Below are 144,179 nucleotides of genomic sequence, written 5' to 3'. Positions count from 1 at the left end.
CATTAACCAATACAAATAGTTAAGCGCAAACCATACTTCTATTTATTGTATAATGTCTAGGCCCGATGCCCTTAGGCCGAGTCCACTTGCTTTATAGCCGACCCCGACACCCTTAGGCCAGGCTACGTTCCGCACGTTTACTATCGGCCCCCGACACCCTTAGGCCAACTTGTAAACAAATATAATCACAGATGCACAATGCATAACAAGTAATCAATGGTAGCGTATACAAGCATGCTCAATTAGATATTCTCAGCTACATATATGTTCATGTTCATAATATATTCATACAAGGGGTTCTAACCCCATTCACAACTCGGGTGCAGTTTTCTTACCTCAGATCCCGAGCAGCAAGTGTATGATGGCCCCAAGCACGATCCTTGATTCCTGAGCCCATGCGGTAAAACCCAGTCACAATGCGATAAAGGATAACCATAAGATTCTAAATCATTTAAAAGCTTTGGAATCAAATACTAGCCTCTGAGACCTTGATTTCTACTAAACCGGGTAGTAGAAATCGTCTCGAGCGCTTTGGTTTGAACCCCCGAGCCTAAAAACCTTGGCTTCCCTTTATTTTTCATTTAGGGCAGCGACTTGCCCTTAAGGGCTGCGACCTACCCCTTAGATAGAGGCTAGGCCCTCTCTGTTGGAGGACACCGGCTGCGACTTACACTGTAACGCCCTGGTAGGCCAGGACCGTCACACTATGTACTTTAAATAGTGCTTAACTCGCTAACTGAGTCATTAGGCTATAAACGTGCATCTAGTGTTATTAATGGGCCAAGGTTAAAATCTCGATCAAAAGGAATGGTTATATTTTATTTAAAATGTCAAACTATGTATGGGATCCCATAAAAGTGTTTACAAAGTTGTTTACAATCCAAAATTGTCATTATAGTTCAAAAGTTACAATCCGCTAACCTAAGCGACAAAAATAGGGTTAAACCTTAGTTCCCCTGAGAAAAACCTTGGTCGTGGTGGTCAAGCAACCGCATATGTACACGTCGCCACCTAAGCTCTCCACTCAAGGCTGGGTAAGCTTTTCTTTCCCTTTACCTGCACCACATAGCACCCGTGAGCTAAGACTTAGCAAGAAAAATCATTACTGCATGTATGCAAATATTAGTAAATGATCATTCTGAGGTTTGCAGCCCTAACTAGATGATGATTAATAAGACATCCTGGGGTCCTGCACCTTGAATAGATGACTAATAAGATATCCTAGGGTCCTGCGCCCTAAGCCATGTGACCATCAAGTCACCTGAGCCCTTTTAGCCCTGGCTCTGAGTAACTAGCCATAGACTAGCTAAGCGCTTTAGTTTTCTTCGTCCAATAGGTTGAACGAGCATATAATGCTCTTGTTGATTATATCTAATCACATCGACCAGCGTTATTGCCGCTCTTGACTCATAAGTCAATTCCATACGACAAACCTTCAGCACTATTGTTGATCTTGACTGATAAGTCAGAGCTTCACGACCAACACTTAACACCATTGTCGTTTCTGACTAATAAGTTAGTGTGTTGCTCACATAAACAATGCATTCAAGCATTCATAATGCAACATATATCCAAATATAGAGCAATCAACATGCTTCAACACTAATCATGTATGTCACATAATGGGTGCAGTTTTCTTACCTCAAGCTCGAGCATAAAATAAGTTAAGAACGTCCCTTGAGAACGATCCTGACCTTAGACCCTTAGCGGTCACCTAATCATAACCAAATATGAAATACCATTAATAAAATGAGTAATAAAAGATTCCCGGACCAAGTCCTAGCCTCCAGGATGTCAAATTCTACTAAACTGGGTAGTAGGTTCGATCCCGAGCTCTTAAGTTCGAGTTTCTGTCACTTAAAACCCATTTTGGCCAAATTTCCCATTTTGAGCCGTGGCCCCAAGCACTTGAGCTGCGGCCCCGCTCAAGTCAGGAGCCCAAAGCTCTTTCTGACTGCATTTGCGCCACAACACTCCTAACTGGCACCGTGACTCAAATAGCCCAGCAGCACCATCTTTTCCTTCATCCAACTTGAGTCGCAGCACCCGATAACAAGGCTGCGACTCGACCCGGAACTCATATTTTTTTCTCCATTTTTCTCAAACCAAATCTCTCCATAAACCTATCCAAACATATCCCAACTTCAAAACTCAAACCCAAAACATTTTCAACACACCATAAACATCAAAACCCAACTTCAAACTCAACAAATTACCCACCAAATACAAAAATTCAGCTTAAAGTTTCAAAGCTCAAAACCCATAAATAAAATAGAGTTTAACCTTGAATTACCTCTGTTATTTCGATTCCTAGCGATTCTCTAAGACAATGTAGCTCCCAAACTTGCCTCAAACTTGTTAGTTCCCTTAGCAAAAGAGTTCCCAAGCTTGACTTCAAGCAATGAAGGTATAAAGCTTCAAGGCACACCAAGAAAGAGAGAGAGAGGAAGTGATCGAGAGAGAGAAAAAGAAAGCCCTATTTTCTTGCCTTGGTTCTTTCTACAGCCAACCTTTGGTTAAGTCTATCTTAAAACCTAACATGACTAAAATACCCCTAGGGCCAATCTAATCCCTCAAAGCTACACAAGGGAAATTTTGTCATTATCACCTACCCCGTTAATCATAATTAATGATCCTCAAATCCCGTTACTCTCAATATCCTCAAATAATTATCAAATTATTTCCCATTACTCGCTCATTCCCGGTAATGTACTAAGTACCAAATTACTCCTAGGCTCACCCCGAGCCCGGTATTTGACCCCGTTATGACTAAACCGCTAACTTGCTTCCTAGGATCGTCTCATGCTGAATAGCTCAAATATATCCACATAATAACGTGGTCTCACCCATATATCACATACATCCACATAAATATACAAATATGCCCTCAACAGGCAAAAATTACGAAAATACCCTTCTTATAATAAATGGCCCACATATATACAAATACAATCACATGATAATACAACACACATAATCATGCATATAATCACATAATAACGCATTAAATCAATTATGGCCTTCCTGCCCCCTTAATCTAGGCACCAAGCCACATTAGGGAATTTGGGACATTACATGCACCCCCCTGGGTCACGACGCTCTTAGCGAAACAGAGGCATCCCAACCTCTTCAAGTACGCGGGTTGCAGCACCTGAAGAACAGGGTCGCGACCCGATGCCCCAAACCCAAAAAGACCACCATTTTCCAGCATTTTCTTCCCAGCAAAACTCATAATTCCTCACCCAATTCAATCATTATTCTCATAATTAACCCAAAATTCATAGCACAGCATCATACCCAAACTCACTCCACCAACTCATTAAAACACAAAATTAAATCCTAAGTTTGAACCTAAGCAACACCCATAAGTCACAGCGAAAATTCAACAAGATTAGTATAGAATCCTTACCTCAAACAAGGAGTTCAACCCCCAGCTACCACAGACCTGACCCTAGCTTGTTTTCCCCAAGTTCGTAGCCTCAAATCCTTGTCTCCTTAGCTAGTTTCCCAAGAGTTCCTCCAAACTTTCAAACCTTATCTTTAAGGGAGAAAGAGAATGTGACAGAGAGATTGTTCTGTGAGTTGAGAGAATTCTAGAGAGTTTTGTCATTCCTAAAATCAGCTAGGTGTAATATCCTTAACTTAGAAAAGACCAAAATGCTCTCAAAGACCCACTTAACCTTTTAATTGCCCTAAGGGTAAAATGGTCTTTTCCCTAATTCCCGCTAATTCCTCAAGGCATCCTAAAAATTCTCAATTAATCCTGACATGCCCATTTAATCACCAAATACTTACTCATTACTCAATAAACCTCAAATATACATTAACTTCCCAAAATACCCCTAGGCTCGCCCCGAGCAGGGTATTAATCCCCGTGGTGACTATTCCGCCAATCCGCTCACTAGGATCGCCTCGAGCCATATACTGCAAATATATCCACATAATAATGTGGTCTCAATCATTTACTCACATATATTAACATTTATGCCTGCAACGGGCCAATATTACAAATATGCCCCAACTATCAAGAATGGGCCCACATGCATATTTAATATTCATAAACATGCATATAATCATACTCACATTATCATATATATCATGCATGCCACATAGTCACGCATTTAATCAGTTAATCACACATATATCCAGCTATGCCCTCCTGACACGCTAATCAAGATACTAAACGCTATTAGCATTTTTGGGACGTTACACCTGAGGTAACTAGAACTCACACTTCTTGAACTTTGCAAACAATTTGTGTTCTCTCAGCCTCTGTAAGACCAACCTGAGGTGTTGCTCATGCTCTTCCTCTGACTGTGAATGTACTAAGATATCATCGATAAAGACAATCACAAATTGATTCAGATAGTCCTTGAACACCCTGTTCATCAAATCCATGAAGGCTGTCGGGGCGTTAGTCAAACTAGATGACATAACAAGGAACTCATAGTGCCCATATCTGGTACGAAAGACTGTCTTTGGTATGTCTTCCTCCTTGATCCTCAACTGATGATAACTGGACTAAAGATCTATCTTCGAGAACACCATTTTACCTTGCAATTGGTCAAATAAATCATCTGTCCTTGGCAGAGGATGCTTGTTGACGCAGTTTTATGCCAACAGTGTATTAAGAAATTAAACGTGTTGATTAGTGCTAGATTATAAATCGTAATGAAATAGTAAACACTCACTCAAAAGCACAAAACTTTTACGTGGTTCAGTGGTTAAAATCCACCTAGTCCACGAGTCAATATTATTACTTTTCTCTCTCTATTTCTGCAGAGTTTCGGTAATACAAAATAATGGCCCCCTCTTCCTGTCCAACATCTCTAGTATTTATAGGGGAATTCCATGGACATATTTGGGTAATTGCGTAAATAAACCATGTAAATAAATAAGGTATATAATTAATACAAATTATTCCTATTTACATTGGGATATGATTCATATAACAGAATAAATATACTCCTACTATCTCAGATAATAAATGATAGATATATGATACAACTTGGTCATTAATGAGCGTATAAAGAATCCCTGAATCTCCTGAGATTCTTCAGTATGCGTTCTATCTAGGTTTTCACGAGCTGAATTTCTCACCCGAGCTCGTGTTTAACGATTACTTGAACTCGAGCTCGTAGTAAGTTCAAAGCACCCAAAGTTGGATCTGACCATTCTACGTCTTGAACTCAATTGTTATCCTAAGTGTTGGTCAGATAATAACCTGTATACCGTGTACGAACTTGATTGATTCTCGAGCTGCTCACATCATTAATAAGGAGATATTCTACTTGGCTATTTTTCCACTATTTATCTGCCAGCTGTGCCCGAGCTAAGTAATTGAACTCGTGCTAATTTTAGGGTACCACAATACCTATTCTTAATGGTTAGCTTATTTAGTTCCATGTAGTCTATGCACATCCCTAGAGAACCGTCCTTCTTGTTCACAAATAGGACTGGCGCACCCCATGGCGAGAAACTAGGTCTGATAAAACCCAAGTCTAACAACTCCTATGATTGTACCTTGAGTTCTCTCAACTCTGTTAGGGCCATTCTGTAAGGTGACCTAGACACTGGCTCTGTCCCTGGTGCCAGCTCAATAACAAATTCTATCTCCCTGTGCAGTGACAACCCTGGTAACTGTAACGCCTTACTACCCAGGGACCGTTACGTTGTGCTTTTTAAATAGTGCTAAACTCTCTAACCGAGTCATTTGACCATAATCGTGTAACTAAGTGTGATTAACAATCTAGGGTTAAAAATTTTGGTCAAAGATACAACGTTTCTCTAAAACGTTTACTGTATACATTGGGATCCCAAAATATATTTTAAAGGTTAATTACAATAAAATATTTACAACTAGCCGACCTAAGCGGAAAAATAGGGTTTAACCCTAGTTCCTCTTTAAACCCTCGGCCGTGGTGGTCGAGTAGCCGCATATGTACACATCGTCACCTAGGCTTTCCAACTTAAGGATGGTCCAACTTTCTTTTGGCTTTACCTGCACCACATAGCACCCGTGAGTTGAGGCTCAGCAAGAATACTCAATATGATCGTGAACAGGTAATAACATGTCACTGAATCATAATAGGCATGCCTAGCAATAATAGCCCTATTTATGCATGCAAGCAAGTACAAATAAATAAATACGGAGCTCCGCGCCTGGTATAGATGACTATTGAGGCCATCTTTGAATAGGTGATTTGTAATGCCCCGAATTCTCCGATGTGGTTTAATGGCGAGATTAGTAGGCCGGGAGGGCCATACTTGTTTAATTATGCTATTAAATGATTATGTGCATGTTTATGTGAATTATATCGTAATATAATGTTATATTCATGCATGTGGGTCCACATTTGTTAATTGAACTGTTTTGGCAATTTGTCTCGTTTAGGGCATAATTGTGTATTTGGGTGCAAATTGTGAATTATGAATGAGATTCCATCATTATGGAGATATATTCGAGCTAGTTGACATGAGACGGTCATATACAATAGATTAGCAGTTTTGTCATAACGGGGTCAGATATGGGGTAATAAGAATATTTATTTGATGATAAATTGGGAGTATTTGAGATCAGGGGGAAATTTCGGAGGTTTTGACTATAATGTCCTCGGGGGTGTTTTCGGGGTCCCGAGCACTAGGTTTTATTTGAGGTTACTTAAGCTTGAAGTAGCTTATCAGATAGAACGTACGTTAGAAAACCTCTCGTTCTCCTTCGTTAGTTCATTTTTGCCATCCGAAGCCTTTTCGAAGAAATCTCGAGTTCTAGGAGTCAGAATCGAGCGAGGATCGAGGCATAGCGATCCTAGGATAGATTAGAAGCTTCTTAATCAAAGGATTTGATGGAAAACAACCCAATCGAAGGTAATCGAAGTTTAAAGTTTTGAGTTTTTAGAGTTTCTAAGCTTTGAATTAGACTTTGTGAGTCGTTGAGTTTTTGGTTCGATTGAACCTTGGGTTTTGAGGGTTTTGGACCATTGGGAAGCTTGGGAACTTTGATTTTATGATTGGGGAATGTTTAGTTATGATTTTAGAGGCTTTGGAGTGATAAAAACGTGTTTAGGAATGGCCCAGGGTTGGGGGCCGCGGCCCTTGCTTGAAGAAGCAGGTGGGGCTCTTTGTGCCTGCTGGGCGCCGCGACCCTTGATGAAGGGCGCTGCGGCCCTTGCTTCAGGGAGTGCTGGGGGCCGCGACCCAAGGTGCTAGGGCCGCAGCCCTTGGTCAGTGTTTGCCCCGTTTGCGTGTTTTGACCCCGGAAACATAGTTTTAGGCCTCAGGATTGTTCCTACTACCTGGATTAGTTTGGATTGATCTCCTGGAGGCTAGATATTGGTTTGGAAACCTATGATGTTCATTTTATTGATGGTATTCCTTATTTGGTTATGATTAGGTGAACGCTAAAGGACTTAAAGTCAGATCGTTCTCAAGGGTCATTCTTTTACTCATTCTAGCTTGAATCTGAGGTAAGAAAACAGTGTAAGAAAACTGCACCCCATATGTGACATGCATGGTTATGTTTGATGCATGTTGGATGTTTAAATGTAAACATTGATAGCATATTGAATGCTTCGCAATCTTGCCCATTTGCATATGATTATTATTGAGGCATGTTGGATGATTAAGTGTGACGCATGTGATGCACGAGAAACATGTGATTAGGGCATGCCATGAATGATGAATATGAGATTGGTCAAAGCTTGAGTCTCTGTGTTTGTGCATGATCATTATTATGCTCGCAATTGTTAAGTAAGCATGCTGAATGCCCCATCTTTGGATGTTTGACATATGATATATGCCTGGTAGCATTGCTTACTTGTGAATGGCACTGACTCATAAGTCAGGGCATTGACTCATAAGTCAAGGATGGTTTTAGCATGCTTAATGCAAGCCAACAAAGATTAGATCTAATCAACATCTGGATTGAATGACTCACATGAGCATTAATGCCGGACCGACCTCAAGTTCGATGAATATTAATAAGCGCTTGTCTAGCCCAAGGCTGGAAATCTAGAGCCAGAGCCAGAAAAGGCTAAGGTGACCCACAGGTCACATGGCTAGGAGGGTATGGGACCTCCAAAGCATGGCTCATTAGTCACCTATCCTGAGCGTGGCTCATTAGTCACCTAACCGGAGTATGACTCATCAGTTGCCTATCCAAAGTGTGTGGCTCATCAGTCACCTGTCCAAGGTGTGACTCATTAGTCACCTATTCATTTGATGGCTAGAGACTTATCCAACAGTCACTCCTCAGTTTAGAGCTATAAGCTCGGTGTGATGTAATTACATCATCTGATATTGTTCGCATGCAATACTGTGTTTTCTTGCAGGGCTTTGGCTCATGGGTGCCACGTGGTGCAGGTAAGGGGAAAGAAAAGCTCACCCAGCCTTGAGTGGAGAGTTGAGGTGACGCTATGTACATATGTGGTCGCTTGACCACCACGGCCAAGAAGTTCTCAGAGGAACTAGGGGGTTTACCCTAATTTTGCCGCGTAGGTCAGCGGGTTGTAAATTTTAAATAGTAATGGCCATTTTGAGTTGTAAATAACTTGTAAATGTTCTGGTGGGCCCATGAACAATTTTTAATAAAATATATCGTTTCCTTTTTATTGATTTTATCCTTAACCTAATAATGACACTAGAAGCACGTTTTTAACCAAAGGACTCAGGCAATGAGTCGAATTTCTGGTTCACCGATCACCGTCGCGTGTCCCGGGGCAGCCGGGGTGTGACATGACTAATGAGTCACACACTGTATAGGGGACTAATGAGTCACACACTTGGGCTCTGCACCCTAATCAGATAAGTGACTAACGAGTCACGCACTTGGGCTCCGCACCCTAACTAGATAAGTGACTAATGGGTCGCGCACTTGGGCTCCGCACCCTAATCAAATAAGTGACTAATGAGTCATACACTTGGGATCTGCACCCTAATCAGATAAGTGACTAATGAGTCCCGCACTTGGGCTCTGCACCCTAAGCCATGTAACGTTACAGTCACCTGAGCCTTTTGGCCCCGGCTCTAAGTAACTAGCCTTTAGACTAGAACAACACTTTTAGTTTTCATTGAACTTGGGGTCGGTCAAGCATTTTATGCTTATGTTGATTAGATCTAATCATTTCGGCTCTGCGTTCAATATGCTTATGCCGTTCTTGACTCATAGGTCAATTCCATACGACCAGTGCCATTTCTGACTAATGAGTTAGTACCACTCACAAGTAAGCAATGTACCCAGACATATATCATATGTCAAATATCCAAAAATAAGGCATTGAGCATGCTTACTCAACATTCGCTAGCATAATTATGATCATGCACATTTACAGAGACTCAAGCTCTGATCAGTCTCATATTCAACATTCATGCCATGCTTTAATCACATGTATCTTATGCATCGCATACTGGGTGAAGTTTTCTTACCTTTAGTCCAAGCACAGGTTACCAATGAACGACCCTCGAGCACGATCCTGTCCCAAGCCCTAACATAATCTAGTCACAACCATAAAATAATGACCTCATAAGATTCAATCCTTAAAAAGAAACTCCGGGACCATTCCTGTGCTCTCGGGACTTCCAATCCACCCAATGAGGTGGTGGAACCATCCCCTGAGCCCCCAAAGTCTTCCCAAGCCCTAAAAATGGGTCTTCCTGAAACAGACATAGCACTAGGGTACTCATAGGTAGCGCTGCGGCGCTACCCCAAGTCAGAGAGCACCTGAGCTCTCCCCTGCCTAGCGTTGGGGCGCCAGTTCAACAGACCAGAAAATTCTGGTTTTCTCCCCTGCGTTTTCCCCTGAACCAAACTTCAAAACCAACCTAAACACCATCCAAACCTATAATTTGACCTCAAAACTTCATCAATACATCAACCTAATCAAAAGCCAAGTTCCCACTTGATCAAAAACCCATAAACACACAAAAATCCATACTTGAGCCTTGAAACTCAAAACAACTCTGAATTAAAATAGGGTTTATGGCTTACCTCAATGGTGAAGTTTAGGCCTTAAGTTGTCCTTGACTAAAACCCAACTTCAAGCCTCCAAATCCCAGCCAACTCTTCTCAAAATTCCAAGTACTTCAAGGCACACCAAAGGGTGAAAAGAGTAACGAGAGAGAGAAGGAAGAGGCTGAATGATGCTCTGCTTTGTGATTACTTCAGTAGAGGGAAAAGGTGACTAAGTCACTAATTTTGGCTCAAAATGACCACTATGCCCCTAGGGTCAAAACACTCTCCCAAAGCCCACTAAGGGCAATTTTGTCATTTGCCACTTACCCCGTTATTCATAATTAACGTCTCACAATTCCCATTAATTACAATATCCTCAAATAATTACCAAATAATTTCCCCCATTACCTGAACCCGGTAATGTACTAAATTACCAAATTACCCCTAGGCTCGCCCCGAGCCTGGTATTTGACCCCGTTACGACTAAACTACTACTTTGCTTGCTAGGATCGTCTCATGCCGAATATCTCAAATATAACCAAATAATAATGAAGCACCACACACATACCACATATATGCCAAATATACCCAAAACGGGCCAAATTATGAAAATTGCCCAATTAAATAGAAATTGGTCCACATGCATATTTAATACACCTAAACATGCATATCAAGTCATATTATGATATAACTCACATAATCACATAATGATACACATAATCATATAATTCCAAAATTCACCATCCTAGCCCCCTAGTCAAGGCCCTAAGCCTTATTAGGAAATTTGAGACATTACAGTAACTCCTCTGGGAACACATCTAGGAATTCACAGACTAACCTAATCTCTTCTGGTCCCATTGGCATGACCTGAGTGGTATCCACCACACTGGCTAAGAATCCTATGCAACCTCCTCATAATAGTTCTTTAGCCCTTAATGCTGAAATCACAGGTACTTGGGGTCCATGCACAGTGCCAATGAATATGAAGGGGTCCTCACCCTCATGCTCAGGTTACCATTTTCTTTTTACAATCAATGGTTTCCCCATATCTAGTTACCTAGTCCATCCCCAAAATCATATCAAAGTTGGTCATAACCACTCTATCAAGTCAACCAACAACTCCTTGGCGTCCACTATCACTGGCAGTGATTTGACGCATCTCTTGGAAACCACTAACTCCCCAGTGGGTAATAACGTCCCAAACCCCACAACATAGTAATCACATGGCCTACACAGTCTATCAATAATCCTACTAGAAACATAAGAATGTGTAGCACCAGAGTCAATCGACATAGTATAAGAAATGTTAGCACTAGAAAGTTGACCTGTGACCACTGAGGGCCTAGCCTCAGCCTCAGCCTGCATCAATGCAAACACTCGAGCAGGAGTCGAGCTATCTGCCTTCTTTAATTCCTCTTTCTTCATTCTTGGGCAATCCTTCTTGGGATGCCCCACAATCCCACATAAAATGCAGGCCTTCGCCCGACAGTCCCCCAGATGACATCTTCTACATCTAGCACACTCTGGATATGTCCTCCAATTCTCATTGTTGCCCTGGCAGCCAATCTGTACTCCTCGTGGCCTCTTGTCAAGACCGGAAGCCAAAACAGTATCCGGGGTCTTCCTTTTCTGGTCACCAGGGCTTCTACCCCTACCTGATCCTGTAAAAGGAGGTCCCGTCCTCCTTATATCTCTTCTAGCCGCATTCTCGTGACATATCTTGTTCTCGACGCCCCCAGCAGTAAGGGCTCTCTCTACTACCTGAGCGTATGTCACCACTCTAGGTATCATTGTAATTATGACATCCCGGGATATCATGGGTTGTAGCCCCTGAAGGAATCTTTCCTTCCTTGTTCCATCAGTGGGTACCAAGTCTACAGTGAACTTGGCTAATCTGTCAAACTTCAGAGTGTATTCTGTCATTGACACTACAAGAAAAAGACTCTATAGCGATGACATCTATTGCGACGACTCCAAAGTTGTCGCTGTATGTAGTCGAAATCCACGAAAAATTCTTTTTTCTTAATTTATTAACAAAATAAGCTACAGCGACGACATGTCGTCGCTGTAGGGTCGTGTGTTGATGACCCACCTAGTTGTGTGTTGTTGATGCAGCGACGACACGTCGTCGTTGTATGGTACCAGGAATTTGGAGGAAAGACGAGGCGGGAACTGACCCTATAGCGATGTGTCATCATTGTAGGGTCTTCGTCAAAAAAGAAGAAGAGGGAAATATGTTTGTTTATAGCGACGACATGTCTTACTGTAGGATGGGGAGGGAAGTCAACCGCCCAAAGTTGGTTGCCTATGTGCACCCCTATAGCGACGACTTGTCATCGTTGTAGAGTCATCGTGGAAAAAAAGGAGGGAAATATGCTATTCTAGAGCAATGACATGTCGTCGCTGTAGGATAGGGAGGGAACTTAACCGCCAAGAGTTGGTTGCCTATTTTCACTCCATATAGTGACGACATGTTATCGCTATAGAGTCCAATTTAATCCACTGGTCAATTATTTTATACTCTATTGCGACGACATGTTGTCGCAATGAGGTTAAAAAATGTGGGAACGTGAACCACCAAAAAATTTAAGTCAAATTTCACTGCCTATAGCGACCACATGTCGTCGTTGTAGGGTAGACGCGTAGTACACGAGAGGATTCGTGTACTATTCACTATCCTACAGCGATGACATGTTGTCGCTGTAGGGTTTCACCGTTTGAGCGAAACGGTGCATTTGATATCAATGACGATTGTTTATTACCTACAGCGACGACATGTTGTCGTTATAGGTCCCAGTGATATAACCCTTAGGCAGAGCCTTTCTTCCTCATTTATGGTAACTTTTTCCTCAAACAAAGATGGTTTCTCTGTGTTTAATCCGCCGCCCAGCTCTGCCCAAGGATTTCCGACGCTATTTTGGCCCTCCATTGTTAAGGTGAGTTGTTGTATACCCTAATAATCTAGTTATTTGTTTTAAATTTAGTTTTTTTTTATGAATATTTGTGTGTATTTTATATGTTATTGTAATGGGTTTGTTAAACTTTTTGTTGATTTTTTTTTGTTTTCAGATTGTATTGGAGCATCTCGAGTCTTTGCCCAATTCTTTGATATAATCCCGAGCCTTTAGGTATTGTTTGTAATTTTTTTTTGTGATTGATTAGCATATTAATTGATAAATGTTTGTTAAAGTTTTTGTTGTTTTTTTATTTTTTCAGATTGCATTGGAGTCTTTGGATATCATCTCTAGCTTTTGGGTATTATTTCCAAGTTTTATTATTTTTTGTTTTATTTTGTGATTATTAGTGTATTGATAAATAATGATAGTTGATTTGTATACATAAATAGTTTTTAAGTTGAATTTGTATGTTTGTTAATTTTATAGTTAATTTGATATTAAGTTATGAAAAATTGTTAGGTTAGATTAATTTTTTGTTTTCAATTTGTATATATGTTAGGTTAAATAAAATTTGTGTATTGAATTATATATATGTTAGGTTAGATAAATAATATGTTGATTTGGGAATATGTTTATAATATGTTTTTGTTGTTTATTTGTGAATTCAAATGATTGTATTAAATTTTATGTATGTTCTGGGATTGATTTATATGTTTTTATGTAGATTTTAAATTTTGGGGTAGGCTAGATTACAGCCGTTATGCTGTCGAAATTTTTGTAGATTTAGAAAAACTAAACATTATAAAATAGTTTTAAAGTTAGTATGATTAAAATTTTTAATTAATAAATTTTAAAGCAATTAATTAAAAAAATTATAAAGTGTAAATTAAAAAATAATTTTACAAGTATAAAACTCTATTAATATTTTTTTTATAAAATAAGTAGAAATTAAAATATTAATCTTTAAGGGTGAATTAATAAATTTATAATTAAATATTTGTTTATTTAATTAATTTTATAATATATTCATAAAATTTGATAATATATGTAGATAAATTAGGTAATTAAGTTAACTTTATTCTTAAAATTAAGTTAAAATTAAAATAATAATTTAAAAATAATAAAACTCTATTGTTATTTTATTTAAAATAAAAGTGAAAATTATATTAAGAATTTGATAATGATTAAATAACATAATAATAATTATAATTAAATATTTGATTATATAACGAAACTTTATAATACATTCATAACTAACAATAATATATAGTCATAAAATTTGATAATATATATTCATAAAATTTAATAATTTATTCATAAGATTTCACAATTTACTTGAAAAAATTAGTGTTTTTGTGATAAAAAAATTATTAGCAAATCAAGTTAGTTTTTTATGATTATCACATTGTGATAATTTATTTTCTACTTGAATCAATTATGACGATTGACAAGAGTTGGATAACTAATAGACGACGTAACTTTGATGAGTTTTGGAATGGTTTTCAAGCATTTATACAAATGGCCAAGAATCATGTGAATGTTTTGGGAGAAGTCAGATGCCCATGCGTTCAGTGTGTCAATATGCTGAATCAGAAACTGGATGTGGTGGAGGCTCACATACACAAATATGAGTTTCTACAACGATATGTGGAGTGGACCTACCACGGTGAAGTTGATATGCCTCTAGTAGTGGACGACGGGGCTCTAGTGACTGGTGAGATGATTGACATCATCAATGATGTTATTGGTGAACAAGACACTAACGAAGAAGATGTAAATGAAGGAATTTCAGATGGTGGTGGCAATAGTGCAGAGAATCAATTTGATGACCTGTTTCACGAGGTCGAAGCTGAGTTATACCCTGGTTGTACTTGGTTGTCTTCCTTGAACTTCTTGGCGAAGATAATGCACATGAATGTTATGAATAAATGGACAAATAGTTCCTTTGATGAACTTTTGAAGTTTATGAAATTTGCATTCCCGAAGGAGATTAAAATTTTAGTTTCATTCTATGAATCTAAGAAAAAAATGAGGAAGTTAGGGTTAGATTATCAATCAATTCATGCTTCCAAGTATGACTGTTGTTTATTCTGGAAGGAGAATTCCCAAAAATAGAGTTGTCCTGTATGTGGTGAGAACCGATTGGTTGACAAAGACACAAAGGGGAAAAAAGTCACCCACAAAGTGTTGCGGTACTTCCCTTTGACTCCTAGGATGAAGCGTCTTTATGGTTCAAGGCACACAACAAATGATATGACCTGGCATAGTATGGGACAATTTAAAGAAGATGGTGTGATGCACCATCCTTTTGATGGGGGTGCTTGGAAATTTTTTGATTATAGATATCCTGATCTTTCCAAAGAACCCAGAAACGTTCGATTGGGTTTGACTGCAGATGGTTTTAATCCATTTGGTAACATGAGTCTATCTTACAGCATGTGGCCAGTAATATTATGCACATACAATATGCCTCCTTGGTTGTGTAAGAAAGAGTCATCATTCATGTTGACCTTATTGATTTCTGGTCCGAAATCGCCTAGGAAGGACATGGATGTCTTTTTGGGGCCTGTGGTATACAAATTGAAGGAGTTGTGGGATGAATGAGTTCAAACCAGAGACGTTGCAATGAACAGTGTATTCAGAATGCGTGCAACACTATGGACTATCAATGATTTTTCGGCTCATAGTAGTTGTCTGGTTGGAGTGGCCAAGGATATATGGCATGTCCTTCATTCAACGAAGACACTCCTTCATGTCGGGTTATTGGGAAGACGACTTATGTTGGTCATAGACGATTCTTATCTTCTACGTATAAGTGGAGGAATAGTTGCTTGTTTGATGGGAATTATGAAAAAGGACGTCCGCCAAGAAAATTCAGTATTCAAGACATGCTCGAACAATTAGCGCATGTTCGAGATTCTTTGCTAGGTAAACATGTTAGTTTCAGGGGTGTGAAAAGAAAGCGAGATCCAAAAGAGCTTAATTGGACTAGAAAGAGTATTTTCTTTGAACTTGATTGCTGGTCTGAACTTGAATTGAAGCACAATTTAGATGTGATGCATGTAAAGAAAAATGTTTGCGGCAGTTTACTTGGTACTTTTCTTATGAATGGGAAATTTAAAGACACCACCAACACACGAGTAGACTTGAAGAATTGGGGTATCCGAGAAGAGTTGCACCTCAAGGAAGACGGTACGAAGTTGATCAAACTACATCCTATGATAGACGGTACAAAGTTGATCAAACTACATACTCTTTCACACCGGATGATAGACGGTTTTTTTGTCAGTTCGTAAAAGGAGTTAGACTTCTTGATGATTTTGGTTCAAATTTCTCTAAGAAAGTAAATGACAATGATGGCAACATTGTTGGGTTGAAATCCCATGATTGTCACATTCTTATGCAACGTCTGTTGCCGGTAGGAGTTCGAGGCTACTTGAATAAGTGTATTTCAAAGAAAATCATTAAGCTTTACAATTTCTTTAAGCAAATTTGTGCTCGTACATTGGTTAAGGACATGGAGAATGCGGAAGATCAAGCGATACAAATTTTGTGCAAGTTGGAGTTAATTTTTCCTCCAACCTTTTTGTACATAATGATTCATTTAATTCTTCATTTACCGCAAGAAGCTATCCTCGGAGGATTAGTTTACATGAGGTGGATTTATCTGTTGAGCAATATATGAAGAAGTTGAAAAATTATGTTAGGAATAAGGCGCGCCCTGAAGGTTCTATAGTGGAGGGTTATGTTTCCAATGAAGCTTTGAATTTTTGTTCGCAATATCTTTAGGGCGTACAGACCAAATTTAATCATCTAGAAAGAAATGCGGATATTGTTATTCCTAAAAGACAGTTGTCAGCATTTAAATCACAATGTCGTCCAAGTAGCAAAAATAAAATAAAATCATATCCCTTGACTATCTTCATTGAAAAGAAGCGGAGTGGTTTATACTTAACAATTACCCTTAAATCCAACCATATATGGAGTAAGTAGCTCAACACATATATGAATTTATAAAATTTAATTCATTACAAATTGTTATCTTACCTTAATCCTTGTGCTATACAGTGAATGCCTTTGAGAAAATTCAAAAAAAAATCTTCAAAAAGATTTCCCTAGCTGGTTTAAGTTGAAGGTAAATTATCAAAACTATAGAATTCTTACGAAATTCGTATCGATTAATACTCATCTCATTGTGTTTTCCTTTTTTGTATCATACTCTATAGATGAGTCATTTGCGACAAGCACAGTCAGCTGAGTGTACTGATGAATTATTTGCTTTAGCAAATGGGTCCAATCAGAATGCATACTCCTACATGGCTTGCATTGTTAATACTATGAAGTTTTTGGTACATAGTTATGACGAGAGGCGTACCACTCAAAATAGTTGAGTTTCGGTGCCAGGAATCGATGGTTTCACTTTCTATGGCCATCTTGAGGATATTTTAGAGTTATGCTATTCCCATGGTTACTTGGTAGTATTGTTTAGATGCAAATGGTTCAACACTGATGCAAGCAAGGGTCGAAATGTGACTGAGAATAACATAACTATTATCATGATTATTCTCGCCACTTAAGCAAAATAAGTTTTCTACTTGGAAGATCCTTCAAGAAACAAAGATTGGAAGGTAGTAGAAGAAGTCAATCTTTGAAAGATTTGGGATCATCCAAGTATTGATGATGATAATGAGGTTGATGCCGTGCATGATAGCACTTCATCAAATTTTGTACTCACTGTGGAATTAGGAGAGTTGGAGATTATGCATTTGGATCGACTTGGTCACACCAGCATAATTGGGGAAACGTCTCATTCTGTTCTGGATGTGGATGATGATTTCATCAATGACGATGATGATGACGAAATTAGGGAAGATGATTTAGAAAGTACAAATGATGATGTAGGAATCGACATTGATGAGGAATAATGTAATGTCCCAAATTTCCTAATAAGGCTTAGGGCCTTGATTAGGGGGCCAATAGGGCCATAATTGATTTAATAAGTCATTATGTGCTTATATGCATGATTATGTGAATTATATTATCATATAATGATATTTGTATGCATGTGGGCCCACTTCTTATTAGAAGGGCATTTTCGTAATTTTGGCCGTTAAGGGTGTATTTGTATATTTATATGCATATATGTGATATTTGGATGAGACCACATTATTTTGTGGATATTTTTGAGCTATTCGGCATGAGACGATCCTAAGATGCAAGTTAGTGGTTTGGTCATAACGGGGTTAATTACCGAGCTCGGGGTGAGCCTAAGGGTAATTTGATGCTTAGTACATTGCCGGGAATAAGCGGGTAATGGGATATGATTTATTAATTAGTTGAGGATATTGGGAATAATTGGAATTGAAGGACGTTAATTATGATTAACGGGATAGGTGGGAAATGACAATTATGCCCTTGGGTGGCTTTGAGGAATTAATTTGCCCTAGGGGCATTTTGGTAATTTTGACCAATGGATATATTCAGCCAAGGAAGGTTGTGGATTACTCAGGCAACAAAAACAGAGTTCTACTCTCTTTCTCTCTCGGTCACCTTTCTCCCTCTCTCCCCATTGGAATTTTGAAGCCATGTTAGGGAATTCAAGCTTGAGAGTTAAGATTAGGAGTTTAGGATTGGATTGCAGCAATTGAAAGGGGTCTAAATCATAACTAAGGTAAGGTTTTTAGCTTGATTGTCAAGGATTTTGTTATGTTTTTATGTAGTTTGAAGACTTGAGAGTTTGATTGTGGAGTTGGGAATTCAGTGATGTTTCAAGTGGTATAAAGCTTGGGTTTTGATGTTAGTATGGTAATTATGCTGTTTATATGATTGGTTGTGATTTTGGGATTGTTTGGTTGAGGTTTAGATTGAAGAAAATGCAGGGGAGCTAGGTTCGTGGGGTCAAGTCGCGACTTGAATGTGTTAAAGAGCCTCCCCTGGGCTCTGTCAAGCAGGCGTGCTGCGATCACAGGGTCAAGTCGCGGTCCGCCCCTGGCACCCCAAATAAGGGGCTCTCTGTCTTGGGGGCGCGCTGCGGTCCTTGGGGGTAGGCCGCGGCCCGCCTGTCTCCTTTGTGCCAGAATAGGTCTTAGCCATTTTTGGGCACGAGTTTCCAATTCTCAAGGCTCAGGATCGAATCTACTAACCATTTTAGTAGGATTCGAGGTCTCGGGAGCCAGGTTTTATTCCATGAACCTTTTATTTCTTATTTTATTGATGGGGTTTCCTATTTGGTTATGATTAGGTGACCGCTAAGGGCCTAAAGACATGATCGTTCTCAAGAGGTCATTTTTCATTTATTTTACGCTCAAGTCTAAGGTAAGAACTGCACCCAGTATGTGATACATGTGATGTATATGATACATGTGGTTATGGCATGTCATAAATGTTGAATATGGAATTGATCAGAGCTTGAGTCTCTGTAATTGTGCATGGTTATGATTATGCTTATGATTATTGGTTAAGCATGCTGAATGCCTTATATCTGGATGTTTGAATGTGCATGATTATAATTATGCTGGTGATTGTTGATGAGGCATGTTGAGTGCTCTATAAATGGAGATTGATTTCATTACATATGTCTGGTATCATGGCTTACTTGTAAATGGCACTGACTTATTATTCAGAAACAAAATTGGTGTTTAGTCTTGGTCATGAAGTTCTGACTTATCAGTCATAATCGACAGTAGTATTGAGCACTAGTCGTATGGTATTGCTTTATGAGTCAAGAGTGACATTAGCGTGTTTAATGCAGGCCGAAATGATTAGATCTAATAAATATGAGCATTAAATGCTTGATCGACCTATTGGTCAAAGAAAACTAAAGCACTTGTCTAGTCTAAAGGCTAGTTACTCAGACTCAGGGCTAAAAGGCTCAGGTGACTGAAACGTCACATGGCTTGGGGCGTAAAACCCCAGAGAGACTTATTAGTCATATATTCAAAGAGACTTATTAGTCATCTATCCATAGAGACTTATTAGTCATCTATTCAGAGAGACTTATTAGTTATCCACCTCAAAGAGACTTATCAGTCCTCTACCTTAGAGAAACTTATTAGTCATCTACCAGAGAGAGAGAGAGAGAGAGAGAGAGAGAGAGAGAGACTTATTAGTCATCTACTCAGAGTGCAGGACTCCATAATCATTTATTAGTACTTGCCTGCATGCATGAATAGGGTTATTACTGCTAGGCATGCTTATTATGATTTGGTGACATGTTATTGTTTGCTTATTAGCATGTTTGAGTTTTCTTGTTGAGCTTCAGCTCACGAGTGCTATGTGGTGCAGGTAAAGGTAAATGAAAGCTGGACCATCCTTGAGTTGGAGAGCTTAGGTGACGATGTGTACGTATGCAGCTGCTTGACCACCACAGCTGAGGGTTTAAAGAGGAACTAGGATTAAACCCTATTTTGCCACTTAGGTCGGCTGGTTGTAAATTTTTTATTGTAATTAACCTTTAAAATATATTTTAGGATCCCAATGTATACAATAAACATTTTAGTGAAACGTTTGATCGAAATTTTTAACCCTAAACTGTTAATCACACTTAGTTATACGATTATGGCCAAATAACTCGTTTAGAGAGTTTAGCACTGTTTAAAATGCATAGCGTAACAGTCCCTGGGTAGTAGGGCGTTACAAATAATATTTTCTTATGCATATTCATATTTGTATGTTTTAATTTCAAGACTTTTCAATCAATATATGAATTTTCTAAAAAATGTTTATTTTTCAATAGTTTCAAATGCATTACCAAAATTATTTAAGTTATGTAATTAAGCTCCAACTATAACTGATTTTAAGTTAATAATTATTTAAATTGCAAAGAAATGTCTGCTACTATTGCTCGTTCTCATTGTGGTGATGGAGCGGATGATCCTCCTCCAGATCCCACGCGAGTTCCTACTTCCTGTGAGACAGGTAATATACTATAATTAGTCTATATTTTATTAATAAATGACAAATTGCTATTATTTTATTCAATTTAATTTTATTTTTAACTAACATATGCAGTGGCTCCCGCAAAAAGAAGAGGTCAGTCTCGATCCAAAAATTTGGGCAGCTCGTCAACGACAATAAAGGTCCGTTGACTCTACAATTTGATCTGAAGGAGGGAACCTACAAAGTAGTTGGTGATTTTGGACATTGTTCACGAGACTTATTGGTCACCATGTCTCATTATATTATGACTCGTGGCAGAGTGTTCTGGATGAACACAAGATAGGATTGATGCAAAAGCATGAGGTAAATTTATCAACTTATTCACATGTAATTTTTTTTTATAATTTAAAAAATCTCACCATTTTTCTTTGAAGGAATTTTTCATTCTTCCCCGAGCTCTCCCTAAGTGCCGACTGATAGAGTCTGGGATTGAGCGAGAGTTTCAAGATCATTACAAGGATAGAAAATGTTGTAAGAAAAGACACTTTGATGAACATGGAGGGTATGATGATATCGAGACAGCCAGAAAGAATCCATCGGAGGACATGGACAACGAGAGTTGGCAGAAGTTGGTTGAACTTTTCACCACTCCATAGTTCATGGCACGCTCAAAGAAAAATGCTGCCAACAGAGCAAAATAGAAGTATCCAAGTCTCCATGGACTGACTTCTTATGCTTCTGCTCGATTTAAGAAGGTAAATAAAAATATATAGATAATTTGATATATTTTAAGTTATCTTAATAATAATTTCAATATTTAACTGAGATTTTGTTAAATTTTGTTTTCTAAAGATGAATCTTCAGACTAAGGAACTGCCCAACATTATCGATACATTCCATGTCATGCACAATCATCTGACACATGGATGGGTGAACACGAATGCTAAGGATGCATAGGTAAGTAACTTTCTAAGTTTTGTATATATGTATATTATTCAATTATATTATGTATTAATTGTCTTGTTTTAAAATTGCAGGATGCCTTGCAGCAAGAAGTCCAGACACAATCCCAATCCCAATCCCAATCTGAATCTTTAGCAGGAAGTGCCACTGTCAATGAGACACAAGTCATCTTAAAGGTACTTGGTCAACGTTGTGGCCACAACCGAGGTATTGGACACAAGTTGAAGGGCACTAGTACCTTTGCCTCAAGCGCCACCAGATCCTCTTCACAATCAGAGGCATCACCGTTTCTGTCCACCACAACTGGCCCTCCCACGGTACCACCTGAGACTTTCCAGTCCATGATTCAACACTTCAGTCAAGCCTTTATGACCTAGAACAACAACTTCCAACAAATGCAACAAGTTTTGCAAGCAAAATATCCAAACATCCAAGCTCTATAATTTCATCCTATCAATTGGGACATGAATATGATATAGTCCATGATGGCAAGCTTTCAACCACAACAACTACAACAACCACAACCACCACAACAACCACCACAACAGCCTGATGATGATGACTTTGTAATTGATTTTGATGACATTTAGTTTTATTAAATTAATTTTTTGAATTTATTAATATTTTGTGTTGTTTTTATTTTTTGGAGACAATACTACTTATGTTTTGTTATCTTACATTTTGGAGACTATGGATATTGTTAAATTGGTTTTATTATTTAATTAAATAAGATGGTTTTATTTATTTATTTAATTAGTAGTTAACATTTTATTAAATAAATTTTAATCAATACAATTAATTAATTATTTTTAAAAATGATATACCTACAGCGACGATATGTCGTCGTCATAGGGTGATCGCTGAACATGAAAATTTGAGTTTTCGTGATACTACAACGACGACATGGCATCGCTATAGGCATATAAACCCACACACTCTTCAGCGACGATATGTCGTCACTGTAGATGGGGCGGTCGACAGACCTATAGCAACGACATGTGGTCGCTGTAGGAGTTTTTGAAATTCAAAATTTCAAATTTTGAACCACCAAAAGTGATGACATGTCATCGCAAAATCCTAGGCCAACCGAAAAAAGGATTCCCTACTGCGATCGACATGTCGTCGCTGTAGTGAAACACTACTGCGACAACTGCGTTTTGTCATCATTGTACCTACAGCAACGCCATTTTGGCGACGACAGGTTGTCGCTGTACAACTACAACAACGACTTCTTGATCTACATTGACGACAAAAGTCATCACTGTAGAGTCTTTTTCTTGTAGTGTGCAATACTCCCTTGTAACAGTCTACTTAATTCCTTAACCTTTGCAACTCTAATTGCCTCATTATAGTACTTCTCATTGAATAGAGTTCTAAATTCTTCCCAGTTCATTGTGGTTACATCCGTAGTCTGGGACACCTCCACGCACCAGATTTGGGCGTCCTTCTGAAACATGTACATGGAATAGGCCACTCTTTCATTGCCCACCACCCTCATAAAGTCTAGGATGGATGTAATCATAGTCATCCACAGCTCTGCCTTGAGTGGATCTGTGCTTTCCTCGAAAAATCGGAGGGTATTGTTTCCTGAACCGTTCATATACAAACTCTCAATGGTTCTCTAACTCTGTCTGCTACTGTACGGCCGACACTGGAGCAACAGATGGGGCCGCAGATGCAATGTTCCCTACGGAATCTGGTGTTGCCTCAACTGGAGAATCTCTTCATCTTGTCTCTATAGCCTACCTTGCATATTAGCAAGCATCTGTCTCTAGTTTTCAGGACCTAGCGGAGGGTTTCGACCCTAGTCATTATTTCTGACCTGATTCTCGGCGCCAGCTGGCTCCTTAGAATTCCTTGGAAGCATACTTCCAAGTCTATCTGCAAACAATGGCTCGGCTTATTAGGCAGTAATAACAATATCTCATGTCAACCCACGGTTAAAAACCGATCGAATAAGCATTTACATGCATTGACAATGCTAATAAGCATCCCAGTAATTCATGCATATACTATAATGCTAATAAGCATGGCGATTTGTGATCATACCCAAACAAGATGCTAATAAGCATGTTCTTAACATTTACAAGAAGTAATAGCGCTAATAAGCACGTTCCTGGCATGCATATACATAACATAATGCTACTAGGCATTTCTAACACTCAAGGGTAGGAAGGATGCTAATAAGCATTTTCTGGCATGCACAGACAGATAACGATGCTAATAAGCATTCCTTTTAACATTTAACGGTGCTAATAATCACCTCTTCACATGCAGGCACATATAGTTACGCTAATAAGCGTTTCTGACATCCAAAAGCAACAACGGTTCTTATAAGCAATCCTACCGCATTTACAAATGACTATTGTGCTAATAAGCACATCTTTAACATACATGCAGCAGTTACGGGCCAAGCCCTATTAGAATAACTCATGCTTTCTATTTAAACAGTTAGGTAAGGCATATATATTTCATTTAAGCAATTACACACATAACTATATTAATAGTAACCAAACCTTGAGTTGAGCTTGTCTTTAGCGGTGAGTGTACATGCCCAGTCCATCATCAGGAACCCTTAAACCTTGGTGACTTTGATACCAAGTTGTAATGCCTTGCTAATTAGGGTTTGTTACAAAGTGTGTTTAAAATTAGTGATGGGCTCGCTAAACGAGTCATTTGGACTAAAACATGTGATTAAGCCACTAAGGGTTCAGGTATTAAAAAATTTGGTCAAGACATAAACATTTCCTTCGAACAAAAAATTTAGTCTTTACATGGGATCCCAAAATACAAGTTTAAAAGTTGGTTACAACCCAGAAATTACAAAATAAGCCAGCCTAAGAGACAAAACAAGGTCCAACCCTAGCTCCCCTGTGATATATCGGCCATGGCGATCGAGCGGACTGCATATGTACACATCATCGCTAACGCTCTCCAACTCATGGTTAGCCAAGCTTTTCCTTACCCTTACCTGTACCATAAAGCACCCGTGAGCCAAAAGACTCAGCAAGAAAACCTATTCAGGCAATTCACAGAATATAACAGCATGCTTAACAGTAATAACTGGAACCAAGCGTACACATTGTACAGATAAGTGACCATAGGGTCACACAAGTGCGTGTCACCCTCCCATTTTTTCGTATGGCATCCGAACATGTCAAGTGCATAAGGCACTCTCGGGGTGGCCTAGCCCTAACGACATATGCTCAATGCACATAACGCTGATCATGGCTTATAATTTGAGACTTACAAATCCTCGACTTATAAGTCAAGCCTTGGAAACCCTCGAATTATAAATCGAGCCCCCTTTTAACTAGATATACCCTTGACTAGCAAGTCAAGCTTTAATTAGATACAACAGACATATTCTCAGTTAATAAATTGATCTTCCTAGATAGAACAAACATCCACATAATACATGCATATAAAATTCTACAATTTACTAAGCAGATATGCACATGCACATTTATAATCATGCTCATTAGTTGGGCCCGAGGCCTAATCACATTACATTTAACAAACGGGCCCCTAATCATATTACATCAATATCTAGGCCAAGCCCCAATCATACATTTCATGTATCGGGTGCAATTTTCTTACCTCGATCTTTGTGTAGGTACAAGAACGACCCCGAGCGCTGATCTTGACCTGAGCCTAGTGGAAACCCTCTAATTTTGAATTCCTAGGGATGAGGATGATCTTACCTGGTTCTAATCCAAATCTGAAGCTGCCACTCCTCTAAGATTGCCTTTAGTTTCCACAAAATCTATGCTTAGCCTTGCCTTGGAGTGTCTTGAGTGAACTCTTCTAACAATGCTCCCAACCAAAGAAAATTCTTGAATGTGAATGAGCCTCCCCCTTCAGCCTTATCCCCTCATCACACTAGCTAGGTGGTCAAAAGACCAATCTACCCCTAGCACTAAGTTTAGCCTTATGGCATACCAAAGGGCACTTTAGTCATTTGGCATAATTCCCACGAACCTCAATCATCTCATATAATCCCAAATAATCTATCAAACCAAAATATCCATCGATTAATTCTCGTTACTCTATAATCCCTAGTAATTTACCAAATTACCAAAATACCCTTAAGCTCACCCGAGCTGGTTATTTTGCCCCGTTGTGACTTTTTCGCTAACTAGCTCCCTAGGATCACCTCATGCTGAGTAACTCAAATATATCCACATAATAATGTGGTCCCAATCATATATCACACATATTTACAGTTATACCCTTAACGTGTCAAAATTACGAAAATGCCCTTCTAATAAGAAACAGGCCCACATGCATATTTAATACACTTAAACATGCAAGCATAATCATATCATAATACAATTCACATAATTCACATAATAACATGCTCATAACACATAAGCACTCAATTAATTCAATTATTGCCTCCTAGCCCCCTAATCTAGGCACTAAGCCATATTAGGGAATTTGGGGCGTTACATGCAACATTTGTAAAATTGCATTTGGTTGCATTTGAAATTGCATTGGGTCGCATTGGGTTGTATTTTAATTTTACAAATAAGCTTTTTAAAGTTTCTTTAGGTTGCATTGAGATGCATTTGAGAATTTAGTGGGACGTTTTATGTTGCATTAGCCTCCCATTCATTGCATATGGATGAAGTTTGTAACTGAATTTTTTAAAGTTGTTTTAGGTTGCATGGAGTTGCATTGTGGTTTCATAGGATCGTTGAAACGTATGCAATCTCTTCAACTACTATTGAAACCTCTGTAATTTCTCTTGCAACATCTGCCACCTTTTTTGTAACATTTGCAAAACCTAGAAAAGTTGAGGTGTAACCTTTATTGCAATGTTTGTAAAATTTGGAACATCAAGTGAAACCTCTTTGGAAACCTTTGTTGCAATGTCTACAATATTTTCAAATAGGGTTGCATTGCGCGTGCATTTGAGATTGTAGTGGATTGCATTTGAAAATACATTTGGGTTGCATTGAGTTGCATTTGAAATTACATTGGGTTGCATGTGGTTACATTGGGATTGCATTTGTATTCATGTGTTGCTTTAGGTTTCGTGGGGTTATAGTGGATTGCATGAGTCACATAAGAATGAAATTAGAATATGAGATTTTATGTTGCCATGGTTTGCATGGGCTTGCATTTAAGGTTGCAGTGGGTCCACCAGGATGCTTTAGGTTTCCTTGTCCTTGCAATTATAGTTGATTTAGGTTGCATTGGGATGGCATTGAAGGTTGATTTAGGTTGCATTTGAAATTGTATTGGGTTATATGGGGTTCCATTGGGTTGCAGGAGTTGCATGTGTCTCCATGTGTTGTTTTAGGTTGCATGGGAATGCAGAGGGTTGCATTTGAGATTGCAGCAGGTTTCATGAGTTGCATAAGAATGAAATTTGAATGTTGCAATAGCCTTGCATTTAAGGTTTGAATGAGTTGCATGTGCTTGCATTTGAAGTTTTAATGGGTTGCATGGGCTTGCATTTGAGGTTGCAGTGAGCTACATGAGTTGCTTAATCATGAAAATATAATTGCTTGTGGAGTTTGGTTAGTTGATTATAATGTTGGCGTTATTGCTTATGGGATTGCTTAAGATTCTTATTAACTATATTGAGTTGCCTAAACAACTTGATATGATTAAAAACTTATATAAATTTGAAATGATTGAAATATTAGAATATGATTAAAAAAAATCATAAAAACTTCACACTAATATTCAAAGATTTAAAAATATAACAAGTGTTAAAAAAAATAAAAAGGACTTATTAACAAATGACTAGAACTTGATTTAGCAGCTCTTTCTAAAAGGCGTGAATGCAAATAAAAAACATCTCTATGATATAGTGTTAACAAACTTACAATTCAAACATTAACAAATAAGTTTCTTGAGTTAAATTGGGTTACATTTGAGATTGTAGTGGGTTGCTTTAGTTAAAATGGGCTTACATTTGAGATTGAAGTGGGTTGCATAAGGATGAAATTTGCAAATAAGTTTTTTTTTATATGGTTGTTTTAGGTTGCAATGAGTTGTATTGGGCATTATTTTAGGTTACAATGAGTTTCTTGAGTTGCATAAGAATGAAATTAACATATGAGTTTTTTTAATTTGCATTGAGTCGCATGAGGTTGCATTTGAGGTTGTAGTGGGTTGCATTAAGATAAAATTTTCAAATGAGTTATTTTTAAAGTTGCTTTAGGTTGTTGATGTTGTAGAGGTTTCCATCCACATGGGGTTGCATGGTGTAATGCCCCAAATTCCTTAATATGGCTTAGTGCCTGGATTAGGGGGCCGGTAGTCAATAATTGGGGCTTGGCCTGTCTGTTAAATGTAAATGTGATTAGGGATCAGGTCCAGCTGATGAGCATGATTATAATTGTGCTTGTGCATATCTGCTTAGTATACTATAATGCATTATATATGCATGCATGATGAATGTATTATGTGGATGTTTGTTCTGGCGAGGAAGCTCAGTTTATTAGACGAGAATTTGTTCCTTTTCTATGATTAAATCTTGACTTGCAAGTCAAGGGTATATTTGGTTAAAAGGGGGCTCAGATTATAAGTCGTGATCGGCGTTTTGCACGTTGAGCGTAGGCTGATAGGGCTAGGCCACCCTGGGAGTGCCTTATGCACTTGACTGGCTCGGATGCCATATGAACAAATGAGAGTGTGACACGCACTTGTGTGACCCTGTGGTGACTTATCTGTACAGTGCGTATGCTTGGTTCTAATTATTATTGTTAAGCATGCTGTTATATTCTGTGAATTGTCTAAATATGTTTTCTTACCGAGTCTTTTGGCTCACGGGTGCTTTGTGGTGCAAGTAAAGGTAAGGAGAAGATTGGCTAGCCATAAGTTGGAGAGCGATAGCGGTGATGTGTACATATGCCGTCTGCTCAACTGCAACGACCAAGATATCATAGGGGAGCTAGGGTTGGACCATGTTTTGCCGCTTAGGCTGAGTTATTTTGTAATCTCTAGGTTGTAACCAACTTTTAAACTTGTATTTTGGGATCCCATGTAAATACTAAAGTTTTTTTTAATGAAAATGTTTATGTTTTGACCAAACTTTTAAATACCTAAACCCTTAGTGGCTTAATCACATGTTTTAGTCCAAATGACTCATTTAGCGAGTCCATCACTAATTTTAAACACACATGGTAACATACCCTAATTAGCAGGGCGTCACAACTTGGTATCAGAGCGGCAAAGGTTTAAGGGTTCTTGATGATGGACTGGGCATGTACACTCCCCACTAAAGAAAATCTCGACTCAGAGTTTTGTAACTATTAATGTAGTTATGTGTGTAATTGCTTAAATGAAATATATATGCCTTACCTGCTTGTTTAAGTAGAAAGCATGAGCTATTCTTATAGGACTTGGCCCTTGACTACTATATGCATGTTAAAGATGTGCTTATTAGCACAATAGTCGCTTGTAAATGTGGTAGGAATGCTTATAAGCATCATTGTTGTTTTCGAATGTCAGAAACACTTATTAGCTCTGTTATGTGTGCTTGTATGCCAAGATATGCTTATTAGCACCGTTAAATGTTAAAAGGAATTCTTATTAGCATTGCTATTTGTTTGTCCATGCCAAAAATTGCTTATTAGCATCCTTCTTCCCCTTGAATGTTAGAAATGCTTAATAGCATTATGCTATGTATATGCATGCCAGGAACGTGCTTATTAGCATTGTTAATATTTGTAAATGTTAATAACGTGCTTATTAGCATTTTGTTTGGGTATGATCATGAATCGCCATGCTTATTAGCATGATTGTATATGTGTGAATTACTGGGATGCTTATTAGCAATGTCAATGCATGTGAATGCATATTTGATCGATTTTGAACCGTGGGTTGGCATGGGATATTGTTATTACTGCATGATAAGTCGAGTCATTGATTGATGATAGACTTGGAAGTATGCTTCCAGGGCAATCTAATGAGCTAGCCGACTTTGAGAATCAGGTCAGAAGTAATGACCAGGGTCAAAACCCTCTGCTAGTCTGAAAATTGGTAACAAATGCTTGCTGATATGCAAGCTAGGCTATAGAGACAGGATGAAGAGTTATCTAGTTGAGGCAATAGCAGGTTTGGCAAGGAACGCTGCATAAGAGGCCCCATCTGCTGCTCCAGTACTAGTTGTACAACAGCAGATAGAGTTAGAGAACCGTTGGGAGTTAGTATATGAACGGTTCAGGAAACAGCACCCTCCAGTTTTCGTGGGTAGCGCAGATCCACTCAAGGCAGAGCAGTGGATGGCTATGATTACATCCATCCTAGACTTTATGATGGTGGTGGGCAATGAAAGAGTGGTCTGTGCCACGTACATGTTTTGGGAGGATGCCTTAATCTGGTGGGAGGTGGTGTCCTAGACTAGGGATGTAACCACAATGAACATGGAAGAGTTTAGAACTCTCTTTAATGAGAAATATTATAATGAGGCAATTAGAGCTGCCAAGGCTGAGGAATTCAATAGACTGTTGTAAGGGAGTATGTCATAGATTGAATACGCCCTGATGTTTGACAGATTAGCCAAGTTTGTTGCAGACTTGGTACCCACTGATGGGACGAGGAAGGAAAGATTCCTTTAGGGACTACAACCTATGATAGTCCGGGATGTCAGAATTACCACAAAATCTGGAGTGACGACATATGCTCAGATAGTAGAGAGAACCCTTACTGTAGAGGGCATTAAGAACAATATTTGGTGCGAGAATGCAGCCAGAAGGGATATGAAAAGGATGAGACCTCCCTTCACATGATTAGGTAGGGGTGGAGGCCCTAGTGACCAGAAAAGGAAGACCCCAGACACTGTTTCTTATTTCGGTCCTAATAGGAGGCCATGGGGTGTACAGATTGGCTGCCAGGGCTGCAATAAGAACTGGAAGACATACCCAGAGTGTGCCAGATGTAGAAGATGCCATTTGGAGGAGTGTCGGGCGAGGGCCTGCTTCTTATGTGAGATTGTGGGGTACCTCAAGAAGGACTGTCCAATAATGAAGAAAGAGGAATCGAAAAAGGCATACAGCTCGACTCCGACACGAGTGTTTGCATTGATGTAGGCTGAGGTTGAGGCCAGGCCCTCAGTGGTCACATGTCAGCTTTCTAGTGTTTCCATTTGTTATACTATGCTGATTGATTCTGGTGTTACATATTCTTATGCTTCTAGTAGGATTTTTGATAGACTGTGTCGGCCATGTGATTACTATGCTGTGGGGTTTAGGACGTTATTACCCACTCGGGGAGTTAGTGGTTTCCAAGAGATGGGTTAGATCAATGCTATTGTTAGTGGATGGTAGGGAGTTGTCGGTTGACTTGATAGAGTTGGTTATGATCGACTTTGATATGATTTTGGGGACGGAATGGTTAACTAGATATGGGGCAACCATTGATTGTAAAAAGAAGATGGTAGCCTTTGAGCCTGAGGGAAAGGACCCCTTTGTATTCATTGGCGCTATGCATGGACCTTGAATAACTATGACTTCAGCATTGAGGGCTAGAGACCTATTGCGAGGAGGTTGCATAGGATTCATGGCGAGCGTGGTGGATACCCCTCAGGTTGTGCCAGTGGGACCAGAAGAGACTAGGTTAGTATGTGAATTCCTAGATGTGTTCCCAAAGGAGTCACCGCCACACAGGGAGTTTTTAGACTTTGGTTTTATCAGACCTAGTTTCTAGCCATGGGGCGCGCCAGTCCTATTTGTGAAGAAGAATGACAGTTCTCCGAGGATGTGCATAGACTACAGGGAACTGAATAAGCTGACCATTAAGAACAGATATCCTCTTCCAAGGATAGATGACTTATTCGACCAACTGCAAGGTAAAATGGTGTTCTGAAAGATAGATCTTCGGTCTGGTTATCACCAGTTGAGGATCAAGAAGGAAGACATACTAAAGACAGCCTTTCGTACCAGATATGGGCACTATGAGTTCATCGTTATGTCATTTGGTTTGACTAACGCCCCGGCAGCCTTCGTGGATTTGATGAATAGGGTGTTCAAGGACTATCTGGATTGATTTGTGATCATCTTTATCGATGATGTCTTAGTGTATTCATAGTCAGAGGAAGAGCATGAGCAACACCTCAAGTTGGTCTTATAGAGACTGAGAGAGCACATATTGCTTGTGAAGTTCAAGAAGTGTGAGTTCTAGTTACCTAACGTGACTTTCTTGGGTCATATTCTTAGTAGAGCTGGGATTAAGGTAGACCCAGCTAAGTTTGAGGTTGTCAGGAATTGGCCGAGACCAAGGAATGCCTCTGAGATCAGAAGCTTCCTTGGATTGGCTACTCCACTAACATAGCTAACACGCAAGAGTCAAACGTTTAAGTGGTCAGATAGATGTGAGAACAACTTCCAAGAGTTGAAGTGGCATTTGATTACCGCCTCAGTCTTAAGTCTTTCAAAAAATCAGGAGAAGTTTATGGTTTATTGTGATGCTTCGAGACAAGGGTTAGGTTGTGTCCTTATGCAGGCAGAGAAGGTGATTGCTTATGCATCACGCCAGTTGAAGGATTATGAGGAGATGTATCCTACTCATGATTTGGAGTTATCAGTGGTGGTCTTTTCATTAAAGGTATGGAGGCATTACCTTTATGGAGAGAAGTGTGAGATATATACTGATCACAAGAGCCTCAAGTACTTCTTTACACATAAGGCATTGAATATGAGGCAGAGGCAGAGGCATTGGTTGGAACTAGTGAAGGACTATGACTGTGACATCCTTTACCATCCAGGTAAAGCCAACGTGGTGGCATTTTCCCTAAGTCGGAGAGGTCCATTGCAATTGTACAGTTCGAGGCAGATATCCAAGGAGTTGGCAGAGGATATGACCAGAGCAGGGATTGTGTTAGTAGTGGGCTAGTTAGCCAACATTACCATGTGATCTACTCTTCTAGAAAGGATAAAGGAGAGTTAGTTAAAAGAGACACATTTGGTGAAGATTAGAGAGGACATCCTAGCTGGGGTGGCTGGGGACTATGCAGTACCATATATGGGTTTCCTAAGATATAAAGGTCAGATTTGTGTTCCAATGAATACTGTTATTAGACGGGAGATTCTGGATGAATCTCATACTACCTTGTACTACATCGGCACCATGAAGAATTACCAGGACCTGAGAACTTTATATTGGTGGTCGGGGATGAAGAGGGACATAACTGAGTATGTGTCCAGGTGTCTGATGTGTCAGGAAATCGAAGCTGAACATCAGAGACCAGCGTGGTTGTTACAGCCCTTGGATATCCTAGAGTGGAAGTGGGAAGACATCACAATGGATTTTGTGGTAGGATTTCCCAGAGAGGTGGGTCAACATGATTCGAAGTGAGTTATTGTGGACAGATACACCAAATCATCTCACTTTCTATCGGTGAAGATGGCTTATATAGTTGACCAGTATGCAGAGCTCTATGTGAGAAAGATAGTACGTCTTTATGGAGCTCCGAGGTCGATCGTGTCAGGCCGGGACCCTACATCTACTTCTAAGTTTTGGGGAAATTTGCAGAAGGCGATGGGCACGTAGCTGAAGTTTAGTACTTCTTATCATCCATAGTTTGATGGTCAGTTTGAGAGGACTATCCAGATGTTGGAGGACATGCCGAGAGCATGTGTACTGCACTTTGAGGGGTCCTGGAGTAAATATTTGCCTCTAATAGAGATTTCCTACAACAATAACTACCAGACGACTACAGGAGTGGCTCCTTATGAGATGTTGTATGGTAGGAAATACACCTTGGTTAGCCAAGACCGTCACACTGTGTACTTTAAATAAAGCTTAACTCGCTAAACGTAGTCGTTATGCCATAAACGTGCATCTAAGTGTGAGTAATGGGCCAGGGTGAAAATATTTGTCAAAAGGAATGGATATATGTTATTAAAAACATTAAACTATACATGGGATCCCATAAAAGTGTTTATAAAGTTGTTTACAATCCAAAATGGTCATTACCGTTCAAAAGTTACAATTCGCCGACCTAAGCAGCAAAAATAGGGTTAAAGCCTAGTTCCCTTGAGAAACACCTTGGCCGTGGTGGTCAAGCAGCCGCATATGTACACCTAATCTTTCCACTCAAGGTTGGGTAAGCTTTTCTTTCCCTTTACCTGCACCACATAGCACTCGAGAGCCAAGGCTCACAAGAAACTCATTATTGCATGTATGTAAGTATTAGTAAATGATAATTCTGGGGCTTGCAGCCCTAATAAGATGTGACTGTTAATTCATTATGGGGTCCTGCGCCCTAAATAGATGACTAGTAAGTCATTCTGGGGTCCTACACCCTGAATAGATGACTAATGAGTCATTCTGGGGTCCTGCGCCCTGAATGGGTGACTAATAAGTCCTTCTGGGGTCCTGTGCCTTGAATAGATGACTAATAAGTCTCTCAGGGGTCCTGCGCCTTAAGCCATGTGACTATCCAGTCAACTGAGCCTTTTAGCCCTGGCTGTGAGTAACTAGTCATAGACTAGCCGAGCGCTTTAGTTTTCTTCGACCAATAAGTCGGTCAAGCATTTATGCTCTTGTTGATTAGATCTAACCATTTCGGCCTGCGTTAAAAATGCTAATGTGGCTCTTGTCTCATAAGTCAATTCCATACGACCAGCGCTTAGTACTATTGTCGATCCTGACTGATAAGTCAGAGCTTCACGACCAACACTTAACACTTTTGCCATTTTTGACTAATAAGTTAGTGTGCTGCTCAGATAAAAATTGCATTCAAGCATTCATAATTTAACAGATATCCAAATATAAAGCAATCAACATGCTTCAACAATAATCATGTATGTCACATAATGGGTGTAGTTTTCTTTTCTCAGGTTTGAGGGTAAAATAAATAAAGAACGACCTTGAGAACGATCCTATCCGTAGGCCCTTAGCGGTCAGCTAATCAAAACCAAATATGAAATCCCATCAATAAAATAAGTAATAAAAGGTTCATGGACTAAAACCCAGCTCCCGAGACCTTGAATCCTACTAAAACAGTTAGTAAATTTGATCCCGAGCCTTGAGATTCGAAAACCCGCGCTCAAAATTGACTAAAACCCAATTTGGCTCAAAGAGGATAGGCGGGCCGCGACCTACCCTCAAGGGCCGCGGTGCACCCCCAAGATAGAGAGCCCCCTGTCTGGGTGCTAGGGGCAGGCCACTACTTGCCCTCAAGGGCCACAATGCCCCTTCCAGGCAGAGCCCAATGAAGGCCCTGGGGTTCACTCAAGTCGCGACTTGCATGAACTTAGTTGCGACTTGACCCCGCGAACTTAGCTCCCCTACATTTTTCTCAATCTAAACCCAACCAAAACTCATCAAACCAATCCCATATCACAATCAATCATCACGACAACACATCACAAGTTTAACAACAAAACTCAAGCTCTATAACACTTGAAACATCACCAAACATTCAATTACACAATCAAACTCTCAAGCCTTCAAACAACATAAAAATAGAGAAAAACCTTAAAGTTCAAGCTAAAAACCATACCTCAAACACAGAATTAACACCTCCAATTGCTGCACTAAAATTCGAAGTCCCAAGCCTCAAGAACCTCAAGCTTCAATTTTCCTAATTTGCCTCAAAAGAGAGAGAGAGAGAGAGAGAGAGAGAGAGAGAGAGATGATCGAGAGTGAGAGAGAAAGAAACCTTTGTTTTTGCCTGTGTAATTCTTCTACATCCATCTAAGCTTAAGCATATCTAATAGCCTAAATGACCAAAATGCCCCTAGGGCCATTCTAATCTTTCAAAGCCACCCAAAGGCATAATTGTCATTTCCACCTACCCCGTTAATCATAATTAATGTCCTCCAATTCCTGTCATTCCCAATATCCTCAAATAATTATCAAATCATATCTCATTACCCGCTCATGCCCGGTAATGTACTAAGCACCAAATTACCCCTAGGCTCACCCGAGCCCGGTAATTAACCTTGTTATGACCAAACCACTAACTTGCATCCTAGGATCGTCTCATGTCGAATAACTCAAACATATCCACACAATAATGTGGTCTCACCCATATATCACATACATGCACATAAATATACAAATATACCCTCAACGGCCAAAATTATGAAATACCCTTCTTATAAGAAGTGGGCCCACATGCATGCAATTATCATCATATAATAATATAATTCACATAATCATGTATATAATCACATAATAATGCATTAAATCAAGTATGGCCTTCCTGGCCCCCTAATCCAGGCACTAAGCCACATTAGGGAATTTGGGACATTACATCTATCTCCTCCTTACAGAAATTTCATCCTCGAAATTTACCTGAACAACTTGGGATATTGACGCTACATATCTGACTCCAGCTCCTAGGTCACTTCCTTGACCTTGATGTTCCTCCATAATACCTTAACCAAAGGTATAGTTTTATTCCTCAGGACCTTGTCCTTTCTGTCTAGTATCTGGACTGGTTGTTCCTCATAGGAGAGATTTGCCTCAAGCTCCAGATCCTCGTAACTCAATACATGAGTCACATCTAATACATACCTCTGAAGAGCTGAAATATGAAATACATTATTCACGGTCGACAATGCTGGTGGTAAGGCCAACCTATAGGCCACCTGACCAATCCTCTCTAGGATTTCAAATGGTCCTACAAATCTAGGGCTCAGCATGCCCTTCTTCCCAAACCTTCTCACCCCTTTCCATGGCGAGACTTTAAGGAAGACATAGTCTCCCACTTGGAACTCCACGCTCCTTCATTTAGGATCAGCATAACTTCTCTGTCTGCTTTGAGAAGCGAGCATCCGAGCTCTAATCTTCTCAATGGCCGCATTGGTCCTCTGAACTGCCTCAAGACCAAAGTATCTCCTTTTTTCTGTCTCATTCCAATGAATGGGAGACCTACATTTCCTACCATACAACATCTCATAAGGAGCCACCCCAATGGTCGACTGATAACTGTAGTTATAGGAAAACTCTATCAAAGGTAGATACTGTCGTAGCATGTCCTCTAATATCTGGATCATCCTCTCAGATTGTCCATCTGTCTGAGGATGATAACCGGTACTGAACTTTAACTGTGTACCCATGGACTTCTATAAAATTCCCCAGAACTTGGAAGTAAATGTGGGGTCCCGATCTCTCATGATCGACCTCGGTGCCCTATGAAGGCTCACAATCTCTCTCACATAGAGATCTGCGTACTGGTCGACTGTATAAGTAGTTCTCACTGGTAAGAAGTGAGCTGACTTGGTGTATCGATCCACGATAATCCACACCGAACCATGTTGACCGACAGTCCTGGGTAACCCCACCACAAAATCCATCATGATGTCCTCCCATTTCCATTCTGGGATGTCCATAGGCTGCAATAACCCTGCTGGCCTCTAATGCTCAACCTTGACCTGTTGACATGTCAAGCACTTAGCCACATACTCTAGCACATCCCTCTTCATCCCAGGTCACAAATATAGCGATCTTACGTCTTGATACATCTTCGTGGTGCCTGGATGCAAATAGTAAGGAGTAGTATGAGATTCATCCAGAATGTCTTGCCTCATAGCAATGTCCATCGAAACACATATTCAACCTTTGTATCTCAACAAGTTCATGTCTGACACTGTATAATCTATGGACACTCCAGCTAACACATCTTCTCTGATCTTGGTCAGTTGTGGATCATCCAACTGACCTTCCTTTATTCTCTCCAATAGTGTAGACTGTAGCGTAATGTTGGCCAACTGGCCTACCAACAACTCTATGCCAGTTTTGGTCATATCCTCTGCTAACTCTTTAGATATCAGTCTCGCACTGAAAATCTGTCTTGGACCCTTCCGGCTTAAAGCATCTGCTACCACGCTGGCCTTTCATAGATGATACAAGATTTCACAATCATAATCTTTTACTAACATCAACCAACGCCTTTGTTTCATGTTCAGGTCTTTCTTTGTGAAGAAGTACTTCAAGATCTTGTGGTCAGTATAAATCTCACACTTCTCCTAATAAAGATTGTGTTGGGGTTTTATGCCCTAATTAAAACCCAAATTCTTTGTAATCTCATTTTATTATCAATAAAAGAATAAAAATCATTTTTTGACTTGGTCAATCACTTTGCTCACATGTTTTATTTTCATGATTATTTGTTTAATATAAACTTCTATTAAATCCCGAGCATATAGCTAATCTTATTTATAGTGACGTAATCACAGTGGAATATAAATATGATTATATGTTCAAAAATAAGTTAGTCCTAAGATTAGTCAGTGCACCGGATTTACACTGACTTGCCAATCTACGATATGATCTACTTACACATTACAGTGTTATGTTCTTTCCAGAACATTAGCAAAGTAGATAAGATCGGATGTATATGTTACATCGGACAGGACCGATGTTGACAGTTGATAAGATAAGTAAACATACCGTTATTATCTATTCTAGTCATATCATATAGTTGACCATAGGTCAATTCAATCTCAATTCTGAGTGGTTAGTATTCTAACTGATTGTATTATTTGAGTTCTTTGACTTGTTCGTTACCAGCTTACCCTACGGACTAGCCCATACTTACATCTTGGGAACTCGGTAGTATAATTGAGTGGGAGTGTTAATCATAGATATGAACATCTATAGCTTCTGATGAAGAAGTGAAACGATGGTTTCCTTTTAGTTTGGTTCAAGGTGTTAAATGATAGAGATCTCATTTCAGTAATTAAATTAGTTTACTGAAATATCATTTACAAGGAACTAAGTGTTTTAAGGATAAAATACAATGAGGGGTAAAACGGTATTTTAGTCCTATCTCATTGTAGACCGTCTATAGAGGATTGAGTGACAATTATGGTTGTAACAATGGATAATTAATAGCGTATCTATATTTGTTATAGAGCGTTCTATGAATTCAAGAGTGCAATTCCGAGTCTATAGTGGAGTCACGAGGAATTAATAAGTTAGTAAATTTATTTGTTAGATTTATGATAACTTATTGGAGCTTGATTTCATAGGCCCATGGTCCCCATTGTACCTTGGTTAAAATCATCTAGATAGTCTCAATTAATTGATTTAATTATCAATTAGAATTATCAAAGTTGACCAGGTCAATTTTGGATAGTTTCACAGAGTTGTGTAATTTTGAGAAGAAAAGAGAAATTATGGCAGATTTATTAATTAAGATAAATTGGTATCTAAATTAATAAATAAATTTAAATCAAGGTTCAAATTATAAATAATTAATTTGATAAAGGATTTAAATAATTAAATCAATAGAAAATAATACAGGTCTTGATTTTAAGTCCAATGGGCTTATAATCAAATGGGAAATTTCACGGGCCTATAGCCCATGATAATTTCGACCTAGGGCTTCAAAATAGCTATTATTTTATTGATTTTTTAATTAAATTAAATGGCCTAATCGAGTCTATAAAAGGAGTGCTTAGAGAGAAGATTTTAGAGACGACAGATAAGTCACAAGTCAGATTTTCTGATAGTTTTATATTCTCTCTAAACACAAGTCCTTTTCTAAGCCACTTTGTAATTTTCTCTTCTTCTCTCTATATATATCTCATGTGTTGAGAATTGCCCACACTAGTCTAGGTGGTTCTAAGGATACATTGGAAGATCGTGAAGAAAATAGAAGATCGGTTCAGTTTCTTGATAATACTCTGCGACAGAGAGGATACAAGAGTTAGAGAAACTGAAGGAAGGACTCTTTAATTCCGCTGCGTATACTGTAAGTATTATATTTTTTGTTTCTCTTTGAATTCAATTTTAGAAACATGTTTTAGGCTATCTCGTATTAATTTGTTTAATATTAGATATACATGAAAATAAATAAAGATCCTGTATAAGTTTTTTCCTACAGATTGTGCATCCATACCTTTAATGCAAAGACCACTGCTGCCAGCTCTAGATCATGAGTGGGGTGCCTTTGTTCATACTCTTTCAATTTACGTGAGGCATAAGCAATCACCATCCCTGATTGCATAAGAACAAATCCTAAACCTTGATGTGAGGCATCACGGTATATCACAGACTTCTCATGATCTGTCGGGAGACTCAGAACTAGAGCTGTAATTCTAACGTCCTCCTAATCAAGGACTGTTACACTATGTACTTAAAATTGTGTCAGACCTGCTAATCAGGTCATTTGGCTTAAATCGTGTAACTAAGGTTAGTGACAAGGGTTAGGGTTAACATTTTTTGGTCAAAGAACCATTGACTTTTGTTTCAAAAGTGTTATACAACACGAGATCCCAAAATAATACAACACAACTGTTTAAAAGGGTAAATACATAATAAAAAGTTACATTAGCTGGCCTAAGCAAAAAAATAGGGCTATAACCCTAGTTCCTCTGAGACACCCCGGCCGTGATGGTCGAGCAGCCGCATATGTACACGTTGCCACCGAAGCTGTCCAACTCATGGATGGTCAAGCTTTCTCTTTCCCTTACCTACACCACAAAGCACCTGTGAGCCGAGGCTTAGCTAGAAAACAGAACGTGTAACAATAGAAAATATAACTTTAAAATAACCATTCAACACAATCAATAGTATCCACTCATAACCAACATTTTATAAATTCAATCGCATGATCATTGGTTCGACCCGGGCCGTTGCCCTATTCAGTTGGCTTTTAAGCCAACTCTCAGGCCTATGCCCTAGCTACATGACCATAGAGTCACATGGGGCCTCGCCCTTAGCTCTGTCCCACTAGCCATAAAGCTAGCCAAACCCCTGTGGTTCACCTTTGACCTTAGAGTCGATCAACGTAATAGTACGTTGCAGGTTAATGCCTATGCCTTACGACCAGAACACAACGCGCTATTGCCGTCCTTGACTTATAAGTCAAGCCCTGATCCAGGATTACACACTTTACCTATAAGAAACAAATGTGGATAGGCACATCCCGACAATTAAGTACACATTCATGCTAGTCATACAATTCCATTGAATAATCATACCCACGATACCAAACATAATCACATAAGGGGTCGCATGCCCTAATCATAGAATTCATGTAACGAATGTAAGCACTTAAGCATTTATCAACAAGCCTTAAGAAAAATATCCTAACATAATCAATTCAGGGGTCCAAGCCCTAACCATATTCAAATACAATAGACGGGCCAAGCCCTAAACACACACAACACATTCTGGGTGTAGTTTTCTTACCTTAGGCCCAAGTAAGCGTAACCGAATGATCCTCGAGCACGATCCCAGTTCTGAGCCCTTAGCTAAACCCTAAGCCACAACCATAAAATAGGATTCTATTAATATCGAGCGACCAAAGGCTTCTGGACCAATCCTAGCCTCCGGGGCCTCGGGTTCCACCAAACTGGGTAGTGGAAACAATCCTGATCCCTAAGGAAAAGTTCTATTTTGAAAACAACCTCCCAAGGCAAAACTGCCCAGGTGGGTTGCGACTTGCACCCCTGTGGGTCGCGACGCGCCCCCTCGACCAGCCTCTTCCTCCTCTCCGTCCAGAGGCATGGGCCACGACTTGGCCTATCAAGTCGCGGCGCGCTCCCCAGGCAGAGGCCTCCCATGGTGCTTGGTTCAAAATAAGTCGCGACTTGACAAGAACAAGGTCACGACTTGACCCCTCGAACCTAGAAATTTCTCCACTTTCAGCAGCCAAAACTTATCCAATTTAACCCAAAATCATCCCACCAACACAACTAAATCATCACAAACACTCTAATACGTTCCCAGAAGTAAAACCCAACAGAAAACTAGACTCCAAACCTCTTCAAACTTCAATTCAATCTTTGAAACTCAAAGGCTTAAGAACACTAAAACCCAGCCATGAAAACTCAGAATTAAATGCTAAACCCATAATCTAAAACTCACCTCTGATAAAGATTGAATTCCCCCAAGTTGCTACTGAGTTCTTCCCCAAATCTTTAGCTCCAATTCAAGTGGTCTTAGCCCAAATTTCCCCTTAGTTCAAAGGTTCAAGCTTGGAAATCCAAGAGAAGAAAAAGAAGAGAGTATAGAGAGAGAGAGAGTTGGTTTAGGCAGCTCTATAAGTTTCTAAATTTGTCTTTTGTTTCCTAACTTAAGTCACTTAAGTTAATCCAAGGCTCAAGGTACCAAAAACGTCCCTGAGGGAAAAATGGTAAATTTCCCCAATATTCCCTCCTAAACTTTCTAACTTCAAATATATCTCCAATTATTTATTTTCATAACCCAATAACCCAAATAAATGTCTATTACCTAAATACCCCTTGACTCGCCCCGAGTCGGGTATTGGGTCCCGTTGTGACTTTCCCGCTAACTTGCTCCCTAGGATCGCCTCATGCCAGGCAACCCAAAATAACCACATAATAATGTGGTCTCTCACATATATCACATATATGCACATAAATACACAATTATGCCCGCAACAGGCCAAATTACCAAAGTCGCCATTCTAATAAGAAGCAGGCCCACATATATATTTAATACCCCTAAATATGCGCGTTTAATCATATTATCACATAATCCACATAATTATAATTAATATAACAATTAAACACATAATTCCATATATTGCCATCCCGGTCACCTAATAAAGGCCCTAAGCCTTATTAGGTAATTTTGGGACGTTACAGTAATCAACCTCTGCTTCAATTCTTGGAAGTTGTTCTCACACCTGTCTGACCACATAAACTTCTGATTCTTGCATGTCAGTTCATTCAATGGAGTGGCAATCTTTGAGAACCCTTCCATGAAACATCTATAATAACCTGCCAATCCAAGGAAACTTCTAACCTTTGAAGAATTCTTTGGCCTTGGCCAATCCCAGACCACATCAATCGTGGCTGGGTCCACCTTAATCCCCTCCTTACTGACAATGTGCCCGAGGAAAGTTACCTGAGATAACCAGAATTCTCACTTCTTGAATTTTGCAAACAACCTGTGTTCCCTCAGTCTCTGTAGAACCAACCTCAGATGTTGCTCATGTTCTGACTCTGAGTGAGAATAAACCAGAATATCATCAATGAAGACAATCACAAATTGGTCCAAATAATCCTTGAACACTTTATTCATTAAATACATAAAAGCGGCTGGGGCATTAGTCAACCCAAAGGACATGACCAAAAACTCATAATGCCCATATCTGCTGCGAAAGGCAGTCTTCGGTATATCTCCCTCCTTGAGCCTCAGCTGATGATAACCAGATCAAAGGTCCATCTTAGAGAATACCCTTTTACCTTGCAACTGATCAAACAAATCATCTATCCTTGGCAGAGGATACTTGTTCTTAATTGTTAACTTATTTAGCTCTCTGTAATCAATGCACATTCTCATAAAACCAACCACAATGAAGGTACATTTTAGTAATCAATGCCACTATGAGAAACTATCCTTCACAAACAGTACTGGTGCACCCCACGGTGAGAAACTAGGTCTGATAAAACCTAAGTCTAACAGCTCCTGCAGCTGTACCTTCAGTTCTTTTAATTTTGTTGGGGCCATTATGTAAGGTGCTCTAGACATTGGCTCTGGCCCTGGTGCCAGTTCAATCACAAATTCAATCTCTCTATGTGTTGTCAACCCTGGTAAATCTTCTGGAAATACATCCAGAAATTCACAGAATAGTCTGGTCTCCTTTGGTTTCACTGGCATGACCTGAGTGGTATCAACCACACTGGCTAAGTATCCTATGCAACCTCCTTGCAATAGATCTCTCGCCCTCAAAGCAGATATCATAGGTATACGGGGTCCATGCACAATGCCAACAAACACAAAAGGATTCTCACCTTCAGGGTCAAAGGTTACCATCTTTGTTTTGCAATCTATGGTTGCCCCATACTTCACCAACCAATCTATACCCAAAATCATGTCAAAGTCAGTCATAACCAACTCTATCAAATCAACTGATAACTCTCTTCCCTCCACTGCCACTGGCAATGATCTGACCCATCTTCTGGATACTACTAGCTCCCTAGTGGTCTATTAATAATTCTACTAACAACAAAAGAATGTGTAGCACCAGAATCAATCAAAAGAGTATAAGGTATTCCAGTACTAAAAACATGACCTGTAAGTACTGAGGGACAAGCCTCAGCTTCTGCGTGAGTCAATGTGAACACACGAGCTGGAGTCGAGCTGTTCGCCTTTCCTGGCTCTTTCTTTCTTGCTATTGGGCAATCTTTCTTCAAATGTCTCGTAACTCTGCATAAAAAGCAAGCTCTTGCCCGACACTCACCTAGATGGTGGCTCTTGCATCTAGGGCACTCACGAAAAGTCCTCCAGGCCTCACTGCCGCTTTGGCGGCCCATTATAATACCACGCAGTCTCCTGTCAGAGCCTGGAGCTGGGAAGGCATCAGAAGCCTTCCTCTTCTGATCACTGGGGCCTCCACCCCTACCTGTACCCATAAATGGAGGTCCCACCCTCCTATTGTCTCTCCTAGCTGCATTGTCCCACCAGATCTTGTGCTCTGCACTCTCAGCTGTGAGTGCCTTCTCAACCACCTATGCATAAGTAGTAATTCCAGACATAGTGGTAATACGAACATCACGGGCCATCCTAGGCTGTAGCCCCTGGAGAAATCTCTCCATTCTGGTCCCATCAGTGGGCACTAGTTTCATTGCAAACTTTACCAGTCTGTCAAACTTTAAAGCATATTCAGTCTCTGACAAACTTCCCTGAAACAACTTGCTGAACTCTTCAGCTTTTGCAGCTCTGATGGCATCATTATAGTACTTTTCATTTAACAGAGTTTGAAACTCTTCCCAACTCAGGGAATTAACATTTCTGGTCTGGGATATCACTTCCCACCAAATTCGGGCATCCTCCCAAAACATATATGTGGCACAAGCCACCCTCTCATTACCAGACACCCTTATAAATTCAAGGATGGTGGTAACCATGCTCATCCATTGGTCAACCTTAGCTGGATCTACATTACCCTAAAAAACTGGAGGGTGTTGTTTCCTGAACCTTTCATAAAGAGGTTCCCATTTTCTTCCAGCCACTGACGGCTACTCAACTGTTGGCACCGGTACAGGTGGTGCCTCTGGCAATATGTTCCCTACAGGAACCTATTGTTTTCTCACGAGGCAGATTTCTTCTCCCTGCCTCATTACTTTGGCTTGTAAATCAACAAGCAATTGCTACCAGTTTTCAGGAGTTGGGTGAGGGATCTGACTCTGGTCATTTTCCTGACCCTGTTTATCATTCTGGCCCTGATCTTCCTGACCAGATGATGATTCTATCTGCCTTGGAAGCATACTTTCAACCTATACCTTGCTGCAATAATCAATGCGACCAGTTAAGTAGTGATAACGAAACCTCTTCCCGCCTCACGGTCCAATATCAAATAGAATCCATCCTTGTTCCACAATCATGCTAATAAGCATGTCGATTCATGATCATAACATTTAACATTTAACACTTAACAGTTAACAATTAACGATACTAATAAGAATATTCTAATAATATCAGTGCTAATAAGCACGTTCTTGCTCATCATGTAGCAGTCAAGGGCCAGCCCTATTAGTGTATCTCATGCAGGCAGATAAAGCATTTATACTCTATTTAAGCAGTTAAACACATAACCACATAAATAGTTAATGAACCATGAGTCGAGCTTGTCTTCAGTGGTGAATGTACATGCCCAACCAGTCTACAGGAACCCTAAACCTTGTCACGCTCTGATACCAAATTGTAATGCCCTGGTTAGCCAAGACTGTCACACCGTGTACTTTAAATAGTGCTTAACTTGCTAAATGAGTCATTAGGCCATAAACGTGCATCTAAGTGTCATTAATGGGCCAGGGTGAAAATCTCCATCAAAAGGAATGGATATATTTTATTAAAAACATTAACTTGTACATGGGATCCCATAAAAGTGTTTACAAAGTTGTTTACAATCCAAAATGGTTATTACAGTTCAAAAGTTACAATTCGCCGACCTAAGTAGCAAAAATAGGGTCAAACCCTAGTTCCCCTGAGAAACACCTCGGCTGTGGTGGTCAAGCAGCTGCATATGTACACGTCGCCATCTAAGCTCTCCACTTAGGGTTGGGTAAGCTTTTCTTTCCCTTTATTACCTGCACCACATAGCACCCGTGAGCCAAGGCTCAACAAGAAAACTTATTACTACATATATACAATATAAATAAATGATCATCCTTGGGCTTGCAGCCCTAATAAGATGATTACTGTTAAGTCATTATGGGGTCTTGCACCCTGAATAGATGACTAGTAAGTCATTCTAAGGCCTTGCACCCTGAATAGATGACTCATGAGTCATTCTGGGGTCCTACGCTCTGGATAGATGACTAATAAGTCATTCTGGGGTCCTGCGCCCTGAATAGATGACTAATAAGTCTCTCGGGGGTCCTGCGCCCTAAGCTTTGTGACTATCTAGTCACCTGAGCCTTTTAGCCCTAGCTCTGAGTAACTAGTCATAGAATAGCCAAGCACTTTAGTTTTCTTCAACCAATAGGTCGGTCAAGTATTTAATGCTCATGTTGATTAGATGTAATCATTTTGGCCTGCGTTAAAAACGCTAATGTCACTCTTGTCTCATAAGTCAATTCCATACGACCAACGCTCAGTACTATTGCTGACCCTGACTGATAAGTCAGAGCTTCACGACCAACACTTAACACCATTGCCATTTTTGACTAATAAGTCAGTGCGTTGCTCAAATAAACCATGCATTCAAGCATTCATGATGCAACAGATATCCAAATATAGAGCAATCAACATGCTTCAACAATAATCATGTATGTCACATAATGGGTGCAGCTTTCTTACCTCAGGTTTGAGCATAAAATAAATAAAGAATGACCCTTGAGAACGATCCTGTCCTTAGGCCCTTAGCGGTCACCTAATCATAACCAAATATGAAATCTCATCAATAAAATGAGTAATAAAGGTTCATGGACTAAAACCCAACTCACGAGACCTCAAATCCTACTAAAACGGTTAGTAAATTTGATCCCGAGCCTTAAGATTCGAAAACCCGCGCTCAAAACTGACTAAAACTCAATTTGGCTCAAAGAGGACAGGCGAACTGCGACCTGTCCCCAAGGACCGCAGTGCATCCCCAAGACAAAGAGACCCCTGTCTGGGTGCCAGGGGTGGGCTGTGACTTGCCTTCAAGGGCCGCAGCGCCCTTGCCAGGAAGAGCCCAATGAAGGCCCTAGGGTTCAGTCAGGTTGCGACTTGCATGAACTTGGTTTCGACTTCATCCCGCAGACCCAACTCCCCTTCAGTTTTCTCAATCTAAACCCAGCCAAAAACTCATCAAACCAATTCCCATATCACAATCAATCATCACCACAACATCATCACTAGTTTAACAGCAAAACACAAGCTCTATAACACTTAAAACATCACCAACCATCCAATTACACAATCAAACTCTCAAGCCTTCAAACAACATCAAAACAGAGCAAAACCTTAAAGTTCAAGCTAAAAACCTTACCTTAAACACAAAATTAACACCTCCAATTGCTGCACTAAAATCCTAAGTCCCAAGCCTCAAGAACCTCAAGCTTCAATTCTCCTAATTTGCCTAAAAAACTCACAAAGAGAGAGAATGAGAGAGATAGAGATGATCGAGAGTGGGAGAGAAAGAAACCTTTGTTTTTGCCTATGTAATTCTTCTACTGCCATCTAAGCTTAAGTATATCTAATAGCCTAAATGGCCAAAATGCCCATAGGGCCATTCAAATCTTTCAAAGCCACCTCAGGGCATAATTGTCATTTCCACCTACCCCATTAATCATTATCAATTTCCTCCAATTTCCGTCATTCCCAATATCCTCAAATAATTATCAAATCATATCCCATTACCTCTCATCCCTGGTAATGTACTAAGCGCCAAATTACCTCTAGGCTCACCTCGAGCCTGATAATTAACCATGTTATGACCAAACCTCTAACTTTCATCCTAGGATCGTCTCATGCTGAATAGCTCAAACATATATACATAATAATGTGGTCTCACCCATATATCACATACATGCACATAAATATACAAATATGCCCCCAACGGCCAAAATTATGAAAATGCCATTCATATAAGAACTGGGCTCACATGCATGCAATTATCATCATATAATAATATAATTCACATAATCATGCATATAATCACATGCACTAAGCCACATTAGGGAATTCAAGACATTACAAATGAGATGGGTCAACGTAGATACTTGGGTCTTGAGGCAGTTTAGAGGACCAATGAGGTTATCAAGAAGATCAGAGCTTGGATGCTCGCATCACAGAGTAGACAGAAGAGTTATGTGGATCCGAAGCGCAGGAATGTGAAGTTCAAGGTGGGAGACTATGTCTTCCTTAGAGTCTCACCACTAAAGGGGGTGAGGAGGTTCGGGAAGAAGGGTAAGTTGAGCCTTAGGTTTGTAGGACCTTTTGAGACCCTGGAGAGGATCGGTCAGGTGGCCTATATATTGGCCTTACCTCCGGCATTGTTGGCTGTGCACAATGTGTTCCATATTTTGATGCTGCGGAAGTATGTATCTGATGAGACTCGTGTACTAAGTTTTGAAGATCTAGAGCTGTAGGCATAATTATCTTTTGCAGAGCAGCCAGTCAAGATATAAGATAGGAAGGACAAGGTCCTGAGGAATAAAACCATACCTCTAGTTAATGTATTATGGAGGAACAACAAGGTCGAGGATGCGACCTTGGAGTTGGAATCAACCATGCAAGACCAATATCTCGAGTTGTTCAGGTAATATTTCGATGAAGAAATTCCTGTAAGGAGGGGATAATTGTAATGCCCCAAATTCCCTAATATGGCTTAGTGCCTGGATTAGGGGGCCGGGAGACAATAATTGAATTAAATGAGTGCTTATGTGTTATGAGCATGTTATTATGTGAATTGTATTATGATATGATAATGCTTGCATGTTTAGGTGTATTACATATGCATGTGGGCCCGTTTCTTATTAGAAGGACATTTTCATAATTTTGACCAATTAAGGGTATAATTATAAATAAGTGTGATATATGATTGCGACCACATTATTATGTGGATATATTCGAGTTACTCGGCATGAGGTGATCCTAGGGTGCTAGTTAGTGGAAAAGTCACAACGGGGTAAAATACCCGGCTAAGGATGAGCTTAGGGGTATTTCAATAATTTGGTAAATTACCGGGAATCCTAGAGTAAGGGGAATTAATTGATGAACGTTTTTTTAATAGATCATTTGGGGTTGTGTGAGATGATTGAGGTTAGTGGGAATTATGCCAAATGACTAAAGTTCCCTTGGGTATGCCTTAGGGCTAAGTTTAGTGCTAGGGGTAGACTGGTCTTTTGACCACCTAGCTAGTATGATGAGGGGGTAAGGTTGAAGGGGAGGCTCATTCACGTACAAACATTCCTTTGGTTAGGAGCATTTTTAGAAGAGCTCACTAAAGACACTCCAAGGTAAGACTAAGCCTAGACTTTATGGAAATTGAAGGCAATTTTGGAGGAGTGACAGCTTGGGATTTGGTTTAGAAGCAGCTAAGATCATCCTCATCCCTAGGAATTTGATATTTTGAGGTGAGGTTTCAGTGGTTTGGTATTTAAGTTGTGTTCTTGAGTTTTATGGTTTTTGATGTTTAAATTGTATGATTATGGATGTTTTGGATGTTTGGGGTAGTGGGTTTTGTTGCCTAAGTTTAGTGTAGTTTTTTGAAGCTGAAAACCTGCTGGAAACTCTGTGTTGGGTCAATTTGGGGTTTGAAATATTGAGAAATCATTGGGTTTGCGATTTGGGGAAGAACATCATGTTTTGGGCATATTTTCGATTTCTGGCGACCTAGCGCGACCGCGCTCGTATCCCAGAAGGAGGGGAATTGGAATTCAATTTGGGGGCTCGAATCGAGGGGCGCGACCACGCCAAGGGTTGGTGCAACCACGCCAATGGTCTAGAAGCCCTAGATTTCCTGTGGACGTGACCATGCTAGGGGCCCCGAAATGCCTGTTTTCTGATTCTTAGGGCTAGGCCTGGGGGCTCGAGAATCTGATTTGGGAGCTTGCTTGGGGGCTCGGGGGACATTTTTAGTGCCTCGTTAACTGGGAACCATGGTTTTAAGATTTAGAGTTCAGTTTGGAACTCAGGTTTTAGGGTTAAGTCCTGATGAACGTATACTTATGTTGTGACTAGGGTGGCCGCCAGGCTCGGGTCAGGATCAGCGCTCAGGGTTGTTCCACTACCTGCACGAAGATTGAGGTAAGAAAATTGTGCCTGATACATGAAATGTATGATTGGGGCTTGGCCTGTCTGTTAAATGTAAATGTGATTAGGGCTCGGGCCCAATCGATGAGCATGATTATATTTGTGCTTGTGCATATCTGCTTAGTATACTGTAATGCATTGTATCTGTATGTATAATGAATGTATTATGTGGATATTTGTTTTGGCTAGGAAGCTCGGTTTATTACCCAAGAATTTGTTCTTTGTATCTGATTAAAGGTTGACCTGCAAGTCAAGGGTATATTTGGTTAAAAGGGGGCTCGACTTATAAGTCAAGGATCTATAAGGCTCGACTTATAAGTCATGATCGGCGTTATGCGCGTTGAGCGCAGGCCGTTATGGCTAGGCCACCCCGGGAGTGCCTTATACACTTGACTTGCTCGGATGCCATATGAAAAAATGGGTGTGCGACACGCACTTGTGTGACCCTATGGTCACTTATTTGTATAGTGCGTATGTTTAGTTCCTGTTATTACAGTTAAGCATGCTGTTATATTTTGTGAATTGTCTAAATATGTTTTCTTGCTGAGTCTTTTGGCTCATGGGTGCTTTGTGGTGTAGGTAAGGGTAAGGAGAAGCTTGGCCATCCATAAGTTGGAGAGTGATAGCGGTGATGTGTACATATGCAGTCCGCTTGACCGCCACGACGAAGATATCACATCGGGGCTAGGGTAGGATTCTGTTTTGCCGCTTAGGCCAACTTATTTTGTAATCTCTAGGTTGTAACCAACTTTTAAACTTGTATTTTGGGATCTCATGTAAAGACTAAAGTTTTGTTTAATGAAAATGTTTATGTCTTGAACAAAATTTTAAATACCTAAACCCTTAGTGGCTTAATCACATGTTTTAGTCCAAATGACTCGTTTAGCAAGTCCAACACTAATTTTAAACACACATGGTAATGGACCCTAATTAGCAGGGCGTTACACATGGACTTGCATTTGAGGTTGTACTGGATTATATTAGGTTGCATTGACATACATTTGAGGTTGCAGTTATTTTAATTGGCTTGCATTTGAGGTTACATGAGTTGCATAAGGATGAAATTAACATATCACCTTTTTAAAGTTGCATTGAGCTTGCATTTGAGGTTGCTTCAGTTGCATAAGAAGGAAATGGGTATACAATTTTTTTTTAAGTTGTCATTGATTGCATATGAATTTTCAGATAGGGAATATAAGGTTGCACGAGGTTGCAACCGGTTGCGTTTGATTACGTTTGAGGTTGCATAAGGATCAAATTAGGATATTTTTTTTAAAAGTTGCTTTTGTTTCTGTTGAGATTGTAGTGGGTTGTCTTAAGCCGCATTGGATTTGCATTTCAAGTTGTAGTGGGTTGCATCAATTGCATAAGGATGAAAATTACATATAAGTTTGTTGAAAGTTTCTTTAGGTTGCATAGAGTTGTATTGGGCTTTTATTTGAGCTTACAGTGAGTTTCTTGAGAATGAAATCAACATATGAGTTTTTTTAAAGTATCATTAGTTGCATACAGGTTGCATATGAGTTTTCAGATTGGGAATATTAATTTAAAATATCACAAGACTTTTTTTTTAATATAAAGAAGCAAATTAGTCATTACAACAATAAGGGAAACCATAAAAACACTATCATGTAATATAAGTTATTCAATACAAAAAACTTAAACCAAAGCCAATAACTAGTAATATTCACTAAAATACTACCACTGTCATCTTCATTACTTTTAGAGTGTTAACAACTATTTGCACAACCTCCTCCAATGCTATATATGTCTGACGAACAATCCAAAATAGATTGACATGGAATGATTTTTGCAACTTGTGCAACTTCTTTGGCATCCTTTTCAGCATCTGTTGCAAAATCTGCAACCTTTGAATCCTAAGGTACAATCTCTTTAGGAATCTTTGCAACCTTTGGAACCTGAGGTGCAACCTTTGTTGCAAAATCTGCAGCCTTTCAAACATGAGGTGCGAATTTTATTGCAAATTCTGCAACTTTTGGAAGCTGAGGTGAAACCTCTGTAGCAACATGTGCAACCTGGTGTGAAATCTCAAAATACTCAGAAAAATCAACAACCTACATAGAAAAAACATATAATATAAGAAATCATAAACATATAAAATATATATAAACAAGTATATATATATTTATTCTAAAAAATAGAAAATAACACTAAACCTTATCGTCTTCATTATGCCCACAACTAGCAAATAAGATATACCCATTTGAATTAATATCTCTACTTCAATACTAAATTATGAACTATATGATTACATATTATATGGAAAACATGAAAATTATAGCTGTGCCACAACCTAAATAATAGAATAAAAAAAATTCTAAAAATAACTCCAACTTGCAATATAATGAATTTACACCTGAATGTATTCAAAGTCTATAAAATGAGTGAAAATGAAAATGTATTTGGGGTGGAATTATATGATCACAAATTGTTAATTTTGCTTCTTACATTTTTACTCTAATAACCTTTTAACTTTTAGCATTACCACTTAATGGTTCATTCTTAATAGCCTTTTCTAATAATTTGGAAGTTGCTGGAAGGAGACGTATGAAAGGCAGAAGAAAATCAGGCATGGGCTGATTTATATGTTGGGAAAACTTATACAAGATCTTTATTTATTTTCATGTAGATCTAATATTAAACAAGTTAATATGAGACAACCTAGAACATGTTTATAAAATTGTATTCAAAGAGAAATAATGATAAGAATACTTACATTATACGCAGCGGAATGAATGAGTCATTCTTTCAGTTTCTCTAACCCTTGTATCCTTTCTGTTGCAGAGTATTACCAAGAAATTTAACCGATCTTCAATTATCTTCATAGCCTTCCAAAGTATCCTTAGGATCACCTAGACTAAAGTGGGAAATTATCAACACACGAGATAGATACAAAGAGAAGAAAAGAAAAGAACAATAAGGCTTAGAAAGGACTTATGTTTAGAGAGAATCTAAAACCTATAAAAAAAAACTTGTGTTTTGACTTCTGTTTTCAACTCTCTCTTGGCATTCCTTTTGTAGACTCAATTAGGTCATTCATTTAATTAAAAAATTAATAAAATAATAGCCAATAATCAACCTTAGGTCAAAATTAACATGGGCTTTAGGCACGTGAAATTTCCCATTTGATTATAAGCCCATTGGACTTAAAATCAAGGTCTGTATTATTTTCTATTGATTTAATTAATTAAATAATTATTAAAATCCTTTATCAAATTAATTATTTCTAATTTGAACCTTGATTTAAACTTATTTATTAATTTAGATACCAATTTATCTTAATTAACAAATCTTCCCTAATTTCTCTTTTCTTCTCTAAATTACATAACTCTGTGAAACTATCCAAAATTGACTTGGTCAACTTTGAGAATTCTAATTGATAATTAAATAAACTAATTGAGACTATCTAGATGGTTTTAACCAAGGTACAGTGGGGGCCATGGGCCTATGAAATCAAGCTCCAATAAGTTATCATAAATCTAACAAATAAATTTACTAACTTATTAATTCCTCTTGACCCCACTAAAGACTCGAAATTGCACTCTTGAATTCATAGAACGCTCTATAACAAATATAGATATGCTATTAATTATCCATTGTTACAACCATAATTTCCACTCAATCCTTTATAGACGGTCTACAATGAGATGGGACTAAAATATCGTTTTACCCCTCATTGTATTTTATCCTTAAAACACTTAGTTCCTTGTAAATGATATTTCAGTAAACTAATATTAATTACTGAAATGAGATCTCTATCATTTTGCACCTTGAACCAAACTAAAAGGAAACCATCATTTCACTTCTTCATCAGAAGCTATAGATGTTCATATCTATGATTAACACTCCCACTCAATTGTACTACCGAGTTCCCAAGATGTAAGTATGGGCTAGTCCGTAGGGTAAGCCGCTAACAAAAAAGTCAAAGAACTCAAATAACACAACCAATTAGAATGCTAACCTCTCAGAATTGAGATTGAATTGACCTATGGTCAACTATATGATATGACTAGAATAGATAATAACGGTATGTTTACTTATCCTATCAACTATCAATATCGGTCCAGTCCGATGTAACAAATACATCCGATCTTATCTACTTTACTAATATTCTGGAAAGAAGGTAACACTGCAATGTGTAAGTAGATCATATCGTAGAATGGCAAGTCAGTGTAAATCTTGTGCACTGACTAATCTTAGGATTAACTTATTTTGAACATATAATCATATTTATTATCCATTGTGATTACGTCACTATTAATACGATTAGCTATATGTTCAAGATTTAATATAAGTTTATATTAAACAAATAATCATGAAAATAAAACATGTGAGCAAAGTGATTAGCCAAGTCAAAAAATGATTTCTATTCTTTTATTGATAATAAATGAGATTACGAAGAAATTGGGTTTTAATTAGGGCATCAAACCCCAACAAACTCCCACTTGCACTAATTGAAACTAATGCCTTAATTCTACTTGTCCCATTTCTTTGATATGTTTATCAAATGTAGCTTCTTGTAGTGTCTTTGTAAACGGATCTGCAAGATTGTCTTCAGATGCAATCTCCATAACCTTCACATCTCCCCTGGCCACATATTCTCGAATAATCTGATACTTCCTTTCTTTATGCTTACTCCTCTTGTGACTGCGATGTTCTTTCGAGTTGGCTATCGCTCCTGTATTGTCACAAAACAACACAAGCGGTTTATCCATGTTTGGAATAACACCAAGATCCAAATAGAAATTCTTTAGCCAGACTATTTCCTTAGCTGCTTCTGACGCGGCTATGTACTCAACCCCCATGGTGAAATATGAGATTGCAGATTGCTTTACGCTTCTCCATATCACAGCTCCACCCCCAAGAGTAAACACCATTCCAGAAGTAGACTTCCTGTCATCGACATCAATATGAAAATTTGAATCGGTGTAGCCTCAAGGGTTCATAACACCACCCTTGTAGACTAATATATAATCCATAGCCCGCCTGAAATACTTCAGGATATGCTTAACTTCTATCCAATGTTCTGATCCTGGGTTTGACTGATACCGTCTCACTACTCCCCCTGCATAGAAGATATCTGGTCTATTACACAACATGGCATACATCAGACTTCCAACTGCAGATGCGTAAGGAACTTTGCTCATTGCATCTTCCTCTTTAGGAGTTTGGGGAGACTGCTTCTTTGAAAGATGAATTCCATGGCGAGACGGTAAACGTCCTTTCTTGGAATTTGTCATTGAGAATCGTTCAAGCACTTTATCTATGTAAGCTGCTTGAGATAGAGCTAAGAGTATGTTCTTTCTATCCCTGATGATTTGGATACCTAGAACATAACTTGCTTCACCCAAATCCTTCATCTGGAATTGAGTGCTCAGCCAATTATTCACATCTGATAATTTCTTAACATTGTTTTCAATGAGTAAGATACCATCTACATAAAGAACCAAGAATACCACTATTTGATTTGCCTTCAGTTGGTAAACACAAGGCTCATCAATATTTTGTTCAAAGCCATAGGTTTTGATTATTTCATTAAACCTAAGATTCCAGGAACGAGATGTTTGCTTAAGTCCATAAATGGACCTATTCAACTTGAAAACTTTTCCTTCTTGTCCAGCTACTTTAAAACCTTTTGGTTGATCCATATAAATGACTTCGTCAAGCTACCTATTAAGAAAAGCTGTCTTGATGTCTATTTGCCAGATCTCATAGTCGAGAGCAATTGCTATGGATAGGAGGATGCGTATGGACTTGAGCATGGCTACTGAACTAAAAGTTTCCTCATAGTCCACGCCATCTCTTTGGGTATAACCCTTAGCCACTAATCAAGCTTTATAAGTCTCGATATTTCCATCAACACCTCATTTCTTCTTGTAGATCCACGTGCACCCAATGGACCTAAAGTCACTAGGTGCTTCCACAAGATCCCAGACAGAATTTGAGTACATGGACTCCATTTCCTGTTTCATGACTTCGAGCCATAGGTCCTTTTCAGGGCTAGCCATTGCGTGTTTGAAAACCAATGGATCATCATCACTAGTGTCACCCACAACCATATTGGTTTCACCATCCAAACCATAGCGAACTGGGTTCCTAGAAACCCTCCCACTACGACGAGGCTCCGTGACTGTTTGCTCAGGAACAATGGTACTTTCTTCATTTAAATATATTTGCGTCGGTTAGACATGAAGAGTGGGAATTTCATCCTTAACTCGTGTTGATGACAATGGAACATTGGTTAGAGTCAATTCTTTAACCATCTCCTCTAAAACTACTTTGTTGTATGGTTTGAAGTTTTGGACATAGTCATTTTCCAGAAAAGTAGCATTCGTAAAAGTAAACACTTTCTTTTTTGAATAACTATAGAAAAGTCCACCCCGAGTACCTTTAGGATAGCCAACGAACATGCAAACTTCAGTTTTTGGTTCTAGCATTCCTTCCTTTTTCCTCAGGATGTGGGCGGGAGACCCCCAGATTCTATAATGGCGTAAACTAGGTTCACGACCATTCCGGTGTTCTAAAGGTGTTTTGAGGATTGACTTAGGCGGCACGACATTGAGAATGTCGTTCGCGGGTTGAATTGCATGTCCCCAAAATGAAGTTGGTAGAGTTGTGTAACTGCGCATGCATCTAACCATTTCCAATAAAGTTCTATTCCAGCGTTCCACTACGCCATTTTGTTGCGGAGTACCAGGGGCAGTAAGTTGTGATAAAAACCCAAGTTCAGTTAAATGATCTTAGAAGTACATATCCTAATATTCTCCACCCCTATTAGATTGCAAGATCTTTAACGTTTTACCTAATTAGTTCTGAGCCATCGCTAGGAATTCCTGAAACTTTGAAAATGTTTCTGATTTTCTATGCATTAGGTAAAGATATGAGTATCTAGAGTAATCATCAATGAAAGTGACGAAATACTCAAAACCACCCCTGGCTTGTACATTCAAAGATCCACAAACATCTGAATGCACAAGTCCAAGTGGTTCTTTGTCCCTATCACCCTTTGCAGAGAATGGACGCTTGGTCAGTTTGCCTTCTAGACAAGATTCACAGACAAGTAATTCACCTAAGGTGATTTCCCTCAAAGGTCCATCCTTTGTAAGTCTCTGAATCCTATCATAGCCAATGTGACCTAGTCTCAAGTGCCATAAATACGTCATATTATCCTTATCGGTCTTTTGACGTTTATTGGTCCTAGGTTTAGCTAGTTTGAATAAATCATTGTTAAGAGCAAGGGGTTCATTAGGTCGCAGAATATAAAGCCCATTTTCCAAACATGCAATACACAATTTTGATCCATTGAAGGAAATAGATATATTAGAACTTGTGAAAGTCATAACAAATTGTTCTAATTGCAACATGGAAATTGAAATTAAATTTCTACTAAAATTCGGTATAAAAAATACATCATTTAAAATTGAAAATTTAAGTCTGAACTTCAGACGAGTTTTTCTTCTAGCTTGAATCGCAATGAACGCTCTGTTCCCAACTCTAAGCTTTAAGCCGCCTTCGTCCACTTCCTCCCACGATTCAAGAAGTTGTAAAGAGTTGCAAATGTGGTTGGTAGATCCAGAATCAATAATCCAAACAGATTTATCATTCTCTAAAACACATGTTTCTAAGATAAATGAACTATAATCATGACCTTTGTTTTTCGCTGCTAGAAACTTGGGGCAATCTCATTTCCAATGCCCCTTCGCTTTGCTGTGAAAGCACTTATCTTTACCTGTCTTGTTTTTCCCCATAGGCATCTATGCATTTGGTTGTACACTCGTCTTCGCAGCCTTTGTAGGCTTGGGTTGTTGTTTTGTCCTCCTTTCCTCTTGTTTCCAGCTTTCGAAGACGAAGCTTTGTTAGCTTCTGCCTTAGCTGGATCAGCAGCAACAACAATAGTCTTATTTTCTCCTCCCTTACTAAGTCCACCCATGATAGGCTCAATAATCTAAAGCTTGTTCATGAGCTGCGCCAGGCCATAGTTGAGTTGACCACAAACGTGCAGATACGGTGCCATTCGAGCATTTATAGTGCCATCACGAACGTGATGAGATGGTGCTATCTGAGCATTTATGGTGCCATCACGAGCATTGACGGTGCCATCACGAACGTGCAGACACAGTGCTTGTTTCAGGGATTCCTCAGTCATGACGAATTCAGAGTTGTCACCAATCAACACAATGTTGATGTTTTGCTTCCATTTAAGGAAGTTTTCTCCAGTGAGTTTCTCCATCGAAAGTTGAGAAAGGATAGGAGCAAACACAATCATACTTAAAACTACAAATTATCAATAAAATAGAAATTATTCACATTTTCTCAATAAAACTCCTATTCACACAAAACTCAAGAAATAGCACAACATATACCAAAATATGTAAGATATGACAACAAATACCAAAATAATCATATCTCTATTTCTTAGGTTTTTAACTAATCTATGATATCCTTGTCCCAGTTGGCGAGAGTAAAAAATACCACTAGTTAAATAAAGTTGTAAACTTATTTAATAATGGACACCATTATTAACAACCTACTATTCGATCAAAATAAGAAAACAAAATATCTTATTTTATGAGCTAGACCCATGGTTTCGATAATCAATAGATTTAGTCATAGTAGTCATCGTAGGGGTGAGTCTAGTAGAATTTGACCTATAAATATCTATCTTTTGAAACCTAACATTGTCAAAATAACTAATGAACACCTTCCGTAGGGGGACGAATCAAAGCGTCTCGAGGCTCCATTAAGTTATTGACGTTGTTAAACCAACGGTGGAGATCGAATATAATTCTTAAAATAAGCTCATTATAAAATTAAAAATAGTATCTTTATTATTTATTATTAGAAAATTAATGACTATGGTTTACCAAAAAAATAGAAAAAATTAGAATTTTTAAAACCAAAGTCCTATAATTTCCTATTAATTCTAAAGTGTTACATTGAAACAAATTCAATTAATTTAGAATTAATTTGTTGCTAGTCAATATTTAGGTTTAACTAATATAATGAACCTATACAATTAAGTCCAACTCAGGTAAAGGGGCTTTAACAATTGGGCTTGTATGGGGGAAGGCTGGGTCTACTATGTCATTCCCACTACAAATGCCCCCATACTTCCATACAAGGTCCAAAAGACAGGAATTTAAACCTTCATTTTATTAATTGTTATTAATTGATTAGGCCCACTATAGTCATGCAAAGAAAATGAGCATTCACAAGTGGAATAACCCACAAGAGAGGAATTTAAACTTTACATTTTCTAATAGGCTCAAATAAAACCTATTATTTTATGAATATTTTATTTGGCAAAAAATCCATATATCTAGCAAACATATGTGCCACTATATGCATCTAAGCCCAATTGCAAAAATACCACATATGGTGCAACCAGACATGTTATAATTGGATGGGCCTAATCATGTTACTATATGAGCAAGTCTATGAATTTATGCAAAAATACCACAATTTATTTCATTTGAAAAAATACCACAATTAATTTCTAGAATTTATCAAAAAAAATTCAAATTAATTAATTTTTTACAAAAATATGTCAATTTAAATTAAATTTATCACAATTAACAATAGTTAATTTAAATTTCATTTATCAACAATCAACTTGGTTTTAAGTTAATTGAAAAAAAATATATTAATTTAATTTAAATAGGATTTATCAACAATTAACCAAAGTTAATTTAAATCCCATTTATTAAGAAAAAAAAATATTTTATTAATTGGTTGAAAAAATAATTTTTTTTCAAATTTTAACAAATTTTAAATTTTAAAATCAATATCTTAACTGTTTTTCAAAAAATATCATATGCTGTTACAACTATAAACTAATATTTTAACTATTAAAAAAATTAAATATTAATAGTTATAACAACCCTAAAATATTTTAAAACAGTTAAACAAATTCAAATATCCATGAAAATATCTAACTAACAAGTTTCAAATTTCAAATAATTTAAATATTAAAAACTATAGAATAAACAGATATTTATATTTTCAAATAAATATTTAATAAAAATGATAAGCATTTGAAAGAAAAATCTTAAATATCTGATATCTTAATTACAATATTTTTATATATTAAAAGATTTAAAATTAAGTTGTTAGTTTATTTTAAATTTGAATTTGAATCTTTGTAGAAAATATCTAATTATTAAATGTTAACCAACAAAAATATCTTATTTTAAAAATCAATTTTAAATAATAAAACAAATCTGATATTTTTGGCTTTGATTATAAATAATCAATTTTCACATTTTAATTTTCTTGAATTTAAAAAAAAAAAAAAAAATCGGATGAACAGTTGGGTACTATCCACGGTGCCTCATGTGCGAGTGCGGTGCGTGCGGGTGGCTGGGCAGATGCTCACGGTGCGTTCGCGATGTACGCGCACGCAATGGCAGCCAGGCCAAAAAAAATTCGGAAATTTTTGTGTGCAATTTTTCAAACCGAAATCATTTTCTAATTAATTTTTAACATGTTTTACACAAAATAAACATATGTATAAAAATTAATGGCATAGAAAACACAACAAAATAACCTAAAAACTGCTAATAATCGCCTAAAATCAATATGCTTCATAAAAATATGAAAATCCATCCAATTATTCAAACACATCAAATAATTCAATTTTTAACATAATCATTCGGGAAAATAAAGATTACCATAATCTCTGAGGCCAGTTGTTGAGAAAACTTATACATGATCTTTATTTATTTTCATGTAGATCTAATATTAAACAAATTAATATGACACAACCTAGAACATGTTTCTAAAATTTAATTCAAAGAGAAATAATTATAAGAATACTTACATTATACGCAGCGGAATGAATGAGTATTCCTTCAGCTTCTCTAACCCTTGTATCATTTCTGTCGCAGAGTATTACCAAGAAACTAAACCGATCTTCAATTTTCTTCACAGCCTTCCAAAGTATCCTTAGGATCACCTAGACTAGAGTGGGAAATTCTCAATACATGAGATAGATACAGAGAGAAGAAAAGAAAAGAACAATAAGGCTTAGAAAATGACTTATGTTTAGAGAGAATCTAAAACCTATCAGATTCTTGTGTTTCAACCTGTGTTTTGACTTCTATTTTCAACTTTCTCTTAGCATTCCTTTTATAGACTCAAGTAGGTCATTTATTTAAAAAAAAATCAATAAAATAATAGCCAATAATCAGCCCTGGGTCAAAATTATTATGGGCTTTAGGCCCGTGAAATTTCTCATTTGATTATAAGCATGTTGGACTTAAAATCAAGCCCTTTATTATTTTATATTGATTTAATTAATTAAATAATTATTCAAATCCTTTATCAAATTAATTATTTATAATTTTAACCTTGATTTAAACTTATTTATTAATTTAGATACTAATTTATCTTGATTAATAAATCTGTCATAATTTCTCTGAAACTATCCAAAATTGACCTGGTCAACTTTGATAATTCTAATTGATAATTAAATCAGTTAATTGAGACTATCTAGATGATTTTATCCAAGGTACAGTGGAGACCATGGGCCTATGAAATCAAGGTCCAATAAGTTATCATAAATCTAACAAATAAATTTACTAACTTATTAATTCCTCATGACTCCACTAATGACTCGGAATTGCACTCTTTAATTCATAGAACGCTCTATAACAAATATAGAGATGCTATTAATTATCCATTGTTACAACCATAATTTTCACTCAATCCTCTATAGACGGTCTACAATAAGATGGGACTAAAATACCGTTTTACCCCTCATTGTATTTTATCCTTAAAACACTTAGTTTCTTGTAAATGATATTTCAGTAAACTAATATTAATTACTGAAATGAGATCTCTATCATTACCTTGAACAAACTAAAAGGAAACCATCATTTCACTTCTTCATCAGAAGCTATAGATGTTCATATCTATGATTAACACTCCCACTCAATTATACTACCGAGTTCCCAAGATGTAAGTATGGGTTAGTCCGTAGGGTAAGCTGGTAACGAACAATTCAAAGAACTCAAATAATACAACCAGTTAGAATGCTAACCACTCAGAATTGAGATTGAATTGACCTATAGTCAACTATATGATATGAATAGAATAGATAATACAATATGTTTACTTATCCTATCAACTGTCTATAGTATCCCAGACTTTACTTAGCTAGATAGTAGTGGTAGTTAGTATTAGTTTGTAGTATGTTAGTTTCCGTGGATTTTGGTTCAAGTCGGGACTTCATTAGGCACTCATTGCAATAGTTATGGATTTTATAAGATTAACCTATAGTTTATGTAACCCCCTGGATAGCCAAGACCGTTACACTGTGTGTTTATAAAAGTGCAAGACTTGCTAATCAAGTCATTTAATCAAAACGTGTTACCAAAACTATAGTTGAACTAGGGTTAAAAGATTTTTGGTCTCAAAAGCTACATTTCTCATAAATAAACATTTTCTATTTACATGGGATCCCAAAAGTAATAAGTTAAAGAGCGTTTACAAAAGATTCAAGATCTAGATACAATGATTAGCCATACTAAGGAAAAACAAATAGTTAAGCATATCCCGTCTTGCTCCACTCCTCGACCGTGGTGGCCGAACAACTGACTATGTACATTCAGCCCCATAGCTCTCCACCTCAAGGTTGGTCTGACTTGCCCTTGCCTTTACCTGCACCACATAGCACCCGTGAGCCAAGGCCCAGCAAGAAAACACAATAACAGAGCATAATCATTCAACAAACAATCAGATTACTCATACCGCATAAGCATGTACTTAACAGTTTAAGCATTCATGTTAATCAAGTATTCAGCATACCAACTATATCATTCCATATCAACAATTAATCCACACATGATAACCAAGGTTAACGCCCTTAGGCCGCACCCTCAATTATCCCACTGACTCTGGCCTGCTTAAGCCGAGCTCAGTGAATATTAAGCTGTCCTCGGCTACCAGTGGCCAAGTTGCGCCCTGTGCGCAAGTATTGTTTACGGCACCCTTAGGCCATTTATCACATGTCCCATGGCATAATACCATCTATGACATCATACAGATATAGGGAGCTCTTAGTCCCATCACAAACATATAACCGAGTGCAGTTTTCTTACCTTTAGGTTTGCTAGCTTTGTTCGATTTGATCCTCAAGCACGATCCCTCTTGAGCCCTAGTGTACACCTAGTCACAGCCATAGATCAGAATCATCACCAAACCTCAAGTCCAAAACCTAACCTCGGAACCAATCCCGAGCCCTCGGGAAGCCCTAATTCCACCAAACGGGGTGGTGGAATCAAACCCCGAACCCCCGAGCAAAAACCCTTGAAAATAACCCAAAAACCCTTTTCTGGAAATAGGGTAGCGCTACAATGCTACAAACAAAGCCTAAGGCACCCCAGACCACCCAGCCTAGCGCTACAGCGCCCAATGGCTAGCGCTGTAGCGCTAGTCACAGCACAACAATTCCTGCCTTTTCCCCCTTCGATTTTTCCCGAGCCAAACCTTACCAAAACTCTTCCAAACTTCAACCAAACATAAAAATAAGCCTACCAACATTCTCCACTCATCCCAAACATCCCAAACACACATAATTCAATCACATGCACCCCTAATCAAAGAATTCACCATAGTTGGACCTAAAACTCAGAAACTCAGCAAAACCACAGAAATCACAAAGTTGAAAACTAAAGTTCCTTACCTCTGATGGATGTGCTTAGCCTAGGTTGTCTCCCACTCTTGCTCAGCCTTCTCCTCCTCAAATCTTCAGCCTCAACTCCCTAGGATTCCCACAGAACCTTGCTTAGAAAAACCAGCTCAACACCAAAACCAGGAACTGAAATATTAACCTCAAAGTCTTACCTCAACTGATGAACAACCTCAGCCCCAACTTGATCAAAACCTCAAGCATAAAATCTCAGCCTTAAGCTCCTTTGGATTCTAGCCTCAAACCTCCAGAAGAAAATGGTGAGGAAGTCGATATGCACATTACGAGTTTCTAGTTATGTCATTTGGTCTTACCAACGATCCAGTTGCATTTATGGATTTAATGAATAGGGTCTTCAAGGATTACTTGGACAAGTTCCTCATAGTGTTCATTGACGATATTTTGGTGTACTCCAAGAACGAAGCCGAGCACGAGAAACTATTAAGGATGACCATGTTATGACTGAAAGAGCATCAAATTTACGCCAAGTTCAAGAAGTGCGAATTTTGGCTTTCACAAGCAGCGTTTCTCGGCCACATAGTATCCAAGGACAGAGTTGCTGTAGACCCAACTAAGGTAGAGGCATTGAAGGATTGGCCAAGTCCTAAGAATGCGTCATAGGTTAGAAGTTTTCTTGGGCTAGCAGGTTAATATCGGAGGCTTGTAGAGGGTTTTTCTAAGATAGCCACTCTGCTTACCAACCTGACTCGGAAACATTAGAGATTCAGCTGGACTGATAAGTGTGAAGAGAGCTTCCAGTTGCTCAAGGATAAGCTATGCTCAGCACCAGTACTTTGTGTACCGACACCCAACGACAAGTTTGTAGTCTACTGTGATGCGTCGAAGCAAGGTTTGGGTTGTGTGCTGATGCAGAATGACAAGGTAATAGCCTACGCCTCAAGGCAGCTGAAGGAGTACGAGCAACGCTATCCAAGACACGATATGGAGTTGGCAGTGGTGGTCTTTGCATTGAAAATCTGGCGCCATTATCTTTATGGAGAACGGTGTGAGATTTATACAGACCACAAAAGCTTAAAGTATTTCTTCACACAAAAGGAGCTCAACATGAGGCAGTGCAGGTGGTTAGAACTAGTGAAGGATTATGACTGCGAAATCTTATACCACCCGGGAAAAGCAAACGTATAAGCTGATGCGCTGAGTAGGAAAAGTTATGGAGGTCTAGCAGCGTTAGCTGGAATAGAAAATCCGCTACAGCAAGAGCTAATCAATGCCAGAATAGAAGTAGTCATTAGTCAACTGGGTAACTTGTCCATCCAGTCAAGTCTGTTAGAAGATATATAGATCAGACAAGGGCATGATAACCCATTATTATCTCACATAGCTGCAGTTAAAGAAGGCAAGGCCACATATTTCTCGATATTAGGACAGGGGTTCTTGAGATATAAGGGCTAGGTATGAGTGCCGAATGATCCTGGAATTAAGATGAAGATCTTAGAAGAAGCGCACAATACCCCATACTTAGTTCACCTAGGGTCGACCAAGATGAATCATGACCTTAGGGCGTTGTATTGGTGGCCAGGAATGAAGAAAGATGTAGTGGAGTATGTGTCTAAATGCTTAGTATGACAGCAAGTGAAAGCAGAACATCAGCAGCCTGTAGGCTTATTGCAACCGCTTAGTATTCCAGAATGGAAGTGGGAAGACATAGCCATAGATTTCGTGACAGGACTACCATGAGCAAATAAGCAGCACGACTCGGCTTGGGTAGTAGTAGATAGACTAACCAAGTCAGCTCACTTCCTGCCTGTCAAGACTACGTACATAGCAGATTAGTATGCAGACCTATATGTTCGAGAAATAGTAAGACTGCATGGAATCCCTAAGACCATAGTATCTAATAGAGGATTGGTGTTTACATCAAGATTTTAGGAAGCTTGCAGCAAGCCATGGGTACCAAGTTAAGTCTTAGTACGACATTTCATCCTCAGACTGGTGGCCAGTCCGAACGTACTATACAAATTTGAGAAGATATGTTGCACGCTTGTGTACTTTATTTCGGAGGAACATGGAGTAAGTATTTGCCGCTAATAGAATTCTCCTACAACAATAGATACCAGTCAACAATCGGGATGGCACCCTATGAGTTACTTTATGGAAGGAGGTGTCGATCGCCGTTACATTGGGACGAGGTAGGAGAAAGGCAACTTCTTGGACCCGAAGCTGTTAGAGAGGCTTAGGATGCAGTAGCGCTAATTAGAAAGCGTATGCTCACTGCTCAGAGCCGTCATAAAAGTTATGTATATGCCAAGCAGCGTGATGTGGAATTCAAAATCGGAGATCAAGTCTTCTTAAAGATATCTCCTATAAAAGGTGTGAAGCGGTTTGGGAAGAAAGGCAAGCTTAGTCCCCAGTTTATAGGTCCTTTTGAGATATTGGACAAGGTGGGAATAGTTGCATATAGATTAGCCCTACCACCAGCTCTAGCAGATAGCCATAATGTGTTCCACATCTCAATGCTGCATAAATATGTGTCAGACCCATCTCACGTCCTCAAGTATGATACGATAGCACTCCGGATAGACTTGAGTTACGAGGAACGACCGGTTAGTATCCTAGATAGAGGGATGAAGGAATTATGGTCTAAAATTATTCTAATAGTCAAAGTCCTATGGAGTAATAGTTCTGAACGAGAGGCAACGTTGGAGTTGGAGGACATGATAGCACGGTATCCGGAATTGTTTGGTAAGTAAATTTCGGGGACGAAATTCTTTTAAGTAGGAGAGAATTATAGTATCCCAGATTTTACTTAGCTTGATAGTAGTTAGTATTAGTTTGTAGTATGTTAGTTTTCATGGATTTTGGTTCAAGTCGGGACTTAGTTGGACACTCATAGCAACAGTTATGGATTTTATAAGCTAACCTATAGTTTAAGAATATTAATTATAACATGAGGTTTGATTAATATTGTTGGTCCTAGATATATTATTTATTATAACCTAAGGTTTAGATAGAGTTAATAAGAGCATGACACTTGTCATAATCTTAATTTTTAAGGAATTAAGTATTTTGATGAATAGTTTAAATAAAAGAAAGATCTAGAAGCTCTATACCCTTCCAGCAGCTGTTAGGATCGTATTATGACATAGTCAAAGTTGTTTATCCAATTCAAAATATGCTGAAAAAGTGCATATACGTTTTTGATATATCAACGTATGCCGATATATCGCAGCTATAGGGGCCGATATATCGCCTACGAAAGATACGAAAAATACGTCGACTTTGCATGAACGTTCGAACGAGGCTTGGGATTAGGGTGGAGTCAATATATCGCCCAGGGTAGGCGATATATCGCCCCTAGTGATGTGTTTTTGAATATTGATGATTTTTTAATTTAAAATACCCTTAACCACTTGGACCTACCTTTGAACGATTTTGACTGAGTTCTGGGCGTCTATTGAACAAAAATTCAAATCTTTTTCATTTTATAATCATTTATTTATTCAAATTAAAATTGGTTAGTTTCACTCCTTGAACTCTATAAATAGGACCTAGTACTCAGCGATTTTCTTCATTCTTCAAGCAGTCTTCAGAGCCTCCAAGTTGCCAGTGTTACTATAGAGAGATACACTTGGGTTTTGGGTTAAAAGCTTTATCATTCTAAGCTTTTCTAAACACTTGGGAAGTGAGATATAGTGAGATTTTGGTATCAAGATTTAGATCAGTCCATAAGATCATTCAAGGTATTCTTATCCTTAAGTTCAATTCTTTATGATTCTATAGTATTCTTTAGTTTTCTACAGTTTTCTTTTATTTACATCCTAACTTTGGTTTATGATTCTTGATTAGGTGTTTAAGTTTCTTGAAACTTAAGGTTCTTCTTGGTAAGTTTCTTCTTAGATGGTTTAGTGTTCTTTTCATCTCTTTTTTCTTTAGAAACTCACCGTTTTTACTGTTGGTTTATAGGAGTGTTCTAATCCCGTTCTTGTTCCCGAATATCCCGGCTTTTGGTAAGGAATATAGGATAGATTATATTGTGTTTATATGTTTATGTTATTATATGTTTTATGTTATGATATGTATATATAAATATGTCTTGTAGTCATTTGGAGCTTATAGTTGCTTCGGTAGAAAACCCCAAGATTATTTATCATTCCATGGGTTAGAGTTATGATTTACCCTACCTCGACTAGTAGAGGACCTAGATGGGTTATCATATACTGCCATGTGATCTAACCTACCTCGATTGATAGAGGACCTAGATGGTTTATCACATGCCATGTTAATGAGTTAATGGCCATTAATATTGTAGTCCTATATGATATATATTTTTATAGTATATGTTTATATTATAGTCTTATGTTTAAGAATTATGATGTATGTTGTTAGTAGATTTTCCTTGCTGGGAATTAGGCTCACTCCTTTATTTTTAGCTTGATGCAGGAAAATAAATATGGACGGCGGACGGATTCTTGGTAGCTTGGCTTGTATGTTAAGGATGAATGGATTGGATGAACTGCGTGTCGATCAAGGACGGTGTTATTTATTTTAAGTCTTTTAAATCATGTTTTGATGTAATTATGCAAATAGTAGTTAAACAATTGAATTAAAGTTATGTTTTATGTTTTATAAACAATGGGATCCCATACCATATCACATTTTTATTTTATATTTTTATATTATCTTGTATTTGATACAATATTTTGGGTTTTCAATAAAGTTATGTTATTTCTTATGTTTGTATCAAAATAGTAGTAGCTATGTCTAGTAGTTTTAATGGTCCAAGGGCTTAGAAATAGTTGGGTCATTACACTGTCAATATCGGTCCAGTCCGATGTACATAACACTGCAATGTGTAAGTAGATCATATCGTAGATTGGCAAGTCAGTGTAAATCCTATGCACTGACTAATCTTAGGACTAACTTATTTTGAACATATAATCATATTTATATTCCACTGTGATTACGTCACTATAAATACAATTAGCTATATGTTCAGGATTTAATAGAAGTTTATATTAAACAAATAATCATGAAAATAAAACATGTGAGCAAAGTGATTGACCAAGTCAAAAAATTATTTCTAAGAAATTGAGTTTTAATTAGGGCATAAAACTTCAACATTATAAGCCTCTATAGAGTAGCTACAACCTTCATAAATCCAATGGTGAAAATAGTACAAGATTGTGAATCCATTCCACGAAGACAAATTACTAAGCTAAACACATGCAAATGACCCATTCTAGCTTCATCAAGTGGATCTCAATTACACCAAAAGTAGAAAATAAATAAAAATCATTTAAAAGAATTATATGCAATTATCCAAATCAAATTAACTAGCAATATGCTCTAAAAATTGGGCCATAAAACCTCACAAAGTCATAAATTAATGCATACATTTTGAACCCATTCCATGATGTAAATTTAATAAGCTAAATAGAAACCAAGAAGTGGTAGTAAATTAATAAGCAAGCTTCTTAGGGATGAACTCAAACTAGAGAAAATTATAGACCATTATCTTTGTGTCAAAACAAGTAAAGATAAAAACTACAAATGAGTGTTTTAAAAAACTGAGCTATAGGCAACCAACACACAAGCTGACCAAATGAACAACACATCAATATTAACAAAATATCGTACAAAAAAAGTGAAACTCTGGAAATAGAAGATAATAGGACTCATTACCATACCAAGGACGACAAATTCAAGCATATGTGGTTGGTGGGTAGTGGCTTCCTTCGATAGGAGGTGGCTTATGTGATTGGATTGTGTGAGTAAATAGAGGGGAAGTGTAACGCCCTACTTCCTTATATCTGTTACCATGTGATTGATACATGTGCCATTAGCTTGCTAATCGAGGTTTTAGGTTAAAAAGTGTGATTAAATAAAAATAAAGACTCATTTAATAAACATTAAGTATAAAGAGTTGGTCATTCACTGAAATTCATAAAAATGTTACTGTTGACCTGTGAAATTGGCCAACGTTCATATGTACATTATGCGACACCTTTTGAACGAAATAAATATAATAAATGACAGAGTACGAATATCTTAAAAAAACACCAGAAATTTTATGGTGCTTCAGCCCTCTTCTGACGAACAGTAATAACCTAATCCACTTAGCTTTTAGTATTGAATCACTCCACAATTATACTAAGGAACAAAGGCATTCACTAGTTTCTAAGTTGCCCAGAATTTCTCCCCAAATATTCTTCAGATCTCAAAAATTTCAGAAAAGCGATCCCTTGAAATGAAGCCCTAGGTCCTTTATTTATAGTACCCAGGGGCTGTTACATGATCAATAATACTGGGATCGTGGTTTGGTACATGATTATTAGGTAGTGGAGATACGTGTTCACCTCCCCATGATTATGAGATCGTGGGTCTTCTCGTTGTTTCTCTGGATCGTGGTAGACAATGAACGATTGAAAACTCTGGGAAAATGCTAAATCTCGGTTGGTCTATGAGACTTAGGTGCTAGGCCTGATGACCCTTTAGAGCTTGGGTGCTAGGCCTGATGACCCTCTGGGTGCTAGGCTTGCTGATCTTTTGGGTGCTAGGCCTGATGACCTTCTGGGTGCTAGGCTTGTTGATCTTTTGGGTGCTAGGCCTGATGACCTTCTGGGTTGGGTGCTAAGCCTGCTGATCTTCGTCTGAACGAGTGTGAGTTTTACCCGTTTTTGAGAGTGTAGGCCGACCACCCTATGGAGGATAGGGTGGGCTGACCACCCTGAGGGGTTCTTGGGCATGCTTGGGCCGACCACCCTATGGATGATAGGGTGGGCCGACCACCCCGAGCAGTTCCTTGGCATGCTTGGGCCGACCACCCCTAGGGGTTGGGGTCAGGCCAACAACCCCTAGGGGTTAGGGCCAGGCCAACCAGGCCTAGGGGGATTTTTTAACATCTCAGGCCAACTGCCCCTAGGGGTTGGGTTCAGGCCGACCACCCCCTAGGGGGTTTAGGCCTGGTCGACTTCTGTGTAGGTCCTGGACCTATCTTTTTTGCTCATCAGTCTTTGAGGGATAACATTTGCCCCCCAAGTTTATTGTAATGTGTTCAACATTATGGTATACTTGATCTGGCCCGAGAAACATATCCCAGCAGTACTTTAATAGCAAAGTCCCTAGGGAAATTACGTAGTACTTTTATCAACTATCGATAATTTGCTCAGCACGAATTTTTCAAGGATAATTGGTAATTCCTTAAAATAACTAGATTTTTCAAGAAAAATTAATTTTCTAAAATCTAGTATATTTTTCAAGGAGTTTGAAGTCCTAAAAATACAAAATATTTTTCAAGGAATTTTAATTCCTAAAAATATAAGATATTTTTCGAGGAATTTGAATTCCTAAAAATACCATATATTTTTCAAGGAATTTGAAATTTTAACCATACCAGATATTTTTCAAGGAAATTTGAATTCCTAAAAATATATGGTTAGCCTGAGAGGCTACAAGTAGGGCCTCACTTCTCACTTCCATGTTCTTTGTGCCTCACCCATAGGAGTCTCCAAGCCTGATTTCTCTACTTCTTCATCAAACTTAGATCTTTATTTGGGTAAGTACTTTCTCCTAATCCTTACATCATTTAATTTAAATGTGCTTAGATTTAGAAGAAATACTTTGAATCTTTGAGGAATCTGTCTGAATCTTCTTGTTTTGTTTTATTTTGATCCAAAGTAATTGACTTGTTTGAATCAAGTCTATGGTTTCCTTAGAATTTCCTTAGCCTGGATGATTTCTAGGGTTACAAACCCTAGCACATGCGATTTCAGGGATGTAAAACCCTAGGTCGAGCACCTCTTTTAGATCCATTATCCTGGAGATTTCTAGGATTCCAAACCCTAGTATAGGCGATTTCTAGGGATGCCCATTACCTCATGGGCCGACCACCCCTAGGGTTTCCATCATGGGCCGAGTACCTCTAGGGTTTCCCTTGCCTTATGCGATTTCCAGGGATGTCCATTCCCTCATGGGCCGAGCAGTGTTTACCTCATGGCCCGACCACCACACCCTTGGTCGACTTCCAAGGATCCAAGGTGGTCGGCCCAAGCATAAGCTGACCACTTGGGACCCTAAAATTTTATTTCTCTTCTCTTATTGATCTCTTTGGAGTCTTCCTTGTGCTGTACAATTTATTGGTGACTTGAACTTTAGTCTTCTGGCATTTTTCTGAGGTTTGCATCCCTAGGGTGGTCGGCCTAAGGTGGTAGGTTGACCACCTATGCCCCTTCTTCCATGTTTTGTAATCTTAAGGACTCAGAGTGGTTAGCCCAGGCTTACGTCCATTAGGTCGACCCCCCTTTAAGACTTTGATCAATTTTTCCAAATCTAGGGGAGTCCTATGGTGGTCAACCTGAGCTTAGTCTCACTGGGCCGACCCCTTATATAAACTTTTCCCCTGATTTATTCATTTTTGCTCCTTAGTTCATGGATATGCCCCCAGCTACTGGCCTATCTGGTCTGTGGTAGGGAGCTTCATTATGTTCACTTACTAACTTTACTCTTTATTTTTCCTTTGTTGCAGATGTCCAACTCCTCTTCACCAGACAAGTCAGTAAGCGAGCGTACTCTCCATAAGTTCTTGGAAAGGGTGAAAAGGATTTTCCCTCGCTCCGCTTTATATTTGTTCAGTGAGGAAGACTTCTTGAAAAGGTATAGCTCGATGGCGAGATTAAACATACATCTTGGCCAGCTTCTGAAGATAATCTTCTTATTGCCCGACACATCACCCAAGGCTCTTTGCCTGACTCTTCTCAGATCTCTTCTCAGCATAGTACTTCCTGTGGCTCTCGGGGCACATCCCAGTGAAGTCATTCTTCTCAGCAGAGTCTGCCTAGTCAGCGAGACTCCTTGCAACGCCCTTTGCATCGGGATACCAGTCGAGTTCCCCATCACTCTTCTTCTCAGAGAGAACATACCGTGGGCTTTCATCGCCAGGATACTCATCCTTAGGAGTGTTCTATTCATAGGTTCTGACGGACATGCTCTGCCATCAAGTCTGGTGCCCTACTTCCTCTTCATCCATACTTCCAAGGCATGGCGAATTATTTTGGTCCAACTTTCGTTTGAGCTTGAAGTTGTCCGCGATGAGGTGCTGGACCTTAGGCGAGTTCTTGGCTATAGGGATGCAGACATTGCTTTGAAAGATGAAAAGATCAACTCTGTTCACAGTACCGTGGAGCTCAAATAGTAGGAAGTGACTGAGTTAACTCTTAGGATAACCCAGATGGAGGGGAAACTTGCCGATCAGCTCCAACAGCCTGAAGTTGAGAAAGAGAAGCTGATTGCTGACATGGACCAACTGCGGAAGGATGCTCTTGTCGAGAAGGAGCAAGAGGTCAAAGCTGCCCGGGATAAGGCTTGAGAGGAGTATTCAGAGACAACTTTCTTGTGCTTCTACTTAATCTGGAAGTCCAACAAAGATTTGAACTTGCATTTTCTTCCCGAGAAGACGTGGGCAAATGAGCTTGGGAAGTGTTTGGCTCATGTGGCTACCGAGGCTCAGGGTGGTTTTTCAGATGATACTTTTCACCCTAGTTAGTCTTCTCTTGGTCTTTTATTCTGTCTTTCTTTTCATGCCATTGGTGGGGCACCTTGTACTTGAAAGTTTTTACTTATGACATTTTATGCCTTTATGCTTTTTTGTTATGAGAACTCATTGTGTTGATTGAAATTTTTTATTTCCAATGCTTACTAAGTTGTACGCCCTGATTTTCCAACGGGCTATTAGCGAGCTGAGATACGGCCTAAACTAATCAGCCACGTAGATTCCCCATGACCGGAGATGTTGTCGTCAGGTCCTACCTCGTTAGCTCGGGGTATCCAAAGGTTTACCAAGATTACTTAAGGACTGAGTCTGGACTCTAAAGGCCACAGGTCGAGGGAAGCATCCAGCTCGTGGTACGAGCTAGAGTTGGAGGCTGTGACCTTTTGTAAAGTCAACCACGCAAGGTAAACGTGCATATATCAGCCATCACGTGTCTGATATATCCCTGACTTCTCGGACACGCAGCATGAACGTGCGTATTCAGACACCCACGACTGGGTTGGGCCGTGCGGCCCATTATCCCCCTTACCTATTGATTAGACCACACTTCATGTGTCAGGTTTTAGGAATTAATCATGAATGTCATAGAGTTGACATGATAGGTAAGAAGGTCACGGGATGACCTTCTTACCAACTCCCAGGTGCCCTCTCCTATAAATATGGAGACCCTTGGAGTTGCAAAGGGTTGGATTCTATTGTGTAAGGAAATACCCTGTAAAAGAATACCAAGCATATAGCAATAATATTGACTGGTGGATTAGAAGGATTTTAACCTTTGAACTACCTAAAAAACGTGATTGTGTCACCAGTCCATTTACAAAGATCATTCATCTATTTCGGTTCAACATAAGCACTAATCCCTTCCTCTTATTTTCTTAATTACCTGTTGGCGAAGAACCGCGTCAACATAAGTATATCAACTCACAACCCTCATTGGTTCATGTATCTTTGAACACATGTATTTCACGTGCCATACTAACCTTACTCTTTTATGTTTTTCATGCTAACAACCATGGCAATGTGAGTAGTATGATACTTCACCAAGTACCATGAACAAAACAGGTCAGTTCGACCACCCCATGGGTGATAGGCTGACCACCCTATAGGGTTGATGGATTGGTCGACCACCCTATAAGGGACATGGCTAGGAGTCTGTAGAGTCCCAGAATGTTTACTTAGTTAGCTAGATAGTTAGTAGTAGTTGTAGTATTTTAGATTTCGTGGATTTTGGTTCAAATCGGGACTTAGTTGGAAACTCATAACAACAATTATGGATTTATAAGTTTAACCTATAGTTTAAGAATATTAATTATAACATAAGGTTTGATTAATATTGCTGGTCCTAGATATATTATTTATTATAACCTAAAGTTTAGATAGAGCCAATAAGAATATGACACTTGTCATGTGAAGGTTTATTTAAGGATTTAACTATAGTTTAAATAAAAGAAAGTTCTAGAAAACTATAGAACCTTCCAAGACCATTAAGAGCATGACATTTGTCATAGTCTTGTTTATTTGAGGAATTAAGCATTTTAAGTGGATAATTGAAAATAGAAGTTTCTAGAAGCTCTAGACTCATCCAGAACTTGCTGGAATCTCGTATGACTCAGTCAAAGTAGTTACCCCATTCAAATTATGCTGAAAAAGTGCAATTATGTGTTTAAATTATTCACGTATGCAGATATATCGCAGCATGGGAGCCTATATATCGCCTAACCAAGAATACAAAAAATACGTCGGCGTTGCACGAACGTACGAACGGAGGCTCGGGACTAAGGCATAGCCGATATATCTACATTAGTGAGATATTTTTTTAACTTTTATTTTTATATTTAAAAATAAGCCTTAACTACTTAGACCTGCCTCTGATGTTTTTGACCGAGTCTTAAGCCTCTGATTGACGAATATTCAAATATTTTCAATTATATTCATTATTTTTATTCAAATTAAAAAAGGGTTAGTTTCACTCCTTACCTCTATAAATAGGACCTAGTACCCAGCCATTCCTCTCATTCTTCAAGCTGTGACTAGAGACTCCAAGGTGTTAGTGTTACCATAGAGTGATAAATACTTGGGTTGGGAAAAAGCTTTGTCATTCTTAAGCTTTATAAAATACTTGGGAAGTGAGGTTTAGTGTATTTCGGTATTGAAGTTAGACCAATCCATAAGGTCAACTAAGGTATTCCTATTCTTTAACTCCAATTCTTTAAACTACTTTAGTTTTACTTTAGTTCCTTTTATTCAGATCCTAACTTTTGATATTGGTTTTTGATTAGGTTCTTGAAACTTAAAGATCTTTCTTGGTAAGTTTCTTCTTGAAGGTTTAGTTTCAACATTTATTCTTTACTCTTTAGAAATACTCACCATTCTTATTGTTGGTTTTAGGAGTGTTCCAAGTCCCACATTTGTTCTAAAAAATCCTGGTTTTGGTAAGGAAAATAGGATAGTTATTATATGCTTATATGTTATGATTATGCTATAATATGTTATGTTATGATATGTTATAATATGTTATGATATATATATATATGTGTTTTTGGGGCTTATAGTTGCTTAAATAGCAAACCCCAATACTATTATTTTTCTTGGGGCTTATAGTTGCTTAGCTAGCAAACCTCAATGTATTTTGAGGCTTATATTTGCTTAGCTAGTAAACCCCAATGTTTACCATGTACATGGGATAGAATTGTGATATATGTTTTATAGTATATGTTTTTGTTATAGTCTTATGTTTACGTTTTATGTTATATATATATTAGTAGATTTTTCTTGCTGGACATTAGGCTCACTCCTTTTTCTTTTAGTGTGATGCAGGAAACTAGATACGGAGGCAGGATGATTCTTGGTGGCTTGACTTGTGTAATGAGGACGAATGGAATGAATGGGCTACGAGTTGATCGAGGATGACGTTATTTATAATTTTTTTAAAATTATGTTTATGTATTTTCTGCATTTAGTTTTATAAACAATTTTATTTAGTTTAAAATTATGTTTTATGTTTTAAACAATGGGTACCCATACCAAAATTATATTTTGCTTTGTAATTTTCACAATATTATGTTGAAGTTTTAATAAAGTTATTTACTATTTCTTATGTATACGTTCTTCAAAGTAATAGCTATGTTTAGTAGTTCTAATAGTCCAAGGTCTTAGAATAGTTGGGTCATTACAGAGTCTCTTCACCAATGCCTTTTTTGTTTTTGTTTTTTGCACTTTTGGAACATATGTTGAACAAATGTCCTAGAAAAACTTAAGCTTGCTTAGTACTTAAGGTCACGCCCTCATTGCTTATGTATACCCCGATCGGTATGTACTATATGCCCCCAAGTGATCATGGGTTTTAAAAGCCTTGGTCACTCGCTACTTGACCATGCCTTACTTCGAGCGTTTAGACACATAGTACTATCCTTTTCGCCCAATGATGCAAGCAGCAAATGCTTGTCCCTCATTGGTAGTCGGGTGATGGTTTCATACTCAGTAGTAATGATACCTATACACAGATCCAGATTGTGTACCAAGTGTCGATCATGATCTACGTAATCTCTCGTGTACTCGTTATAATGATTGTAGACAGAAGTGTCTAAGTTGGACCAACTGAGTCTAGATGGGCTAATCGAGCCTGTAACGAGTCTTAGATCAAATTATCGATCGATTCCTCAAGGACCTGATTCGATTATGATTCGATGATGGCGACTAGTCTTTAGACCAGTCTTTTTTTTTATCGTATGGGTCGATAGATTCCTCAAGAACCAAGATCGAACGTGATCAAATAATGGTGATTGGTCCTCGGACCAGTCTTTTTTGTTGATCATATAGGTTGACAGGTTCCTCAAGAAGCAAGATCGAACATGATCAAACAAGTTGGTGACAAGGTCCTCGGACCAATGTCTTGTTTGGATTGTATGGGTCAATAGGCTCCTCAAGAACAAAGATCGAACATGATCCAATAATTTGGCGACAAGGTCCTAGGACCTGTCTCTCGTTTGGATCGTATGGGTCGATAGGCTCCTCAAGAACCAAGATCGAACATGATCCATAATTTGACGACAAGGTCCTCGGACTATTCTCTTGTTTTGATCTTATGGGTCGATAGGTCCCTCAAGGACCAGAATCAAACTTGATTCGATAACTTGACGACAAGGTCCTAGGACCGGTCTCTCTTTTGGATCGTGTTGACGGTGAGAACTCGTCAACAAAGTTAAGTTAGAAAAATTGAAATATAGAGCTTATCAATGAAGAACTTCAAAATCCTAAACAGAAACTTAGATAATACTTCCAGAAAGAAAATGGTGAAAAGAACTTGTATTTCTTATGGTATGGTGCTACAGTGTTTTTTCCAACCCCCCTCCATGTGGAAGTGGGGTTCCTTTTATAGTGGGCTCTAATGGCCCCTGATACATTGTGGTCCAGGGGACCAGATGGTACATGAGTACACTGTCAGGAGAGTGGCCTCAGGGGTAGTGGTGTCGGCTCCAATACATGGTCAAAGTTCATGGGGATGTCTCCACTACTTATTGAGTACGAGTGTCAGAGATTGTTTGGTGTGGATCAAAACAAGTACTTCACTCGTACAACCACTACTTATCTGGCATGGGCTTAGTGTCTGTACTTCTTCTGACTTGGTGTGAATCGCTATGAGGCCCTTCCAATTCGCCCTTATTGGTGTGTTCGAGAGATCCATGATTTTACCTCTTGTTGGACTTATGGTAAGAGTGGTGCCCAGTGGTTGGCGTTAATCTTAAGGGGTGAGATAAGACCCCTCTAGTGAGGCAAATTTTGGGAGGTGACCCCTTGTGGTGCGGATGCGGCCTATTAGGGATGAGTGCACCAAGAGGAGGCATGATGCAAGGCTTCGCGGAATTCCTCTAGCTAGACGTGGCTGCTAGGCGCGAGGTAGAACTCTTGGGCACGCCGAGTGGTGGCACGCAGCCTTCGCAAGACGCCTCCAGCGAGGCGTGGCTGCTGAACGTGAGGCGCCTCCAGAAAGGTGTGGCTGCTGGATGCGAGGCCCTCGCGAGATGCCCTTCGCGAGGCGGAGCATCTGGGCGCGCTGCCTTCACGAGACGCCTTTAGCGAGGCGCGGCTGCTGGGCGCGAGGTGCCTCTAGCGAGGTGTGGCTGCTAGGCGCGAGGCGGAGCATCTGGGTGCGCTGCCTTCACGAGACGCCTTCAGCGAGGCATGGTTGCTGGGCGCGAGGTGCCTCCATCAAGGTGTGGCTGCTGGGTGCAAGGTCCTCGCGAGACGTCCTTCACGAGGCAGAGCATTTGGGCACGCGGCCTTCGCGAGATGCCTCCAGTGAGGCATGACGGCTGGGTTCGAGGCCCTCGCGAGACGCCCCTCGTGAGGCGGAGCATCTGGGCACGCCGAGTTGTGGCGCGCTGCCTTTGCGAGATGCCTCCAGTGAGGCATGGCTGCTGGGCGCGAGGCCCTCGCGAGACGCCACTTGCGAGGCCTGTATTTAGGCATTTAGGGGACTTTAATGGGTGCCTTGGACCTTTCACAAGTACGGAATCTTGAGCGTCTACATTTACCCCCCAGTCTAGGAGAGGGTCTTTAGGCTCTCTTGTAGACTTCATGGTGCAATGCATTCAAGATGTCTGCGAGATTTTGAGGGAGAATGTAGGCTTATTATTGTGCTCTGCAGATCCCAAGGCAAGTACCATGCTCCCCTCTTGACCATTGATCATGCCTTTGGTTCGATGGTTGAGATGAGCCTGTGGCTCCTATAAATAAGCCTTCACAGTTAGCCCATTACTTACACTCCATCTCCTTGGCCTAGTGATTTTTAGATCCTTGCTTTTTTCAAGAGGTAGGGGGTTCAATCCCCCACAACCTCACTTTTGCTATTCTTTTTTTTCATTATTATTATTTGAGTTCATTTTTTGTATGTCTATATCCATGCAGGTACTTGAGGACTAAAACACCTTTTTCCTTTGTTTTTGCAGACGCGTGCTTTCGACCATTTGCTTCACTTCGACCGCGACAGTGCTTTTGGCCCTTAACCTCCTTTTGGCCCTCAACCTCCTTTTGACCCTCAACCTCCTTTTAGCCCTCAACCTCCTTTTGACCACGACAGCACCTCCTTTTACCTGCTTGAGGTATATTTCCTTTTTTTTTCTATGTTCATTGGGTCCAAATTAGCACTACTCAGGATGGGGTATTTTGACCTGAGCTTGTCGTGAGCTAATCTTGTTGCATGCCCCTTTATTCATACCTCGTAGTGGGTCATTGAGAGCGTTTGTACCTAGAGGTTTTAAGCCCATTCCTTTGTGTTTTGTAGCAATCCTCTCATTTATATGTGAACCCTTTTTGCTTTCGGGACGAGGTCTCATGGCATGTGAAGGTCCGTTCTACATTCCTCCGGGGGTCGAGTTTGTTGACCTATTTTCAAACTCAAAGTCCCCTGAGGAAAATCCTTACCATGACTACGACACCTTACGGCAGGCCCGTATTCGTCATCTCGAGCATATGGCTGAACTTAGGCGTAGAATTTCGGTGGTAGAGAGCGAAATAGACTCAATGTTGAGAGGAGACGGAGTACCTTTCCCCCTTGACCTTAATGACCATGTAGCGGACCTTAGGGTGACCCTTTTAGATTTGCAGATGGAGTTGGAGTTTATGGAGGAACATCTCCCGCCTGAGCCTCCTAGCCTGCTCTCCCCTAATGACTGTCATGGGGCCATCTCTTCTTCTCCTCAACCCTTATTCTCGATCTACCCTAGTTTAGCGCTTTCGCAGCCGGTGCCTCAGCGGAAAACTCTTGCTAGGAAGAAAAAATGGAGGGTCAAGTGTTCTGTCTCCACCTCACCTTTTTCTTTTGGTTTTGCAGGTATACCGAAGAGAGGGCGACGACAGGTGACTGTTGATGACCAGGACACTGCCCCCCTATTGGCATCCTCCCTAGTGCCCCATGTGTCCAAAAATAAATTGATGGAAATAGTAGGGAACTACCGTGTTCTGCCGAAATACGCATTATACGTTCCTTCAGACAGTGCCGGGCTGACTGCCCAAATCTAGGATACGTGGCTATGAGTGAGCATATCCTAAAGGAGGGTGGTACAATCCCATTACACCTGTTCTTCATCGCGGTTCTCAATTATTTTAACCTCACTCCACTTCAGCTGGCACCCAACAGTTGGTTGACCTTGAGCTGCCTCTTGATAACCTTTATGGAACTTGTCTGTCGTGCTCCTACAGCCCAAGAGGTGCATTTCATGTACAATCTCATGCCCTCTCCTAAGTCCAAGGGCTTTTATTTCCTGCAAAAAACCAATACTTCGGTCCCCTTGATAGAAGGCGCTGTGTCCAACCCAGGCTCCTGGAAGCAGGACTTTTTCTTTGTGCAGGGTCCTTTCTCTGTTCGTGAGCACTTTCGTTCTGCTCCCAGTAAGTACTTCAAGCCACCTTTTTTTCTTTTCTTTTTGAAACTTACTGTTTTATAATTTATGTTTGTGTCGACAATTGTGTGAATCGTGCAGAGCATTTCACCATACCTGGAGTCGTTGGGTCAGAGGCGGACGCGGTGAATGCACTCATCAATGCTAATCCTGTTGAGAAAAGGGCTACATACCTATTCACTATGGAAAAACTCAACTTTCACAAGCTGTCCCCGGTTTCGGATCCCGGGTTGTTGTGGACTATTCCCGGGTCAAAGAAGACGAAGGCTGCTTCGGCTGAGCATCACTCGGATGAGGGTGAGGCCGAGCGCGTGTCAGAGGGAGTCTCCCTTGGACACGGGCAACCTCACCAGCTGTCTTCGTCCCCCGGGGGATGCCCTCCTTTTGCCCCTCTAGACCTTGACATGGCTTCCCACTTCCAGGATCAAAAGGCCATATCGGGGCCTTTCGTTTGCCCTTATCCTGAGGACTTTGATGCTTTTCCTCAGGCTCCCCTCGACCTCGGTCCATCGAAGGCTTACTTTCCCGATCTTCCTGCACCCCTCCTGATCTACCGAGGGCTCATTTTTCTGATCTTCCTGCACCCCCTCCTATTTCGGTGAGCGGGTCGTCTGTCCTTACTTAGCCAGGTACCCTTGCCTCATGGCGGCCTCTTACGAGCGACGGTATGTCCAGATCGCCACAGACCTCTCTGAACCTGATTGGAGTGGTCTTGGGAGTTTCGCTATGTCGGATCTTGGGGAGACTCTTACGTGCTCTGCTGCTTGGGTGAGTTCATGCATCTTATGTCGGCCTTATCCCTTTTTATTCCTTTTTTTTTGTTACTTATCATTGTTGTTGTTAATTTTCTTGTGTAGACCTTTACAGTGGCTCAACGGTTTGCCGACTCGGCTCACAACCTTTCCACTTCGAATGCTGAGAGGGACCGTCTTGCGGTTCATGTCCAGGAGCTCGAGAGGGAACTTTTTGAAACCAGGTCTAAGCTAGAGAAGGCCTTGGCGAAATCTTCTTCCTCATCAAAAAAGAAGAAGAGGGCGATTGCCAAGGCCACGATGTTGCAGGAACGGGTCACCAGCTTAGAGGTGGAACTTGAGGGTGCCAAGGCTACTACGGCTGCGTCGCAGGAGAGGGACACTTCCTTAGAGGTAGAACTTGAGGGTGCCAAGGCCGCTACAGGTGCGTCGCATGGGAGGGTCGCTTCCTTAGAGGCAGACAAGGAAGCTATTGAGTATAGGTCCATAGAGCACGCCCTTTATGGTGTATGGAGGTAGGATCCTAACTTCGATTTCCCCTCCTTTGGTGAGCACGCCGTTGCCCGGGAGGCTAGGTGGAACGCCCGTGGCAGAAGGCCTTGAGATTATCATTTTATAATTTTTGCCAGTTAATCCACTGTGGATGTATGCTCGTTCGAGCCCTATTTTGCTTGTAATTTTTTTTCGAGTCTTGTTATGTTACCAAAACTCTCTTTTTATATATACATTTGCAATTATTCATGTTTTATTCCTCTATGTTTGAGGTCTTTTTGAGCCCGTATGATGGGGTTCGGTAGGTTCCCCTTTTTTATTTATCAGGCTAGAGGTCCTTTGGAGCCCATGTGAAAGGGTTCAATAGGTCCTTTTTTGGTGCCTCTTGATTGTTCTTATAAGGATATATTGACCCATTGGGTTCTAGCTATCCTTTTATATATTTTTACGTGCGCTTATTATTTTTTGCGAGAAGCATCCTTTTCGTCATTATTCATAGTACTATTTTTGCAAGGGTCTCTTTTAGGACCCTTTTTGGCTAGACGACTTGATAGCCGCTCTAGGCTTATTGGTGGGTGCCCTTTCTGAGGCCTTTCCTCTTGTGGGAGCATCTGCCTTTATTTGGAAGTTTGTTTTTTGTTTTTTTGTAAGTCCTTTTGGCCTCCTTGATGTTCACAAGGGTAGCTAATCCTTTTGAACTCAAGAGATGCCTTGCAAGGTCTTCTCCCTATTTGTAAGGGTTCATCACATTTTTTCATTTTATATATAAGGACCTCGTTTAAGGCCCTGATATAAGTGGTCCTTTTAGGATCCTCCTAATAGGGGGTCCTTTTTAGGTTCCCTCTGATATGAGGGGTCCTTTTTAGGATCCTCCTGTTTGCTGTCTGTTTTACCTCCTGTTCTACCCCCCCATGTGTTTGGTGAAATTTATTTCAGCAGGCACTTTGGTGGTGCTTCATGGAAGAAGAATGACACGTAAAGTGGCGAACTATTTCATTCATAGCGTGTGGGTTACAATGACATACATATGAAAGGGTTACATCTAATTAAGAGGTTACCCAGGTAGCCTCTTTAATTCTTACTTACTAAGTGAACATAACAGGGAACAAACTAAACATAGGTCTTCTTTGCAGGGGTGCAGAAGTCTCGCGGGTAGTATTTCTTGAGGTGCTCCGTATTCCACGCCCGAGGTATAATGGTGTTATCCAAGTTGGCCAGTTTGTAGGTGTTTGGTGGTATGCACTGAGCGACCTGGTAAGGTCCTTCCCAGTTCGCCCCTAGTACCCCCGCCCCCGGGTCTCGCGTGTTGGGGAGTACCTTCCTCAGTACCAAGTATCCTACCCTGAACCTTCTCTTTGAATTGTAGTACCTCGCTACCCGTTGTTGATATGTGGCTAACCTTAGTTGTGCCCTTTCCCTCTTGGCTTCTAGCAAGTCCAAGTTCCCGACCAATGTTGTGATGTTAGCCTGGTCATCATATGCTTGCGTGCGGATGGAGTTAATCTTCATTTCTATCAGAATGACAGCCTCACAGCCGTAGGCCAAGATGAAAGGTGTCTCCCCAGTGGTGGAACGAGGGGTGGTCCTGTAGGCCCAGAGCACATTTTGGAGTTCCTCGACCCAGGCCCCTTTCAACTTTTCCAACTTAGTTTTCAAGTTCCTTTTTCAGGATCTTGTTGATGGCCTCTACTTGCCCATTGGCTTAGGGATGTACTACTGCGGAGAAACTCCTCCTGATTCCTTTTGCCTTGCAGTAGTCCTCGAACATCCCTCCTTCAAATTGTGTTCTATTGTCGGAGATAATCTTGTAAGGTACTCCGAATCTGCAAACAATGTACTTGTTGACAAAGGTGGTGATCTGCTTAGTCGTTATGTTGACTAAAGGCTCCGCTTCCACCCACTTAGTGAAATTGTCGACTGCTACCACTGCGTACTTAGCTCCTCCTCTTCATGTTGGCAGTGCCCCAATCAAGTCAATCCCCCACACAGCGAAAGGCCACGGACTGATCATGCTCACCAGCTCATTTGGCGACTGTCGGGGGTAATTCGCATGTCTCTGGCACTTGTCTCACCTTCTCGCAAAGTCGCTCTCATCCTTCTCCATGGTAGGCCAACAATACCCCTGGCAGATGGCCTTTTTTGCCATGGACTGCCCCCCAACATGGTTTCCACATTCCCCTTCGTGTATCTCTTGTAAAAATTTTGATGCCTCTCCCTTATCTACGCATCGTAGGAGCGGGGTAGAGAAGCCTCTCTTATACAAGGTTCCATCTACTAGGGTGTACTGGGTGGCTCTGTAAATCAGTTTACGGGCCTCTTTTTTATCCAAAGGCAAGGTCCCGTCATTTAAGTACCTCCCAATGGGTGCAAACCATGACTCCTTAGAGCTCTTGACCATGTTGATCCTTTCTTCTGCTATGCTTGGCTTGGGGAGATATTTGACCGGTATGGACTCAAGCGTGTCTTCGTCTCGTGTGGAGTCAAGTTTCGCGAGTGCATCAATGTTTGTGTTCTGCTCCCTGGGGATCTGTTCTATCATGTATTTTTCGAACTGATCCAAATACTCCTTCACCTTGGTGAGGTATGCAGCCATTTTTGGACCTCTAGCTTGGTATTCGCCCTTCACTTGAAACACTACCAGCTGCGAGTCACTAAAGACATGCAAGTGGGATACATTTAACTCCTTAGCTAGCCGCAGGCCGGCCAACATCGCCTCATATTCTGCCTCATTATTGGAAGCTTTGAATCCAAATCTCAAGGCACAATACATCTTGTGCCCTTCAGGTCTCGTCATCACTATGCCAGCGTTGGCTCCCCCTTCGTTAGACGCCCCATCTACATGGAGGCTCCATTCTTCAGGGTGCCTTTCATCTTCATGCACCGGTTCGTTCTCCTCTATTTCCCCCTCTTCTTGGGGTCGGTATGCAAACTTGACAATAAAGTCTGCAAGTACCTTCCCGTTGATTGAGGTCCTTGGGGTGTAAGTGATGTCGAACTGACTCAATTCAATCGACCATTTTAACAACCTTCCCGAAGTCCCCGGCTTGTGCAAGACTTGACGCAGGGCGGTGTTGGTGAGCACCTCAATCGCATGAGCATGAAAATAGGGCCTCAACTTTCAAGAAGCCACTATCAGGGCATATGCTAACTTCTCTATTTCCGAGTACCGGGTTTCTGCGTCTACCAACCATTTACTCACATAATACACAGGTTGCTGGTGCTTCTTTTCCCCCTTGACCAAGGTGGAGCTTATGGCATGCTCTAATATAGCTAGATACAAATACAACTTCTCCCATTTTTTTGGCTTGGCCAAAAGGGGTGTCTTTCCAAGGTGTTCCTTTAGCTTGGTGAAGGCATCCTGACATTCATCATCCCAAGCGAACTTTTTGTTCCCTTTTAGGATGTTGAAGAAAGGGAGGCATTTGTCAGTAGACCAGGAGATGAACCTATTGAGAGCTTCCACTCTCCCCGTTAAGCATTGCACCTCTTTTTTGCTTCGTGGTGGGCTCATTTCCAGCAAGGCCTTGATTTTTTCAGGATTAGCCTCAATACCTCGGGAATTCACCATGAAACCTAGGAACTTTCCTGATGAAACTCTGAAGGTGCATTTGAGTGGATTCAGCTTCATTCTATACCTTTGAAGGGTATTAAACATTTCCATGAGGTCGCTGGTGAGCACCCCCGCCTTCTTTCTCTTCACCAGCATATCGTCCACGTATACTTCCATGTTCCTTCCTATTTGATTTGCGAACATTTTGTTCACCAACCTTTGATAAGTTGCACCTGCGTTTTTCAAACCAAAGCGCATCACTTTATAGAAATACAGCCCCTTGTCCGTTATGAATGAGGTGTGCTCTTCATCGGCAGGGTTCATGGGTATTTGGTTATACCCAAAATATGCGTCCATGAAGCTAAGTAGCTCGTGCCCCGCTGTGGCGTCGACCAACTGGTCTATCTTAGGAAGCGGGAAGCTGTCCTTAGGGCAGGCCTTGTTGAGGCTAGTAAAATCCACACAAGTCCTCCACTTTCCGTTGGGCTTTGGGACTAGCACTGGGTTTGATACCCATAGTGGGTAAAATGCCTCTCGGATGAACCCATTCGCCTTCAACTTGTCAACCTCCTCTTTTAGGGCCACGTATCTCTCTGGGTCCATCGCTCTCCTTTTCTACCTCACCGGCCTTGCTTTCGGGTCGATGTTAAGATGGTGGCACATGACCGCTGGGTCTATCCCTACCATATCCTCGTGACTCCAGGCGAATACGTCGAGGTTGGCTTTTAAGAACTCTACTAGCTTCTCCTTCATGTCACCTACAAGGTTTTTCCCTACCTTCAACTTCCTCAACGGATCATTCATGACCGTTACCTCCTCCAATTCCTCTACTGGTTCAGCTCTGGGCTCTTCTATGACTCGTGGGTCCAATTCATTTGGGTTCGCGCCTTCATGCACAACCATCGCCATAGGCGCTGATGGATTTGTGGCTGTGCGGAGGGATGTGTTATAGCATTCTCTCGCTTCCTTCTTCTCTCCCTTTATGCATGTTATTCCCCTGGGAGTCGGGAATTTCATAGCTAAGTGGTATACATAAGTTATCGCCTTCAATTCTCTTAGGGAAGGTCTCCCTAATACTGCATCGAAGGCTGAGGTGCAATCTACCACAACAAAGTTTGCCATTATGGTGGTTTGTCTGGGCTGTTCTCCCATAGTGAGGGCTAACTCGATTGCCCCTAGGGGCTGTATCGAATCTCTTGTAAATCCATACAAAGAAGTATTGCAAGGCTTTAGGTGTCAGATGTTTAGTCCCATTTTCTCCAGCGCTGGGCGATATAAGATGCCCACAGAGCTTCCGTTATCCACCAAGACCCGATGCACCCTCATGTTCGCAAGCTGGACAGTCAACACTAGGGGTCATAATGGGGGAAGTGTACACCCCAGGCGTCTTCTTCAGGGGCGGTTCTCCAGACTTAAGATGTACGGTGGTGGACTTCGTCTGGCCTCCCTGGCATATCTATCTCGCCCCTTCCTTGACTCGCCCCCAAATCCTAGTCCTCCAAAGATGGTCCTGACCTCTCCCTGTACTTCTGGAGCCACCTCTCGCGCTCGCGGCGGGGATGCTCCTTCTTCTGGCCTTTGGCTTTCCTTGCGCACATATCTGCCGAAAGGTCCCCTGCGGATGAGCTCCTCGATTTCCACCTTCAAATGGTTGCATTCCGCGGTGGTGTGGCCGATATCTTTGTGATACTGGCAATACTTGCTGGGGTCTCTTTTAGACCGGTCTTTTTTCATTGGCGAGGGCCTTCTGAAAGGGACCTGGTTTTTGTTCGTAACGAAAATATGCTCTCTCACATGGGTGAGGTTAGTATAAAAGGTGTAGGGACCCTGTTTGCGCTCATCAGAGCGTTAATGCTTCCGGGGTCGATCATCTCTTATTCCCTCATAGACCCTCTTCTTCTTTGCACCACTTTGGCTTTCTCGGATTGAAGGTTTTGGTGGCGATTGGCCTTTTCCAGCTTTGAGGCTTTCGTGACCATCCTCCACGCGAATATACTTTTGCGCTCGCTCGTAGAAATCATCCAAGTCTGTGACCTCCCTCTTGAGCATGTTATCCCATAACTTGCTTCCCGGGCGCACTCCAACTGTGATGGCCATTTTCAGCTCTCTGCAGGTCAAGCTCCCTACTTTAGCTCCCTCCATATTGAATATGTGAATGTAGCTCTTCAGACTCTCATTTTCTCCTTGCTTCACGTTGGCGAGGCTGGTGCCTGGCATCGTGTAGTCTTGCAAGGCGTGGTGTTGCTGGAGGAATTCATCGGAAAACTGTTGCCAAGATCTGCTGGACCTCGGTCTAAGTCTTTTGAACCATTTGTACATAGGTCCTTTCAATGTGACAGAGAAGCAATGGCATCTGGCCCCGCTACTAATTCCCCTCAGCTTCATCAGGTCGTTAAATGCATCCAGATGGTATTTCGGATCTGGGCTTCCTTCGTAGGGGGTCATATGGGGCTCCTTGAAATTGGTCGGGAGCCGAATGGCTTGGATCTCCTTGATGAAGGGTGACTCATGGTCGAACTCATCCTCAAAGGCTTGACCTCCGGAGGCGGTGATGATTTTGCTTCGTAGGCTCCTCATTTCTGTGTCCAGGTCTTGCCTCCTCTTTTTCAAGAAGTTTCTCAGCGTGGATGGGTTAGGATCCCCCTTTCCTTTGCCTTCCCGGGGCGCCATAGGGGTGTGGTCTTTTTATTTGCCCTCTTTTTGTTGAGTTCTTATCATAAATCTTAGGGTGTTCTCCTTGAGGTAACCTCGACATCGTTACGAGGGGCAGCATTGGTCTTCGGCTCTGGCCCCTGCGGCTGCTTCGGTGGTCCGGGACGTTCGTGCTGCTTCATCCGAGGGGTGTTACTAGTGGAGAGTCGGGTCCTTCGGTCATCTACTGGGACGGTGGTTTCTACCCCTTCTTGGCCTCTCTCTTTCCGCTTAGGGAGTGTCACGTTTGATCTCCCTTGCAATAGGCCATTTAGCACCTCTTGCATGTTTTTAGGGTGGTTTCTAGCCTCTGATTCTTGCGGTGAAGTTCTCGTGTCTCATCTTCATAGAATTGAGACTTAGAACTCGAGCTAATGGAGTGGACCCGAGGGCCTGGATCCTGCCGACCGGAGTTTGGCACCTGTGGCGGCCTTGGAGGCAGAAACTCATCGGCACCCCTTGCTGGGGCAGCCGCCGGCCTTAGACAATCCTCCTCAGGTGGGACCATCAGGGACGAGGCCTCCCTTTCATTTTCGTGAACCTCGGGCTCCTTTGGGGCCTCCACATTTGTAGGTGGAGGAGGATCCCTCATGGAGGCTTTTAGCTGATCTCTGTCAAGATGGACCTCCACCTCGCGCGGCTCTCTCAACCGTTTCGAACGTCGCGACATCTTTTTCTTATCGGAATAGACGGAAGAACAGTGGCTTGCAATCTATTCTACCCACAGATGGCGCCAAACTGTTGACGGTGAGAACTCGTCAACAAAGTTAAGTTAGAAAAATTGAATTATAGAGCTTATCAATGAAGAACTTCGAAAACCTAAACAGAAACTTAGATAATACTTGCAAAAAGAAAATGGTGAAAAGAACTTGTATTTCTTATGGTATGGTGCTACAGTGTTTTTTCCAACCCCCCTCCAAGTGGAAGTGGGGTTCCTTTTATAGTGGGCTCTAATGGCCCCTGATACATTGTAGTCCAGGGGACCAGATGGTACATGAGTACACTGTCAGGAGAGTGGCCTCAGGGGTAGTGGTGTCGGCTCTAGTACATGGTCAAAGTTCATGGGGATGTCTCCACTACTTATTGAGTATGAGTGTCAGAGATTGCTTGGTGTGGATCAAAACAAGTACTTCACTCGTACAACCACTACTTATCTGGCATGGGCTTAGTGTCTGTACTTCTTCTGACTTGGTGTGAACCGCTATGAGGCCCTTCCAATTCGCCCTTATTGGTGTGTTAGAGAGATCCATGATTTTACCTCTTATTGGACTTATGGTAACAGTGGTGCCCAGTGGTTGGCGTTAATCTTAAGGGGTGAGATAAGACCCCTCTAGTGAGGCAAATTTTGGGAGGTGACCCCTTGTGGTGCGGATGAGGCCTGATAGGGCCGAGTGCACCAAGAGGAGGCTTGATGAAAGGCTTAACAGAACGCCTCTAGCGAGACGTGGCTACTGGGCGTGAGGCAGAACACCTGGGCACACCGAGTGGTGGCACGCGGCCTTCGCGAGACGCCTGTAGCGAGGCATGGCTGCTAGGCGCGAGCCACCTCCAGCGAGGCATGGCTGCTGGACGCGAGGCCCTCATGAGATGCCCTTCGCGAGGCGGAGCATCTGGGCACGCTGCCTTCGCGAGACACCTCCAGCGAGGCATGGTTGTTGGGCGCGAAGCGCCTCCATCAAGGTGTGGCTGCTGGGTGCGAGGCCCTCGCGAGACGCCCTTCGCGAGGCAGAGCATTTAGGCACGCGGCCTTCGCGAGATGCCTCTAGCAAGGCATGATGGCTGGGCGTGAGACGCCCCTCGCGAGGCAGAGCATCTGGGCACGCCAAGTTGTGGCACGCTGCCTTCGCAAGACGCCTCTAGTGAGGCATGGTCGCTGGGCGTGAGGCCCTCACGAGACGCCCCTTGCGAGGCCAGTATTTAGGCGTTTAGGGGACTTTAATGGGTGCCTTGAACCTTTCACAAGTACGGAATCTTGAGCGTCTACAGATCGTATGGGTCGATAGGTACCTCAAGGACAAGAAGCAAACATGATCTGATGGGGTTGACAGGTCTAAAGTTCAAGTCCCTTGTTGAAAGAAATTTAAAGAATTAAGTGAAACTTAAGAAAATAAATTCATTCATTCATTGAAGGATAATGGTTGTTACACAGATAATTCGAAAATAATACATTTGCCTCCTGCTCGGCTACGCTTCTTTTCGCCAAGTATTCGATGGGAACGACATTCAGAGTGTTCGCATCTTTGGCACTAGCAAGCTTGGCTAAGGCATCAGCGCTGGCAATTAGCTCCCTCGAGACTTGTGTAATCGAGTATCTCTTGAACTATGTCAACAAGTCCTTCACCTTGTTCAGGTACTACACCATCCTAAGTCCCTTTGCTTGATAATCCCCATACATTACTAGTTGGGAATCGCTAAATATCTCTAGGGATTGTGCATGCACATCCCGAGATAAGCGTAGCCATACTAATAATGCCTCGTACTTAGCCTCGTTGTTTGAAGCGTTGAATCCAAATTTGAGAGTGCAATGGATTCAGTGATTCTCCAGAGTGATCAGTATAATTCATGCGCCTGAGTTGTGCTCATTGGATGCTCCATCAACATATAGCTTCCATATAGGAGTATCTCCTTCCTTCTCGGTATCTCCATTCTTTGATTGGTAGGAAGGATCTTCAAGGTTGGTGCCTTTGACTATGAAGTCTGCCAATTCTTGTCATTTTATCATCGTCCTTGAATGATAAGTGATATCAAATTGTCCTAGTTCCACTTCCCATTTGAGTAATCGTCCCGAGGCCTCTGGTTTCTGAAGAACTTGTCTCAATGGTTGATCGGTTAGGACTCGGATCGAGTGAGCTTGGAAATACGGACGAAAATTTTGAGAGGCGATAACTAACAATAGGCTAGATTTTTAAGAGGGGGATACCTAGACTCCACACCTACTAGCCTTTTACTGATATAGTACACAGGGTGTTGTACCTTGTTCTCTTCTTTTACCAAAGCAGCACTGATTACATGCTTGGGGATTGCCAAATAGATTAATAGTACTTCACCATATATTGGCTTTGCAAGGACGGGAGGTTGAGTGAGATGCTTCTTCAAGGTTTGGAAGGCTTCTTCACATTCCTCGGTCCATTGGATTTTCTTGATACCCCTCAGTAAGTTAAAGAAAGGGACACACTTGTCCGTAGACTTTGATATGAACCTGCTGAGGGAAACTACTCTCCCAGTTAAGCTTTGCACTTCCTTAATTGTGGTAGGTGACTTCATGTCGATCAATGCTTTGATCTTCTCGGGGTTAGCCTTGATTCCACATCAATTGACTATGTATCCGAGAAACTTACCAGAACCAACTCCAAACGAGCACTTGAGAGGGTTTAACTTCATGCTATACTTTCTAAGTATTCCAAAGCATTCCTCCAATTCTTGAACATGCCCTCCAGCTTCTTTAGACTTGACTAACGTGTCATCGACATATACCTCCATATTTTTTTCTGATCAAGTCTCGGAACATGTCATTCACTAAACGCTGGTAGGTGGCTCCTATGTTCTTCAAGACGAATGGCATCACCTTATAACAGTACAATCCCTTGTCTGTCGGGAAGCTGGTATGTTCCTCATTGGGATGGTGCATACTTATTTGATTATACCCAGAATACGCATTCATGAATGAGAGTATTTCATGTCCTGTTGTTGCATCAACCAGTTGGTCTATTCTAGGTAGTGGGAAGTAGTCTTTGGGGCAGGCCTTGTTCAGATCTGTGAAGTCCACGCATGTTCTCCACTTCTCGTTTGGTTTTGGGACCAGCACGGGGTTTGATACTCAATCTGGGTAATAGGCCTCCCTTATAAAACTGTTTTCCTTGAACCGCTCGACCTCCTCCTTCAGGGCTTGAGATCGATCTTTGTCAAGTAGTCTCCTTTTTTGTTGCACTTGTGGGTAGTTCTTGTCCACATTGAGGACATGGCTTATCACCGATGGAGAAATTCCAACCATGTCTTTATGTAACCAGTAAAAGACATCATGGTTCTTCTTCAAAAATTCTACCAACCATGCCTTAATTTCCACCTTTAGCTCATTCCCAACTTTAATTACTCTAGTCGGGTCCTCCTCATCTAGTAGGACTTCATCATGATCTTCAACTGGTCCTACCCCCATGACGTCATCCCCAAAGCGAGGATCGATGTCATTTCCCTCGCATTGGGAAACTTGCTATAATAACAAATCTTCGTTATAAGGAGCCCTCGTGTAATGCCCCAAAATCCCTAATGAGGTTTAATGGTTGGATTAGAAGGTTGGGAGGGCCATAATTGATTTATTATGTCATTAAATGATTATATGCATGTTTATGTGAATTATATTATAATATGATGATAAATGCATGCATGTGGGTGCACTTTTCATTCTAAGGGTATTTTGGTAATTTGGCGTGTTGAGGGCATATTTGTATATTTGCATGCATGTTGGTGATTATTGATGTGACCACATTATAATGTGGATTTGTTCGAGCTATTCGGCATGAGATGATCTTTGAATACTAGTTAGCAGTTTGGTCATAACGGGGTTAATTTCAGGGTTCGTGGAGAGTCTCGGGGTAATTTGATGATTAGTACATTATTGGGAATTAAAGGGTAATGGGATATGATTTATTAGCATTTGAGAATATTGAGAATAACGGGAATTGGAGAGCGTTAATTATGATTAATGAGTTAGGCGGGAAAGGACGGTTTTTCCCTTGGTAGCCTTAAAGAGGGAATTTAATGACCTAGAGGTATTTTGTCTTTTGACCTAAGGTTATATATCACTAGAGAGTTGTAGAAAGCTTAATCAACATAGTGCATCTTTCTCTTCTTCTCCCGATCATTTTTCCTTCTTCTTCTCCTTTGGATTTTTGAAGCTTCATTTGAGGAATCAGGCTAGGGAGTCAAGACTTGAGGGTCTAGGGTTGTGTTCTACCATTAAAGAGGGTGTAATTCTGAGCTTGAGGTAAGATTTTAACCATAGAAACTCTGGTTTATACTCTGTTTTCCTATTGATTTTCAGCTGGAACTTTGGATTGGATAGTTGAAAATTGATAGAAGTTTTTAGCAAAGTTTGATTGGGTTTTGATGCCTAGGACTTGTAAAATGGGTATTTGGGTTCATTTGTGAGTTTGGTTGAAGTTTGGAAACAAGTTTTGAAGTTTGGAAAGTGGAGAAGTTGAAGGGGGAAAACCAGGGCTGAATCACCCTGGTTCTAGCGCTACAGCGCCCAAGGGAAGGCGCTACAGCGTTGTCCAGGGCAAAGCATCCCTGCTTGTAGTGCCTAGGCGCTAGGGGGGCAGCGCTACCCTATTTTTCCAGGGTACTCTTTTAGGCACTTTTGAGGGTATTTGGCTCGGGGATTCAATTCCTAAGGCTCGGAATCAAATCTACTAACCGTTTTGGTACGATTTGAGGTCATGGGAGTGGTTTAGGTCAAGAACCTTTTATTGCTCATTTTCACTGATGGAGTTCCATATTTGGTTATGAATAGGTGACCACTAAGGGATCAAAGGATCGATCGCTCTATTATTAATTCTCGCTCGAACCAGAGGTAAGAAAACTGCACCGAGTACATGACATGCATGGTTATTAATGAAGCATGTTGAATTCTCTATATGTGAACATTGATTGCATATTAAATGCTTAGCAATCTTGCTTATCTATGAATGGTGTTGACTTGTTAGTCATAATAGGCAATGGTGTCAGTATTGACTGTGAAGCTATGACTCATTAGTCAAGTTCGACAGTAGTACTAAGCACTAGTCGTATGGTATTGGCTTATGAGTCAATAACGGTATTAGCGTGTTTAACGTAAGCCAAAAATATTAGATCTAATCGACATAAGCATTATCTTCATAAGCATGAAATGCTTGACCGACCTTAAGTTCGATGAAAACAAAAGCGCTTGTCTAGTCTAATGGCTAGTTACTTAGAGTCGGCGCCAGAAGGCCCAGGTGACTGCATTGTCACACGGCTATGGGTGTGGAGCCCAAGTTCGTGACTTACTCATCAGTCACTCATCTAGTTTAAGTTCATGAGTTACTCATGAGTCACTTATCTGATTCAAGTTTGTGACTCCATAGTCACTCATCTGGTTTAAGTTCGTGACTAACTCATCAATCACACATCTTATTAGGGCTACACGCCCCATCATGATTATTAGAATCTTGATATTATCTTATTAGGGCTACAAGCCCCAGCATGGTTCCTAGAATCTTGAAGTGATATTCACTTATCTATTTTGGGCTATAAGCCCAGTATGATTATCATAATCATCAATTGATATTGTATACATGCAGTAATGAGTTTTCTTGCTGAGCCTTGGCTCACGGGTGCTATGTGGTGCAAGTAAAGGGAAAGAAAAGCTCACCCAGCCTTGAGTGGAGAGCTTAGGTGGCGATGTGTACATATGCGGCCGCTTGACCACCACGACCAAGGTGTTTCTTAGAGGAACTAGGGGCTAACCCTATTTTTGCTGCTAAGGTCGGCGGGTTGTAATTTTTACTCTGTAATGACCATTTTGAATTGTAGATAACTTGTAAATGATTTTATGGGCCCATGTATAGTTTTATGTTTTAAATAAAATATATCCTTTCCTTTTATTGAGATTTTCCACCTTAGCCTATTAATAACACCTAAATGCACGTTTATAACCAAAATGACTCGTTTAGCGAGTTTAGCACAGTTCAAAGTTCACAATAACGGTCTTGGAGTAACTAGGGCGTTATACCTCGGCTAAAGTAGAGTGTTTCTTTCAACACCAACTTCCATGTTGACAACCTCATCAGTTCCTTCCTTCTCTTCGTAGAAAGTTACTATCATGTTGTTTATGCATGGTCCTTTCTTTGACTTGACCATTGACGCATTATAGCATTCTCGTGCCTCCCTTTAGTTACCATGTATGCATCCTTGCCTTGTGCTTGTGGGGAACTTCAAAGATAGATGTCAGATAGATACTCCTGCGTGTAACGCCATCAGGAGGGGTCTCCCAAGCACTACATTGTAAGCCTATGAGCAATCTACCACCAGGAACTCTGTCATCATAGTCTCGTGCTTGGGGGCATCCCCCACTGTGATCGGTAGTCTGATAGTTCCTGCTAGTGCTAGGCATTCTCCTGTGAACCCATATTTCACTTGGGAACACGGTGTCAAGTCCTTGACCGTGAGCTTCATCTTCTTGAGGGATGATTTGTATATGATATCTACTGAGTTTCCCGCATCCACCAAGCATCTCTTCACTCAGGCATTGGCAATTTAAATGGTAAGGACCAAAAGGTCTTTGTGGGGGTACCTCACGTGCCTGACGTCATCCTCTGTAAAAGTGAAAGTTTCACTTTCATACTTTGGATTCTTTGGAGACCTCTCCTCGACTTTCATGCACTGGGAAGACTCCCTTACCTCATGTCTTAGGGTCCTTGCATATTTCTCACGAGAATTGTTACTGTTATTTGCTATGTGGGGCCCCCCCACATATGGTATCCAGTGTGAAGTCTACGGCCGCTGGCTCCCGTGGTGGACTCCTCTGCCTTCGGAATTATGGATTCCTGCTCGAGGTTTCGATCTTGACTCGGTACCTCGAGATTTTTCCTGATTGGAGAAGAAACACTATCTCATTCTTCGATTGTTTGCACTCGTTTGTGTCGTGCCCATAATCATTCTGGAAACGACAAAACTTATTCTTATCTCTCTTTCCTTCTAAGCGCAAGGGTGGTGACTTTCAGTATGGTACCTCCTGATATGTTGCCAAGTAAATCTCAGCCCTTGATGTAGTCAAGACGGTATAATTGGTGAACTTGGGCTGGTAAGGCTGATGCTTAGGCTGTTTGTTGGCTGATGCTGACTTAGCTTTCTTTTCTCCACCCTGCTCGGCCCCTGAGGTATTCCTCTTCTTACTGTTGCCCCCTCTGTCGCCTTGAGGATTTGTACCATTCTTATCTGCCTTTACAGTGGTTGGATGGTTTATGCCTTTTTCTTCCTTCATGATAGCGTCATCTAGCTTCATGTGTTTGTCTGCTCAGTCCAGGAACTCCTACAAGGTGTTGATGGGGTTCTTGTGTATGCTATCCCACAAGGGACTACGATATATTATTCCTACCGAGATGGTAACAAACTTCCCTTCATCTACTACTGTGGACGCTCAATTTGCCTCTCTCATGAATCGCTGGATGTAGTCCTTCAGGGATTCATCCTTCCCTTGCTTGATGTCAGCTAGTTGATTAGCATAAACTGGTTGAATCCGTCCGACACTGAAGACCTTGCAAAATTCCTTCCTGAACTGCTCCCAGAAAGTGATGGATCCAGGTTTGAATTTCCAATACCATTCCTGAGCTGAGTCAGAGAGAGTGGTAGAGAATACCCTGCACCTATAATCATGGTCCACATCGAGTAACTCCATCTGATCCTCAAACTTTCCAATGTATCGTACTGGGTCTTCCTTCCCAGTGTATGTTGGGAGTTTTAGAGTCTTGTATTTCAGTGGTGGTTGAGCAGCTTGGATATTAGCACTGAAGGGACTCCCACTTCTATGAGCCAACTCAATATTGGAAGGTTTCTTTGTCAAACCCTGAACATTCATGAGGAGTGCATCTATTTGAGCCTGCACTGTTGGTGGGATCTCTGCTCCAAGTGGGGTAGACGTCCCTAGTACCCCCTCCTGAGCATTGGTCCTCCAGTTGATGACTTCCCTCAGATCCTGAGGTTGTGCATCTTTCCCAAGCCTATCGAAGACAATATTGGTGTTGTTCATCGGTTCTTTTCCCTTGCGAGACTGGGGGTGTAGGGGTGGCAGGTCCACCTTGCCCTTGTCGGTGCGACCATGCCCCTAGCCTCTCCTTCTACATGACTTTGAGATTTTGAGCGACCATTTCCAATCCTGTCACGCCTCTCAAATGTTTAACCCTTATCTCTTGCGTTGTTTCATCTGTCCCCCTGGGAGGGGGCCTTTGGGTTGGTAACACTCCTACTCCGAGAAGAAGTGTTCTTCTTCTTAGTCATGGAGGAGGTATTCTTGGACTGTGCCTCTTCATCGTGTCTCTGGGAAAGTGGCTCTGAGAGCGTCCTTGGGGTTCGGCTCCTCCCCTGAGCCTCCCTCACCGCCTAAGCATCCACTTCAGCATTAGCTCAGGCTAACTGGGTAGCCGCCTCAAGGGCCACATCAGCCTCCTGGTGCCCCCGGTCAGCTTCCCTCCCTCTGGATAATCATCTGGACCTGCTCATTGATCTCCTATCATTGTTGTTCCTTAGACGCCCTCGAGAGAGCAATTTTTGCAGTAAAGGCCTCCTGCCTCGCCAGAAATTGCGCCATCTCCTCCTAGTGAGCATCATGTGGATCTTATGCATCAGGTTGGTCTCCAACCTCAACCTGAGGTCCGTTAACGGGATCGATGGGATCCTAAGTTGTGGAATCCCTGGGAGCCATCTTCTTTGTCTGACTGTATTTTGGATGCATCATAAAACTGATGAAAGTGTGTTTCATGATTTCATACTCTCAATGAAATCACCAAAATGTTGACCCGTGAAATTTCCCAATGGTCGTATGTACATTATATGACACCTTTTGAATGAAATAAATATAATAAATGACAAAGTACGAATATCTTAAATAAACACCAGAAATTTTATAGTGGTTCAACCCTATTCTGATGAACAGTAATAACCTAATCCACAAAGCTTTTAGTATTGAATCACTCGACAGTTACACTGAGGAACAAAAGCATTCACTCGTTTCTAATTTGCCTAGAATTTCTCCCTAAATATTCTTCAGATCTCAAAAATTCCAAAAAAGAGATCCCTTGAAATGAAGCTCTGAGTCCTTTATTTATAGTACCCAGCGGCTGTTACATGATCAATAATATTGGGATCATGGTTTGGTACACGATTATTAGGTAGTGGAAATACATGTCCACCTCCCCATGATTATGAGATTATGGGTCTTCTCGTTGTTTCTCTGGATCGTGGTAGACAATGCACGATTGAAACCTCTGGAAAAATGCTAAGTCTCAGTTTGTCTATGAGACTTAGGTGCTAGGCCTGGCGACCCTTTAGAGCTTGGGTGTTAGGTCTGATGACCCTTTGGGTGCTTTGCGTGCTGATCTTCTGGGTGCTAGGCCTGATGAACTTCTGGGATAGGTGCTAGGCCTGCTGATCTTCGTTTGAACGAGCGTGAGTTTTACCCATTTTCGAGAGTGTAGGCCGACCAACCTGTAAGACTCTCACTTATTTTAGTTAAAACCATATCTGAGATGTTACGTTTTAAAACTATATCATAATTACTTTCAGCGGAAGTCTGGATTTTTTTTAAAATTTAACTTATTTCATATTATTTTCATTAAACATAAAGTGTGTCTCAAACATATTATACATAAGTATTAAATAACAAAAATTGTTTTCAAAACATAACTTCACACTTTATTACAAACATACACATTGATAAATTGAAATAACCCTCAAAAGGTTGATATGTTCATATGTACAAATCAGGGTCAGGACCATGCTTCAATTCTCCTTTCTCATTCACTCATTTCTTTCTCTACCTGCAACACAACACAACTGTGAGCCTAAATCTCAGTAAGCAAAGTAATGCACGCAATGCTAATGATTACCCAATGTCAATGGACATACACAACTTCTTTTTTAAATTTTGGGCCCCTTAATATTGTGCACACTGTTTGATTTGGCCAAAGCCTGCAGGGCTTGTTACACATATAATATAAAATCTCATGGGTTCTCGTTGCCCCATCAAGCTCAAGAGTTAAGGCGGCCACACATTGTGGTGTCAATACATATAACAATAACTCATATGGAGGAGAAATAAACATGGCAAACAATATAATTGGTTCACTAAAACCTAGCCCAAATTATTGGGCTACCACTATGAGCCTAACTATAGGCCTCCATTTACACTTACTTACACTTTCATTTGCCTTTTCAAAACAGTGGCACTGAACTTAAACTTCTTATTACAACTTACTTTTATGTTGCATAAAATATGCTAAGGCATCACATAATTAATCATCATAATATCATGCATGGTCTTATATCATACAAAAATTCACCATATAAATATTATGCATGCATACAAATTGATGATGAAGTGTCAATGTATGTTAATACCACTTACTCAAAATATTCATATAATGCATACTTTTACATAACATGCAATTCTTGTGTTGCAGTTGAGTTCTTTACTTACTTTGTGTCCAAAATATACTTCACCGTGTAACAAGTAGTGTCTTAGGTGTTGATGTGCTTATCCTGAAAATGGCATGAATTTCACATCATAATGATGGTAGCAAGGCATTGAACTATCATTTAAAAATATCCATAAAACATCATATCCAAATCATGCCTAAATGCCTTAACCACTTAGATCGAGCGTTAGCTTTATATTAGAAACTTGGAGAAATTTTGACAGAGCTTCCCCTTAATTTTAGCTATCCCCAAATATCAAAATCAATCAGTAACCAACATCAAATAACCTTCCATAACCACATATCCCATCCCAAATACCAAAATAATTCATCACAAAGTTATCTTATACCGATTTTGATAAAATTCTAATTTCCAAGATCATCACCCAAAAAAAATGAGTCTCCACGTCTATTCAAACATTTATAAACATATCTACCCTCTTATAAACTCAATCAAATAACCAAAAATCAGTTTGTACTCCAAGAAGCACAAAAACCTCATAAAACACAAAATTTCACTTACCGAGCAACTTTTCGGCGAAAACGATCTCGTCTAGCTTTTCTAAACCTGAAACCACTTGGAAACCACTAAGAAATATCTTAAAAAAAACCATAGATAAGCTCTCAGCAAAATTCAAAAAAGTGGTTTAACTTTCAAGTACAAGAACTTACCATAAAAAGGACAAAACTAGCTTAATCCACTTCTTTGGCTTTGATTTAACTTGGATCTCCTTAGAATCTCTTCTAGCCAGCCAAGAAATATTTTTGGTTTTCTTTTCTCTCTATTTTTCATAGTCTTGGTCGTGGAAAGTGATAAGGTTGATGAAATTTCTTTATTTTCAATGATTTGGCCTTATTGTATCAAAATTTGACACCTTTTATCTTATCATTTCACTTTTTGACTTATGAAAACCTTGTCATTTCAATAATTTCAACTTAATCATACACTATGCCTATTCTCCTTATGTGTGAAACACTCCCACCAAACCTAAGGTCCATATGAGTTCATACCCAATAGTTATGCTTACCCGATTGAGTGTAGCGCACTTATGCTAAGCTTGTTTTGACTTTGCGTCAACACCATTGATTATGTATACCTCCCATCAAGACTTGATCTAAGGGTTCTAAAACCATTTTTACTTCATCAATGAGACATTAATCATACCTCATTTATATGTGGTAAGTCCACTAATACTCAATTTTACACCTAAATACTAGTAATCAACATTGTACTATTTTTCACCGCTTAACATCTTTTGCCTTCTATATCTCACTTTTCTCACTTGATTTTATGCCTTGTCCATATTTTTCGTCCTTTCTTATATCTTGAGCACATCAAACACCCATAAAAGACAACTCAAATGCCACAAGGTTAATAATATTGAACATACACATAGACATCATATACACAACTTTTATACTTATACATGAAAAATCTTATAAGAATATGCATATGCTCAAATTATACATATTGTATGATATGTAATGCAATGCAATCATGTGATTATTGGCTACAATCCTCCACACCTTATAAAAATTTCGTCCTCGAAATTCTCTAACCCAAATAATTTTGGGTATTTGGATCTCATTTCATATTCCCGTTCCCATGTCATTTCCTCAATATTTGAACTTCTCCACGAGACCTTAACTAGTGAAATCTTCTTATTTCCCAACTCTTTCTATTTTATGTCAAGAATTTTCACTGGTTTTTCTTCATATGTTAGGTCTTGTTCAACTTCTATTGGCTCGTAGTTTAGCACACGTGAAGGATCTAGAACATATTTTCTCAATAATGATTAATGAAAAACATCATGGACATTCGACAATGATGGCGGTAATGACAGTCTGTAGGCTACCTTTCCCACATTTTCTAATACTTCAAAATGTCCAATAAATCTCAGGCTTAACCTCCTTTCTTTCCCAACCTCATTGCTCCTTTCATAGGGGCAATTTTTCAAAATACCTTGTCCCCAATATTGAACTCCACATCTCTTCGCTTTCGATCAACATAACTCTGTTGTCTACTTTGAGCAGTTAACATTATTTTTCTTATTTTCTCTATTGCTTCAGTTGTCCTTCTGACAAGATCTAGACCAAGATACTTTCTTTCTCCCATTCCATCCCAATGAATTGGTGACCTGCATTTTCTGCCATATAACATTTCATATGGTGCTACACCAATCGTTGCATGAAAGCTATTGTTATAAGAAAACTCTATCAGACACAAATACTTCTCTCATGATCCTTGAAAATCTAAGACACAAGCTCGAAGCATATCTTCAAGAGTTTGAATGGTCCTTTCAGATTGTCCATCAGATTGGGGGTGATATGTCGTAGTAAACTTCAATCTTGTGCCAAATTCTCGTTGCAAACTTTCCCCAAAAAAAGAAGTAAATCGAGCATCCCGATCTGAAATTATAGATATTGGCACTCCATGTAATCTAACAATCTCCTAAACATATAATTCAGCCCACTGATCCATAGTATAAGTCATGCGTACCAGAAGAAAGTGTGCTGATTTGGTATATCGGTCTACTATAACCCAAATAGCATCATGTTGTTTAGAAGTCTTTGGCAATCTAATTACAAAATCCATAGTAATCTCTTCCCATTTCCACTCTGGTATCTATATTGGTTGTAGTAAACCAGCAGGTTTCTGATGTTCAGCTTTCACTTGTTGACAGGTTAAACACTTGGCAACAAACTTGACCACATCCTTTCTTATGTTGGGCCACCAGTAGTGTCTTTTCAAGTCATTATACATCTTTGTCGTCCCCGGATGTACTGAATACAAAGTATTGTGAGCTTCTGTAAGGAATTCTCTCTTCAATTCCTCATCATTAGGGACACAAATTATCTCCTTGAACTTCAGCATCTCATTACATGACACATTAAAATCATTGACCTTCCCACTTTCCAATTCACCTTTTTGTTCCACTAAGTAAGGATCCTCACATTGACCTTGTTTGATTCTTTCTACAAGGTAGACTGAATAGTCATTACTAATAATCTTCCTGTGATTACCTCAATCTCTGCTCTGCACATGTCCTCCTGAAGTGGTCTTGTCAATTTCCTAAAAAATGACACATTACCATGAGACTTTCTACGCTGTGCATCTGCAGCTACATTTGCTTTTCCCAGATGATAAAGTATTTGACAATCATAATTTTACTAGCTCCAACCATCTCCTTTGTCTCATATTTAATTCTTTCTGAGTAAAGAAATACTTGAGACTTTTATGATTGGTATATATTTTGCACTTCTCACTATACAGATAATGTCTCCAAATCTTTAGTGCAAAAACAACTGCTGCCAACTCCAGATCATGTGTTGGATAATTCTGTTCATAGTCCTTCAATTGTCTAGAAGCATAAGCTATGACTTTGCCATTCTGCATCAACACACACCCTAATCCTTGCTTTGAAGCATCACTATAAATCACAAGTCCTCCTAATCCAGATGGAATAGTAAGTATTAGAGCAGAAACCAATCTTTGCTTCAACTCTTGAAAACTTTTCTCACAAGCTTCAGTCCATTCAAACTTATGATTCTTCCTCGTTAGGTGTGTCAATGCCATTTCTATCTTGGAAAATCCTTCAACAAATCTTCGGTAATAGCCTACTAATCCCAGAAAACTCCTTACTTCTGAAACATTTGTTGGTCTATTCCATTTACTAATAGCTTCAATCTTTAATGGATCCACCGAAATACCATCTTTTGAGACTATATGGCCCAAAAATGCCACCTTCTCTAGCCAAAATTCTTATTTCTTAAATTTGGCATAGAGTTGTTTTTCTTTTAATTTCTCCAACGTCAACCTCAAATTTTCCTCATGTTCTTCTTTGGATCGAGAATACACCAAAATATCATCAATAAATACTATTACGAACTTATCAAGGTAGTCCTTAAACACCTTGTTCATTAAGTCCATGAATGCAATTGGAGCATTATTTAATCCAAATGGCATCACAAGGAACTCATAATGGCCATACCGAGTTCAAAATGCGGTTTTTGGTACATCCTCTTCTCTAATCTTTAATTGGTGAAACCCAGATCTCAAATCAATCTTTGAAAATACTCCTCTTCCTTGTAATTGATAAAAAAGATCATCAATTCTAGGAAGTGGATACTTATTCTTGACTGTCAACTTGTTCAGTTCTCTATAATCAATACACATTCGCATGTCCCATCCTTTTTCTTCACAAACAGCATCGGAGCTCCCCATGGTGAAAAACTAGGTCTGATAAAAAATTTATCCAGGAGTTCTTGCAACTGTATCTTTAATTCCTTTAGTTCTGCGAGTTCCATTCTATAAGGTGCCTTAGACACAGGGATTGTACCAGGAAGTAGCTCGATCACAAATTCAATTTCTCTGTCTGGAGGCAATCCCGGTAAATCTTCTGGAAACACTTCTAAGAAATCTCTAACTATCGGTACATCTTTCGGTTTTAACTTATGCTCCTCATAAGTGCCAACTACACTCGCGAGATAACCCATACATCCACTTTCCAACAGCCGTCTGGCCTTCATAACAGAAATTAAAGGAATGCAACTTTTTGATGCCGTTCCAATAAACATAAACTCATCTTCCTTTGAAGGATTAAATATCACTGTTTTCTTTCTACAATCAATAGTGGCATTATACTTTGAAAGCCAATCCATACCCAAAATCACCTCATAATCGTGCATCCCTAACATTATTAGATTAGCATATAATTCTCTACCATCAATGCAAATAGGAACCCCCCTCAACCAATGAGAAGAATACAAAATCTCTCCAAATGGTAAGATTGTACTAAGAACTTCTAACATTTTCTCACACAAGCTACCCAACCTTTTCACATATGTCAAGGATGCAAATGAATGCGTGGCACTTGAATCTATTAATGCATGAGTGAGAATACCAGATACAAAAATATCACCTGACACCACAGAGTTGTTGGTATCAACATCAGCCTGAGTAATTGTAAACACCCTAGCATTTGTCTTTTGAGATTCATCCTTCTTTTGTTGGTTCTTCATCAATGGACAATCTTTGTTAAAATGATCCCCTTGCCACATTTGAAGCAACTCTTACTTAGAAGCCTAAACTCCCCCAAATGATTCTTTCCACAAGTTTGACATCGTTGATGTTGTTGGAATCCAGATTGCCTATTTTGCTGACCTCCTTTAAGTTTCTTATTCTCTCCTTGTCTAAATTGGAAATTATGGGCCCCTATTTTGTTGTCATTGGGAAAGCAACTTTGTTCATTATTGAATGGAGTATCTCTACGAGGCATGCTAGTATCAGCTTTAGCTTTTGTTATCTTTTCTTCTCAGTGTTCAACTCTAAAATCTTTCTCCACATCCTGAGCATGAGAAAGAGGCCCTGTACATCCCATATCCACATCTCTAGCCAATTCTGGTTGCAGACCCTCCAGGAAGCGATTCACTCTACTAGTTTCAGTGTTAACCATGTCTGGTGCAAACTTCGCTAACCGGTCAAATGTCCTAGCGTACTCAACCGCTGAAAGGTTCTCTTGTTGTAATCTAGTGAACCCACTTACTTTAGCAGTCAACACAGCTTCATTATAAAACTTTTCATTGAAGACCAGTTCAAAGTCGGCCCAAGTCATCTGATTCACTTCTCTAGTCTGCTTAACCACTTCCCACCAAATCTTAGCATCCTTTTTTAGTGTATGTGCAGCACAAGAAACCTTTTCCCTGTCACTTAGTTGCATAAACTCAAAGATGTCTTCTAAGAAACTCTTCCAGTCTTGTGCGTCAAGTGGGTCAGTACTACCTTCAAATACTGGTGGTTGTTGTTTTCAGAAATGTTCATATAGTGGTTCCATGGGGTGCACTACAGGTGGGGCTTGTGGAGGTGGAGGTGGAGGTGGTGGTGTTGGAGTTTCAATAGGTGGTGATGGTGCTTGTCTTTGTCGATATTTTGCTAACAATTTCTCAATTTGTTCAACTTGTCTATTCACTACCACTCGAAGTTCAGTCATTTCTTGTTCATATTTATTACTGCAAGAGCCTTCAGTAGCCCCCATTTCATGTTCATGGTCCATCTGTGTTATTATATATATCTTAAAACAAAATGCCCATAACTTATGTCATTTAGCCAATAATGCACATGAGGCATGCAACCAGCACATAATAAATGCACACATAAAACTTACAGGTGAACTGAGCATTATTCTTTCCTCAATGTGTACTTATGAATGGTCTACAAGAACATTTTAACCATAACTTTGATACCAACTTGTAACACCCTCACTTATTTTAGTAAAACTATATCTGAGGTGTTACGTTTTAAAACTATATCATAATTACTTTCAGCAGAAGTCTGGATTTTTTTTTTCAAGAAAACTTATTTCACATTATTTACATTAAACATAAAGTGTGTGTCAAACATATTGTACATAAGTATTAAATAACCAAATTTGTCTTCAAACCATAACTTCTGTAACGACCCAAAATCGATAATAAGGCTTAAGGGCTTTGATTAGTGTGCCTGGAGAGCATAATGGAATTTATGTTTGATTTTAATGAGTAAAACGCATGATTATGATTTAAAGCATGTTATATGACTATTGGACTAATTGAGATGCATGACTATGTGTAGTAGTGTGCATGTAGGCCCTGATTGTGTTAGAAGGGCATAATTGTAATTTTGGCCATGTTGGGCATAACTATATTGATATGTGATGATTGTTGAGACCACATTGTGATGTGGATGTATCTGTGATTTGTGACTCGAGACGATCCCAGTGAGCAGACTAGCGGAAAGTCGAGGCGGAGATTTATACCCGGCTCGGGGCGAGCCTGGGGGTATAAATAGGAAGTTAATGAGTATATTGGGGTTTATTTTGATATTGAGGAATATTATTTGGTGATTTATCTGGTATTGGGAAGCAAGCGGGAAAATATTAGAGACACTTGAGGATTAGCGGGAATTGGGTAAATGACTAAAATGGCCCTGCGTGGACAAAAGTTTAGAGTTAATAGGGAGGGCATTTTGGTCAATTGGATTTTTAGAGATAGATTAAATGAGGCTTTATATAGTGAGTGGGATTGTTAGAGAGTGTGAGAAATCTGAAGGAAAAGAAAGAAAAAGAAAAAGAGAGAAAACAGAGGGGTTTTTCCAAATGGGGCAGTTTGTGGATTCTAGCACCATTTCTCTTCAAATTTCTTGGAGCAAAGCTCAGTGGAGAGCTAGGATAGGCTGAGAATCAAGGATCCTAAGTTGGACTTGAATATTTGGCAAGGGATTAGCAAGAACACATCAATGTTTGAGGTAAGTTTTTAGAGTTTTCAGTTTTGGGTTTTTACCGGTTTGGGCTGTGTATCTAAGCTGGTTGATGGGAATCTTAGGGGAATTTCTGGGCAAGCTTTGGGGAAAAGCAAGCTAAGGAGGTCTAGGAAATGAATCAAAGTCGAAATTGCATCAACGGTATGAATTCTAAGCCTTTAACTTTGTTGTTTGACTGAATTTCTGGGTTTAGGGTTACTCATGGTGAATCTTGAGATTTGGGATGCATGAGCTTCGGTTATGAGATTTGGGGATGCTTGGGATGAGTGGAGAGTGTTTATAAGCTTGATTTTGAGTTTGGAAAAGATTTGGGGAAGTTTGGGTTGAGTTTGGCTCAAAGAAAACGCAGAAATGGAAAGCTGGTGTTGCCTGCCTGCAACTAGCGCTACAGCGCTAGTCTTTGGGCGCTGTAGCGCTAGGCCCTGTTTCTGAGGATGCTGATTCTGCTTGTAGCGCTATAGCGCCCCCTTTTGAGCGCTGTAGTGCTACCCTGTTCCCAGAAAGGGGTTTTTGGGCTATTTGTGAGGGATTTTGACCTAGGGTTCGGGGTTCGATTCCACCACCTTGTTTTGTGGATCTAGGACTTCCCGGGGGGCTCGGGATTGGTCCCGAGGCGAGGTTTTGGACTCGAGGTTTGGTGTTTAATTTGACCTATGATTGTGCTTAGGTGTGCGCTAAGGCTCGTGTGGGATCGTGCTCAAGGAGTCAAGTGATCGAAGCTATCGAATTGAAAGGTAAGAAAACTATAGCACCCGTAGGACAGGGCATGGGCCCATAGTGTGATTGCAGGGCACGGCCCTATGTTGCATTACATGTTAGGGTGCAGACTTGATTGAATTGATATATGTTCAAATGTTATTTGAATTAGACTATCTGTGATTTTAGTTGAATGAAACGGCGAGGAGCCGAGAACGGCAATGGAGCCAAGAACGGCAGTGGGGCCGGAAGTACCACTTAGCACGGGAAGTGCTTGTAGTCAGGGTGAGACCCCCGTGGATACATGTGATATCCTTGCGGTGAGGACCGAGACCCCAGGCTTTGGTAAGGCTTCTGGGGCGGCATGGCCGGATTGCTTAAGTCTAATGGTTGACCTGTTTATTTGTGGACTATCTGATATGTTTAACTGTATAGTTTGCATATGTTATGAACTGCATGAGTTTTCTTGCTGGGCTTCGGCTCACGGGTGCTCTGTGTTGCAGGTAAGAGCATAGTTTGAGTCAACCATCCATGAGTACGGAGAGCGTGAAGCGACGCGTACATGTTTGGCCTGCCCGACTGCTTTGGTTGGGGGTATTTTCGAGAAATGGCTGTAATAACCTGTGATTTTAATAACGGATCAACTGTAAACTTATTTTAAGATGTAAATAGTTTTCAAACCTTATTTTGGGATCCCAAATGTTTAATACTAGAAGTTTTTAATGAAACAACGCATTTTCAAAGATTACAGCCTTAACTTTTGATTAGTCACACTTTCGTTTTAAAAACCTCGGTTAGCGAGTTCATTGCACACTGTTTTGTCCTAAAACTCACTTGGTAACGGCTCTAAGGAAGTAGGGCGTTACAACTTCACACTTTATTACAAACATACACACTGATAAATTGCAATAACCCACAAAAGTTCAATATGTTCATATGTATAAATCAGGGTCAGAACCATGCTTCAGTTCTCCTTTGTCATTCACTTATTTCTTTCTCTACCTGCAACACAACACAACTGTGAGCCTAAAGCTTATTAAGCAAAGTAATGCATGCAATGCTAATGATTACCCAATGTCAATAGACATACATAACCTCTTTTTAAATTTTGGGCCCCTTAATATTGTGCACATTGTTTGTTAGACTAATGCATGTAGGGCTTGTTACACATATAATATAAAATCCCATGGGTTCTCCTCCGGCTAGCCATCATAATAGTAGGGCGCATTAAAATATGTATTCCATCCTTGCCCCGTCGAGCTCAAGAGTTAAGGGGGCCACACACTGTGGTGTCAATACATAAAACAATAGCTCATATGGAGGAGAAATAAAAATGGGAACATGGCAAAGAATATAATTGGTTCACTAAAACCTAGCCCAAATTATTGGGCTGCCACTATGTGCCTAACTATAGGCCTTCGTTTACACGTACTTACACTTTCATTTGCATTTTCAAAACAGTGGCACTGAACTTAAACTTCTTATTACAACTTACTTTTATGTTGCATAAAACTTGCTAAGGCATCACATAATTAATCATCATAATATCATGCATGGTCTTATATCATACAATAATTCACCGTATCACTATTATGCATGCATACAAATTTATGATGAAGTGTCATTGTATGCTAATACCACTTACTCACAAAATATTCATATAATGCATACTTTCACATAACATGTAATTCTTGGGTTGCAGTTGAGTGCTTTACTTACTTTGTGTCCAAAATATACTTCACCATGTAACAAGTGGTGTCTTAGGTGTTGATGTGCTTATCCTGACAATGGCATGAATTTCACATCATAATGATGGCAGTAAGGCATTGAACTATCATTTAAAAATATCCATAAAACATCATATCCAAATCATGCCTTGATGTAGAGTCCCAGAATTTTACTTAGCTAGTTAGATAGTAGTAGTAGTAGCAATATCTAGTATGTTAGATTTCATGGATTTTGGTTCAAATGGGGACTTAGTTGGAAACTCCTAGCAATAGTTATGGATTTTATAAGTTTAACCTATAGTTTAAGAATATTAATTATAACATAAGGTTTGATTAATATTGATGATTATTAATATGATAATTATTATAACCTAGGGTTTAGATAGAGCCAATAAGAATATGACACTTGTCATGAGCATGGTTATTCCTAAGGTTTAGATAGAGCCAATAGGATTATGACACTTGTCATATGCATGATTATTAAGGAATTATTATTTTAATGATAAAATACGGGAAATATAAGACTTAGTCTTCACCATAATCTATTAGGAGCATGACATTTGTCACAATTTTATTTATTTGTGGATTAGGTTGTTATTTAGATAATTAAAAAGATTTTCTGTAACTTTAGGGTACTGTAACTTCCGACTAATTTTGACCTAGTTATGCTATGAATTTCGAAAAATAGTATTTCTAGAAAGTTGTAGATAATTGAATTAGATTTCTAACATTATAAAGATGGTCTAAATCGAAGTCCTACATCTCCAGTTATGTTGATTTTACTGCAGGTGAGTTTAGAGTTACGAGATTTAGGGAGTTAGAAGTTAGGATTCTATTTGTTTTTATTATTTTTGTTTTTAATTTTAAAAATCAAGCTTTGACTCCTTCAAGTTCTCTCTGAACAATTTGACCAAGTCCTCAGCCTTTGACTGAAGAATATTCAAATATTTTTAATTAAATTCATTATTTTTATTCAAAGCCAAAAAGAAGATTTTATTACTAGAACTCTATAAATAGGACTTAGAACCCAACCCTTTCACTTACTCTTCAGCTGTGATCATACTCCAAGGTGTTAGTGAGAACATAATAGTGATACACTTGGGTGGGAAAGGAAAAAAAAGCTTATCATTCTTAAGCTTTACTAAACACTTGGGAAGTAAGGTGTACGCCCTGATTTTCCCACGGGCTGATTAGCAGGCCGAGCTTTGGACTAATCATGGTTAGTCCGTAAACATCCCCCAGACCGGAGCTCCTATCTGGAGGTCGTACCCCCTTAGATCGAGGAATCCTCAAGGACTCACCCAGACCCCCAAGGCTGGGGCAAGGAGTCGGAAGGCCGAAGGTCAGGTCAGAGGCACAGCTCGTGGGACGAGCTAGATATGGAGCTATGACCCCTTGTAAAGTCAACACACGCAAGATAAACGTGCATGTATCTGACATCACGTGTCCGATATCTCCCTGACTTCTCGAACACGCAGCAGGAACGTGCGTGTTCAGACACCCACGGCTGGGTTGGGCCGTGCGGCCCATTATCTCCTTACCTATCGATTTGATCATATTTATGTGTCAGGTTTAGGAATTAATCATGAATGTCACAGAGTTGATATGACAACTAAGAAGGTCACGGGATGACCTCCTTACCAACTTCCAGGTGCCTTCTCCTATAAATATGGAGACCCTGGGAGTTGATAAGGGTTGGAAAATATAATCTCTGAAAAGATATATATGCTTTGTAACCAAATATCCAGAATATATCAATAATATTGACTAGTGGAGTAGAAGGATTTTAACCTTTGAACCACTTAAAAACGTGTCTTGAGTCACCTATTTCATTCTCTAAGATCTTATATCTGTTACGGTTCTATATTCAGCACTAATCCCTTTCTCTTCTTCTCTTAATTTCCTGTTGCCGAAGAACCGCGTCAACAGTTTGGTGCTTTCATTGAGAGCATGTTCGATTAGTGCTGCTGCAAACATCCAACTATGGTGACTACTCGATCCAGGCATGGCAACGAGACAGAACAACAGGATGGGCAGGAGGCTCACCATACTGCCATCCCTGACGAACAAATTCTTGAAGTCCAGCAGCGGCCAGGAAAGCAGCCGGTGGGCCAAGACGATACTGGTAGTTCGGTGCCCCGGCCACCTAATTCGAACCCGTGTTATTATACTGCGGTGGAGATGGAGAACGTTCAGCTAAGGAGCCAGTTAGCAGCCGCTGGTCAGCAAATCCAGGATATCCTGGCCCGACTACCCCCTCTCACAACCAACGTTAACGTTGGAGAGAGGCAAGGTAAGGCTCCTAAGTCTCGCCGGGGTAATCGGTCCAAACATAGCCGTTCGGATCGACTTCCAGCAGCCAACTCCACCCCTTCATCGCACCATCGAGAAGCAAACTTCGGGGAAATGCCTGGGACGTGATAACAGCAGTACAGCCGTTCAGTTAGGACGTCAACTCCTAGCTCTCAACCATCCTCGAGGACGACCAGAAGAGCTCGAGGAAATTCCCGAAGGAGATCCGGGGAGAGCCCGAGACGTCAGCCCGTCCCTGAAGACCGTCCTGCGCCTCGTCTAGATCGCCCGGCGTGGGACCAGCAAGTTGGCAGGGCCGAAAGGCCCCCACCAAATTTGATCCGTCCAGACGGAACTAGGATCGCCTCCCCAGTCAGGCATCCTCCTTCTCCAATTAGATATCCGTCTCCTCCTCGGCCCGTCCGAGACATCCCAGCTTACGAGAGTAGTAGGAGAAACCCACCATCAGCGGGACCTTCCCGGCGTAGCAGGGCGCCGGAAGAAAGCTTAGGCCCTCGCCAGCAAAGACGGACTCCGAGCCTATCCAGCAGGAGTCATTGGACCGGCAGTCGCCGGAGTGATCTTTCTGGAGGAGACCTGCGTCAGCGACTAAGTTCGGCACAAAGTCACCAGACCACCCAGGGAGGCGACCTTCGAGATCGCCTCAACTCTCACAGAGAGGATCGGTCTGGAGATGGTAGTCAGGCTCGCTCGGGGGGGGCCCGATCCGAAGTACGTAACGGAGGGAATATCCCAAATAACCTATCTCAAGATAGGAGGGGCAATAACCCACCTAATATGTACAATGGATCCGGAGCTGTTGAGCAGCCCCGGAATAACCAAGGATCTCAGGACCAAACCCTCAAGCGCCTAACTCAGATGGAGGAACTGATGAGGAAGCTCCTATCAGAAAAAGAAAAAGACGAATATGATTCGGGAGACGAGATGGAACTCTTCGCCCCCAACATAGCAGTGACGGCATACCCATCTGGCTTCCGTATGCCTCACTTGTCAAAGTTCAACGGGGACGGAGATCAATCGGACCATTTAGGGATGTTCAACACCCTAATGATGGCCCATAACATTGGCCCGGAGCTGAGATGCTTGATCTTCCCTTCCACACTGACCGGACCTGCTAGGCAGTGGTTCAAGCAGAGTAAATGATAGTCAATCAGCTCCTGGAAGACCTTCTCAGCCAACTTCAAAAGGGCATTCCGAGCCTCTCAGGCCGCCCGTGTCCAGGCCGATTCCCTAGCTAACGTGAGGCAGCAGCCCGGTGAGACACTGAAAGCCTACTTGAGCAGATTCGTGAATGTCACTGCTCGAGCCAGGGACGCAGATGATAGCTCCAAACTCATGGCCATGAGGACCGGAATCCCTATCGGAGGAGACCTGTGGAAGGATATACAGAGGAAGGGAGTCAGCTCGGTTAACGAATTCCTTAACAGAGCCAAAGAATGGATAAATTTGGAAGAAGCTGAAGCCTCCGCCGCGGGAACCAGCCAGGTTCCCGAGCAGCCCGCTGGAGTGGGGACGGAGGTCGTGGTAGCGACCGCAGACATCACACAGAATAACCAGCCCGGCGGAAGATAAAGAAAGGGGAATAGTGAAAACAATCAGCATGGCCAAAAGAAGAATAAGTCTGCAGACAAGTTTAAGCCCGTGTTCGCTACATATACCGAGCTCACCCAGTCCAGGGAAAGTATCTTTCTAGCCAACTCTACTCGAGTCCCCTGGAAGAGGCCGGAGCCATTGAAACACCACAAGGGAAAGAGAGACACTTCCAAATTCTGCCGTTTTCATAACGACGTCAGCCACAATATCGACGATTGCAGGCATCTCAAAGATGAGATCGAGACTCTCATCCGAGCAGGCCCCTTGGCTCAATACTCACGGAACAGGGTTCCAGCGGGTCGACCTGCTCCGGAAGCCCCAGCCAGTCAGCCCGTGTCTCGGATAGATCAGGACGTCCCTCCCCCCGTGGTCGGAGGAAAGATATCCACCATCTCTGGAGGTCTGCACATGGCTGGCACGAACAGAGGCCCCCAGAAGAGATACGTGAATGAACTAAAGGCTCACAATGGAGTGGAGTTCGTCCCGGAGCAGTGTCAGTCAAAACAACAGCGATTGGAAAGACAACCGATCATTTTCACGGAGGAAGATGCAGGCCATGTCAAGTTCCCTCACAATGATCCCTTGGTTGTAGCAGTCCAGCTCGCCAACCGGAAAGTAAGGAGAGTGTTAGTAGACAACGGAAGCTCGATGAACCTCCTATTCTGATCCACCTTAGAAAAGATGGGATTGACCGTCGCCGAGCTAAAGGCGACCTCCATGATGCTGTATGGCTTTTCGGGAGAAGGATCGACAGCGATAGGGACGGTCGAGCTGGTAATCACCCTAGGAGAAGAGTCTCGGACAGTCTCTAAACTACTCGAGTTCGTGGTCATTGACTGCTCCGCTGCCTATAACGCCATTTTGGGCCGACCCACGCTCATAGCTTTCAAGGCTATCACTTCCATTCGACACCTCGCCATGAAATTCCCTACTTCAACAGGAATCTGCACCCTCAAGGGCGATCAGCTCGCTGCCAGGGAATGCTACAGCATTTCCATGAAGGGAAAGTCTAAACCCGGGCAGATGGCAATGGCCATTCAGGGCGAAGAGGAATCTCAGGGACCCTTGGTTGATCCTGAGATTGAAAAACCTCAGAGCGCCGAAGAGGAAAAGATCGCCTCGGGTTAGGACATTGACCCCCGAGTAGGCGAAGACAGATCCGAGCTCCAGTCTATTGAAGAGCTCGAGGAGGTGAACCTTGATCCACAAAATCCATCACGGACGGTCAAGCTCGGGAAAAACCTCTGTGACAAGAGAAAGGCGAAGCTGACTACGTTTCTACAGAATAACTTGGATGTATTCGCATGGTCGCACGAGGACATGGTAGGGATCAGCCCGAGTGTCATCATGCACACGGTCCATCTGGATAAAAGCATTCCTGCCAAGTCCAAAAAGCAAAGACGTTTAGGAACAACCCGAGCTGAAGCCCTTGAAGAAGAAGTGGCCTGGATCCAAAAATGTGGCTTTATCCGTGAAGCCAAATTTCCAATTTGGGTCGCCAACCCCGTGCTAGTTCCAAAGCCCAATGGGAAATGGTGGACCTGCATTGACTTCTCCGACCTGAATAAAGCCTGCCCCAAGGATTGTTTTCCATTGCCAAGGATCGATCAGCTGGTGGATGCCACGGCGGGGCACGAGCTCATGTCCTTTATGGACGCATACTCAGGCTACAATCAGATCGCGATGAATCCGGCGGACCAGGAACACACTAGCTTCATGACCCCGACTAATGTCTATTGTTACAAGGTCATGCCATTCGGTCTGAAGAACGCCGGAGCTACCTACCAAAGGCTAGTAAATAGAATGTTCGCGGACCGGATCGGAAAAAACATGGAAGTGTACGTTGATGACATGCTTGTCAAGTCAAAGACTGCCGACAACCATGTTTCCGATCTGGAAGAATGTTTTAACATACTACGAGAATATGGCATGAGGCTCAATCCTCAGAAGTGCACTTTTGGTGTCGCCTCTGGGAAATTCCTGGGTTTCATAGTCAATACCCGAGGAATCGAGGCAAACCCCGACAAGATCAGGTCACTGCTCGAGCTTCCTTCCCCCAGGTCGCGGAAAGATGTCCAAGGCCTCACAGGAAGAGTGGCAGCACTCAACCGGTTCATTTCCGAGTCAACCGATAAGTGTTTTCCCTTCTACAACCTGCTCCGAGGAAACAAGAAGTTTGAATGGACAGTAGAATACGAAAGCGCATTCCTCGATCTGAAGGCACATCTAGCTGAACCACCTGTGCTATCCAAGCCCAAGGCAGGAGAGCCTCTTTTCCTCTACCTGGCCGTCACTGAGGACGCGGCCAGCGCCATACTAGTACGAGAGGAGGACCAAGTTCAGAAGCCAGTCTATTACATCAGCAAGAGACTCCTCGGGGCAGAATCACGATACCCACTGATGGAAAAATTAGCGTTCTGCCTAATCACGGCCTCGCGAAAGCTCAGGCCGTACTTCCAGTCTCACTCAGTACACGTCATGACCGATCAGCCTCTAAGGCAGGTTTTGCAAAAGCCTGAAGCATGGGGAAGTTTGTTAAAGTGGGCGGTCGAACTCAGTCAGTTCGAGATTTTCTATACTCCGCGAACTGCCATAAAAAGTCAGGCCTTGGCCGACTTCGTGGCAGAGTGCACAGGATTCCAGGAGGATCCGTCAGAAGGCCTACCTCAGGTCACCTCGCCCCATTCGTTGTGGAGGATCTTTGTGGATGGTTCATCCAACGAGAACGGCTCCGGGGCAGGAATCATTCTGATATCCCCCGAGGGGCATAGATTCCACTCGGCGCTAAGGTTCGGGTTCAAGGCGTCTAACAACGAGGCAGAGTACGAAGCTTTATTGGTTGGGCTGAGGATAGCCAGTGAGTTAAGGGCGAGCTCCGTCCAGTGCTTCAGTGACTCCTAGCTCGTGGTAAACTAGGTTCTGGGCAAATATCAGGCGCGGGGACCCAAGATGGCCGCCTATTTGGCGAAAGTAAAAGCCGAGCTGTCCGCATTTGAGCGAGGATCGATCGAACAGATACCTCGAGAACAGAACGCCAATGCAGATGCTCTTGCCAAGCTCGCCACCTCGGGAGAGACAGAGACCCTGGGATTGGTGCCAATAGAATTCTTGGAAAAACCAAGTATAGAAGGAGATCGGGCAGAGGTCGAGATGATTGACGCCAGGCCGACCTGGATGACCCACATTCTTGAGTATCTCGTCGAGGGCAAGCTGGCTGAAGGACGTAACGACGCGCGGCGAGTCCTGTATCAAGTTCCTAGATATACGATAGTCGATGGAGTATTGTACCGACGTGGGCACTCCCTACCTCTCCTCCGGTGCGTTCTTCCAGGTGAGGCGAAGGCCATCCTGCAGGAAATTCACGAAGGATTCTGCGGAGACCACACTGGGGGGCAAAGCTTGGCCTTAAAGGTTCTCAGGCAAGGTTATTACTGACCGACTCTGTCCAAAGACTCGATCTCATATGTGAGAAAGTGCGACAAGTGCAAGCGATTAGCTGCGGTTGCCCGAGCTCCTCCAGTCGAGCTGAAAATGATCTCGGCCCCTTGGTCGTTCGCCGTTTGGGGGATAGACTTAGTAGGCGCCCTACCTACCGGAAAGGGCGGGGTCCGTTACGCCGTGGTAGCCATCGACTACTTCACTAAGTGGGCCGAGGCAGAGCCGTTGGCGACGATAACATCGAAAAAGGTACTCGACTTCGTGATTAAAAGCATCATCTGTCGATTCGGCCTGCCGAAGAAAATCGTCTCCGATAACGGCACTCAGTTCGACAGCGACCTGTTCATCGAGTTTTGTGAAAGGCACGGGGTTGTGAAAAGCTTCTCCTCCATGGCATATCCTTAGGCAAACGGCCAGGTCAAGGCTGTCAACAAGACCCTAAAGGCGAGCCTCAAGAAAAGATTGGATGAAGCAAAGGGGGTCTGGCCGGAACAGCTCCCCCAGGTCCTATGGGCATACCAGACTTCGCATCGGACTCCTACGGGTCATACTCCTTTCTACCTAACCTTCGAGAGTGAAGCAGTCCTCCCCGTGGAAGTTAAGGTTCTGTCGCATAGAGTCCGGTCTTACGACCAAGATCGGAACCATGAGCTCCTATGCCATTCCCTCGATCTGGTTGACGAAAGGCGGGAGGATTCGCAACTCCAGCTCGCCCATTATCAGCAGAAGATCACTCGCTACTTTAACTCTAAAGTCAAAAAACGCGCCTTTGGTATGGGCGACTTGGTCCTAAGGAGAGTTTTCCTGGCCGGGAAGGATCCCAAAGATGGAGTTTTGGGACCAAACTGGGAAGGACCATACTAGGTCATCGAAGTCATCAAGGAGGGAACTTATAAGTTAGCTCGACTTGATGGAGGGGCGGTCCCGCAGACTTGGAACGCCATCCACTTAAAGAAGTATTATCAATGATCCACTTGTAAGGCCTGGAGGGCCACCTTTTATGTATTAATAAAAATCAGTTTTTTACGCATATTTGTAAGTGTAATCTTAAAGTAACCACGAAAGACCCTTTCCCAGTTACTTAGGGGGCATATGGTACCTGGATATAACCAGGTCTCCTTAATGACTTAGATGTTGATCCTTATCTATAGATCGTTGCTCTTCTTAAAGAGCTCGAGATATGGATAAGGGTTAACGTTAACTAAGTCCTATCCTGGTTTTAACCGGGTCATAAAACTTAGAAGTTGATTTAAATCTATTTTTCGTTGTTCTTCTTAAAGAGCTCGAGATATGGATAAAAGTTAACGCGAACTAAGTTTTCTAAATAAGTTCCTGGTTTTAACCGGGTCATAAAACTTAGAAGTTGATTTAAATCTATTTTTCGTTGTTCTTCTTAAAGAGCTCGAGATATGGATAAAAGTTAACACGAACTAAGTTTTCTAAATAAGTTCCTGGTTTTAACCGGGTCATAAAACTTAGAAGTTGATTTAAATCTATTTTTCGTTGTTCTTCTTAAAGAGCTCGAGATATGGATAAAAGTTAACACGAACTAAGTTTTCTAAATAAGTTCCTGGTTTTAACCGGGTCATAAAACTTAGAAGTTGATTTAAATCTATTTTTCGTTGTTCTTCTTAAAGAGCTCGAGATATGGATAAAAGTTAACGCGAACTAAGTTTTCTAAATAAGTTCCTGGTTTTAACCGGGTCATAAAACTTAGAAGTTGATTTAAATCTATTTTTCGTTGTTCTTCTTAAAGAGCTCGAGATATGGATAAAAGTTAACGCGAACTAAGTTTTCTAAATAAGTTCCTGGTTTTAACCGGGTCATAAAACTTAGAAGTTGATTTAAATCTATTTTTCGTTGTTCTTCTTAAAGAGCTCGAGATATGGATAAAAGTTAACACGAACTAAGTTTTCTAAATAAGTTCCTGGTTTTAACCGGGTCATAAAACTTAGAAGTTGATTTAAATCTATTTTTCGTTGTTCTTCTTAAAGAGCTCGAGATATGGATAAAAGTTAACACGAACTAAGTTTTCTAAATAAGTTCCTGGTTTTAACCAGGTCATAAAACTTAGAAGTTGATTTAAATCTATTTTTCGTTGTTCTTCTTAAAGAGCTCGAGATATGGATAAAAGTTAACGCGAACTAAGTTTTCTAAATAAGTTCCTGGTTTTAACCGGGTCATAAAACTTAGAAGTTGATTTAAATCTATTTTTCGTTGTTCTTCTTAAAGAGCTCGAGACATGGATAAAAGTTAACGCGAACTAAGTTTTTCAAAATATATATATATATATATATTGTAGCCAAAAGCATAAAAAAAAAGCGTAAGTTAAAGGTGTAAGGCAAATTGTCTCGAGGTGGAAACACCTCATGCAAAGGTTACATAAAATACTTCAAAATAAAAAATAAAATAAAAAAGAGAAAAAGCGCCCTAAGCTCCGTCAGTCGGCCCTTTGGAAGTCGCTGTTTCACCCTGCTCCGCCGCACCAGAGGCTTCCCCAGTCTCCGAAGGCGGCGCCTCCTTGTCGAGGCGATCTTGGAACTTCACCAGCAAGCGCGCCCAGAGACTCGGTGGCATGAAAGAGAAGTTAGCCTCCGGATTGTAGACCCAACAGTGATAGAACAGATCCTGCATGGACTAATCCGAGGTGGTCCGTTCGGCCTCCAGGGCGGCCTGGGCGGCCTGGATCTCAGTCTTTGCTGCCTCGAGGCCTGCCTGCGAGGTGGCAAGGGAGGTCTCGAGCTCCTGGACCTTCAAGCGGGTCTTCTCCAAGTCGACCTGGGTCTTCTCCAACTCGACCTTCGAGGTCTCCAAGGCATCCTTAGTCACCTTAAACTCCTTAAGGGTGGCCTGGTGCTCGGTCTTCATGTGATCGAGCTGAGTTCTGGCCCTGATGATGCTCCGGTGAAGGATGACGACACCCTGCGAGAAATGAAAGATAAGTTGGCTCAGAGGAAAAATAAGGCAGAGTGTAATGGTAAAAGCTTTAAAAGAATAGGGCAGCGTACCGTTAGGGTCATGCTCATTGAAGATTCCATAACGTCAACCGGGCTCATTGTCTCAATAGTCCGGAGTTCCTTCTCGGTGAACTTATAGATATGGCTAACGGCGTAGTTCGCCGATTCGTACACCGTTCCCCGGAAGGCCTCTGGGATCTTCTCCAGGTCCTGGGGATTGACCGGGATGCGTACATCGGAGGCCACCATAGGTGGAGTCCCGATCTCCATTCCTACATCATGGGTGACAGACGGAGTTCGCTGAGGCGGTGGAGGTATTTGTCCTGCTCCGGCAGCAGGAAGGATCGCCCCTGCGACCTGGGCTGACGGGGTTTTCTCCTTCTCCTTTGCCGGAGATTTGGTGGAGACCCCAGCAGTGCTCTTGGAACCCCAGAGCCTTTTTTGTCTTGGCCCGGCTGAGGGGTTCCCCCCGAAGACTACGCCCCGCAAGCTATCCTCGGGCTGAGACATCTCTTCTGTCAAACAAAAAACATGGTTATTACAAGTTAGCAATCATACAGAGATAAAGACAAAAGGTTAACACTAAAAAAGTATACGAATACTAAGGGAGCCCTACCCCCCGAGCTAGAAGAACCTAAGACGATTATTTCCCGAACAGGCACAAGTTCTGGGTCCGGTTCTAACTCAGGGCAAGACTCTTCTACATACTGCCTAAGCCCCGGAGCATAGATACCCCTCTGGAGTGATGGCCATGTACGTAGGTTGGTCCCATACTCCTCGAATAGGATCGACCTAAAGGCTAAGGTATTGTCTAATACTACGGTACCCCTAGGCCGGCTCTCTTGGTGGTCCAGCACGAGCCGGTCGACACAATGGAGCAGGAGCGTGTTCAGGTCCGGATCGCTCCTGTGACGATGGACGAGCTGCCTAGGATTGAACTTAGCCAGCCGGGGGTCTGCAGTGGCCCTATCTAGACTCCTAAACAAGTAAGAGTTACGTTGGCCAGAAGGACCCGCGGATGCTCCGGTTTGGACCCTCTCCTCGCCCATCCTCTGGGCGACCTCCAAGGTCCTCTTTCTGTTCCTAACGAGCGAAACTTCGGCCGCCTCGTCCTCCTTGTCTTCCTCTCCCGCGACCTCCTCCACGATGACAGGTCTGGTGTCCCGAGCTGGGGGCGGCCCCCGGGGCCTCTTTAGGTTCAGGGTTTGATTCGAAAAAATCAGTTTGCAGAACACCATCGTCTCGTCCGTCACGAGCACGTAATAATCCTTCTCACTGGGGGGCAAGCCCGCCAGCGTGTCATATTGGCCCCCGAGGGTCACGGACTTTTCGGTCCTCGCGAAGATGGCTGCGTGATGGGTTTAAGTCAGAAATGGGTACAGGAGGAGCTAAAGTGATATTTAAACACACGAGCTAGGGTCAGAGAGCACTTATGAGGACGATTGAAGTAGTGGTGCTCGCAGTTCCGGAACCCAGTTGACATGAAGAACTAGTCCTTGAAGTCATTAGGGTGGCTGGGCAGCTCGATGACCGCCGCCGTATTAGGAAAATGGGTTAAATAGTAGAACCTGTCGCCTCGCCCTCGCTGGTCCGGGCTGGCTTTGAGGCAAAAGAAATATAAAATAACCGCAGGAGTGGGGACCTCCCACTCATGCTTCTGGAATAAGTACCTCAACCCTGCCAGCAGACGGTAGGAGTTGGGGGGGAGCTAAAATGGGGCCAACCCCACGTAGTTCAGGAAATCAGCGAAGTACTGATCTAGTGGAAGGAAGGCCCCTGCCTTAAAGTGTTCACCGCTCCAGGCCGCGAACGACTCGTCGAGCGGCGAGCAGCTCCGCTCGCCCTCCGCAGCAGGTCGGGCGATGACGGAGGCTTTCCCCAGTGCAATGTTGTGAGTGAGGAAGATTTTGTTAATCTTTGTCTGGTCAGTTATCTTTGAGACGATTCTCTCCGCCTCGAAGAATGCGTCTGGAGCCACCTCGACCTCCTTTTCCACAGCCGGCCCGAAACGGGGGATCGGGGAGCTAGGCATCACCGCCTTTCCTTTCTCCTACTGAGGGGCCGAGCTTCCAACGTTCTTCTGGGGGAGATTCCTTTTTGGAGCCATTTGGTCGCCTAATGAACAAAAGAAAACACTTTAGAAAAGGCGACCCTAGTAGGAGGAAGAAGCAATTATTATTTGCACGAGCTGAGGTAAGCCCAGCCCGTGGAGAGTGGAACCACGCGGTTCAGTGAACACGCGCCTATACCCCCAACAGAACCCCGATTACTCGGAATTCGTGTGTCAGGAGGTTCAGAATAGAATTTTCCTTGGGGGGAAAGTTTCAGTGGGCAGAAAATTGCAAAACCACTTATGAGGCGTGTTCCCTAAGCTACCCGGTTTTGCACCCGAAAATTCCCAAAACTCCTACCCATAATTTTTTCCAGAAAAAGTATCCTGAAACCCTTACTCTAAAGCGATTTCCTACAACGAATATGCTAAGACCTAAAAAAGGCTGTCACCCTCCATATCCACAAAACTCAGCAAACCCTTGCATGCAGCTACAGTAAAATTTTTACCTAAGCTACAGTAGCATGTTTTCAAAGTACACAGGGTCAGGAAACTTACAGTGTATGACTGGGAGGTAGACGAGAGTGTTGCGTTGGTAGGAGCTTCGTCGGTGTAGTAGTTTCCAAAGCTTCGAAGAAACTCGTGCGCCTAAGCTTTTTGAATGATGAAAATGGCAGCAACAGAGTCAAGGGTTTCGTTCTTCTGAAGTATGGAGAGGGAAGAAAAAAAGAGATTTGGAAAATTTTGAATGAAGGGGTGACCCGTGCGTAGGGTGGCCACCCCCTTTTTATATGCGTGAAGGATCACGTGTAGAAGGCTCCTGGATGGCCTTGATGAGGGATCTGAGGCCTTCCACTCAAAATATGAAACGACGGCTGGGCATAGGCTAGGCCATTAAATGCAGTTCTCGTAAGATGTACCGTCACCACCCACGATGTGTCATGTATCAGGCGCCTGCATAAAGAGTGGAATGCGAAGAGTTTGTGGGGAAGTCTAAAAGCCCCTACTGTGGTCTTATATACGACGTCATATACCACGAGCAGGAGCTTGGGGGGCAGATGTACGCCCTGATTTTCCCACGGGCTGATTAGCAGGTCGAGCTTCGAACTAATCATGGTTAGTCCGTAAACATCCCCCAGACCGGAGCTCCTGTCTGGAGGTCTTACCCCCTTAGATCTAGGAATCCTCAAGGACTCACCCAGACCCCCAAGGCTGGGGCAAAAAGTCGGAAGGCCAAAGGTGGGGTCAGAGGCACAGCTCGTGGGACGAGCTAGATATGGAGCTATGACCCCTTGTAAAGTCAACACACGCAAGATAAACGTGCATGTATCTGAAATCACGTGTCCGATATCTCCCTGACTTCTCAGACACGCAGCAGGAACGTGCGTGTTCAGACACCCACGGCTGGGTCGGGCCGTGCGGCCCATTATCTCCTTACCTATCGATTTGACCATATTTATGTGTCAGGTTTAGGAATTAATCATGAATGTCACAGAGTTGATATGACAACTAAGAAGGTCACGGGATGACCTCCTTACCAACTTTCAGGTGCCTTCTCCTATAAATATGGAGACCCTGGGAGTTGATAAGGGTTGGAAAATATAATCTCTGAAAAGATATATATGCTTTGTAACCAAATATCCAGAATATATCAATAATATTGACTAGTGGAGTAGAAGGATTTTAACCTTTGAACCACTTAAAAACGTGTCTTGAGTCACCTATTTCATTCTCTAAGATCTTATATCTGTTACGGTTCTATATTCAGCACTAATCCCTTTCTCTTCTTCTCTTAATTTCATGTTGCCGAAGAACCGCGTCAACATAAGGATTAGAGTATTTCGGTATTGGAGTTAGGCCAATCTATAAGGTCAACAAAGGTACCCTTATTCTTAAGTTCAATCCTATTTGATTCCTTAGTTTCTTTAGTTTTCATTCAAGTTCTAACTTTTGTTATGGTTTTGTGGTTAGATTTTTAAGTTCTTTGAACTTAAGGTGTCTTTTCGGTAAGTTTTCTCTTGGTGGTTTAGTTCTAGTCTTTTCATTCTTTATTCTTTAGAAATACTCACCATTTATATTGTTGGTTTTAGGAGTGTTCCAAATCCCGTCTTTGTTCTCAAATATCCCGGTGTTGGTAAGGAAAATAGGCTAGACCTTTTATGTTTGTATGATATGTTATGCTTTTATGTTATGAATAATATGTTATGATAAGTTTATGTTTAATATGTTATGATTTACCCTACCTCAAATATTAGACAGGGGACGTAGATGGGTTATCATACACCACATGTGATGTAACCTACCTCAAATATTAGATAGGGGACGTAGATGGTTTCTCACATGTCATAATGGCCATTATTAGTATAGTCTTATATGGAATATGTTATAATATGTTTATAGTATATGTTATAATACGTTTATAGTATATGTTATAACATGCTTATAGTATATGTTTATGATATGTTTTTTTTTCATATGCTATGATATGATTTTATGTGTATGTTTATGGTGTTAGTAGTTTTTCCTTGCTGGGCATTAGGCTCATTCCTTTATTTTTAGTGTGATGCAGGAAAATGAATATGGAAGGCGGAAGTATTCTTGGTAGCTTGGCTTGTGTGTTGAGGATGGATGGAATGTGTGGACTGCGTGTCGATCGAGGATGAAGTTATTTATTTTTAGTCTTTTAAATCATGTTTTTCCGCATTTAGTTTTGTAAACAATTTTCTTTAGTTTAAAATTATGTTTTATGTTTTAAACAATGGGTACTCATGCCATATTTTCTATTATTATGTATTTGATACAATATTTCGAGATTTAATAAAGTTATATTATTTTTTATGTATCTTTCCCAAAATAGTAGCTATGTATAGTAGATCTAATGGTCCAAGGTCTTAGAAATAGTTGGGTCATTACACTTAACCACTTAGATCGAGCGTTAAATTTATCTTAGACACTTGGAGAAATTTTGATAGAGCTTCCCCTTAATTTTAGCTATCCCCAAATATCAAATCAATCAATAATCAACATCAAATAAACTGCCATAACCATATATCCCAAATACCAACATAATTCATCACAAAGTTATCATATACAGATTTTGATAAAATTATAATTTCCAAGATCATCACCCAAATTAAATGAGTCTCCACGCCTATTCAAATATTTATAAACATATCTACCCTCTCATAAACTCAATAAAATAACCAAAAATCAGTTTGTACTCCAAGAACAACAAAAACCTCATAAAACATAAAATTTCACTTACCGAGCAACTTTTCGGCGAAAAAAATCTCTTCTAGCTTTTCTAAACCTTAAACCACTTGGAAACCACCAAGAAATATCTTTAAAAAAACGCCATAGATAAGCTCTCATCAAAATTCAAAAAGCTAGAAGAGATTGTTTTCGCCGAAAAGTTGCTCGGTAAGTGAAATTTTATGTTTTATGAGGTTTTTGTTGTACTTGGAGTACAAACTGATTTTTGGTTATTTTATTGAGTTTATAAGAGGGTAGATATGTTTATAAATATTTGAATAGGCGTGGAGACTCATTTAATTTGGGTGATGATCTTGGAAATTACCAAAAATATTTATTTAGGGCGAAATTATTTGATCTCGTATTGGGATCAATTATCTAGTGACTTTAAGAAACAATTTAAGGCTATGATTTGCATTAGGCCCGAGGCCTCGACCTTAACCAATGTCTGACAACAGCAAAATGAGTCACTAAAGAGTTACCTCACGAGGTTTAACCTAGAAGTGGCCCGAGCACGCGATGTCTATGAAAGCGATCACCTGATGGTCGTTAGAGCGAGTATTCTGCCCTCTCATAAACTCAATAAAATAACCAAAAATCATTTTGTACTCCAAGAACAACAAAAACCTCATAAAACATAAAATTTCACTTACCGAGCAACTTTTCAGTGAAAACAATCTCTTCTAGCTTTTCTAAACCTCAAACCACTTGGAAACCACCAAGAAATATCTTTTAAAAATAACACCATAGATAAGCTCTCAGCAAAATTCAAAAACGTGGTTTAACTTCCAAGTACAAGAACTTACCATAAAATGGCCAAAACTATGCTTAACCCACTTCTTTGGCTTTGATTTAACTTGGATCTCCTTAGAATCTCTTCAAGCCAGCCAAGAAATGTTTTTGGTTTTCTTTTCTCTCTATTTTTTAGAGTCTTGGTCGTGGAAATTGATAAGGTTGATGGCAATCCTTTATGTTCAATGATTTGGCCTTATTGTATCAAAATTTGACACCTTTCACCTTATCATTTCATTTTTTGACTTATGAAAACCTTATCACTTCAATAATTTCAACTTAATCATCTACTATGCCTATTCTCCTTATGTGTGAAACACTCACACTAAACCTTAGGTCCATATGAGTTCATACCCAATAGTTATGCTTACCCGATTGAGCATAGCGCACTTATGCTAAGCTCGTTTTGACTTTGCGTCAAAACCATTGCTTATGTATACCTCCCATCAAGACTTGATCTAAGGGTTCTAAAAATATGTTTATGTCATCAATGAGACCATAATCATACCTCAATTATATGTGGTAAATCCATTAATACTCAATTTTACACCGAAATACTAGTAATCGACATTGTACTATTTTTTACCGCTTAACATCTTTTGCCTTCTATATCTCACTTTTCTCACTTGATTTCATGCCTTATTCCATATTTTTTTTTATCATTTCTTATATCTTGATCACATCAAGCACCCATAAAAGACAACTCAAATTCCACAAGGATAATAGTATTGAACATACATATAGACATCATATACACAACTTTGATACTTATACATGAAAACACTTATAAGAATATGCATATGCTCAAATTATACATATTGTATGATATGTAATGCAATGCAATCATGTGATTATTGGCTATATTATATCAAAATAATGTGGGTGCTACACACCCTATGGAGGATAGGGTGGGCCGACCACCCACCCTGAGGGGTTCTTGGGCATGCTTGGGCCGACCACCCCTAAGGGTTGGGGTCAGGCCGACCACCCCTAGGGGTTAGGGCCAGGCCGACCACCCCTAGGGGGTTTTTGAACATCTCAGGCCGACCACCCCTAGGGATTGGGGTCAGGCCGACCACCCTTAGGGGATTTATGCCTGGTCAACTTCCCTATAGGTCCTGGACTTATCTTTTTTGCTCATCGGTCTTTTTTCAATACTTCATCGTTTTTTCCTGATTTGTGATGCCACGTGCCGCTTTCTCATTTGCCACGTCATCCCTGGATTTTTTAGGGATAACAATTACATTGGGATCCCAAAATACTGTTTTGAAATACTTTTACAATCCAATGGTATGGTACAATCGACCGAAGCGACAAAATCAACATTTACCACGTGTTCCTTAAAACAACCCCAGCTGTGGCGGCCAGGTAGGCCAAACATGTACACACTGCTCCATGCCCTCCAACTCCTGGTTGTTAGACCTTTTCCTTGCTCTTACTTGCACCACAAAACACCTGTGAGCCGAGGCCTAGCAAGAGAACTTCAAGCACAACATACAATAATATATTTCAACGAATACATACTTAATCAAAGACAACGACCAATTACAAGCTTTTATTGAAACACACAACAATATAATAGTACAATAGCACAACGACATAATAGCATGACAACACAGTTGTATAATAGCACAATAGCACAATGGCATAATAGCATGACAACAAAGTAGTATAATAGCACAATAGCACAACGACATAACATCATGACAGCACAGTCGCATAGCTGCAGCCTTCGCCAATAGAGGTGAACTAACAGGCACCGAGTCTGCAGCCTTAACCGACCGGGTGTGTACAGCACCCTTGAGGGTCTCGCCGTGGAGGCCTGCATTCAGCATGCTTAACGCCGATCTCGGCCCCTTGCCGCTTCCGGCTCTTGCCGATCAGTCATAATCACATGTATGACATAACAACTATAAACAATACATACAATGCTATACATCACATAGCTCTACGGGCACAAACAGTTCTCTTACCTGGTGTCCCTTGTTAGGAACGAGTTTCCTAATACGCAGTGGAATGGTGGTGTGGTTGGCCCAATGTACAACAAAAATTTTGTAACATATTTAAACTACCTTTAAATATGCGGATCCATTAATATACATACATTAATCATAAACAAGATAAGGATAGAATTCATACCTCTTGAAGCCTATCAAGTATCCTTGCTATCTTTTCGTATTTAGAACGATCTTCCTATCCAAGCCGCTCCCACGTACTCACACCAAGATCTTCCAAAGCGTTCTCTACACCTCAAGAAATGTGTGGGCACTTAGAGAATGAAGGATAGTTTATTTGTGATTCTACTTGATGTACTCAACACATGAGATCAAGAGAATAGGCCTGAGAATTGGTTCTTTATTTTCAGGGAGAGAAAACTATCGTTCTATTTTTCACAGAGCGAATGTTCAAAGTTGTCTCACATCACTTCTCTGAATAATTTTCTGATTAGTCATACTTAAAAGAAAATATTCAAAATTTAAAAAATAAATATGTAACCATTTTACAATTTACTTTGTAATTAATTAATTATTCTATTAATGAAAAAATCCAAAAAACCAATTTTTGAATTATCCATTAATTAATTAATTAAATAAATAAAAATGAAAATCTCATCCCTGAAAATGCTGGCCCTACACGCCACACACAGTCCATGGACTGTGTGTGAACGTGTAGCTTCCTAATTTCTAGGGATATTGGTTTTTCAAATTTTATTTAATTATTTATTCAAATTACTTTGTCAGATAAGATCTAACAACCTCATAACGAATTCAAATTTGAATTCAAATTAATTATCTCTTTAATTAATTATAAAATATAATTAATTATTTGAATAAATATTAATCTTTTAAATTCAAATCCAATTTGAACTTATCAGATTATTTTCTCCCACTCAAATAAAGATATTTAATTAATTCTACAAATTAATTAAATCTAAAATTTTCGAAAATAAATATTTAATTTATTATAATTTCAAAAATTATAATTAATTAATTATTTAATTAAATTTCGAAATTAATTTAATTATTTAATATAATTTCAAAAATTATACAATAATTAAATATTAATTAATTTTGTTAACTACAACTAATTTGTAATTAATTAATTAATCACTATTATCATATAATTGCATATTTGGCCTGAATAACAAATTTCTTCTTAAATATGTCTTTAAACTATTTTCCCTTCATATCAACTCTTACCTTGAACAGTGTTGATAGAGCCGCTATGGGGACCTATGGACCTATAATTCTAAGCTCCAATAAATTTGAGATTATTAATTAAACTCTTTAATTAAATAATCTTAATTTATTACTCTCATGATTATTCCACTATAAATATGAGACTGCACTCTTGTAATTATAGACATTTCATTTACTGAGTACTTTATAATCATAAAGCGTCCATTGATATAATCATTGCATACAACTTGACCCTCTAATAATGGTTCATAATTAATCGGGAATAAAATTACCGTTTTACCCTTTTAATTATCTCATGTTTCCTTAAGTACCATTGACTCTACTAGTGAAGGTTAATTCATAACTAAATTATGAATTTGAGCTCAATAACCTTTCAGTCCCAAAAGTCAACCCTTAAAAGAACCATCATTCAATCTCTTGCGAGAAGGTATAGATTCCATACCTGTATAATATGTCCCTAGCCATCTATATTAATGAGTTCCCAAAACAAAAGTTTCTAGCCTGATCATTCTGACAGACCCTAACAAGTGAATCAAAGAACTCATATAACATAAACAGGATTTCATAGTAACTTCAGGATTAAGATCTATTTTTATATGATCATCAGTTGATATATTTAATTAATACTTTGAAACGGTATTTAACTAAGTATTAATAAACATATCTGGTACAGTTCTATATATTCTCTAATATATAAAGCACCTCCACTAAAGTGTCCTACCACACTAGTGATCCGGATCTAGATCACATGTATTCATAATACTAGTGGACCGTACTTGCAGTAATTAATCTAAAGATTCCATAACCTTATTTTACTGCGAACTATTCAAGTTCATTTATCTCAAACACAATCCTCTCGTACCAATACGTGTTTGAGATCACATATATGAACTTAGGAATTTTCCTGATATTTACATAATATTATCATAGAATAATATAGTCCATAAAATATATGCATAACAAATTCAATTCATTTATTTATTTCATAAAAACAATGTCTACTACATATGCTTTCAGGGCACATTTCCAACATCCCTAGCTCACAACCCAAAGCGATCTTGAGCACGACTCCTATTCCTGAGCCTGAGCGGTAAAACCTAGTCACAACGCCATAACAAATAGATATCCATCAATTTCTAATCAGTTTAGAACTTTGATACAAATACTAGCCTTTGGGACCTCGAATCCTACTAAACGGGGTAATAGAATCCATCTGGAGCCTTAACATTTGGGTTCTCGAGCCTAAAACCTTCATTTGGCCAAAATTTCCTATTTAAGTCGCGGCCCAATCCATAAGGGCCGCCACGCGCTCAAGTCAGAGAGCATTCTCCCTGTCATTTGGGGAACACGGGCCGCGGCGCGCCCTGCTTGCGCCGCAGCGCCTAGGCAAAGTCAGAGGCTCCCAGGCGTCCTCGCACAAACGGCTCGCGACGCCTGAAGAATAGGGTTGCGATGCGAGCCCCAAAACCCAGAAACTCCACCATTTTCACTACATTTTCCTCAGCCTAACCTCACAAATTCCTACCTAAACTTGCCCCAAACTTCATAATTATATCCCAATCTTATAACAGCATAGTATGACCAACATATAACCATTAAAACTAAACTAAAACCTCAGCACAATTTTGAATCTCAATCTTAAGTGTAAAACTCTAGAACACCCAAGATAAACAGATCAAAGCTTAATCAAAACATAATTAAAACTTACCTCCACAAAGATCACGCCCCTTAGCTACTCCTCAACACTTCTAGGTTGTTTTCCCCAAGTCCCTGGCCTTTATTTTCAGTCAAGTCCCCACAGCCCCAAGCACACCAAAGAGAGAGGGAGAGAATCATGTAGGGAGAGAGAGAGAGAGAGATAAGGATGAGATTTGTCTCTCTTTCTAGCTAGTTCTGGAACCTTTTTGTGTTATCTTAAGTCTATCATCAATTGTGGAATATGTTGGGAAAACTTATACAGGATCTTTATTTATTTTCATGTAAATCTAATATTAAACAGATTAATATGAGATAACCTAGAACATGTTTCTAAAATTGAATTCAAAGAGAAACAAAGATAAGAATACTTACAATATACGCAGCGGAATGAAAGAGTCATTCCTTCAGTTTCTCAACTCTTGTATCCTTTCTGTCGCAGAGTATTATCAAGAAACTAAATCGTTCTTCTAATTTCTTCATAGTCTTCCAATGTATCCTTAGAATCACCTAGACTAGTGTGGGCAATTCTCAACACATGAGATAAATACAGAGAGAATAATAGAAAATAACAAAGAGGCTTAGAAAAGGACTTGTGTTTAGAGAGAATCTAAAACTATCAGAAAACCAATGATTAAACTTTTTTGCCATTTTCTCTCTAAGCACTCCTTTTATAGACTCAATTAGGTCATTTAATTTAATTAAAAAATCAATAAAATAATAGCCAATTTGAAGCCTAGGTCAAAATTATCAAGGGCTGTAGGCCCGTGAAATTTCCCATTTGATTATAAGCCCATTGTACTTAAAATCAAGGTATGTATTACTTTCAATTGATTTAATTAATTAAATCATAATTTAAATCATTTATCAAATTAATTATTTATAATTTGAACCTTGATTTAAACATATTTATTAATTTAGATACCAATTTATCTTAATTAATAAATCTGCCATAATTTCTCTTTTCTTCTCTAAATTACATAACTCTGTGAAATTACCCAAAATTGACCTAGTCAACTTTGATAATTAAATCAATTAATTGAGACTATCTAGATGATTTTATCCAAGGTACAATGGGGAACATGGGCCTATGAAATCAAGCTCCAATAAGTTATCATAAATCTAACAAATAAATTTACTAACTTATTAATTCCTCGTCACTCCACTATAGACTCGGAATTGCACTCTTGAATTCATAGAATGCTCTATAACAAATATAGATACGCTATTAATTATCCATTGTTACAACCATAATTGTCACTCAATCCTCTATATACAGTCTACAATGAGATGGGACTAAAATACTGTTTTACCCCTCATTGTATTTTATCCTTAAAACACTTAGTTCCTTGTAAATGATATTTCAGTAAACTAATTTAATTACTGAAATGAGATCTCTATCATTTAACACCTTGAACCAAACTAAAAGGAAATCATCGTTTCACTTCTTCATCAGAAGCTATAGATGTTCATATCTATGATTAACACTCTCACTCAATTATACTACTAAGTTCCCAAGATGTAAGTATGGGCTAGTCCGTAGGGTAAGCTGGTAACGAACAAGTCAAAGAACTCAAATAATACAATCAGTTAGAATACTAACCACTCAGAATTGAGATTGAATTGACCTATGGTCAACTATATGATATGACTAGAATAGATAATAACGGTATGTTTACTTATCTTGTCAACTGTCAATATCGGTCTAGTCCGATGTAACAAATACATCTAATCTTATCTACTTTGCTAATGTTTTGGAAAGAACATAACATTGTAGTGTATAAGTAGATCATATCATATATTGGCAAGTCAGTGTAAATCCTGTGCACTGACTATTCTTAGGATTAACTTATTTTGAACATATAATCATATTTAGATTCCACTATGATTACGTCAATATAAATAAGATTAGCTTATGCTCGGGATTTAATAGAAGTTTATATTAAACAGATAATCATGAAAATAAAACATGTGAGCAAAGTGATTGACCAAGTCAAAAAATGATTTCTATTCTTTTATTGATAATAAAATGAGATTACAAAGAATTTGGGTTTTAATTAGGGCATAAAACCCAAACAAACTCCCACTTGCACTAATTGACACTAATGCCTTAATTCTACTAATCTCATTTCCTTGATATGCTTATCAAATGTATCTTTATGTGGTGTCTTTGTAAATGGATCCATAAGATTGTCTTCAGTTGCAATCTTCATAACCTTCACATCTCCCCTGGCCACATATTCTCGAATAATGTGATACTTCCTTTCTATATGCTTACTCCTCCTGTGACTTCAAGGTTCTTTTGAGTTGGCTATCGCTCCTGTATTGTCACAAAAAAACACAAGCGGTTTATCCATGTCTAGAATAACGCCAAGATTCGAATAAAACTTCTTTAGCCAGACTATTTCCTTAGCTGCTTCTGACGCAGCTATGTACTCAACCTCCATGGTGGAATATGAGATTGCAGACTGCATTACGCTTCTCCAAATCACAGCTCCACCCCCAAGAGTAAACATCATTCCAGAAGTAGACTTCCTATCATCGACATCAGTCTGAAAATCTGAATCGGTGTAGCCTACATGGTTCAGAACACCACCCTTGTAGACTAACATAAAATCCCTAGTCCATCTCAAATACTTCAGGATATGCTTAACTGTTATCCAATGTTCCGGTCCTGGGTTAGACTGATACCTGCTCACTACTCTCACTGCATAGCAGATATCTGGTCTATTGCACAACATGGCATACATCAGACTTCCAACTGCAGATGCGTAAGGGACTTTTCTCATTGCATCTTCCTCTTCAGGAGTCTGGGGGGACTGCTTCTTTGAAAGATGAATTCCATGGCGGGACGGTAGATGCCCTTTCTTGGAATTTGTATTGAGAAATGTTCACGCACTTTATCTATGTAAGCTGCTTGATATAGAGCTACGAGTCTGTTCTTTCTATCCCTGATGATCTGGATACCTAGAACATAACTTGCTTCACCCAAATCCTTCATCTGGAATTGAGTGCTCAGCCAATTCTTCACATCTGATAATTTCTTAACATTGTTTCCAATGAGTAAGATATCATCTACATAAAGAACCAGGAATACCACTATTTGATTTGCCTTCAGTTGGTAAACACAGGGCTCATTAATATTTTTTTCAAAGCCATAGGTTTTGATTATTTCATTAAACCTAAGATTCCAGGAACAAGAAGCTTGCTTAAGTCCATAGATGGACCTATTCAACTTGCAAACTTCTCTTTCTTGTCCAGATACTTTAAATCCTTCTGGCTGATCCATATAAATGACTTCGTCAAACTTTCCATTAAGAAAAGTTGTCTTGACGTCCATTTTCCAAATCTCATAGTCGAGAGCTGCTGCTATGGATAGGAGGATGCGAATGGATTTGAGCATGGCTACCAGACTAAAAGTTTCCTCATAATCCACACCTTCTCTTTGGGTATAACCCTTTGCGAGCTTTATAAGTCTCGATATTTCCATCAACACCTCATTTCTTCTTGTAGATCCACTTGCACCCAATGGCCTTAAAGTCACTAGGAGCTTCACAAGATCCCAGACGGAATTTGAGTAATTGGACTCCATTTTTAGTTTCATGGCTTCGAGCCATAGTTCCTTTTTAGGGCTAGCCATTGCCTGTTTGAAAGACAACAGATCATCATCACTAGTGTCACCAACAACCATATTGGTTTCATCATCCAAACCATAGCGAACTAGGTTCCTAGAAACCCTCCCACTACAACGAGGCTCCGTGACTATTTTCTCAGGAACAGTGGTACTTTCTTCATTTAAATCGACTTGCTTCGGTTGGACGTGAAGAGTGGAAATTTCATCATCAACTCGCGTTGATGATGATGGAACATTGGTTGGAGCCAATTCTTTAACCATCTCCTCTAAAACTACTTTGTTGCAAGGTTTAATGTTCTAGACATAGTCATTTTCCAGAAAAGTAGCATTTGTAGAAGTAAACACTTTCTTTTCTGAATGACTATAGAAAAGTCCACCTCGAGTACCTTTAGGATAGCCAACAAACATGCAAACTTCAGTTCGTGTTTCTAGCTTTCCCTCCTTTTTCCTCAGGACGTGAGCGGGACACCCCCAGATTCTATAATGGCGTAAACTAGGTTAACGACCATTCCAGCGTTCTAAAGGTGTTTTGGGGATTGATTTAGACGGCACGACATTGAGAAAGTCGTTCGCGATTTCAATTTCATGTCCCCAGAACGAAGTTGGTAGAGTTGAGTAACTAAGCATGCATCTAACCATTTTCAATAAAGTTCTGTTCCGACGTTCTGCTACACCATTTTGTTGCGGAGTACCTAGGGCAGCAAGTTGTGATAAAATCCCAAGTTCAGTTAAATGATCTTGGAACTGTATATCCAAATATTCTCCACCCATATCAGATCGCAAGATCTTTAACGTTTTACCTAATTGGTTATGAGCCATTGCTAGGAATTCCTGAAACTTTGAAAATGTTTCTGATTTCCTATGCATTAGGTAAAGACATGAGTATCTAGAGTAATCGTTAATGAAAGTGACGAAATACTCAAAACCACCCCTGGCTTGTACATTCAAAGGTCCATAAACATCTGAATGCACAAGACCAAGTGGTTCTTTGGACCTATCACCCTTTGCAGAGAATGGATGTTTGGTCAGTTTGCCTTCTAGACAAGATTCATAGATAGGTAACTCACCTAAGGTGAGTTCCCTCAAAGGCCCATCCTTTGTAAGTCTTTGAATCCTATCATAGCCAATGTGACCTAGTCTCAAGTGCCATAAATACGTCTTATTATCGTTATTGGTCTTTTGACGTTTATTGGTCCTAGGTTTAGCTACTTTGAATAAATCATTGTTAAGAGCGAGGGGTTCGTTAGGTCGCAAAATATAAAGCCCATTTTCCAAACATGCAATACACAGTTATGATCCATTGAAAGAAATAGATATATTAGAACTTGTAAAAGTCATAACAAATTGTTCTAATTGCAACATGGAAACTGAAATTAAATTTCTACTAAAATCCAGAATAAAAAATACATCTTTTAAAATTAAGTATTTATTTCCGAACTTTAGACGAGCTATTCCTCTAGCTTAGACCTTAACGAACCCTTCGTTCCCAACTCTAAGCTTTAAGCCGCCTTCGTTCACTTCCTCCCACGATTCAAGAAGCTGTAAAGAGTTGCAAACATGGTTGGTAGATCCAAAATCAATAATCCAAACAGATTTATCATTCTCTAAAACACATGTTTCTAAGATAAATGAACTATAATCATTACCCTTTTTTTTTCTCTGCTAGAAACTTGAGGCAATCCTGTTTCCAATGCCCCTTCTCTTTGTAATGAAGACACTTACCTTTACCTTTCTTGTTTTTCTTGTTCTTCCCCTTAGGTGTCTGTGCAATTGGTTGTGCACTCGTCTTTGCAGGCTTAGGGTTGTTGTTTTGTCCACCTTTCCTCTTGTTTCCAGCTTTTGAAGACGAAGCTTGGTTAGCTTCAACCTTAGCTGGATCACCAGCAGTAGTAGTTGTTGTCTTCTTGTCTCCACCCTTACTTGGTCCACCCATGATAAACTCAAAAGTCTGAAGCTCGTTCGTGAGCTGCGTCAGACCATAGTTAAGTTTATTCAACACATAGTTGGTGGTGAATGGTAGGAAAGCTAGAGAGAGACTGCTGAGGATTAAGCCAACTTGAGTTTCCTCATTTATTATGGCTCCATGCAGTTCAGCTTCCTGAAAGTAGTTTGTCATCTTGATCAGCTGATCACGAACATGTTGAGAAGGTGCCATCCGAGCATTGGCATATTTCTTGGTGGCCTCAAAACGAGTCTGCGCTAACTTGGCACCAAACATGTCTTGGAGTTGATCCATGATTTCGTAGGCTGTCTCGACATTCTCCATCTTTGTCTTGAGAGTGTTGACCATACTAGTCCACATGTAGTACCGGGCCTTGTTGTTAGCCGCCTACCAACACTCATATTTGTCCCTCACAGACTTGGTAGCTCCTTCAGCTGGAACTTCAGGGGATTCCTCAGTCACGATGAACTTGGAGTTGTCACCAATCAACACAATGTTGATGTTTTGCTTCCATTTCAGGAAGTTTTCTCCAGTGAGTTTCTCCATCGAAATTTGAGAAAGGATGGGAGTAGACACAACCATAACTTAAAACTACAAACTACCAATAAAATAGAAATCAATCACATTTTCTCAATAAAACTTCTATTCACACAAATTTCAAGAAATAGCACAACATATCCCAAAAGTATGTAAGATATGAGAAAAAAATACCAAAGACAATCATATCTCTATTTCTTTAGGTTTTTAACTAATCTATGATATCCTTGTCCCGGTTGGCGAGAGTCAAAAATACCACTAGTTAAATAGAGTTGTAAACTCATTTAATAATGGACACCACTATTAACAACCTACTATTCGATCAAAATAAGAAAACAAAATCTCTTATTTTATGAGCGAGACCCACGATTTCGATAATCATAAATTTAGTCCTAGTAGTCACCGTATGGGTGAGTCTAGTAGAATTTGACCTATAATTATCTATCTTTCAAAATCTAACCTTGTCAAAATTGCTAGTGAACACCTTTCGTAGGGGGACGAATCAAAGCGCCTCGAGGCCCCATTAAGCTATTGACTATGTTAAACCAACGGTGGAGATCGAATAAAATTCTTAAAATAAGCTCATTATTAAATTTTAAAAAATAGTATTTTTATTATTTATTTTTAGAAAATTAATGACTATGGTTCTTCAAAAAAAATTTAAGATTAGAATTTTTTTAAAACCAAAGTCCTATAATTTCCTATTAATTCTAAAGTGTCACATTGAAACAAATTCAATTAATTTAGAATTAATTTGTTGCTAATCAATATTTGGGTTTAACTAATATAATGAACCTATACAATTAAGTCCAACTCAGGTAAATGAGTCTTAACAATTGGGCTTGTATGGAGGAGGGTTGGGTCTAGTATGTCGCTCCCACTACAAAGGCCCCAAATCTTCCATACAAGGTTCAAAAGACAGGAATTTAAACATTTGTTTTATTAATTGTTATTAATTGATTAGACTTACTATAGTCATGCAAAGCAAATGGGCCTTCACAAGTGGAATCACCTACAAGAGAGGAATTTAAACTTTACATTTTCTAATGGGCCCAAATAAAACTTATCATTTTATGAATATTTTATTTGGCAAAATATCATATATCTAACAAACATATGGGCCACTATATGCATCTAAGCCCAATTGCAAAAATATCACATATAGTGCAAATTGACATGTTATAAATGGATGGGTCTAATCATGTTACTATATGAGCAATTCTATGAATATATGCAAAAATACCACAATTTATTTCATTTGCAAAAATTCCACAATTAATTATCTATAATTTATCAAAAAAATTCAAATTAATTAATTTTTTACAAAAAATAAGTCAATTTAAATGAAATTTATCAACAATTAACAATAGTTAATTTAAATTTCATTTATTAACAATCAACTTGGTTTTAGGTTAATTTGAAAAAAATAATAATAATTTAATTTAAATAGGATTTATGAAAAATTAACCAAAATTAAATTTTAAAAACAATATCTTAACTGTTTTTCAAAAATATCTTGTGTTGTTACAACTATAGCTAATATTTTAACCATAAAAAAAATATTAAAAGTTATAACAATCCTAAAATATCTCAAAACGGTTAATCAAATTCAAATATCCATAAAAATATCTAACTAACAATATTCAAATTTCAAATAATTTAAATATTAAAAACTATAGAATAAAAATATATTTATATTTTCAAATAAAGAATTAATAAAAATATCAAGAATTTAAAAGAAAATATCTAATTATCTGATATCTTAATTCTAATATTTTAATATATTATAAAATTTAAAATTAAGTTGTTAGTCTATTTTTAAATTTGAATTTAAATCTTTATAGAAAATATATAATTATTTAAATCTCAACTAACAAAAATATCTTATTTAAAAAAACAATTTTAAATACAAAAATAAATCTGATATTTTTTGCTTTGATTAGAAATAATTTATTTCCACAAATTTTATTTTTCTTTAATTTTCAAAAATTAAAAAAATTGGCTGCGCGCGCTGGTGCGTGCGCATGGCAGCCAGTGCAAAAAAAAATCAAAAATTTTTTTTAGCAATCTTTCAAACCAAAACCATTTTCTAATTAATTTTTAACATGTTTTACACAAAATAAAGCATATATAAAAATTAATAGCATAGAACACACAACAAAATAACCTAAAAATTGCTAATAATCACATAAAATCAATATGCTTCATAAAACACATGAAAAAACATCCAATTATTCAAACACATCAAATAATCTAATTTTTAACATGTTCATGCATGAAAATAAAGATTACCAAAGGCTCTGAGGCCAGTTGTTGGGAAAACTTACACAGGAACTTTTTTTATTTTCATGTAAATCTAATATTAAACAGATTAATATGAGACAACCTAGAACATGTTTCTAAAATTGAATTCAAGGAGAAACAAAGATAAGAATACTTACAGTATACGCAGCGGAATGAAATAGTCATTCCTTCAGTTTCTCTAACTCTTGTATCATTTCTGTCGCAGAGTATTATCAAGAAACTAAACCGTTCTTCTAATTTCTTCACAGTCTTTCAATGTATCATTAGAATCACCTAGACTAGTGTGGGCAATTCTCAACACATGAGATAAATACAGAGAGAATAATAGAAAATAACAAAGAGGCTTAGAAAAGGACTTGTGTTTAGAGAGAATCTAAAACTATCATAAAACCAGTGATTAAACGTTTTTGTCATCTTCTCTCTAAGCACTTCTTTGATATACTCAATTAGGTCATTTAATTTAATTAAAAAATAAATAAAATAATATCCAATTTGAAGCCCTAGGTCAAAATTATCATGGGCTTTAGGCCCGTGAAATTTCTCATTTGATTATAAGCCCATTGAACTTAAAATCAAGGCATGTATTATTTTCTATTGATTTAATTAATTAAATAATCATTTAAATCATTTATCAAATTAATTATTTATAATTTGAACCTTGATTTAAACTTATTTATTAATTTAGATATCAATTTGTCTTAATTAATAAATCTGCCCTAATTTCTCTTTTCTTCTCTAAATTACATAATTCTGTGAAACTATCTAAAATTGACCTGGTCAACTTTGATAATTAAATCAATTAATTGAGACTATCTAGATGATTTTATTCAAGGTATGTAACACCCCATGTCACTGTGGCTGCTTCTTGGAATGACGACTGGCCCTGTAAACCAACACAAGTCTTTCTAGCGTGCTTTGTCCTCACTCGCACGCTTCCTGGGAAAACTTCCCAGGAGGTCACCCATCTTGAGATTTCCCACAGTCAGAATTTCGTGATCTGTAAGGGGAAAGACCAGGTAAAGTTGTGCAATGCCACACCGCCTGGGGAAGGTCAAGTGTGATGATCTTAAGACTATGTAGGTATGGGACTACACAGTTGAAGAAGGCTTAAATGGATTGATGGGTACTACTTATGCCAACAAGATGCATCTTCTTTTCGGTAGCTCATCACTTGAGAACTCCAAAGTTAAGCCTTCTTGACCTGGAGCAATCTGAAGATGGGTGACCTCCTAGGAAGCTTTCCCAAGAAGCGTGCGAGTGAGAAAAAACACGCTAGAAAGACCCGTGTTGGTTTGTAGGGCCAATCGTCATTCCAGGAAGCAGCCATAGTGATGTAGGGCGTTACAAATGGTATCAGAGCCTTGACCCAGCCGAAAGTGTGGCCGACGGGGACTTCTGACTCCTAAGGGGGGGGGGGGTGATTGTGACAGTCAGTATCCCGTGATCCGTAGGGGGAAATACCGGGTAAAGCTGTGCAATCCAACATCGCCTGGGGAAGGTCAAGTGTGATGATTCTAATACTGTGCAGGTATGGGACTACACAGTTGAAGATGGCTTAAATGGATTGATGGGTACTACCTATATCAACAAGATGCATCTTCTTTTCGGTAGCCCATCATTTGAGAACTCCAAAGTTAAGCATGCTTAACCTGGAGTAATCTCAAGATGGGTGACCTCCTGGGAAGTTTTCCCAAGAAGCGTGCGAGTGAGGACAAAGCACGCTAGAAAGACATGTGTTGGTTTGTAGGGCCACTCATCATTCCAAGAAGTAGCCACAGTGACGTGGGGTGTTACAAATGGTATCAGAGCCTTGACCCAGCCGGAAGTGTGGCCGACGGGAACGTCGGGCCCGTAAGGGGGTGATTGTGACAGTCAGAATTTCGTGATCCGTAAGGGGAAAGACCGGGTAAAGCTGTGCAATCCCACACCGCCTGGGGAAGGTCAAGTGTGATGATTCTAAGACTGTGTAGGTATGGGACTACATAGTTGAAGAAGGCTTAAATAGATTAATGGGTACTACCTATATCAACAAGATGCATCTTCTTTTCGGTAGCCCATCACTTGAGAACTCCAAAGTTAAGCGTGCTTGACCTGGAGTAATCTCAAGATGGGTGACCTCCTGGGAAGTTTTCCCAAGAAGTGTGTGAGTGAGGACAAAGCACGCTGGAAAGACTCGTGTTGGTTTGTAGGGCCAGTCGTCATTCCAGGAAGTAGCCATAGTGATGTGGGGCGTCACAAGGTACAATGGGGACCATGGGCCTATGAAATCAAGCTCCAAAAAGTTATCATAAATTTAACAAATAAATTTACTAACTTATTAATTCCTCGTGACTCCACTATAGACTTGGAATTGCACTCTTGAATTCATAGAACGCTCTATAACAAATATAGATACGCTATTAATTATCCATTGTTATAACCATAATTGTCACTCAATCCTCTATATACGGTCTACAATGAGATGGGACTAAAATACCGTTTTACCCATCATTGTATTTTATCCTTAAAACACTTAGTTCCTTGTAAATGATATTTCAGTAAACTAATTTAATTACTGAAATGAGATCTCTATCATTTAACACCTTGAACCAAACTAAAAGGAAATCATCGTTTCACTTCTTCATGAGAAGCTATAGATGTTCATATCTATGATTAACACTCTCACTCAATTATACTACTGAGTTCCCAAGATGTAAGTATGGGCTAGTCCGTAGGGTAAGCTGGTAACGAACAAGTCAAAGAACTCAAATAATACAATCAGTTAGAATACTAACCACTCAGAATTGAGATCAAATTGACCTATGGTCAACAATATGATATGACTAGAATAGATAATAACGGTATGTTTACTTATCTTATCAACTGTCAATATCGGTCCAGTCCGATGTAACAAATACATCTAATCTTATCTACTTTGCTAATGTTTTGGAAAGAACATAACATTGTAATGTGTAAGTAGATCATATCGTAGATTGGCAAGTCAATGTAAATCCTATGCACTGACTAATCTTAGGACTAACTTATTTTGAACATATAATCATATTTATATTCCACTGTGATTACGTCACTTTAAATAAGATTAGCTATATGCTCGGGATTTAATAGAAGTTTATATTAAACAAATAATCATGAAAATAAAACATGTGAGCAAAGTGATTAACCAAGTAAAAAAAAATGGTTTCTATTCTTTTATTGATAATAAAATGAGATCATAAAGAATTTTGGTTTTAATTAGGGCATAAAACCCCAACAGAATACCCAAAATGCCCCTAAGTCTATCCTAAAGCATTTAGTGCCACAAGGGGCAATCCCGTCATTTGCCACCTCCTGCTAATTCCTCGAGTGTTCCTATAAATTTCCATTTAATCCTGACATACCCAAATAATTACTAAATAATTACCTGTTACCCGATAAATCCCAGACACATGCCAAGTTCTCAAAATACCCTTAGGCTCACCTCGAGCCAGGTATCTTACCCCGTTATGACTATTTCGCTAACCCGCTCTCTAGGATCGTCTTGGACCACACATCTCAAATATATCCCCATAACACTGGAGTCTCACTCACAATACAAACATAATTACATTTATGCCCTCAACGGACCAAAATTGCAAACATGTCTTATTCATAGAAATGGACCCACATGCATATTTAATAAACACAAACATGCATGTCTAATCACATCTCCACACAATTCATTTATATCACATCATCACGCATATAATTAATTACTCACTGATATAATCTCAATCAGGCCCTCCAGTCACTGTAGTCAAGGCATTCATCCTTAATATGAAATTTCGGACGTTATAGGAAGGTTTTGGAGAGGGTGAGTGGGAGTTCATAATAGGAGCAGAGAGTGGGGAGAGAGAGAGCATCTGGAATGGAGAGAGAAAATGAATAATGGAGAAGAGAAAGGAGAAGTATGGGAGAAGATGCCGTTAAAATGAAGTCAAAAGAGTAATTTTAACATATAAATAAAAAGAAACAAAATATAAAGATGGAATATAAAAAATAAAACAGTAAAATGAAAAATAAAGTTTTAAAAATCGTATATATGGTAAATTCTCAATTTTTTAAAACATATATATATATATGGAAAAGTTCTCAATGGGTATTACCCACACATGAGTACCTATATGTTGACATGGCATGTAGGAGACTTCGTACATCAAGTTACCAACAAGTAAATATTCTTTTTTTTTTGCATTAATTTCTAAATTAAATTTTTTTTTTGTCATTAGGAATGGTGATTCCAACCAATAAGAGATAAGCTCTCTTTTCAAGTTTTGAATTAATTCAAAATTTTAAAAATTAGGGTTTCATAATAAATGCACACTCATTTCTTAAACTCTCTATTCTTCTTCTTCTTCTTCTTCTTCTTCTTCTTCTTCTTCTTCTTCTTCTTCTTCTTCTTCTTCTTCATTCAAAGTAAAAAAATAAACATAAAAAAATTAGAATTGCACCATGATTTCGTGAGCATGTGAAGGAGAGAAAGAAGAAAAAAAAATCGTGTGGGAAAAAAAATAGAGGGGGAGAGAGAAAACGCATGGGAGTAGAGAGGAAGGGGATGAAGAATAAAATAAGTAGATCTAAGGATTTAGGAGGATGGGTTGGAAAGAAGAGACAAAAAATTTATGATAACTCATTGTCTCCTAATCGAATCAGGTCCAAATGGCTTTTAGATCGCGCTCGTCGGTATAGATCTCCTATGAAAAGTTTGGAGTCATCCTCTTCAATGTTCGAAAGTAGAACTCGACATTGTCTTCATAGTGAGTCTTATTGTTCTTTTTGTAAGGTAATATCTTCATATCTATATATGTGTCTATGATTGAGGTCTCATTTTATGTTTATGTTAGAACACTTGGATTATTATTTTTCTAAAATCTTTTTTCTATTTAAAAATTAGGAATATGAAAACCATGTATGTGTAGATGAGGTAGACCGTGATGTTCCTATCCCACCATGGAGTTTTGTCATACCTGATGAAGATGGTGATGCAATGACCATTAATATACCATCAGATGTAAACAAAGGGAACCTTCAAATTCTAGACCATGTCAAATGTGTATGTATTATTTTTTATTATTATTATTTTAATTATTTTTTAAATTTTATATTAGTTTACTTTTTACAGGTTGGGGTGGCAAAAGTAAATGCTTTGCTCACAATGGTTGTTGGTTTGCAAAATATTTTGGTTACAAAGATCCTTAAATCTAGAGATAGGTTAAATAGTTCAAATAATATTATCCATCAACTTCGTCGTCGTCTGGTTGATATATCTTATTTAATTTCATAATTTTACAGTATAAAACATTATCTGGTTGGTATATGTTTATCGAATTTTATTTATTTATTTATTGTTTTGTAAAGCAACTATGTGAAGCATCTCAAATTTATGAAGACCAAAATCAAGATATCATTGTTAGTAGTAATGTAATCAATAATTAGGGAGATGTGGAGTAGTAATTTGGTTTACTTTTGTATTTTTATATTGTTGATAGAAATAAGTTTGTTTAATTTCCAATGTAGCATTTTAAATATTATTTGGTGCAAGTATATGTAATTTCCAATGAACTAATTGAAATATATTTTTTTGCAATATTTTTTTAATTTCTTT

At 39.9% G+C, this 144,179-nt stretch overlaps 1 protein-coding gene and 1 pseudogene across 1 annotated transcript; one reads left to right on the top strand and one right to left on the bottom strand.

Moving 5' to 3' along the window:
• Positions 1-51,551: 51,551 nt before the first annotated feature.
• Positions 51,552-104,193, bottom strand: LOC133791612 (uncharacterized; annotated as a pseudogene).
• Positions 104,194-142,789: 38,596 nt separating this feature from the next.
• On the top strand, positions 142,790-143,858 carry LOC133791611 (uncharacterized). Its single transcript, XM_062229532.1, has 3 exons — positions 142,790-143,357; positions 143,469-143,627; positions 143,697-143,858. Exons 1-3 carry the CDS (start codon positions 143,109-143,111, stop codon positions 143,856-143,858), a joined length of 570 nt encoding a protein of 189 aa, XP_062085516.1. The 5' UTR covers positions 142,790-143,108.
• The last annotated feature ends 321 nt before the right edge of the window (positions 143,859-144,179 follow it).

The sequence above is a fragment of the Humulus lupulus genome, chromosome 7 (assembly GCF_963169125.1).
Source record: "Humulus lupulus chromosome 7, drHumLupu1.1, whole genome shotgun sequence".
Classification (NCBI taxonomy): domain Eukaryota; kingdom Viridiplantae; phylum Streptophyta; class Magnoliopsida; order Rosales; family Cannabaceae; genus Humulus; species Humulus lupulus.
The sequence above is the reverse complement of the archived record's forward strand: the minus strand, read 5'-3'. Positions and strand labels throughout refer to the sequence as shown.

Excerpts from the sequence above, each read along its gene's own strand:
- LOC133791611 (XM_062229532.1), top strand. The coding sequence starts at position 143,109 with ATGGGAGTAGAGAGGAAGGGGATGAAGAATAAAATAAGTAGATCTAAG. Across the intron at positions 143,358-143,468 it reads CTTATTGTTCTTTTTGTAAG|GAATATGAAAACCATGTATG; the intron begins GTAATATCTTCA and ends TTTAAAAATTAG. Across the intron at positions 143,628-143,696 it reads TTCTAGACCATGTCAAATGT|GTTGGGGTGGCAAAAGTAAA; the intron begins GTATGTATTATT and ends TACTTTTTACAG.